Raw genomic sequence first — 135254 nt, 5'->3', positions numbered from 1 at the left:
TCATCCAGGAATGATTTCTGTGTGAAGTAGAGCCACAATATATATTTCTCATCCCTAACTGGCACTGTCAGAGAAATGCTGTGCTCTGGCTGAGCACAGGCATCAGAACAGTCCTGTGGTGCCAGGGAGATCTGAGGATAAATGACAGTGGCTTGAGCAGAGCTGAAGATGACAGCCAGGTAGACAGAGCAATAGCATTGCTGAGGACGTGAGGAGGGGTACAAGTAGCTTTCTGCACAAAGGGAACAGACTCAGCATCCTTCAGCCAGAGCAGGAATATCCGCACCCTGACATCTACCAGGATATAAATAATCCTAATGAAGTGGCTGCTGCATTGATAGACTGGAGGTTGTCAGCCTTTAAGTGGTGTGAGCCCTCTGTGAGAGCCAGCATGGCTGGGCAGTGCCTGTGGGAGCAAGGGAGGACAGAGCTGGTATTCAGGCTCTCAAATTAATTAACCTAAAAAAACCCCTGTGATCTAATAGAGCAGTGCTGAATTCTTTTCTGTCAGGCCTTTTAGTTTCTCTGTTTATTCTTTAGCTGCATTTCAAACCTTGCACTGCAATAATGGGGCATGGAAAGGGCATTTGTTCAGGTAGGTTTGTCCTTTTATTAGTTACTTTTTGGTTTTAAAAGGAAAAAGTACTATAGAATCAAAAGATTCAAGTTCAGGTTTAACCACAAATACGGAGCAGTTAAAAGCAGAAATGCAATTAACAATTGCAGAATGCAGAGAGCTGATATGGAACAAGGGAAGAAATCAGCAACTGGTGTGGAAGGACAATATCAACCTTCCTGCAACAGCTATGCCAGCAGAAAGCCCACAACAGTTTTAGAATGCCATATGCCCGGGTTTTTTTTTTTCCTTCCTCCTTTCATATACCAACAGTTTAATTCTTTTTTTCTTTCCCTTGCTTTTCCCTTACTTTTCCTTTCCTTACCATTTCACTACCATAACTAGAATTCACATGAGAGTGATTTTACTTTGTACAGAAGTATTAAGGACAGCAATTTCTTCTCATTGCCTCCTTTTTCCCCTCCTCCCCCTCAAGATTTGCTTTAATGACTTGTCCTAATTAAGTTTGAAAAAATTCTTTATTATATTCCCAGATTTTCTGTGCTGTGATCACTTAACCTGTAAATTATAATTGCAGATTTGGTACCCATGCAGACTGATTATTATAATTAGCACCTGCGACCTCCCTTTTAGCTTTCATTATATCTTTGCACTCAAGGAAGCCAAAACAGTTACATTTTAAGAATAAACAGGATACAAAAAAAAATAATATGTTTGCCTTTCAAGTGCTTATTGCTTTCATATAATATCATTAACTATTAAAAAGAGAATCTGTAGAGTACTATCTGGGTATGGTAAGAATTAGACCACAGTTTGAAATTTAAAAAATACTTCTGAGCACATTACAAATGGACCAAAAACCAAACCAATGTTTGTGGGGTCAAAATGAGCTATGTTACCTGAAAACTTGACAAAATATATTTTCAAAAACAGCTCTGCCTTCCTGTTGCATTGATAAATCCAGTGCTTTTCACTGAAAGATGAGTGATGGATGGTACAGGTCTTCTTTCAGTAATTTAGCTTCCTTGAAATCTTCCACATAATGAAGAGAACTGTACGAGATCTGAGCTAAAGAACTTGTAGGAATGCCCTGCAAAGCAGAAAAAAAATCAATACAAATTGATCTGAGTTTGGTCTAGCAAGGAAAGGATGAAAAGAAAAGTGAAAGAAGGCTCTGAAACAGTCAAAATAGACTGGTTACAAACACCATTAAAATTGCCACTCCTTTTCATAAAAATCATGCTCCTGTAAAAAGTGTTGGACATGAAAAATTAATCAAGTAATCTTCACAGAATTTGGCTAAAGTTTTAATTGGTGAGCATTTAAGATTTTTTTTTTCTTTCATTCACTCTGAACTTGGGTAAAAGGGTAGAAGAAAAGTTACTGAATTAGAAAATTATTTTAGGCTGTGATATTTTTAATTACCAGCACATCACGGATGATGGGTAAAAACAGGAGCCCATTTTCATCTGCTACAAATGGCAGAAATCAATACAAATTGACATTATTCTCTTGCTACCTAACAGTATGTAAAACCAAGACACAATGATTTAATTTATAACTTTTTTTGGCTTTGTCTTTGATTACTTGTTGTACCCCTTGTGCATTACCATTTCATTCACAAGAGCACTTAGGTACCAGCTTAAAGGTTTTAAAATGTTATTGACTTTGTATCTATATCTTCATTGACCTATCTGATTTGACTCCAAACTTTTATCAAACCTAGCCTGACAATTTTGCCCTGCATTCTCATTCCTGAGGGTGTTTCACATTTCTGTCTGTATTCCATCTTAGGAGATGCAGATTTGCCAGTGGAATGGAGAGCTACAAAGGCCTTCTATTGCCCTTGCCTGTGACGGTGTTCACAAGGGTTTTTGGATGAGGCAAGAGACGAGAATGTTGACCCCATGTTCAGAAGGCTTGATTTATTACTTTATGATATATATATATATATATATATATATTACATTATAACTATACTAAAAAGAAAAAGAAGAAAAAGGTTTCCTCAGAAGCTAGCTAAGCTAAGAATAGAAAAGAAAAGAATGATAACAAAAGGCAGCTCTCTCAAACTCTGTCCGAGATAGCTCCTTCTTGATTGGCCATTAATAATAAACATTCAAGATGGCCCAATCAGAAATCCACCTGTTGCATTCCACAGCAGCAGATAACCATTGTTTACATTCTTTTTCTGGGGCCTCAGCTTCCCAGAAGGGAAAATCCTAAAGAAAGGATTTTTTAGTGAAAAAGATGTCTGCAACACTTGCCAACACATTGTTTCCAGCACCAAGTTTCTCTTATTTAGTTCTGTGCAGATTTGATTCAGATGGGGCTTTTCTTCCTTAGAATGAGAGAATCATAGAATCATTTATGCTGGAAAACATCACTAAGACCATCAAGTCCAACTGTTAATCCAGCATTACCACTGAACCCTGTCCCTAAGAACAATGTCTTCCATCTCTTCAATAACTCCAGTGATGGTGACTCCACCACCTCCCTGGGCAGCCTGTTCCATTTTCATCAAATTAAAATGCAATACATAAAATAAAAGTAAAATGTAAAAATAAAAAAAAATGTAAAAGTAAAAATAAAAATAAAATTATAAAAGAAGATAAGTGAGAACTACACTCCTACAGATATGTAGTACCAATATATACTGTTTGTATAAAAGAGAGATATAAATAAAATATAGAAATACATTTCAGCCACTGCTATTGAGCAAGCTATTTAATCCTACTGGTGAAATAGTTCTTGGTACCAGCCCTAACTCTGCCCTGTGGCTGTTTTATGTGGTGCATTCACAGGCTAGTGCAGCTTTCCCAGTGCAATGATAACAGAGACATTCTGCAACTCATCCAGCAGAGCTCAGCAAAGCAGTACCATGCTCTCCCTTCCACATTTCCTTTTCTGTGCAGCTATTCTCCCTTCCTAGGGAGCTTGTAAGGAATCTCTCTGCTTCTCCTACCATTCCTGTCTTGGTTTCCTAATTCCTCCTTGCCCTGATGCTTTGCCTGTCAGCCATCACATCATTCTCTATCCAGCTGTATTTCAGCCCTCCTCTCCCCTTTCACCCAGTCTTGTTTACAAGCTCTGTGGGATGTGGAAGTTCAGGGTTTCCACAAAGCATTGCACTTGTGATTGTTGCAAGCCTATTGTTTATAATGCAGGCAGTCTTCTTTAGCTATTTGCAAATTCAAAATTCACTGTGTTGCTGCATATTCACAAACCTTCAGCTAAAAAGCATTCCTGACTGTTGTTGTAAGCATCAATTCACCCCAGGGACATAAGAAATCACCCTGAGGAAGAATACTGTTTCCACTGGTGGTCATGCTACTTTAAAAGGACAGAGACTCTGTTCTATCACAGAATATAGGCACATTATGGACTCATTGTCAAGATTAATTTCAAGCTGTGATAGTATAGACTGTGCCAAGCTTTTCACAATGGGTAATGTGCTAAAAAAATAAGAATCAGAGTGAGGAGTGAAATCTGCTGGAAAATTAGTTTTAGCTGTTTTTACCTAAGGAGCAGCCATGTCCTGCAATGCTGTGGAGGGAGCTCTCCTACAACCACTGGCACAGAGTGGAAAGTTCCCTTTGCAACCCAGGGAGGGCCACTGCTGGGACCAGATGAAGAGAAGAATTGACAGCCTGGAGAGGTGGGAGGGGAAAAGTCCAGCTGCCAGGGAAGAAGGAGACATGGGGCTAGCAGGTCCCCACAAGTGAGGCACAGAGCCATACCAGCCCTTGTTGGGAATGGGTGGCCATCCCAGTCCAGATGAGGGCATTCAGAATGGATTTACACTCTAAGAATGGCCATGAAGCTGGACTTGTGCTAATAAATGGTAAAAAGTGGCTGAGAAAGGCCTGATATCCACTTGTCTATAGTACAGTTGCCTTCAGAAAGAAGTAGGCTGCTAGGTCATGGAGCTTGGTTTACTGATTGTATTGATGCTGACTTACTCAACTAATTAAAATCCTCATTAGTGAACTTAACTGAAAGTCTGCTATTTCCAGGTCAGGCTTCTGCCTGCATTCATTTGTCTGATCCTGGGGTTATAGCACATGGACTCAATAGCAAAAAATAGCTCTTCCCAGCTACCTCACTCTCTTCTGGTGTGTCCTTGACAAGACACTTGATCCGTTTGACTTTCTTTGCCAGGTTGTAAATGTGAAGGCAAGAACTTCCCACTTGTCAGACACACAGAAGCTAATTTCTTAGCCTTTGAAAAATAAAGTGTCTGATAAAAAGGTGTCAGTTGTATTTATTTAGTCACTGACATTAGTGTGAGCAGTGTGTAAACATAAAGAGGGTGACTGGCTAAGTCCCCTGAAGACTTTGTGTTGCAGCAGACCTTAAGCTGTTTACACACAAGTTGCAATAGCACCCTGAAAACCTGTGACTGATATACCCAGCAGTAATGTTGTTGTGTGCAGGTAATCCAGACTGGCTTGGTGAAACAGGGAGAGTGAAGGATTTGCACACAGAGGTGTGCAGGATGAACACTGTTGAAAGTCAAATACTGAGTCATCAGCTTCCCCAAAGCACACTGATGAAATAAGGTTTTCCGTGGCTTGCTATGCCTTTAAAGGTCTGAACAGCCTTCTGTTCTTCAGGTAATCAGTTCACAGTACAGTGTGGCTGCAGTGCACTTCAAGATTTCTGCCTTTAAACAGATTATTATGAGCCACATATACTAAATACAACTGCCAAGATTCATGCTGATTGAAATAAATTAATGCCTGCTAAAGTTGGATGTAGCTATGTAAAACAGAAATGGTACACTTGAATTTATGCCCTCTACCTCCACCTCATTCTCTCATAAACAAAGATTAAACTGGGTCTAAGAAGATTTGAAAAATTTGTGTCTGTGGTGAAAATCTTACCCTGATATCTTGTCACCAAGGATGTTTTGCAGTTTGTTTCACCTATATTTGAATGTGTAGTCTACAGCTGCAAACACAAAAAACAAAATAGTGAACAAATCTTTCCTTATTTTTTAAATCCTCTATGTTTATAATGTACAAAATCCTTTTAAACCTTGCTGATTAATACTTCATTTTCTACTTTAGAATTATTATTTATTATTATTAATTAATAATGGCAAAATGCTAGTGTAAATTGCATTTCTCTGGAAAATAAATTTTTACACAGTTGCTTTACTGGAGAATTGCATAGTATTCTCAGCTAATAACAAAATTACATGTTTTCTAAACATGGGGGGAAAAGCTCTTTTACAGATGACAACTCCTAATACTTCATAAACTTATAAGGGGTCATCTGGAATGAAACCATTTTTCTACATCCCATGTAGGATATAATGACCCAGACATATTCTGAAAAATGATTTCGTATTCTGAATGATGATTTCATAGACCAAAGAGACATATCACTCAGGGAGGTGATGGTTTTTGAGCACGGTGGGGGCAAGTGTGAGAGGACCCTCAAGGTGTCACCCTGCGAGGGAGAGCTGCAGGTATGTTCTTGAGGACTGCTGCTATTCAGACATTTAGTCTTCCACAAAGCACTAAGAATTTATCTCACACTATACTTTGTATTGAACATACACCATTACAAATGGCTTTCCATAATATATCTCTACTCGGAGAGAATGGAACAATTCTGGTACAGCCAGCTGGAAGGTGTAGAAAACACTGTGGGAAATTTTGATATGAAAGAAGGAGATTTTAAAACAAAAGGTTTCTGCTCAATCTTTTACAATCAGACTATGAAGTACAGGTCACAAGAGCCTTTATCCTTAAATTAGTATCCTCTAAATGCTGAAAAAACCAGCATATGATGCCATTATTAGAACCACAGGCTTTTTCATGTTTCCTGTGATTTTGAAGGATGAAAAAAAAAAGGAAAGGCATTTAGGAAATATATTGTTCTAGCTGCAAAATAAGACAGTTGCACACTATGAATTGCTTTCTAAGAGTCTGGCTTCTAGTGAGAAGTAGAGAGAGAAACAGCTTCAAGTTCAGGAAGCACTGGACATCAAGAACTGCTGCAACGCTCCAAGCTCCTTTTTTACTTTTATTATTTTATTTTCCCATGAAGAAGTGCTACCTTTATCTTCTCAAAACACATGGTCTACCTGGATGCAATCTCTCCTTTCCACTCTTTTCAACCAATGAACCCTTAGAAAAAATTCCGCCCCAACTGCAAGTTTCTTAGATCCTTCTCTCAGATGGGACACAGTGAGAACATCTTCACTGCCCTTTGCCAAATAATTACAAGCTCTTTTCCCTTGTGCTCCCCTAAGAAATATGATGCTTTGTGGAAGTTTTCCTGAAAAGCACTGTCATCTCCAAACCCTGAAAAATTACAAGTACTCATAGCATCACTTCAGTACATTTTCTAATGTTTAATACTAAATAATATTGCTGGTATTATTTGCTGAAATACTCATGTTACAAACATCATAAAAGCCAATTACCCGCCTATACTATGTACTTGATGAAACTCTAGAGACTTCCCTCTTGTGAAACCTGTGGTCATGTAGGGACAGAATATACAACTGGAGCTTCGGGGAACAAGGATTTGAGGAAAATACTTGGCTGAAAGAGAAGATATCATGAGACAGCATTATGGAAACCAGGGAGAAGTGGATTGTAAATCATTACTCAAATAGAGGAGGCACAGTTTTCTGGTTATTTGGACACAGATTGGATTCCCTACAGTGAACAGGACAGTGTAGGCTATTCACTTGGACTGCATGGACACAGTATTTCACCACTGTCACCAAGAAAAAGCATTGGTAGCAGAAGTGAAAAAGGTTGATGAAGATGAGGTTAACAAATGTTAACCTCATCTTAACAAATGTTAACAAGGCTCATACACACTGATAATCATGTTGCACTCCTTCCTAAACAAAAAGATTTAGGGAAAAGGTTAAATGTAACACTAGAAGCAAATCCTCCCCCACAGAGTGATTATTAAGTGTTTTAACTACAGTGTAATCGACATTCTTGGCAAACGGTGACACAGACTGTACAAAAGCTAATCTTAACATAATTTATCCTCTTTTATCCTCTTTTTTTTAATGTTAGGACTTATTTTTTAAAAGCAAGTGTGTATTATAATTATTGATACGCATTTCTATTAATAATAATATATTTTATTAGACTGCTACAAATAGAAAAACAGGTCTAACTGTTGGACATGCACAGTGTTGAAGTAGCATAGCAGTAGCACATCACCAAGCCCTTTTACATCTTTCCCACTTGAAATTTCATGTGCTGGAACACACGTACAAACATTGAAAGATGTGTTAGAAAACAATCCTCTTTTGAAATAGGGCTCTCCAGATCCTGCCTTCCAATTGCACAGGCCCCAGCCTCACTAAACCCACTAGGAGAGGCAAGCTGCCTGCGGCCAAAACAAACTAAATGAATTTAGGCCCTTCACAAGTACAAAACTTAACTAACATCTCTCCACTACCAGCACAACAAATATGCTTTAACAGTCAAATCTGATGCCTGTAATTCTGGGACCTCTTATCAGGTGCATTGAAGGCTCTCAGGGTAACTGCAGGTGAAACTAAACAACTGCTGGGCAGCTGAAAGAAAGAACACACACAAGTAAAGGACAGAAGTTCCCCAGTTGTCAGGGAGAGAGTATTTCTCAGAAGATAACCACTGCATTTTTAATATCTTAGGCCAGACCCTCGAGGATTCCTACAACATTTTCCAAAGAAAAACTTGGGTGCTTCACAAATCTGCTGGATATCAAAACCAGTGAGTTCAGAGTCAGTGCTTCTGGGAGAGAAAAACCTCTCCACCTTCCCCTTCTTGTCTCTCTTCCTAAGTCTCTTCTTTTTCTTACTGTTCCTTCCTTTAACTTTCCCTTTGAGATGGTCTGAGCACAACTAATGTGATACGACAACGTGCTTAACTTGTACTTAGCTTTGAAGACTTGTGCTTCTATTTCAGATCTGAAAAAGGACTCACATGCACAAAAACTCATCTAATTTTGCCAGTGGTACAAGCTGGTCTAATAAAAGATACTGTTTTCAGCAAGAAAATCTGTCTTGATTATGTCTTTAGGCTGTCATAACAACAGCATCACCACCATTATTTTTCATGTGACACAGTCAATGAGTAGATATTTTCTGTCTTTCCATAAGTGATCCATAAAGCTAAAATAAACCAGGCAATGGGTTTTTTTTTTAGATTGATGGCTCAGAGAAAGCAGAGAGCACTACAAATAGTACTTCAACTAGCAGAGCCACAGAATGTGTGTGTGGGAAAGGAAGGGGCAGGGGCAGGGGAACTTGTGGTTTCAGAAGACATATAAAACACCTGAATTAAAACAACTAAATTCAGAACCACAGAATGGGGATAACAGACAGATATGTTCAACCAATGACATCTAAAGGTCAAATAAACTCATGAATGAATATTATTTGTGGGAAAATTATAATGTTGAATTAAACTGGCTGTTACTCTTAATCAAACACTGAGGTTGAATACTTCTGGTTCTAGATTTCTTTTCATTTCTTTTCAAGACTCACATCTATTAGGAGTGTCATTTTAAAAAAGAAACAGAAGAGACAAAAAAACAGAAGTAACACAAGAAGGAGATTATTTGCCAAACAAATATGGGGCTGAATACAAGCTAGAGTGAAAAAGGACATAAGCAAAATAAAGAGTCAGGAGTGTTTGAATAAGCACACTGAGGAAAAGGAAAATGGGGAAAATAAAAGAGATGCAAATATTTTATTATATGTCCAAAAAGGCAAAAAAATGGTAACTCTTAAAAACATGATGTAGATCAAAAGTACTTGTGAAGAGACAGAGGGGAATGATACACAGCTTGATTAACAAGAGAGGAAGATGATTCCTGTGGTAGCATTGTAACCTCCATAAAAGACCATAAAGCAAAAAGAAACAGAACCAATAGCTTTACTAATTATGCATCAGAAACAGAAATTCAAGAAAGCCGATTTTTTCCACTGTTTTCACATAATTTCTGTTATAAAAGGTTAAAATTTAATGTCAAACTACAGCATTTATTATAAAACTCAGCTTCTAAATGTGATAACTGCTTCATATATTCAGATTAGCTTACTTTATTAAGTGCCTGATCTGCTAAATGTAAAACAAACACTGTCACATCAATCTTTTTCATTGACTACTGTACTGCTTTCAGGGAGTAACAGCAACCTGTTTCCAAGCATGTATTTCCTTGAAAAAGATGTCTATTTAAAGAAACGAGTGGAGTGATCTTCACATATATTTTCAGACTTCCAGCTTGGATCCATCAGAGTTTTAGTCATACAGTCATTCTTCAGCCTTCTCTAAGGACAGTCATAACAACCAGACATCTGAATTTCAGCATAAGAATTTATCTCTACTGAGCAGCATCTTCTACCCAGGTGCAATTATACTCAATTGTCAATGTTAAAAAACGTGGATAAGTCAAGAATGCCTGTTGCACTGCTCCATTCCATGGAGAGATGGAACTCTAAATAAAAGCTCTGAGATGTGAATTACTTATTCTATCTAATTTACACTCTTCCTTAGGGTATTTGAGACATAAGTCCTGAGCTCCCCAACACCATCTGAGCAGCAGAAAAGGGTGTTTTGAAAAAGACACTGAGCTGGGCAGTGAGAACATAGTATGGTAACAAAATTTTCTGCATTAGTTTTCCTCTGCAAGATAATGCTCCTCAGCCATCCTGTTGTGGCTTCCTTTCACTGTTTCAGGTACAGTGACCTTTTTCTTTGATCTTGTTCCTTCTCACATACTACTTTGAACTATGAGGAGTTTACTTTCTTTTCTCATTCATATTTCAAAATACAAATCATGCTTGCTAACTCTCTTGCATCCCCTTTACTTTTTAAAAGTTTACATTTTTCCTGTTAAAAAAAAAAACAACCCAACAAAACAAAAAACACCACATAAAAAACATACAAAATACCTCAAACTCAATGTCATGAGTCCAATTGTCCCAGGGCTTGGATAATCATCAGGAGAGGTCCTGCTGAAATGTAGACAACTGAGCTAACCACACCAGTAGGTTAATACAAACTACTCAGGTTTTTTTTCTCAAGAGGCTCAACAATTGCTAAAGATACAGGCATGTTGCAGATAAACATCTAATTTCCTAAAATAATGCTGTTATTTCTTGCATTCTGGTCTTCCCCTACTAAAAGTCCAATTACGTGAGTATTTTCCAAAAGAATTCCTGTTGAGTTTTCTGGTCATGCTTTTAATTTTCTGTTCATGTAAACATAATAATTAATTACTTGGGCAGCAGCTTTCCTTCTCAAGAATGAGGTGTCAACTGAGTTCATTTGTAATCTGAAATATGTGCACCTAGCAACCAAGCTTAAAAAATACTGTATTTGAATTCCAAACAGTGCATTCATTACTCCCAGAATTCAACAATCATATCAGCTTATACAGAAGTGGAAAGTCTGATTGTATGATGTCAATTTAAAACAAAACTATTTTGGTAAATTTTGTATTCAAATTCAGACAATTTTTTAATAAACTTTTCTCTTTAAGTACTCTTAAAAAAAGAAAAAAGAAAAGAAAAAAGCAAAACTGAACAATATTTTGCTTTTTAGTATCTCTCTTCATGCTGAATATCTACATATTGGACAGTCCTGCAATTTAATATTTATAGATGTAATTTAATATTTATAGAAATTAAAGTAAAATGTAATTGTTCTGCCAATAGAGTAAACTTTGTAGCATGCAGCACTTATTTTTATAATCATTTATAAAATTATAAAAATCATATATCCTTAAACTGTGACAAATGACTAAAATAATTCTGGTCAGGCAACAGGGTAAAATTGTTTACTAGCTAAAATTCATTTTATGTTTGAGCTCTTTCTTGATTGACAAACATTAAAGCAATTAATGTACAAGACAATTTCTCCTTGCTCATTGAATTGCTCATTTGTAGTAAGACTACTGTGCTTAAGTAAGACTGCCAAGCTACAATAGTGAATTCCCTATTTTTAAAAAGAAAAAATCAGATGTAGGTTTTGGGGTTTTTTGCAAGTAGTGTGTGTTCAAACAGTAATAATGTGAGCTCTGATGAAAAGACCATTACAATAAGTCTGTGATTTGCAGTGGAAACCTACTGCAAATACAAGAGAGGGGGAAAAAAAAGTGGCCTGCAGTAGAACATGTCCTTGCTCTCAAAATTCATCAGCTTCTGTTCTAAACTGAATTATTAGTAATACTTGCAGAAGAGACTTCTAAGTTACAGCTTTCCTACCTTCATTTTGATGAATTTGTTGGCATGAACAGGAGTCTTGCATAAAAATGAGGTTTGTGGACTAAAACTGGAAAACATTTGCACCACCAGCATATTTAGGTATTAGCATATGCACAATTGTCATCCCATTCCCGTTTCCAACCATGAGCAAACCTTGCAACAATGCTTTCACCAATTAGACTATATTTCTTATTTGAAATATAATTTATAATTTGGTCTGTTGATGGGTGCAGACAGTTCACCATTATGGGGTTCCGAACTGGCTGGGACTTTTTCACTAGATTAGTGTTGTACTTCTGCTAATAAAGTCCTCTGGAGAGTGTGGTATTCACATTCTCTGAACAGAGAGAGACAGAATTCTCTCTCCCAGGATTTCTCCTCGGGAAGGCAGTGAGAAGATCAGAGAAGAAGAGAAAACAATTCTTATCTCTATTCACTGCTCCTGTTGTTTTGCTCATGAGGAATGTGTAATGGAGATTGTTTACCCAAAGTGATTTGTTAATTGGACACCAGTGAAGGCTGTTTTGATTCCTTGGCCAATTGGGTCAAAACTGTGTCCTGGCTGTCTGCAGAGAGTCACAGGCTTTTCTTTACTATCTTTATAGTATGTAATTTAGTATAGTATTAGTGTAATATAGGATAGTTCAATAAAGCAATTGTTTGGTATTCTGAATCATGGAGTCAGAGCACAATATTCCCGGGCTGGGGGATTGCCTTGTTTCTACAATAGGACAGCAGGGCTTGGACACAGTCATTTATCCAACTGTTCTTTTTTAAGACCAGAGCAGAATTAAAATCTTGCCACACAGATTACAAGCACAGCAAACACATACCTGCCTATCTGGAGATAGCATTTTATTTTTCTACAGTGACAGGAAATGCTTTAAGCAATATTCATGTTTGGGGCTTTTCCCCCCATGTTTGGCAAAGCATTATAACTGAGAATTGGTAAAATAATATTTCTAGCAAAATAAAAAAAAAGTAGGCATATAGGAACATAGTCAAATAATGTTGTAATTTCAATAATGACATCTTGTAGAAGCATAATAAAAAGTAAGACTCATGAAGCCAATAAAGCTGGTAAGATGGAGAATCCTTGCAAAAATGTAGTTGCTCAGACTAGCAAATCTGATATGACTTAGTTTTTATAACATTGTTCTATTTCACACAAATAAATGAGGTCCTGGCAATATTATTCACTTAGCCAAGGGTGAGTTTTCAGCTCCAGCCCATGCTTTGTGTCATGTACACTTATCATCTGATTGAATAAACAGTTTAAGTTATATATTAGTGGTAGTAAGTTTTGGTGTGAAGCTATAATTTACCAATAAAATGAGCTTGAATGTAACTTTTTCCCCATTGATCTCTGCTCCAATTTGATAGCTCTTTTTAGCAGATGGCATTTTTAGAAAACAACCAGATTCCAACTGTAGCTTCTTCTTTTTGATTTCCAACCAAAAAGAAGTTCTGGATTCAAGGGAGGAAAAAATGGTTTGGCTAAATGCCAGTTACTACCAATTCCAGATCTGGTAATTTAAACTGAACTCTGTTGACTTGGATGAAACAGCAAATTGATTCACAGGCGAGAAAGAACTCTAACAAATCCCTGCTCCCCAGCTCGCTGTTAGCTACTAAAGTAGGGTCAGTGGTCTGGTGAACAGTTCTCCAGAGCAGGGAAAGGCAAGTAAAATGAGAAGGAATTGTATAAATTTTTTACTAAAAACTTAGGAAAAAAACCCTGGAATTTAACATACAGAGGAATAATGGCTGGAGCAAAGTATGCTAGAGTTTATTTGTAAATTACATTAGACAATAGTAATGTGAACCTAGATTCAATAACAGTGTCTACACAGTGAAAACACAGGTGTGCTGATTGACACCAGGAAGCTGAAGGATTTAACAGTGTAATAAAAACTACACAAAATACAGATGAGGATGTATGTTCTGCAGTAACAACTCCACTGCAAGTAAGATGCTTCAATATGTGCCAGAAACCTTGGAAATTAACAAAGCGTCCTCTGCATAAAAATTACCTATTCATTTTGTAATAAATCTTCTGTGCTTATTTTGCTAAAGAAGTTAATCAAGTATGTGAAGTGTTAAAAGGCTATATTTAGAGAGAACACTCCTTTTACTGGCAATTGGAGCAGCATGTATGACTGGTTTTCTCTTTCTGGGCTAAACACCATTTTACTTACAAGGTGAACGAGTGGTACTTGTGGACCCGTCAGTTGAACAGCCCTGTGATCATAAGATCAGAGATTTTCCCGTTATTTGAGTCACATTAGTAACAGCTCAGCTAATCAGCAATTTTAAAAGGATCAACTCACTAACAAATTAAAAGAAGTATCTGTATACAAAGAGCGATTGTTCGATTTGGCTCCAGTCTTGATAGTAATAAATAAAAGCATCTATTGTGTGAAAGCGGGGAGATGTCTCATCTGTAGTGATAGGGATTCATTTTGGATGACACAGCCACAGTTTCTATTTTCTCAGTGTTTTGTGGGGTATGTTTTGGTTTCTGCTTATTGAGAGTGAAATTTAAGGTCAGAGGCTAAATGATGTCAAAATGCCTTCCAATCATTGGATGTGACAAGGCAGCTGAGCTGTTCAGGATGTGTCCCGAACGCCACAAATATGAGGCAATGTTTAAGGGCGAACCGTTGGTGGATTTACTGCTTCTTCTTGCAGATAATTTTTCAAAAGTGAAGTTAACAAGGACATATTTGAAAATATTTCCATACCCCTCTAAAAGTGGAAATGCTTTTATTCTAAAACAAAGAGAGTGCAATATAAAAAGTGATTCTAGAGGCATTGGCTGAATGCCCCGTTGCCCCAAGCACTGTGATGTCTTTTATGGATTCTATGAAACATTTCAGTTTGCCTTGGATTAGGACACTGGCAGTACAGAGCATGTGATCCCAGCCTCAGCAAAGCATTCTTTCTCTTTGGGATACAGCTATGGAGTGCTTTTTCCTAGGAGATTAGATGAATTTAGCCTGGGCATCTGCAATACTTTTTTCTTTCACATAATGGAAAGCTTTTAATCAGAAATGCGACACAAGCTAGTTACAGGAGCCCTCTTGGTTTTCTCAAAGCAAAAGCAAAGACATCAAACAAAATAAAGACTCCAATGACCTTAAACTAGTACCCTAAATATGCAACAGAGACCTCTTATTACTGGGAGAAAACAAGGAACCACATGTTCCTAGAAGAGGTTGTTACTGCAAGTTTAAAAAGTATTCTAAAGCAAGCTACTTGCTTAACATAACATTATTCTTGTATTGCAACTGAAAAAAAAAGTTTAAATTACTGCATAATTGCTAGTCTGAACATATCAGGAGTACTATGAACACAGTGCTCTGACTTCCAGGGGGCTGGTATTAGGCACTATGGAAAGAATAGATGGCCAAAGCCACAGGGCTTTAGTCTGTGACTATGAAGTCAACAGATATTCTAAGTGAATGCCATGACAGGATGCCTAGACTACAACTCAGCAATTTCTGAGAGGAAGATTATGAAAATACATTGCTTTTAATATGTTAAAAGCTCTGGTGATCTTTCATGCAAAAAGTGCTGTCACGATTTGTCATCTTCTGAGATGAAGTCTTTCTGTCACTGTTTCATACTGAGCACAGTAGCCCACTAGTGCCACAAGTAACATCAGACCAAAAAAGGTAAAATTTTGTCTGGTGGATCTCTAAGGACTGATTTTAAACTGCCCAGAAAGAGTCCTGTATGTTCTGATTGTTGTTGAAATTACATACAGTTACATATATTCTGCTAAGATAATTTCTTATAGCGATGGAGTTTTGTTCTTCTCAGCTGGAGCATTTCTAAACAATATGTTAGATAAATCACAACAAATAAAGGCAAATAAAGGAAATGAAGCAGCATGAAGAAAAGTCCTGTAGGAAAAGTAAGTTTAATACAAGCAGCCTGAACACTGATGTTCATATGCTGGTGGTCTGAGGCATGAAGTGCTGGAGAAAGGATCTGGAGCAATTGAAATGGTTTTAAAGCAAGAGAAGAAGGAAATTATATCTGACATTTAAAATAGAAACTTATTTAAAATAAGTATCTTCAAGTATTTAACCAAATTTAAAAAAAGCTGAAGCTAAGTGGATTTTTTTTAAATAGAAAAATCATTATAACTGAAGAGTGAAAAAACATTAGTGCATATCAGAAAAAGCAAAATTATATAATAATCATATAATAACCATGCAATCAAGAAACTAAAAGCAACCAGAAAAAATCTGGTTTTCATATTAAAAATTATCAAGAGAAGTAATTTTAATTGTAACTAGTGACCCATACTCAGGGAAAAATATCACAAAAACTAAATTCTAAACATATAAAGCACTGCTTTTTCTCCTTCCATTGTCTCTAGTTTATTTTACACCAGCTTTACAATGTAGAATTTACAAACATAAGCATGTCAAAGACCCAAAAGGACAAGTGCAAATGAAGAGACTCTACACTACCTACATCACATTTTGCTAAAAATCCTTTGCTAATTTACCAATGTCTTTGAATGCCAGAAGAGCTGTATAGGTCAACACTAAATAGCAAAGATTATGTTTTCCCAAAGCCATCTGATACAGCTGTGGAAAGCAAACCCGACTGGCTCCTGCTGATGCAGGCTGCACACCTAGCTGGACTCTGCAGGCAGCAGCCAGAAATCATTCCTAACTCCAGTTCCAGGTGGGTTACTAGAGTCTCATACCTTCCTTACCCTGCCAGATCAGCGTAAAATGAGCAAGCCTAAACTCTGTCCTAGAGTCCCTGGAGTTTCCGAAAATTTAAAACAGTATCTTCACTTTCATCTGAATATGTGACAGCAAAATTGAAATGCATATAACACATGGTTTTCCAAAGAAGAGGTCCCCAATACTGATCACTGGCAGTGCATCAGGGCTGAGTATTCAGATCCCACATTCCCAAGTAGTTGGGCTGCATGTGTACTGAACTGCTAAATGCTTGCAATTGTTTTCCGTAATACACAAGGGCCAGTTGGCTGGCATGTAGAACAGTTAAGCCTTTATTGTTGCAAGACTTAACATTTTCAGCAAGGTTGAATAAAGCTATTATCAGTGAGACTTCCATCTGTTGTTTCAGGAACACAGCATGGGGATTTTTAAGCAAATGCAGAGACCTATGCATTACTGAGGCTCAGCCCAAAACAAAGGTACCAGAAACACTAGAGCACTTAAGAACAAGCAAAATTAAGGGTCTTGTCTGCTTCTGAACCAATTGCTCACACCAACTTTTTTCCATAGATTTTCATGCAATCCCAGCTAGGAGGTAGATGACTTTATTCCCATCAGGCATTTATCAAAAAAAATTCCTTGAAGATGCAAATCAGTACCAGGTCACCAGGAAAGTATATTTGACTACTGAGATAAATACTTCAGGGGGAGAATAATAGCATCTACTTTTACCTGGTACTAAACACTGCTTATTCATTTAAAATATAATTATAAATATGCCTTTATATTGTAGTGTTCCCAATGATTACAATCCAGATTACAGTATAAGGGCACTGCATGCTCTAGAAATAAAGCAAAAAACATTATTTTTCCTTCAGATTTTGTAGAATTTAGTACTGGAGTGACAAAATTAAAAGAACAGAATGATGAAGATCATCCTATAAGAACTAAAAAAATAGAAATATTTGTTATAAACACTTTAAAGTGTTGTTATTATTAAATAGCCCTTAGATTTTATTTCCCTAATTTTCTCCCTAAAGTAATTGCTATTGTTTCCCTTCAGACACAGCTAAGGTGAAGCAAGTCTTACTATTGAGTTCAGGCAATGCATCACGGTTCATTTGGATGGTTTGGATTTTCTTATCTAATTTCATCATCACTGTGTTACTCATGCAGATTAATGAAAAAAACAGATAGCTTGTTCGGGGTGGTTACTTATACCTCTTTCACTTCTTGCACAGTTGAAGACTCCCTAACTCCATAAAAAGTGTACACACATTTCAGCTGTGAAATGTGTAGGAGGTGGCCAAATGGTTTACTTTGTTTTACAGCTTGCTGAAAAAAAAATATTTGCAGTGGTGAAGCTGCTAATTTTGTCAGACAGAAATACTCTTTGAGGAATTAATGTCTTTATATAATACTGATCCTAAAGTATCTAAAGAGCAGTTTCTTTAAAGCTTTCTTTTTGGAATTCATCCCAGCTATTACAGGTGGTCTGTGACATGATCAGTCATCTGTTTCAGAATCAGGTGAGCTTAGCAAATATTTCCTACTATTCCTTTATATCAAGGAGTTTGGCTCAATGATCCTGATGGGTTCCTTTCAACTCAATATATTCTATCCTTTTGTCTTCATCATACAGGTTCTAAAGCTTAAAAGCATTTGCCGCTCCTCACCTTTGGTACTAAATGCCCTTTGGTATAAAAAACATTATTGGGTCAGCTAGTTGGCTTGATTTTTACCAGCTGTTTTAAAACATGAAGACTTTAAAATACAATTTTAAGATAAATTTTTATAAAATTAAATTATTTTAAAAATATATATCACACCATATTAGATGTACTCATTACTTAAACACACACATACATACACATCCTCTTTTAGAAATTGTGATGGAAAAATTTACTCTATAAATCTAAGACGGGAAACTGACAATATTTGGATCCAAATTTTGATATTTCCTAAGGAGCAAAACCACATGAAAAAAAATTATGGTGCTTAGCATTTCACACCAAGAGGTGTTTGTTTATTCTCAAAATGTCCTTGAAATTGCATTTCAGTCTGCATTTTCTCTAGCATAAAGAGGAACAACTGCATTGGAATCCATCACATCTTATGCAAGCTGCTGCTAAATTTGCAGCAATGAGAGAGGAATAATCACACATTCAGGCAAATTATCCTTTAGCCCATGTACAAGGAAATCAGAGAGAGAAAAAAAAAATTCTGGAATAATCCATTTACTCTCAGACAGGAAAACATATAGTAAGTTCTTATTTATTTATGTGCCTCAAATTGGGCCTTAAAAATGCCCATTTAGTACAATATCTACTTTCTTTAGAAAAGAAAATTATCTATGAGTACAGTTATTACTGGCAAATGCTTCCAAAAATTTTGCCAAGTAACCACCCAAGACAAACACCATTCTATCCTCAAGATCATGTAAACCAAATGCAAGCTGCACACCATTCCTGTGGTCTAAAAACAAGACAATGCAAAACAAAAGACTGGGTTATAAAATAATGAGAAAAATTATTGCTAGGCAGGCTTACAAGAGGCTTGAAAATATATTTGGTACAGAGCAAAAAATCCTGTTGTTGTTTCTAGAGCTTTCTGCAATAATTGTCAATGGGCTGGTTTGCTTTTAGGGCTGGATTTTGTTACTCTTTTAGGACACCTATGTGTAGTTAAAGCCCACAGAGAGGCACATGCATGATAACACCCTTTTGGTTCTCTCTCCTGTAACCTGCAGTCTCTGCTTTCCACCAACTTACTTCATTACAGACTGGTCATACCCTATTTCACTCCTTAAGTTCCAAGGTCTGTGCAGTCTTATGCCTTTTAAAGACAGGAAGCAGTTAATAGATGTGACAATTAAAATAGTGTGACTTAAAATAATGAGGCACTTAAAATAATGAGTTCATATGAACTGCAAAGTGTGGTTGAAGTGTTGTTGCTATGGAGGTGCAGCTATAACCAAGCTGTCAGCGGGTACTGGGCTCCTAGAACACAGAAATCTAGCATTCAAAGACAGAAAAATTTTTGTATGGCTGTTCTTTTGTTTCCTTTGGTGCCTAATGGAAGGAAAGGCAGAAAGTTTGAAATAAGCATATGGTGGGTGTTGGATACTGTGAGAAGGGACTTCCCTTAATTTTCAGCAACTGCTTCTCTCGTTCTGTGACAAAGCTGCAAATCACTGGCAATAGAGAAAAAAAAAATCAAACATTTGTCACTTTTAAGTATTATAGGTCAACTTTAGGAAATTAATGGATTAGAAAAAAACAGAGACTAGCATTTTGATCATAGTGCGGCAGAATTATCAAAGTACTGACAGTCTTAACTACACTCAAGTGGCAAGGACTGCTACATAAAGTTTAGTGAAATTCCAAATCAGCATTAACTGTCATTTTCACCAAAATGTTTTCATCATCTCCTATTTTGGGGGTTTCTTTTCATTGCCACTAACTGAACTTGGTTTACTGTACGAGTTGAAAGGCCTAATCAGAAAAAAGGCTTCAGGACAGCAGTGCCCACCCAAACACACATTGCCCTCCCAAGAACACAATCAGAAATAAAATATTACAAATAGACCTTGCAGATAATAGGAAAAGCAGGAAAGAAAAAAACAACGGCTACTCTATGACCCAGTAAGTAATTGCATTGTCCAGTTCAGTAAATGAAAACCTTTTTTTCCTTTTTAATTAAATATCTTAAAGAGCTATTTTTGAATGCTCCATCTCTCACTGCTTGATATCTTCTCTCGCATAATCTCCTTCACTCCCCACTTGGGCAGTACAATCCATTTGTGATTTAAAGAAATGTGTAAAGTAGAAAAAGCAAGAGGCTATTTGTGACAGCTGGATTTTGAATAGATTAAAGGAGGGAGGAATGCAGAAGCCACAACAAAAACCCTTCAGTAGGCCGGAGCGCAATAAATTGAACCTACAGTAACTGAATGATTTCAGCTCTTTCAAGCCCTGAGGTTTTGTCCTTGTTTTGAAAACTGTTGTTATCATTCTTTATAATATTCTTCAAATCCCTTGGGCCTTTGTATATGCCAGCCTTGACCAGTTTGCTTGGCACACAATCTTCTCCTGACGCTTCTCAAACAACCATGCGAGCACACAGAGCTTCCCCATGGATTTGGCACTATCCCTAAGAGATGCAACCTGACTTTCATAACAGGCAGCTTGGGCAATGGCTGCGAGCAATCTGTGTTTCAAAACAGAAGAACTGAGAAACATGAAATAAACATGAATCCAAATGCAGTTTTGACTCTTTTAGAAGTATGTTACCCTTTTCCAACGTCTCCTATGACATCTCAGTCCCCTACAAAATGTGCCCCACTGGCTGAGAAGGCAGCACAACACATCCACCAGACACTGTCAGGAACAAGCTGTGCATTCTCACGTTTACAAAAAAAATACTGTTAGTAACACAGCACTACATTTAAAAGAAAGCAAAGCAACACAATAGAGATAGGCCCACATCTTTAAGAAATTGTAACTTAGACTTTGAAAAATATGGATTTAAAATTAATTTGTAATGAAGGAGTTACTTTTGACGACATTTTTGCATAATCAGAAATATGACTGAGACACATTTTGCAGGTTTTTGAGGGACGGAGGATTAGATGTAGCCCATATAATAATTTATCTCTGGGAGCTGTACTTTGGCAAAATAACAAGCACAAAGAAATATCTGGCAGAAATCGGGAGGGGAAAAATCTATTAATCTAAAAAAGTACTTTTTATAAATATGAAAACTCTGGGTTAATAGGAAGTCTTTCCTAATTAAAAATTGTAAATTGCTTCCCTAGAAATGAATGTACTTCTTGATAGTTACAAGTGATATAAAGTAGAATTATTAGTTGCTAGCATCAATATCATGATGATCTTACATGGGATTATTTACAGAATAAAACATTAGGGCACTGCTCAGGAACTGGCTTGGCATTGGAGAGCAGATGGTGAACTTTGGTATATTCTTTTATAGCTGTTGTTATTATTTTCCTTTCCTTTTCTGTTCTATGACAGTGTACTTATCTCAGCCTGTGAGTTTTACCTTTTTGCTGATTCTCTGCCCCATTCCACTAGGGGCAGTGAGCAAGTGTTTATGTGGTGTTTTAGCTTTCAAACCCAGTTAAACCACTGGCAGAATTCTTTGTCTCTTCTTTAATCACAGAATACTACATAGACACTTTTTGGGATGTTCAGGAAAATTGCACTCTGAGGTGCAAAAGGCCCATAACACTGTCCTGTCAAAACGTCTATAAGCTAATTAAAATAAGATAATAACTTCTAGTAAGATAATTATTTGACACAGAAATTGTTGAATCATAATTATCAAGCAAGTATTATTTCATTAGCACTTAGTAACATCTGAAAAGGAGGACCTCTGAAAATAACTTTATTCACAGGTGATGAAAATATCCCAGAAACCTTACAGACCTGCTCCTTTAAGATAGTTTTACAAACATCTTTTCTTGGTCCCTCTTGACAAATATCTTGACTTTCTGGCAGGATCTGTTACAACTGCAACAGAAATTCTTCACCAAGATTCCCCCATTTTTACAGGTTTTTTCTTTTTTATTTTTAACTTGGCCAGGCAGAAAGTTGTTTTGCATCTAGGCTGTCAAGTTGCCATCTTGCTTAACAGTATTGAGAGCAAATAAACTCAACCCTTCCTAATCTCTCCTGGCCTTTTTTCAGCACCTCGTGCTTCAGGCTGAGTGCCACAGGCTTGTGGCAAACTTTCTATTTGCTCATGTCAGAAAATGTTTCACTACTCTGTCACTTGCTGGGCCTTGCAGTTCACACATCTTTTGGAGTCATTTGATGTCACAGGGAGCAAGTTCGCCCTTGATGAGACATCTGTCCTGGGTAAGCTCCAGAACTGAGATACTGCATTATTCACTCAGACAGTTGATAATAATCCTGTAGTGACATTTGAAGCCTTGCAGGTTTATTTTCTGCTTATTTTGTACTTTAATCTCATATTGCAGTGGGTGGGGGCTGGGAATCTTACCAGAATGTTGCAGTCACTTTCTTTGTTTCCCATGCTGTATTACAACGTGCAGGTTGCATTCAGCACAGTTGGTGTCATTCTTCAGCCACTCACTGACCATGTCACTTCTACAGAAGAGCATGAAGTGCTTTTTTCCCATACTGTGTGTCCTGATTTGAGGCAACAGCCTTCTCTTCTGATGCTCCCACCACAGGCAAGATTTTTAAGAATTCTGCAGCATCAAGTACTAAACATATTTAGTTCCCAGTCAGTTGATCAGGTAAAGCTACAAGTTTTGTTAAAAATATCCCCGTGCTTAACAAAGAGCTGTTTAATGCATTTTCCAACATCAATAGTTGAGATAATGACTTCCTGAATACTTGGGGGAAAATATTTTCAAATTAAATTGATATTGAAAAAAGAATATTCTTGAACAAATGTACAATTTTATTACCTAAATTAGTATAGTGAGTGTTAGCAAAAGAAAGGAGATTTAAATTAGCTAATTGGCTAGCATGATTTAAAATGTAAAGATTTGGAATAAAGCTAACAGCCAATAGCTACCCAAATCTCTTTCCAAAAATAAACTCAAAAGGAAAAACAGATCTCTTTAAAATGTGAGGAAATGTTTGCTGTGGCTTGATATATTTTACTCTCTTCCCACTTGTTCCAACATTAGTGAAAAGAACTAATACAAAGGTACATCTAAAGAAAATACATTTTATTCTGAGATATGGAATTTAAATAAATCCCAACCACAAAACTAAGACATTTGAAAAATCCAAGTTAACATGTAGAATTTAAAGGGAACAGAAAATTTTACTTCTGGGAGAAACATAATTAATTGAAAATCAGGACATCCATGCAGAACATAATTTCCAGGGAGACCCCACTAGCACTTTTTTCAAACCACCTCTTTATATCAGAAGCATAAGGTCTAATATAATCTTTTAATTTTAAATGTGAAACCTGGGGGAAGACATGTCCTGATCTTAGACATGGACACAGATGTGTTTGCCTTCCTTCTCAAGTGTATACACATAAAGATAGCACAAACTAATAATAGGACTAGTGTAGCTGAAATTCCATGTTATATTCTAGATAGCCAGATTTGTTTATGGGAGGAAATAAGGGTGGTACTTAAAGCCAAATACATCCTTAATACATTGATTTTGAAGTCAATGTCATCTGATGCTGCCACCAAGTAACTGGTGAAACCCCAAAAGCTTTTGCTTGGTTATGGCTAGCTTCCTTGAAATGTGAGGTCCTGAAGACATGGAGTTCTGTATCTGGGAGGAGGTTGTCCTGACTATGAGCAAACTTTTATGTGGAATAAAAATAGTATTTTTTCAAGTTCTGCAGTAGTTTTCTGCAACTCATTGAAAAGCAGAACACAACCTTAATAAAACAGTATGACTATCCAAATAGTATGAGTTATATGGTCAACAAACAAATCATTCACATAGTTTCCTGGACTAAAGGCAGTATTTTTGAGGACAGAGCAAGCTAAATGCAGCTTCATGTTGTTAATTCTGGTCTAAAGACATATTAGACCTGGTGCTGAACTTGAAGAACAATGTGTTTAACTGAATATGTTTCATCCTTTCAAAATCTAGATTTTATATCAATATTCTGTATTTACTCAGTGGTACAGCTCAGCTCCTGTGTTCTTTTACCTTAAGCTTTTACAGAGCTCATATCTAATAAAGTCATCCTTTGTACTGGAGCCAGACATAATGACTATTAAATCATAAATATTCAATTTAATAGTTAATAATGACTATTAAACAGTAAATATTCTCTGGCTACAGACATGACAGTGTTGAATGAGCAACCTTAGGTGAACTAGGACTGTCAGCTGCCAACAGTTACTTCAGACACAGCAACTCCACAGCTTTGTAAGATCTTGGTATTGTATATTTATAGAACAGATTCACACTGAAGAAATATCTAATTAACACATTAACTCTGTGCAGAAGGCTGTAATTGTTTAATTAACAATCATAGATTTATTGTCATTCACTCTCATTGTTTGGTAGACTTTGAGAGAGAAAAGCAGTGTAAGACATTGGTGTCTCAGACAGCAGACTGACTACATGAGCAGAGGCTTGGAAAGCTGAGACTGTTTAGCCTATGGAAGAGAAGGGTTGGTTAATCCATAAATGGGAGGGAAATGAAGACCTAATCAGAAAATGGGAGGGAACTCAGTGGTTCCCTGGGAAAGGATGCGAGTCAATGGGCACAAACTGAAAGACAAGAAAATCCACGTGAACATAAGGAAACACGTTTTCATTGTCAGAGTGGTCAAACACCTGAGCAGGTTGCTCAGGCAGGTCATGAATTTTCCATCCTTGGAGATACTCAAAACTCATCTGGCCTTGGTTTCGGGCAGCTGGCTCAGGCTGGCCCTGCCTGGGCAGGGGTTGGCCTGTAAGACCTCCTGAGCTCCTACCAACCCCAGTCACTGAGATGGGTGTGACTAGGGAAGGAATGCTTTCTCTGCAGATAAGCAAAATATTTATTCCTGCAAAATATTTATGAGAAGACACATTCGAAGCTATTAACAAATCATATATGAAGCATATATTGTCCCGAATAGGTGGCTGTTAGTCAAAAGGTGAGCCGTAAATTTTTTAGTTGTTTGATTTCTGTCAACTCCTTCATGCGCGTCTCTCGAGAAACCCGATGGGGCACAGCAGGACGCTGCGGGCCGGGACCCTCCCTGAGGTGCGAGTCCCCTCAGGAACGGCAGCCCCCTCACGGGGCCGCGGGGCCGCCTCGCTCCGCTGCGCCGCCTTCCGCCGACGCTGCGCCCGAGCCGGGCCGGGGCTGCCCGAGCCGGGCCGGGGCTGCCCGTGCCGAGCCGGGCCGGGGCTGCCCGCCCTCCCCGGGGGAGGCAGCGCAGTTCGCATCCTCCTGCGGGAGCGGGGCCGCGGCAGCGGCGGCAGGGGGAAGCGGCACTCTCCTCCCCGCTCCCCTCCCCTCCGCTCCCTCTCCTCTCCTTTCTGCTCACCCCGCTCGTCCCTCCTCCCTGCCGGTGCTGGCGGCGGCTCCTCCTCCCGCGTGTGACCCGGTGCCGCATGTGAGCGGGGAGGAGGAGGAGGAGGGACCGCGCGGTGCGGGTCCCACTGTGGCGGCGGCAGGAGGCGGAGCGGGAGCCGGCGCGCGGTGTCCCCCCGCAGCCTCATCGCTGGGCCCCGGCGGCGCTCCCCATGCCCGTGTGGTGCTGCCGCTGCTCCCTGGCCGGTCACTTCAGGTGAGGCGGCGGCGGGGGGCGGTGGGGCGCCGCGGAGCCGGGCCGCGGGGCGGCGGGCGGCGGCGGTGCGGGCAGGACGGGGACACCGGCGGGGCTGCGGCCTCCGCGGGGCTGCGGCGGCGAGCGCGGCGCTGCCGGCCCCGCACAGCTCCGCCGAGCAAGGGATGGCGGCGGCGGCGGGGCCGGGGCGGGCGCGTCGTGACCTTGGGCAGCGGCGAGGCGCAGCCGGGCCGGGGGCTGCCCGCGGCCGCTGATGCTCGGTGTCGCTCCGGGCTCGCAGCGCTGCACCGCCCGGCATGCCGGCCCCCAGGGGCTCCGCTCCGCCCGCGTACCTGAACGAAATCCAACAGTCTGGCAGTGGTGAATTCGCTTCTCGAAGTGTCAGGTTGAGACCAAATTCAGATTCCTTTTATGTAACGAGTTTTCTATTAACTGCCCACCACAGTCCGTTTCTTTTTTTTTTTTTTTTCTTTTTTTTTTTTTTTCTTTTTTTTCCTGAAAGTACGCAGTCTATTCTAGCATCTTTCAAAACAGCTACCTGGGAAAGGTACCATTTATTTTAATAACCTGCAACAAATTACGAGTTGTTAACAAATTATTATCAATAGCTTTTTCAAATGGGAGAAAAACTGTTATGTGTATGTTGCATTTTTTCTCTTAATGGGTTAAGAAAAAAAGGCAAAACCGTGAAGGCACATTTTTGCATATGTTTAGAATCTGCCTATTGACAGAATGTAATTCCCCAGGTTCTTTGAGTGACCAGTATAAGATAAATTAGGCTCTAGTGTTGGAACTGACTCATCTTGTGCCCGCTTGCATGTCTGCAGGACTAGAGCCGTAGATGATTGTGCCAAATCCCCACCACTGCAAAGCTGTCTACTGAGTTTTATCGAGATGAAAGCTGCTGGTGCTTGGTGGCTTTCAGTGCTGCTCAGAGGTTAGGAAGGTGGTGGCCCCTGACTTCAGATCTTGCTAGGTTCTGGTATGATGTTCTTGCAAAGGAAGAACATGCTGCTGACAACACTCCTTCGTGTGGACTGCATTTTGTGCAGGTATTCGGTGCAAAGGTACTGCAAGAAACTGCACATTGTGTGCAGATGTTCCTGTGCAAAATCACCATTTTGGTAATTTGTCATAAACTAAGCTGCATAGAAGCAACATTTTTATTGTTAAAAGATTCTTCTGTAGCCTATTGCATTGTGCATATATCTCTTAAAAGAAGTTTTGAAATGTTTCTTTCGGTTTTATGATACATCAAGCACAGCAAGTATAGTGAAGCCACACTAAAGCATGCGTGCTCCCCTTAAGCCTGTCTTTTGCAAAACATAAGGTACTATTGACTTTGTCAACTTTGAGCAAAGGCTGGAAAATAAAACAGTCTACCTGCTCCTTTCTAAAAGCAGAGGTGAAAAAATCAGTATGATTATTAGATAGCCCCTCTCTGACTCCTTGTCTTCATCTAACTCATGCTGTTTGGATATTAGGTGTCTGCAAGAGCTAATGTGCAGCTGTAATCAAACAATAAGCAAGTAATTTGCTTTTTTTTTGCTTTTTTTTTTTCTGTTGTTCTGCAGGGAATAGTGATATGAAGTACTTTCCAAAATAAATGCAACCTCAGAATACCTCCCCACCCTTTTTAACAATGCCATCAGAGAGATGTGTTACAGATTGTGCTACTGCTGTTGTTACTGCACGGCTTTGTCTCCAGTTTACTTCAGACTTCCCCACCGAGGAAGGGCTTTTGAAACAGAATCTTGGGTGCTGTGGGAGTTGAGGCAGTACATGGCACTGGCTTCTTGAAGGCCCTGGGAATTGGATCAGCGTCTTACAGTTTTGATCCTGTGTAGAAAATAATTGCTGAAAGGCTAGAATAGCTTTAAGATATGCAAAGTCTTAGGAAATTGATAAGAGTACTTTTATTTATTATTGATAATTACCATGTTTAGAAATTTTTTTAGAAATTTTTCTTAAAAATATCCCCTTGTTGATACAGATATTTTTGATTAAAAATTTGTTGTCCTTACTTTGCAAAAGACTTGACAAAATAACTACAGTAACAGACTGTTTTAATTTGACTCTTTCTTTCTAGCTAGACTGATAGTTTGTATGCTGCTTCAATGACCTGGAAAGGTTTCAGAAAGGACTCCTAAATCATTAAATAGAAAATGTTATAAAACAAGTCTTTGTATTCTAGAAGCACGTCTACATGGTGAAGAGTTACAAGAGAAACTTAAGTGTATTTTTCAGAGGAAGAACTAAAAAATCTAGAAAAATGGCCAGTGGTGAAAGCAGTCTGCTGTGCAGGAGCTGACCTGACTACATGGCAATTCCTTCTGTAAAAACTTTTAATGGTGATAGGATGGGTTATGTCTAGGGCTTAAAGGGATTACTTCACAAGGATCCATCCTCACACCAGCCTCACTTCTCTCTGGATGGAAATTTGTTGAGGTGAAGTCCTGTGTGCTGCTCAGGCAGCAGGAAGGGACATGAACGCTGCTGTTGTGCCTTAGCTGCTCCCTCAGGCTTTGTCTGGCCTTAATGTTGTTAATTGGCTAGGCAGTGTGTATCTCCTGATTTGATAAGGATAATGAGGAATGAGTTCTACTGTGTGTGGGATCAAAATAATGCTTGTGGCTCTACTTTGGCTTTGTATAAACTGAGATTAGAAATCTGCACTTCTGCAGAGCCATCTGTGCTTTTTTGTTATCCTTCTGTAGACTTGCTAGGAGTAAGTAGTTTTAAAAAATCTTCTGTTAGAAAAGCTGTGCTGAAGAGTAAAATTGTGTAGATTGGGTAAAACATATCTGTTTTGGTCTCAATTTCACCAGTTTCGTAGCTTTTAAAGTAAAACATCAAAAGTGACTATTTTTGAAGAGACTGTTCTGCCAACAGTTCACTGTTTCATTTTAGTTTTCTCCCATCTGTCCTTCTTAATTAGAACTTACAGCGGCACTGAAACCGAAGGACAGCTTTTGAATTCCTTTGTTCAGTACTTTGGTGACAGCCTTGGGAGGAAGATTAAAAGAATGCCTTTAATTGAAGAAACTGTTCTGCCTGGGGACTCCCTTCTTACCCTGCCTGTAGTAATAATAGGTGAGTTTTTTCCCTTTTTAAAGATTCACTGCCATTGCCTTTATTGACCTGCTGCATGAAATAATTTCTCAATAAATAACTAATGCTTAGAACCCTTACAGTGAAGATCTTATTAGAGTAATACAGTTGTTATAATTAACAACAGTAGAATTATATTATGTTAAGGGACTTGCTGGAGTATATTTGAATTTGAATTGTGCTTTTTAAAAATCAGCTGTGTTATTTAGCAGCAGATATGGGAGTATTAACAGAAGAACTGTATTGATTCTAGTGTTGATAACATAGGTTTTGATTAATGTGATGTGTCTATTTCTGTATGCATGGAGGTTGTCAATGGTACACCAGTAGCAACCTGTGGGGTCATGTGGAAGAGTGAAAAACATAATGTGTGCTCTGTGTTGGTTAGGTGCTAACCTCTCATTATTTGCCTTTTTCTCTGTTGCATCAATCACTAATATCTAAATATTCTCCTATCTTTTCCAAAATGAATCCAGCTCAATTCAGCTAGTTTAAAATAATAAATTGTAGTCTTGATTGAACACTTAAGGGCTTGTACTTGTAAAATGACAGGGTAACAGAGGGAGGAGGCTCCATAGGTACACTACTTAATTGGGAGTGCCAGCGTTAAGTGTATTGGGCCAAGGTTTTTCAACAGCAGCTGGTCACCAGCTCATTCTTGCCATGACTTCATGAGCAGATAAAGAAAAGATTTGAAGTAAAGAAGGTTTTCAATAATCTAGTCCAAAGCTGTTGGGACTAGAGCAAGTACCTACCTGTAAAGAAGCAAAGATTTTGGAGATTGATGTTGCAATATAATTGTGTTCACAGTGTCTCCACAAATTCAAAGACTTCTGTTTGCACAGTGCCTATTCTCAAAGCTCTCTTTATGATAGTTTAAAATAGTGCCCATGGAGCAGACTGAGGTGTGTGTGACAGACATGAATGACTTGATGAATTCTGCATGACAGTTGAAGAGAACGGTGTCCTGGCATTTTGTCAGCCTTAATATAGGTTTGTCATATGGTTTATAATTCAGTTTCCACTGTTTAGTTTTGCAAATATACATTATGCAAATACCTGTGCTCAATACTTGGTTTGTCTAGAGCACCTTTCTAAGTGCTGACACCAAACACAGCTGCCTTGACCACTTCTCCATCATTCAAGTGCTTCCTCACAGATATATGTGAGACACCTTGCAAGCTGATCTTCTCCACTGACAGCCTATAATCACTGAAGCCTTCAAAGGGATCTAAAATGATTTGATAATGTAGTAGAGGAGTCTGAAAATAATTGTCATCCCCCCTGCCCCCCCATGTATGAACACACTCTCTAGTGACTTAATAACTTCTGTGCAGTACCTGTGTTGGGAAGAAGCAGATACATTCTTCAGGGTTCAACAATTTCATGCTGAAACTCTTAAGTTTAGAACGTGTTCTGTGCTAAACATTTTCATCTTCTGCACCAGTTTTGATCATTACTATGTGGAATGTTGTCACTTCCTAACCAAATAACAAGGCTGTTATGATACCTGAAGATGAATGTTTGCTTTAAATTTAGACACATAGTGTAAAGGTGATTGTACTACAGTTTGCTGTTGATCAAGAGAAGATTTTGCTGATATTCAAACAAAGTTCTAACTACTTCTTAAATTAACAGGGCCATGAGGTTTCTGATTATATCATTGTACAACTAAACTTTGTGTAATAGTAGTATCTCCTGATTGCAGTCAGAGGTCTTATCAGAGGTACCATGTGTAAATAAAAAACAAAATTGGTCATTTCAAAAATATTTTTTTCTCTTTTTCCCAAGAATTTCTGAGAAAACCATAGCAAGTCTAATTGCAGACCTTGCAGTTGAACATTAACTCTGTTTGTTCTTAACAGCATATCCTCAAGGGATTTCCTTTCCCTTGGATTCAGTCTGCTTAAAGAATAGGAGCTAGGTTTGGATCAGCTCTCTGGATGGTCCCAGAAAAGTTCAGGGAACTCAGTGACAGTAATTCACCTTAACATCACAGAATGACTAGTTCGGAAGAGACCTTCCAGATCATTGAGTCCAACCCATGCCCCAACACCTCAACTAAATCATGGCACTGAGTGCCACATCCAGTCTTTTTTTAAGCACATCCTGGGATGGTGACTCCAACACCTCCCTGGGTTGGCCATCCCAGTATTTTATCTCTGTTTCCATAATATCACTTTTCGCTAGTATCCAACATAAATTTCCCTTGGTGCAGCTTTAGACTGTGTCCTCTGGTTCTGCCTGGTGAAACAGACCAATCCCCACCTGACTGCAGCCACCTTTCAGGGAGTTGTGGAGAGTGATAAGTTCACCCCTGAGTCTTCTTTTCTCCAGGCTGAACACCCCCAGCCCCCTCAGTCGTTCCTCACAGGGTTTGTGTTCCAAGCCCCTCAGCAGCCTCGTTGCTGCCTCTGGACACGCTCAAGCTTCTCAACGTCCTTCCAAACTGAGGGGCCAGAGCTGGACACAGCACTCAAGGTGCAGCCCCACCAGTGCCAGTACAGGGGAAGAATGACCTCCCTGCTCCTGCTGGCCACACTGCTCCTGATACAGGCCAGGATGCCCTTGGCCATCAGGGCACACTGCTGGACTTGATCTCAACAAATTTCCATTCAGAAAGAAGTGAGGCTGGTTGAACTTGGCAGTGGTGTGAGGATGGATCCTTATGAAGTGATCCCTTTAAGCCCTAGACATAACCCATCCATCCCATCCTCAGTAATTTCCTTGGGCCTTGCCAGTCTTTGTTTGGGTGACATTTGTTAACCATTTCCTTCTTGTAGCCTTATCCAGTAGGAATGCTCTTTAGCATGGCATCTTTGGCTATGGCACACATTTTCTTCTTTCCGTTGTGGATGAGCTTTTTTTATATCCCAGTGGGAAAATAAAGTTAGCTGTGCAATTGTAAAAACATTAAAAAAATCTTTACTGCATTCAAGTTATAATTCTAAAAACAGTTAAGAATTTACTCAATCATTGAAATGCATGTGAACCACTGTGATTAAAGTGTTTTCATAAATTCATTTGATTTTGTTATGGATAGTTTCTCTGTATTGCTACAGTTCTCTCTTACATCTATCTCATGGCAAATGGGTGACAGTAGATGTTTGAATCTTCTTTAAGCTTTAAATTCCTGGACTGAATCACATCCAGCTATCTTATGTTGATCTGTTTGTGGGAGGGCAGAACAGTGTGAGAGTAAGGAAGAAGTTTTTCACTGTCTTTAGATTCTTTAGATGATTTCCTGTAGCCTGTGGCTGTGACCAGTCTATGCACAGCATTGTAATAAAGTATGGGATATTCTGCCCCTGGGGACCAGGTGAGTACAGCCTGGTGAAAGAGGAAAAAGAGATCCAGTGTATGAAGAAACTGGGAATGAACAGGGCCTCAGCGAAGTAATGGGGGATTTAGGACTGAGGAATCAGGAAAGGGAGAAGAGACAGGCATTGGAGAAATGGGATTGTTAAAATTGTATGTGCAAAGGTGATGGGGAAGAGTAAATGACCTGTGAATTCTTGACATCAAGAGATGAAGTAAGAATAAATATCGAACAATGCCTGCTATATTAAAGTATGAATGAATTAGTAACTTAAACCCAGAATTTGCAGTGTGTGCTAAATACCATGTGTCCAAACAAAGACAAAGTACTGACAAGTGGCTCATTAGGAGAACACTGTGCTTTTCATTCAGTTAATGAGTAAGAGAAGCTATAGAAATAACAACACATACCACATATTCAAATTTTGTATCATAGCACATACTTTTCTGATTTCACTTTCTGTAACTTTTGATGTCTGACTTTGCAACATGAGTGTTACTTCTGTATTTGCATGTGATAAATATGGTCCCCTACTTTGTTTAGTACTGTCAGATAAATAGAAATGTTTACCTTATGGTAATGTTTTGGTCCCATCTATCTCATACTTTTAATAACATTTTTAAAATAATTGTCTATTAAAATTGAAAATGCTACAAAGCTGGTAAAGGTGTTTGACTTGATACTCTTCCTGAACAATGAATGTGGACTTACATGAGTTTCACGTTCTCCTCCACTTACCCACAGGAGGCCTGTGGTCACTTAGCTTTTATGTTGCTGTTTTGCAGTGTCTGTAACTTCTATTCTAACTTTCAGTCTTAAGCTTTCTGCTTGTCTTCCCTTTATTTTATGGACAGACCTGAAGAGAATATAATCTCTTCAGCAGATTGTCTTTCTGCTCTCTGTTGTACAGTGCCTGTGGGAATGCAAAGTTGTAAGATGACAGTAATATTCAGCTATCACTGTGGCTGACAGACCATTATCTGTCAGGCCATTTTCACACAGTAGTGAGTTTGACATAGTAAATTAGGGAAATTCTTTATATGCATTTTGCTTCCTGGTGTAAAAGTCACACATTTGTTTCTCTTTAACTGAAAAAAAACTTTGCTCTGTGTATTTGGAGGATGGTCCTATAAAAAGCTCTATTTTACTGCAAAGTTTATAAGCTGCTTTGAAATCAAGACAATCTGGCATTATACTACTTCAGTATTGTTTTGTTGCTGTATATTTAGTGATTAACAACTGTAGATGATAAACATTTTTACTTAAGCAGTAAATTTTTTCTTTAATAGGAAATGGACCTTCAGGAATTTGCCTTTCTTACCTGCTCTCTGGATACAGGCCATATTTGTCTCCTGAGGCTATACACCCAAACCCCATTCTACATACAAAGTTAGAAGAAGCTCGACATCTTTCCATTGTTGACCAAGTAAGCTTTGGTTGCATTCTTGTCTAGCTCTTTTCCTATTGCAAGCAATAGTGCATTAATAAGTTATTTTGTTATTCTGTTAATTAAATAGAGTCAATTCATGGCCATTAGATCCAAACCTGGGCTGTGTAGTGTTGTTTGTGGCTCTTGAAGGCTTTTAGTTTGTGGTGTCTTTTGGTTTTACTGCTTTTTGTTGTGTTCTTACTTCTTGCCAGGAGTGTCTAAAAAGTGTGACTTGGTCAGTGGCTGATGCAGGAATTCCAGTTGTTGTGTGTGGGATGTTTGGGCACTATCACCAAGGAACACGTGCTACTAACATACATAAACTACATGTAGTTCAAGTTAAAATATTCTTAAATACTACAATTCTTACTAAGATTTCATTTTTAGTTGTATTGGGCACATATATCCTCTATAAATACAATCCATTTTTCTTTTTGCAACAATATGCATCTTTCAGTGTTTGTGTTGTATTGACAGTTGCCCTTGTGCTTTTGTTGCTACCCATGTACATGTCCAATTTTTCTGTCTGATTTGATTAGTTAAATCTTCTCCAGCATTTTTCTTTCCACTTGTCCATTGGTTTGCCATCTTAACACTGTTTTCCACTCACCTCATTGTACTCCTGATGGATTACTGACAATGTTATCACTGTGTTGCCTTTGTGACTAATTTATTTGAAATACAAACATGGATTTATATTTGTAGAGAGTAAATAGGAGTTTGTTTGGCTTTGGATTTTGGAGGGCATTTTTGTTTCAGTACTGTGCTATTTGCATGTGATGTTTACCCTAGGTCTCAAGGGCTTTTTCTTTTGCAGGAGAGTAAGTTGCCTAAGTTTTGGCTACAGATGTTTCATGTACTTCATCTTCTCCCAACCCCCTAATATTTTGACTAATTAGGAGGCTAAACTATACTGACTTTGTCGGCAAAAATTGGTCTTATGTCCAGTTCTTTCTTCAAATCTCTATTTTCTCTTTAAATATTTGCCATTGTATAATTTTTGCAATTATTAGAACAAGACTGGTTAATAGATCTGAAATGTGAACTTTACAAAGTTCTAGAAATTTTTCTCAATGTTAACTGGTGTGTAAAATAATCCTAGTTTTACTTTTTAAAAATAAATGGTAATTTTATCTTCATTATTTTAAGATATAATACAGTTAGTTTCGAACAAGCTAAGAGCTGTCAAAAGAGCCTTTTCTACTTGATGTTTAAAGCTTAATGTTTTTAGATTCCAATTTTGCTTTATCAAAATGGGACTTCTAGAAATATTATCAGTCCTTTGTTAAAAGAAGTCTGTTGTATATAAATATAGATGTTACTAAGTTGCTCTGATCTCTGTTTGTCCACATACTTCTTTGTTCTCCAAATACTGACTTGCCCCAGAATTACTGCTATTAACATGTAATTTTAAAATGAGTGAGATGTACTATTCAGAGTTACAAAGAACTGAATCATAGCAGTTATTTCTGAAAAGTGTTTTGATTGAATCTCTACATTAAATAACCTTTACCTGAAATGTAGTTTGAGTTGTGTTTTCTGCTGCAATTCAACTTCTGCACATCAGAGTAGCATGATGAACATGAAAAGTTTAAAATTTGTCATCCTTCAGGATCTGGAGTACCTGTCAGAAGGGCTGGAAGGACGCTCCTCAAACCCAGTTGCAGTGCTTTTTGATACCTTGCTTCACCCGGACGCTGACTTTGGCTATGACTACCCGCCTGTTCTGCACTGGAAGTTGGAACAGCATCATTACATTCCCCACATAGTGCTTGGAAAAGGACCACCTGGAGGGGCCTGGCATGTGAGTAAAAGTTTCATCTCGCTCCTAGAGTAACTTGATAACTTTATGTTTTGGGATCTTTCTTACTGCCTTACTCTAGAGCTGTTTTAAATGGTAGTGCCAGTTGCAGTTTCAGCTGCTCCTTAGCAAAGCCCAGGTAAGTGGGGGATATGAGAAAGGAAGGAAGAAGTTGCCTTTACTTGGGTGTTTGTGACTGTGAGTGCTGTCTTATATTACCAGGTTTTTTGTTAGTTCACATTTAATGGATTATAATGAAGAGTATTTTCTATAATTTTTCTTTCTTGTCTGCATTGTTTCCAGGTGCTTTTATACACAGTCTTACATTTTGGTGTCTTTATATGATGCTGCTTTCACATGTTTTGTGTTTCCTTCCTCTTTTGTAGTTCAAATAACTTTCTTTTAGTTTTCCTTTCATATGCTCTCTCTTTGCCTTTACTAGCTCATGTGGTTGCTTATTATCTAAGTGTAACACAGAAATAGTTCTTCAGTTCTTCATTTAATGTCCTGGTTTTATGCTGTATTCTGGTATTTTGTTGCCCTAAATTAGTACAATGAGAAGAGCTTCACTGCTTTTTACATTTGAATTTTTTTTTTTAATTTACATTTTACATTTGAATTGAGATTTGAATTTGAAATGTGTCTGATCATGCATCTTCATTTTTCTCCATAGTCCATGGAGGGCTCTATGCTAACCATCAGTTTTGGAGACTGGATGGAATTGCCTGGCCTCAGCTTTAAGGAGTGGGCAGCTAGCAAACGCAGGTAAAGATACTGCAGAATCTACTTGGGAATCCTAATGGCCATAAAATCCAGATAACTGGAAAATATTCAGGCTTCACTGTTCACAGGAGGGCTTCTTGTTTAGTTTATTAAATTGTTTGATGGTACTGGAAATTCTTCTGCTGTGTGTATTCTGATGCAATAAACCGAACAATGGTCAGGCAGAATAGTTGCTGGTGAGTGCCCTGAAAGCAAATGTACAGGCAGCAGTGTGTTCCAGCAGCATTTCAGAAAGAGGCACTTGCTGAAAGCAGTTCTGATCAGAGCTGAGGGAAGATGGAGGAAAGAATTTCATATCCACTGAAGGAGGTATTGCAAGTTCCTCTTTCAACACCCATGCAGCTGAAGTTGCTGTGCACACCAGCTTTCTTGCAATTCAGGAAGTTATATATTTCAGCATTTGCTTTTACAGGCAAAGCTGCAACATCTGAAATCTATAAATTTTAATTTTAAGAGAATAATTCACTATTTCTGTGTTAACTTGTAGCAATAAGTTTCTTGAAAAAACTTGAGAAGAAAAGTTAAGCATGTTCAAGCTCACTGGTTTTACTTCAGTTTGTAAAGGTCTGTGTCAGCAGATGAATCTAGGAACACTCTACATGACCTTTTACTAAAATTTTAATTTTTTTAACTTTGTTCTACCAAAATTAAAGGAAGTTGGTTTTGTACCATGGATGGGAATAGAAGAAGTACAGTTACTTGAGCATATGTCTTTAAGGGCAGACTATTATTCATTTCAGGACTACACTTGAAGTGAGGAAACTCTAGCTTTGTTCTTTAATCCTTTTCTTAGATAACCACAGCAATCTTGCCTCCTTGCCTAACTGAAATCCCATAAGCTGCTTATTATCTGAATCTATGTATTATAGTTTTCAACAATGCTAAAACCAGGAATGCTGACCTGTTATACTACAATTAAACAAGCTTATTTAAAAGGATTGATGATGATGTAAAATTCTAGTTATGTAGAATAGTTTCCTAAGTTTCCTTGCAAGAGGTGTCACACTGTCACATTATTCTCTTCCTATAAATATCTCATGAGGATTTCCAGAGTAGTAACCTGAGCATTTAAAAGAACATGTGCTATTATATTGTTAGTCCAAGAAAATGAGTAGCCTGATTACTTGTAAATATGATTTTAAGTGTAATTTAGTGGCAATCCTGATGTTCACTACAGTTTGTTTTGCCCTTTTCCTAGAGCTTACTTCTAACGAAGCAGCAAAATTCATGCAACTGTTCCAAATAATTACACTGTCAGCTATTTTTCCTATAAATGATACTGCAATAATCATGAGAAAAGCACAGATGTAATAGCAGGGTTGCAGTGCATAAATGGTTTTTATTGAACACTTGAACCTCACAATCCTGTTTACATAGTTGCATTAACGCTCTGTGTCATGTTTGCTTTGCTCATTCATGTGACATGGAACTACTTCATTTGATACTTAGTGAACTTAACCGTACCCAAGGGAGAGGTCTTTTGTAAAGTATAATGACTGCTTGGTTCCAGTAACATATTGAACCTAGAGTTTCAAAATTAGCACTTAACTATGACATTTAATTATTTAGATAGTTAGTAAGTGTATTCTCATGGGGTACAAGTTTAGCCACTACTGTATTGTTGATAGTTGTGATATTAAACTTTGTAAAACACTTCCATATGGAGCTGCTATGATACTCCAGAGCTTTGTTACACCTAATTTCTTAATCACCATAGCAATTTATGTTGTATAAGCACTTAAAACTGTATTTAAAAAGTTAGCTCGTCCTGTGTATCAGGAAACAAGAGAACAAATAAGTCAAATGCCTTTAAAGATGCTGAACTCAGTGTCATTTACACTGAGCAGATTCAGTCCTCATAAACTTGACCTGTCATGTGGTATAGCATGTCTGATATTCAAATTACCAATAAGGTCTATTTTTTAACCAGAACCATTCAATTTTCTTTCAGAAATATAAAGACTGATCGAGTAATGCCAGAGGAAATAGCTTGTTATTATAAACACTATGTTAAAGTCATGGGCCTCCAAAAGAATTTCAGAGACAATGTTTATATAACATCAGTGTCCAGGCTTTACCGAGAAAAGGATGATGAAGGTAGGAGTCACCAAAATGAAGATATTTCAACACAGCATTTGGAAATGGAAGATGGACAGAAATCACTTGTTAAGAGAAACTGGGAAGTCAGAGGTTATCAGCGAGCAACAGATGGCTCTCATGTGCCCTTCTGCCTCTTTGCTGAGAATGTGGCTCTTGCAACTGGAACCTTTGATTCTCCTGGCCGACTGCAAGTTGAAGGAGAAGACTTTCCTTTTGTCCTCCATTCCATGTCTGACTTCGGAGCCGCAATCAGCAAAGGAAAGTTACGTGGGAAGGCAGACCCTGTGTTGATTGTGGGTGCTGGACTAACAGCAGCTGATGCAGTGCTATGTGCCTATAACAACAACATCCCCGTAGTCCATGTGTTTCGTAGAAGAGTTACCGATACAAGCCTGATTTTCAAACAGTTGCCTAAAAAGCTTTACCCTGAATACCATAAGGTCTATCACATGATGTGTACTCAGTCCCATACCGTGGACTCTAACCAACATTCTGCTTACACTAGTTTCCCTGAACACAACGTACTTTCCTTCAAGCCTGAGATGAAATGTGTTCTTCAGAGTGCCTCCGGACTGAAGAAAATTTTGAAGTTTTCTGTAGCCTTAGTTCTGATAGGTTCTCACCCAAATCTTTTCTTTTTAAAGGACCAAGGACATAGCATAGGTCATCACTCTAATCAGCCCATCACATGCAAGGGGAATCCTATAGAGATTGATCCGTACACGTACGAGTGCACTAAAGAAGCCAACCTCTTTGCTTTAGGGCCTCTGGTGGGAGACAACTTTGTACGGTTTTTAAAAGGAGGTGCACTGGGCATTGCACGATGCTTGGCAATAAGACAGAAGAAGAAACATGAATTGATTGAAAGTGGGGATGGAGGAGGTGAGGGGGTACCATAAATGAGACATTAGAAACTCTCACATCCAGGATTACAGATGTAGTCTTAACAGAAAACTCACTGGCAGCAAAAGTTGATAGCAGTCACATTTCTGTTGTGTACAAGTTACCTGCGCTTGTATTGCTTGGTAAAGGATATTACAATACTTCACTCTTTAAAAATACAAAAAATTGATCTGCTATTTCAACTGATCTCAACTGGAACTGCTTCCAGATAAACAGAAAATGAGACTAACTTATATTGGCCTGCCTGTCTGTCATCTCTTGCTCAACTACAAGAGCAGGCTTCGTTTGTGAAAGGCAATGCCTACCAGAGTGATTTTACATTTTAGTGTCAAATGTGACAAGAATGCTCTTACCATGCAATTGAAATAACTTCTAAAAGCAGAAAGCTTGTTTGTACAAAGTGATTCTTTGTCCCAAAGCAAATTTGGAGCCTTCTGCTTGAAACAAGGATTTTATTTATTTGCCACAGTAATACTTGGAATGAGCACTTAGTAAAATGGTTTCTACTATAAGAAGGACTTCTGTAAGCAAGAAGTATTCCTCAACAAGTTTTAAATTATCCTGGTAATTGGAATAAAAGAATAAGCATTCCCATTTAATCTTAAATGATATGACACAATCCATTAATGTTTCTTCACACTATGCCTAGACTTGGGTGAGTGCACAGACTAACATGAGATGTTTCCCTACAGTGACATGTACATTTCTGAGAATACGCATTAACATAAACAATAAAGTACTGATGTAAGTGCTCTTATTACAGTGTCAATATCATGAATATCTAGTGTACTACTGAAAAATTAGGTACATGAGAAAATGAAGGGGTTTTTGCTTCCAAGATCAGGAAGACTGAATGGGATCACTTTGCTGATGAAGGTGGGGCGGGTGATAGATACTCTCTCATTTGACCAAAAATGGGTTCTGGTTTTTTTTTTTTTTCTAGAGCAGCACATGATAGTAAAATATTTTAGCCTGCAGTTTTTGAAACTTAAGAAAGGCTTATATCTTACAGCCACCTAAAAAACAAAGCAATTTCAAAACAAACATGCAATAGTTCCTTTAAATCTTAAAGCTTTTAGTGAAAGACAAAGACTTAACTTGTACCTACCTCTGAATGCAAGTTTCATCTTTCCGCTCCATAATGTAAGACCTAGATATCATTTGCTGGGTTTTACAGTAGTTAGTTCAACTAAACACACTGGTATTTACTGTCATGAGGTTATTTACTGTCAGGAGGTTAAGTTAGGAAAGTGAATTCCCAGAACTCTCAATAGACAAAAGTGATTGGTCTTGAATGTTTCTTTACCAAATGTTTTCATTCAGGTCCAGTATGATGGAAAAGGTGTTATTTTTCTGTTTGGGTTTTTTTTTGTTAAAGAATGTCGTGTTAGTTTCAAGTATTCTGTTTGCGTGATTAAAAATCTCCATATTGAACTTCAGCAGATTTCAAAAAGGAAGTTAGGCTTTGTGAAACTGCTAGTGGTTGCTGGTTTCCCAACTGCCTTAACTTTCATAAATGGTAGATAGCTATATTCAATAAATGCCTGTTTTCTGTGCCTACTGAATTACAGGGTTCTGTGGCTACTGCAGATCTTTATGCATCTGAGTAAGTTACTCAGGATTTGGACATAGAAGTTGAAAAGGTAAAGGATGCAAGGATTTTCAGTGGAAGTCCAAAATAATTTATTAAATTACGCTACTAATGATAATAAATTTTAGCCTAGAGCCACTGAACAGCATAAACACAAACAAAGGAGCTTTTCCATCAATTTCTGCATTGCCCACATGGTTGGCTTTTGCCATGCATTGTCAGTACTAGTTAAGATACTTTTTTATACTGATATTGAGCTGATTTTAATTCCACTAAAGTCTAAGCTTGTTTTCTTCATATTTTAATTGCAATTCTACAATTTGCCTTCTCTGGAAGAAACCCTGTATATAGACACCAATTCTAAACCTGTGATACCTAATCATTTTAACTGTTATAAGTGCTAAATACTTGATTATAGAATTTTATTGCAGTTTAGGTATTGGGAATACATTTGCACTGTGACTAAATTCCTGCAGTTTTGTGTCAATATTAATGTCCAAATACAACACATGGCATGTTACTGCTTTTTCATAAATCACAGGAGACATTTAAAATGCCAGCAAAAAAAGAGATTTACTTAGCAGTTATTTTGCAAAATGGGGAAAAAACCTTCAGCCCCTTTTTGAGCTTCAGCTGCTGCAGCCACTCACAAGCTGTGTGTTGTAGTGACAGTTTTGCAGCAGAGATCTTTGACCTATTCTTACTCAAGTATCTTTCACTGCAGTCTTACAGCACCTTGAGGTTTAACTGCTTTTTTTTTTTCCATCAATCATGCCAGTATTTTTGAGATAAAAAGTTGCCTGTGAGACCCCCTAGTTGGGCAGAGAAAACTCAGTGGGTCATGTCTATTACGCCAGTGTAAAAATACATTTTTCAACCAAAGTTTGCTGAAAGATCATCTTGTGTCTTCTAGGAATTGCTAGATTTCAAGTTGTAGCTAGACTTTTTAATTTTTGCTTTTCTGATTTTGAGAGAAATTTCTGTTTCTCTCCTGTTTAGTATTTTGAGGAACTAGGTGATAGAGAAGTTCGGGCTTTACCTTAAGATAGTTTTACCTACTGCATTTATTGTGAATTAGATGTTGGCACTGAATAGTTGTCTTTTGGGGAAACACCTTGTTTCTCAGATTAAAAAAAAGCCCAAACATTTGAATTTCTTGTGTAATATAATAATTTACAGAAGGAAGACTGTTTCTTTCAGCTCTTCTTTCATTGAGAACAATAAACTTTTAAACATTGTGTATTTTAAAAGGGTACTTCCTACTTAAAATTTATCATGAAAATGCAGACAGGAAGAACATAATTTTTAGCTGAAGTAAGTTAATTTGGATTTACAGAATTTTTAAAGCTGTGTTAACTCTTACTGTGTATTTTCTAATAGGGTAGTGGAAAAACAGCTTTTACATTTGGATTTGGCTCTTAATGCTGTGAATGTGTCTTCTAGTTAAATTATTGCTATGAGTATTTCAAGTGTCCAGATGCTGAACTGGGAGTAAGATTTCTCCTACTAGATTTTGCTAACAATCTGACTCTTTCCAGTACTTCTTCTGACTGAATTGTACTTAATTTTTTTTCCACACAGGAGTAAGCCTAAGTTTCATCCAAGTGAGTAAACACAGCAATCCTTTCTGCAAGTAATCCAGAGAGAGTGGTGACAACACCACTGGATTCTTCTCTCTCTCAGGAAAGTGCTTTCTTGGACTAGAAGGCTGAGCTTGCCAGTGACTGCATGAAAAGAGTATGGCTCCCCAGTGGTTATGCACTGAGAAAGGGACACCAAAGTGCATCCCACAGCTCCAGGTCCCTCGTCCTCAGCCCTTGGGGAATTCTTGTATTTTACTTCTGGCCTGGTGGATGTAGGCAACTTCTTTTTAGTAATTTCATAGAGTGATGTTTGCATAATGAAAAATACTCATTTTGTAGAAGGAGGTGGCTATAGCTTCTTTCTCTCACAACTCAAGAACTGAAAAGAAAGCTAGAGCCAGAAGTTCAGAGTATTTACTCAAAGCTGGAGGAAATCAAACTAAAGCCTCAACTTTGAGAGAGGCCTGACCTGCATAGCCAGTTGAAAGGAAGTGCCATTTTTAGGACAGATCTTAAAAGAGAATGAAAGGGAGTAAAATTTGCAAACTTGTAGTGAGTCTTCACAGCTGACAAGTGATGCCGAGTGAGGGGTGATGGGAGGAAAGCAGTGAGGAACATGTGCAGTGTGGAGTGCAGGTGTACAGGTGCTGAAGTGCCAATGGGGGGGGTCCCCCCTCCTGGGGGGGATGTGGGGCTGTGACAAGAGCTCTGCATGGGAGCTGTTCCTCCAATGCCCACCTGGGATTTGTAACGTGTGTGAGAAATTGTCTTTGCTGACAAAGCTGTAGGACCCGATCAGCGACATGTGGTGCCAAGAGATCAGGCTGTGTTACTCTGCTACCGTATTTTCTACTTCTGAGAAGCAAGCAAGTATATTTTGTAATAGCAGGATCCTGACAGTGCTCCCAGACATTTCTAAACAGGAAGAGGTAGCACACATATGCTTTAAAGGCAGCTGATTTTATTACTGTCAATATAGTAATGATTTAATTTTGAGTAAGTTAGGGAACCAAAAATGCCAAAAGGTTTATACTGTTACATCCTAATTTAGATAATCTATTAGAACATTACAACAACAATGTTCTGTCATAATTTTTCAGTTCTTATTTTAGAGTGAGAGCAAGCCAGGAGCTTGCTCTCACTCTAAAATATTTTCCCCATTTCTCCTTGCCCAACCTGAAAGAAAAGTCTTGTTTGAAATAACTATAACAGTTGATTTTACTCAGCAGAAAGAATGGAAATTGAAGCATCTTTGACAGAAAAAGAAAGGCTTTGGTGACGTTAGGGGCATTGGGGGTACAAACCTGAAGTAAGGAGTTATAAATAGCTCTTTTTCTGAAACAGAGTGTATTTTTGGGAATATGGCATGCTGGGAGTTTCATTTTAATTTATTTTTGAAGCTTGAATTACATGGAGAATTGTGTGGTCAAGGATGAATTTGGTCTAAGGAACAAGGATTATAGGCAAGGGGAAAAGCATTTCTAGTGTTATTTAGTAGCTGTAGTGAATCTAATTGCTATTTTAAAGATGGTTTTGTCTACAGATACTAGAACATTTCAGCTCAAACATACCTTGAACTTGGGTTCATATTATACCTGTCTGCATGTTAGGTAATTTTCTAACTGATAATTTTGTACTTTCAAGGCATCATAAACCAACTCTTAAAATCTTGGTGTAAGTAATAGTCATCAAAACCAGGAAACAACTTGTTCTGAAGACTAAGTAACTAATTTGCACATTCCTCCTCCCTCTCTTTATTCTGAGATCACTGGCAGTAAGTGCCAGCCTACAGTGGATGCTTCAATAAACTGTCCCTAGACACCCTCTGTAGACTTACATGGCAGCATAAAGAAAATTTAACAACTAGGTTTGCTATGTATTCACAAAATCCTATAGAATCCTGGCATTTTTTAGGTTGTCCTTTAACTAGGTAAACGAGTATTTTTCATTGGTTTGGATGCTAGGACCAGCTGCTACAGTGAGTTATTGTTTGAGAACTGATCCTGCTACCTTACATCTCCCTGGCACAATTTACTGAGTCAATACTCTGACCTTGGCCATTTCTGTTAGACCTGCTATGCTGGTTGTATGCTGGAATTCCAGTTTGAAATTACATAAAGGACTGTATTCATCTACCTATGTTTGCTCACACACAATGCACCTGGACTTGGAGATATGTGTAAATATAATTTCTTTTTGTGTGGCAGTGCCAGTTTTCATCTTTTGCTGGAGTATGCTTGCATCATACTTATTTTTATGATACAGAACATTTTCTGTAAGCAACTTGTGAGCAAAACCTCTCTTTTGATGATAAATATTCCTGTGGTTTGCATGCTAGGCTTGTTTTATCTTAATTTGTGAAAACTGATTACAGACTGAAGACAAAAAACAGTGTCACCTAGAAGTCAGTTATTTTGATTTTGAGAAGTAAGGAACTCAAGTCGAATGAAGGATCAAACTGCAGAGGAGAAAGCAGTCAGAGAGCTGCAGTGTTCAGAATGAGGGAGAAGTGTTTTGCATGGATCTGGTACTGAAACCAATGACTGACAGATTGCAGTAGTAAAAGCTACAGCAGAGCAGTAGGGGCAGAGCGCTAAAGCAAGTGGTAGAGAGAGTTGCTAGTCAGGGATATCTGATGTCGTGTAGCATTTCTGTAACTATCTCACTGGAATGTGATGATGATGGCAATCAAAGATTGTAAGAGGAAGAGGAAGGAATAATGGTAAGGAAGAGAGAGGGTTAATTTTTTGGGCACATTTGTCTTGAATTCTAAGGAGATACCAGAACACCAACACAATTGGAATTTGAAAATCAAGCAAAAATCAGTTTACGAATTTGTGAGTCAAACCAGATGTGGCCAAATGTGGCTGAGGATTAATTCAAGAAAGGGAAAAGAGCAAGAGAAGAGGGTGCAAGACTCCCTCCAGTTTTATGGGAGAGGGAGAGACAGGAAAATATGGACTGAGAAATCATTTGTATAACATGGGCTGGAGCAAGATGGGGAGTGGGTTAGAGGTAGGTCTACAGTAGAAGCTTCAGCTGCTGTCTCAGGATTTAATGTGGAATAGAGCCTATCACACATCAGGAATGAAGGCAAGGAAGGGACTTGGCATTTCAGAGGAAGGTGATGGGGAGGTGGCTGGATGGAGGAGCTCAAGCTGACTGCAAACACAGTTTCCACATATAGGAATGGGCGCAATGACAAAGGAGAGGCCAGCCCTGACGCACAACCGCCACCGCTCTGGGGAAGATGGGGGAGTTAAGGGAAGGAGAAAAAAAGGACAGACTCAGAGATGTGAATGGACAGAAATAGAAATCACACTTTAACAGTGTGAATATCTCAGTTGTCTTCACCAAAAAAAACCAAACCTGTGGCTTCCCCAGTTGATGTAGAAAATGGGAAGTCAGCTGAAATTGGTGTGAAGTAAATTGAAAATTAAACAGGTTTTTATGCAGGGATACAGCACCTATCCACAGTTTTAGCAGTACCTAGAGTGATTCAATCTGCTTTAAACTGTTTTCATCAGCTAAGCTGCTGAATGCAAGACTGTATGTTAAGAGCCTTGCTAATAAAAAGTTTATTTAGTTTATATATTGTGTGCATCTCCTTCCTGTAAGCAGCGTGAATAAAAATATTGTAACCAAAAAAAGAAAAACATCCCAAACAAACCCTCAACCTCAGTTACACACAAAAAGTGTAAGAAATAAGACCTGAAGTTAATGTTTAGATGTATTTTTAAGGTGAAGAGCAGAACTTTGTCAAAAGGTGGGTATACTTGCAGACTGTGAGTGTGGCAGATGAAAGAAACCTTAGATATCTTCTTGGATTTACTGAACTTTTTTTAACCTTCTAAAGAAAAGTAGCACCAAACAAGCTCTCCCAGAAACTGAATGGTTGAAACCAGAGAGCACAAGCTGCCCAGTGAAAATAGAGCATGCAGCAGAATTTCTGAACTGCAGGATGCAAAGTTGATTGCCCTTGCTTGTGCTCACCACCTTTGCCTTACCTATAAAATGCCTCCACCCTTGAGCTTTCCATCCTTCTCTTTTCTGATTCTGTGATTCTCCAATCCTGCTGGGGAGTGTGTGAGTGGCTGCCTGGGGCTTAGCTGCCCAATGGGGCTAGCCTACAACAGTATGTTCCATACCATAAAGCAAATACCAGGTGAAGTTAATGCACTAGCTGCAGGGATAAGGCAGATACTGATGTAATTTACTGGAAATTGAAATTTATTGGATCATGTAATTATGTCCTTTATCACCTACCTCAGAACTTCAGCAACAGAAACCAGTAAGCCAACAAGCACATTTCCTCTAATGTCTTGAGGTGAAAATCATAACAAAAATAACTCAAAATGGAAGGAAGCCTTCAGAATAATGAATAGGACTTGTCACATGAATTTGGTGTTACAATTAAAGCCATGGGGGTTTGTCTGTCTAAGCTTTTTATGCAAGCCTAACTTCATACTGAAATAGCAGCTCAGGTGTTCTAATGTGTAGGCTTTTCATCAACTGGACAGCAGCAGAAACTGGATTATAAACCAAACTGTATCACTACTAGGCACCCTCAAGTTGGAATCCTAGAACATTCTAAGTTGAAAGGGACCCACAACTCTTAAATACTAAATTAAAAAAAAAAAAAAAGTATCAAAGCTGGTTAATTCAGCTGTCTGGGAAACTGGATTTCAAGAGCCCTAAATCACAAAACATGAACAAGAGTGCTCTCAGCTATGCTACCAGGGTTGCTTGAGCCCCTAGCAGATTTGCAGTCTGGGCAGCAAAGGACTTAGTCTTTACATTTTTGTAGAAGGCCCCTAAACATTGCATGTCTTGTCCTGTCACCTCAGAAATTCTCCAGCTGCTTTTTACAACTGTAAATACAACCTTTCTGAAGAATCTTGGAAAATCTTGTTCATTGATACTCTGCTATCCAAACTATTAGCTTGAATTTAGTAACAACAATCCAAAACCTCAGCAGTCTACAAGAGCTGTTGGACCAGTAGGTCTTCAGCCAGAAAACCTGGAAATTCTCACAGTGATAGCAGAAAAACTCACCTGAGGACAGAACAGTCAGTACATCTCCTTCAGAAAGAATTTCAACTGCTTAGGAACTGCTTAAGTCTTTTTAAAGGTGTTTGGTGGATAAGATTTGTGCAAACACTCTCACAGCTTTTGTGGAGCTCAGAAGTATTGGGCTGCACTTTGTGTATCACTCTGGATACTGCTGACCAGCAAGAAGATGCCAAGAAAACATTGGCTTTGGAAGGCCAAATATGTTCTGCATGTTGCAACCATGATGACTTCAGCACATCTGCTACCTTGACATGCACAGACCTCCCAATGCTGCTCCTCAGATCTGACAGACGACGGAGCGGCTTCAACGGAGTCTGCCTGTGTCAATTCAATTACATCAACCAGATTACTTCCTCACACGAGGAAGGAGATCCTCCCCCTTGAAACAGGATGCAACTGTCCATCTTAATCTGCATATGACATCTGTCCATCTTTATCTGTATGTGAGACAGACCTCATACACTTGAGCAGGAAGTCTGGAAAGTTTTTCTCACTGAACTTCCAGGGTAATCTCACTAACTGCAATTCTCAGATCATTAAGATGAGCTCTCCTAAAACCACAAACAGGTAATTGTTTCATAGCTTTCCCTGTCAATCAAACTATTTTGAAGGCTGTATTTTTACACAGTGATTGCAAAAAGTAAAGGCATGAGAGAAAGAAATGGGTTATAGAACTCCAAACTGGAGTGTAACAGCTCTTTAAGACTTTGTCTGCCTTGGAAGTGGGTTTTCACAAAAGAACATTCAACCACACCGATTTAAAAGTGTAAATGAAAATATGTTCAAGCAAGAGAAAAAGAAGCTTTTTTTCAGTTCCAAGATACTCTGTACCAGTAAAAATAGCATATGCTCTATAAAATGAACCACAGAGAAATGGTTCATTATGAATCATATAATGATTATATCTTATCAACCATATCATATCATGATCAAATACCAGTTGCATCTCAGCCTCAATAGATTTTCAATTCTTAAGATAATACCTTTGAAAATGCCTAATTAACAAAGCCTTTCTGAAAAAAGAAAAAATAGCCTGATGCTAACTTCCTTTTTTCCCAAAACAGTTCTGATAACCAAACATTAGAAATAGCCTAAAATGAAATCCTAAGTATCTACAATATTTTACTGAGCATTACTCTGAAGTAACTAATGGGAAGGTCTTGACAATGGTGCAATCTCTAAGTACCAAGCAGTGAAAGGAACTTTTCTTTTTCTTTAATAAAAGTAAGACTTAGAAAACGTCTTACAATAAGAGACATTCAAATGGTCACATACAGGAACATCATACACACTGTAACCAGGAAACCTAAGGAACAGAAAGCAGGTTTTGCCAGAGAAACACTGTAAATCCAGGTCACAATTTATCTTCTTCTCTTCACATTAGGATCATATCTGCAACAAAAAAAAAAAAATAAAATCTGTGTCACAAATAAGTAAAACAATGATATTCGAAGTTTATATAGATAGACAGTGTGATGCAAACAGCTTTATTACATATTCATAACAAGGGAACAGCCAGTAGTCCTTTCTCTGACTACACTCCTTTAATTAACCATAGTTACTACCATCAGAATGAAGGATGCATGAGGTAGAAGAACCTCTGTATGAACTTAAGATAACTCTTAATGAAATTTTCAGATTTCCTAACTACTTACAACCTTTAAATCTGATGCATGAACAAGCTTTTCCAAGCCTTTAATGTCCCAACACTAAGCTCTTTACTGGAAAAGGACACCACAAAAAACAAGAGAGGAGGGAGGGAAAAGGGGTCCTGTATGTTTATGCTGATGTACATTTGGCCACAACTCTTTCACACAAAACCTTTCTGCTGCTTCCTACTCCTACCTAAAGCAGATCCTCACCCTACCTTGCCCTTTATATAGCTTCTGACTGACTTAGAAATTTAGAGCTACTTTCTGGATATACTAAATAGTTACTGATTTACTGCAATATGCTTATAGTTTGACTCTACTTGACACTGCTATCCATTGGTCTTCTCCACTTGTGCTTCATCTCCCAAATTCCTGTCATTTCTTTGAAATTGTGATGTGTTTTGTATTCATGCATGAATAACTTACAGACACATCTGAATGATCAGGTAGTTTTACTTCCACTAATTCTGCTTTCATTCATCAAGACTTTATGCTTAGACAGAAAAATGTGACAACTTGTGAGCAAAATTACATCACCATGTATCTAGAAAGGTATTAGAAGTCACTGTTGTTGCTATACAACTCAGACTTCAAAAATTAAATGTATACCCTTTAAAATACATGCTCCATTATTAACTGTTAATGAACAGAGCAAGTTGTTAATGCAGTAAGATTTTCTGAATGGCTCTAACATGTATTAGCATGTTAGTATCATGTTTGTTTGACAATGAATCAGAAAAAAAAAAAAATATCTTTCTTCACCACATACATTTCTCTACTCAAATGCACAACTTTTGGTGTTAGTTAGAAATTCATGAGAGGTGAGAAGTCAAACACTGGTCAGTTGTTTCTTCACATAAAAAACATAGAAAGTAATGAAGTTTTTGCAAAACAAAATGACGTCCCTGTATTAACTCTCAAAACAGTGATTTGATTTTATTGTTATAGCATTGTAACATGATCGTTCTAATGCTTAACTGCCTTCTGGACATCAAATTCTATGGAAGATTCTATGGATTTGATATGGATTCTATGGGCAGGAGTGGGGAGATACAGCAGATAGGAGTAGATGATACATGATGGAAATTTCTCATCAGAACAACAGCAGCTTCAACCCTGTCTGTGACTGGCTACAAAGATGCTGACAGTCATGAACATCTTTTCATGTTTTCTCCTCCAACTCACCTCCTCCCATTTTCCATCTTAAATGAAGCCTGAATAGGCTGGTTTTTTTTTCCCAGAGAAATTGCTGAACCACTTCTGACTACATTTTATATATGAGAATACATGAAATTTTGTAAAGAACAGTCAAAGTAATCTCTTCCAAAATCAAAATTTGTCCAAAAACTCTGATGCAAAAAATACACATTTTTAAGCACAAACATAAAAGTCTTACCTAAAGAGATCATCAGCAAGTGATTCTTCTCTTGCCTGTCGGTTCTGTTCCTGAGAAAGTTGATTTAATATTTGATTGTTAAGGATAATTCTAATGAGCTATCTAGAAAAACAATATTCCTGCACTAACACAGTTTTCCCCGAAGTAAGTTCTCTCTAGGTACTCCATTTAGTGCATATTCACATTAGACAAGTTATTTCACTACCCAAATTTGGCTACTGCCACCAACTAATGAAATGGAATAGTTTGTGAAAGGTGTCAATTTTGGTCAGAAATGTGTTTTTTAGGTTTTAAGCACCATTATAGAAATATAATTTCTTAAATCTGATTATTTGTGTATAAGGGGAATTATAATTAGCATTATCTATATTCAGGGATTAAAAAAATGAGATAAGAAGTGTTGATGCAACTGCATCTCAATCAGGCTGTGGGAACAATATGACTCATCAGCAAGTATTTGTAAGGAAACTATCCGAAAATGAAAGTGCTAAAGAACTGCCATGATAAGTGGTTTTTTAGGACTTCTAAATCTAAAGAGATGCACAAAAGAAAAAATATTAAATTTATTCTTACTACATCTCTTCAGTATACTCCAGCAGAGTTTTACTCATGCATTTTCTGTTCTATTCAAGGGCAGAATATCAACTGCACTGTAGAACTATTTGAACACAGTTAGCCACACAGAAATTCTTCCCAGCTCCCTGTCACATTTTTACAAGTCACGAGTTTACATGGCGCTTATTTCACTCACCAAAAGATTGTTCTCATTTAGGTTACTGATTTTGCTTTCTATAAATATTTCTGATTACATGAGTGTTGCATGCCAAATAAATTTAAATAACCAGAAAAAGATGAGTGTTACCACTGACCTCTGACATTCAGTAACTTTACTACTGTACATGCTTCCATGAGCATGTGTGGATGACTAACCAGCTGAGGTTTTATCTAAAAATTAAAATCCTAAAGTATTCCAGTAACGATCACACGTTGGTATGACCATTGACATTACTCAAGTTTTTATTTGATCACGTTTAAAAATTAATTTCTTACCTCCATTTCTTGCCTTAACCAGTCTTCTAGCTCTGAATTCTTTTTAGCATGGTGAGCAATCAAATCTGATCCTCCAATAATGTGTGGAAGTTGTCCTGTCCCAGGGTAAGCTACCTGTTGGACAATAAATTCTTACAATACAAGGCAAACATACTGCAAATAAAAGATCTATTTTAATAAATTCAGAAAGTCTTTTCAGATATCACAGAAGAAAGTCAGGCAGTCTTCCTTTGATTAACATTCAAAGATCATATTTAAAAGTGACTGAAGTTAAAAAAGCATTTACAGAAAGCTATTAACTCCCTCCTTTTACCAAAAGAAATAAACAAAAATACATCGGATAAGTTAATTTCATAGTGCGATAAGTGGAGTTTGAAATATCGATAAATATCAGTTTATATTTTACTGTCAGACTGCATAAGCAATTCTAACAAAACAGTGGAAAAGAAACTACTATCAGAAAATTAAAACATTATCTAAAAATGAGAGCATACTCCCAGGAAGCAGTATTATCTGATCACATTCTAGACATAGTATTTTACGGAAGTGCCTTTCTAGTCATCTCATACCATATGATTTTACTTTTTATTTTATTTTTAATATAAGCTGAAGTGGTACTTTTACACTGAACACTAAGAATCATTTTGCAATTGTCTTCAGGACCCAAGCAAGCAATCATCTTACCTTCTTTATGATATAGCTTTAGTTCTATTTCTAAATCCAAGATTTATTAGTTAAAATGGAAGATTCTGAATCAGACTATGCTGTGTATACAGGTCTTTGGAGAAGAGGGATTGCTAGCTTTTGGAGGTATAACTGAAGTTACAGTAGCTATCACTTAACAACTTATTCCAAGTAACAGCTTGGAACAGGGAATACAAGTATCTACATAACCTAGCACAAGGTAAGCCTTTGTCAACCTGGCACTTCTTCAGCCAACTAACAAAGTACTGTTTACAGTATAATATGGTATTTAAATTCTTTCTTTCTTTAGTTATTATCAATTTATAAAAAAATCTTTAGTAACACATTTCTACAATGAGAAGGCAACACTTCTTAGTATTTTTTAATAGTGCCATCTTGTGACCATTCAAAAACTACACCAACCTTTTTGAACATTTTGAAATTTTTCTTTCCCCCATAGCTGTTATTTCCAGGGAGATGACTGTTCTGTCTTGGATGGCTGACAACCAGTGACCTAAACTCTGTCAACAGAAGCCTGCTAGGAAGATTGCTGGACTCATCTTGCAGTTTGCTGTGGTTCTTATGTGGGAAGAAAAAGGAAGAATCGTTCAGGTGTGTGAACAGACATACAGCATATCTAACAGTACAAACTGTAGAGATATTATCATAAGCAGAGCTAAACAAAAGTTAGCATTACAAAACAGTGAGGGAAAGCAGAAGCAGTGCTAGAAGCTAAGATGATGTACAGACTTCTCAGCCTCCTTATATACTATGAATAAAGTAAGTTTGTTTTGCTTATGTTTAAATACGTATTTAAATGCTCCGTGGCAGACAAAGTTGAACATCTTCAGCTCAATTCTAGCCTACAGAGATCTGCCCAACATTTGGGCTGCAGGCTGAATTTGATTAATATATCAAATTTTTCTTGTCCATGAGAATGCGCATACATTTGCAAGCAAGTCTGCATGCACACTCTGCTGCCTGGGGCTACATCTGTGTGGATTCTTAAGGAGTCTGGGCACAGGACAAGCTCACAAGTAACACAGAACTATGTTCAAGGACAGCTATCCCAGATGCAGGACAGCTGCTTTACAGTAAAATATAACTGTAAGTCTTTAACTCTGAGCTGACCCTGCACTTTAGTATACCTGCTCAGCATTCCCTCTAATTGGGTTTTTTTTTTGGTATGTAGGTGAAATGGTATTATTCTGTCCCTTGTTGACTGGCTACATTCTATCTCTTCAGAACTTTATTAATTTCAGTTTCATTCAGGCTAGTCTCCCTTCCTCTGCCTCACTGCCACTCCAAGCAATTCTCCTCTCCTTCCTTCCTTCATCTCACCTACAGAAAAACAGCACACTATCTACTGTTAATCACTGTATAGGACATCTATTTTTCCAATGCTCCATCTTCTTCCATTCTAGTTGTGATCTTACAGCAGAGAAGATTACATCCCTGGCAGGTCTTTAAGTAGTAATCCAAGAAAATCATCAGTACAACTATCAACCACAGCAAGGAGTTAATACAGTGACATATAGTTTCAGTCACCTTTAAGTATCCACCAAATGCCATTACAGAGGCACACAGATGAACTACTTTTCTTCACAGTCTACAAGCTGGACTACACTATTCAAATGTACATATGATGATCCAAAAATACTATGTTATGAAGAGCAAAATTTTGATGTGTTTTTGTAATGTTTCTTAAAGTTCGCTGTTCACACTTACAATTAGCTGGCTCCTTACCAAGACTGGAGACTCCTGCTTGATATTACTTTTCATTTCTGAAGTTAGAACTGATCCATGTTCCTCTTCTTTCTATTTGATTAAAAATTATTTTAAATATAAAACTGAAATGAAATGGAAATTTAACTACATAGAATTGTTTTCTGGTCTTTATGGTAGAATAAACATATTCAAATCAATATAAATTTTTAGACAGGAAATAAATTGCCCTGTACATTAAAAATTTTATGATTTTATGCACATTGTAACAATCATTGGAGATTTTCTCGATTAAAACATCACTAGTGTTTGTTCACTTGTTTTTTTTTCCTTTCTTCCTTATACACTAGGAAGTTTTGTCCATCTATACAATCTTCAAAGTTCTGTCAGGTTCTGGAAAACTGTAAAAGCTTTTGAATATAAAAAGTAACACTTTCAATTCGATATTTGAAGTGCATGTAGTGTAGAAAGGACGTTTCCTTATCAGAAGAAAGTGTTCTGCAGGTTGATTATGTCCTACAGTTTAAAACTAGGTTTGCATTACATAAATTATTTTCAATAGTTGGTAAAATACCAAATCAGCTTTATGCACCTTGTAGGTTTTGAGTCAATTGCTCACATTCTTTGTCTTGTCAGATACACAAGGTGCATGTGTACTCAGAGAAAACAGTTATCAAATTTGCCTGGGGACCTTTATCATGAAATCTCCTTCCCAGTCGACTGGGAATGTATTTTACATTAATAAAGTAAGTCATTATTAAACTATGAAAATACTTCTTTTCAGCAGAAATCTTTAAGTGTATATTTATCTGCTAAAGTACCAGTTTAGCTGCACATAAGAGTATTTTTCTCCTTCAGAATCCTGACAAAAAGTTAGACTAGAAAAACTTTCCAAGCACCAAAATTCAATAGACTATTGCAAGCACCAATTTTAGTCGCCCAGTATGCTCAGACCTAATAAAAAGGACCTACTGCCTGACAGTGTAAAAAGCAAGAAACAAAATTCCCTAAATCACAGGACTTGTCTTTTAAAGTTTGCCTGTTAGTAACACACACAAAAAAGAGCATTATAATGAAATTAAAGTTCACACTTTGCCAGAAGCAAGCTCCAGTAAAGCATCAACAAGGTGTCAAGCTGCTCTCACCTAAGGATGCATAGAGAATTAGTCATTCTTATGTGGTCCAAGGAATCTTGCAAATTCCAGTTAATCATGCATTCAAACTTTTAAACACTTAAACACTGCCTACACTGTAAATGGACTGGACAGTAAGTGCTAAAGTATATATATTCTAAATAAACAAAAAAATAAACTTTTGCTCTTATTCCTATTGTATTGTTAATACTCTAGACCTCTTAACATTATTTTCCTTTACAAATCTGCTTTTCTTTTTTTCCAACAAAGTGACCATTGTTAACTCAAGATGTATGGTTTTCTTCATACCTCTTAGAGAATTTCCTCAGTGTCAAAAACAGAAACAGGAAAATAATCACAAAAACACAAGCTGTGTTTTGGTTTTGCTGTTGTTTTTGTTGGTTTTGGTATTAAATTTCTCATACAGGAATTTTAATAATCTTTTACACAATATCAAAAGACTCAAAAGATGTTGGACATTACTGTGGTATTCAACAGAAGATGTCAACCAGAAGTTTCTTTAGAAAATAATTACAAAAATATAATTGAGTACTATCTTAGTATAAATAACAATACTGTAATTAACACAGCAACAAGCAGTCCAAATTACTGTAATTAACACAGCAACAAGCAGTCCAAATTTTTCTTGGACTACAAATATATTCTCCTATTCTACTTACAGTATATAAAGTTAAAAAAAAAAAAAAAAGGAAATGTTCAGAATACAAGCAGCTTTCAATAAGCAAAGAAAAAAAATGCCCAGAAGAATGAAAAGCCGTTTAGGTAGGTGTAAAACTGCAATGTTCACATGTAAAAGATGAATCATTCTGAACTAAAAATCAATGTATGAGATGGAAGCAAACAAACTTTACAGAGCCACTTTCTTTATGCAGGCAACCTCCTCCTTAAAGGAGTTAATTGCATCCTTTTAACAAAATTGCAAATTTCAAGATTAGGCACCTGAGAAGAATATAAAACTTACCAACACTTTATTCTCCTCTTGCTGATTTACAGTTACTTCTGGAATCCTGCTTCCTTTGGCTTCCAAACATTGTTTTTTTCGTTTACTTCTTTGAGCCTCCTGGTCATGATCTGCCATTTGATCTTCCCAGGCTATGTCTCCACTTCCAAACACAATTTCTAGTGCTTCTGTATCTTCAGATAAATCATCTAACTCCTTTCTCTTTTTTGGTGCATGATTTTCTCTAGAAGAGGTTTTAGTGTCTGTTCTATCACTTGTTAGTTTGACACTTTCCCTCATAGGCTTCATACCCCTGTCTTCTGCAGAATTTGGGTTTGGGTCAAGGATGTTATTTTTCTTTTGATGCTGTTTTGCTTCACTATTGCACATCAATGAAGTTGTGGATTCAGTGCTCTTGGGAAGAGGCGATGACCTTTCCTCCAATTTGGCTATTTTGGGTACAGAGGTTTCTTCTTCTTCAGCTCTTTCCCTTAGCCAGAAATAAATTACAAAAGAAAGAAATTACAAAAGCATTTTTGAGTATGATTAGCTGCACCTACAACATAACAGCTTCTGGGGTTTTAGGGACTGCCTTGTGAAATTTAAAGTACCCTTGAGGAAGAGCTTTCTATTCTAGGAATTTGATCTAAAAATTACCTTTTTAAGTATATGTCAAATTTAAGTACATTGCTTGAGTTAAAATTTTCTAGAAACATCACGAACATACCAATAAGAGAAGTAATGGCAAGAACATTTCAAGTACCTTTTTCTGGAAACCTGGAAGTAATTTGTAATTGAGTTTGGATGACATGAAGCACTCTCACGAGTTTTGCCAGCTTCTGGAATTTTAGATGGTGAGACAGGCTGACTTCTTTGACTGAATCCAGATGTTCTGCTCCCTCTAGGCATCGATGTTCCTGCATTTACACTGCCACTTGTGCCACTGTTTTTCTTTCCAGTTGTATCCTGGAAAGCCATTTTCCTTTGTCTATGCACCTGGGAAGTATTCTCTATCTCCATACTAGATTAGAGAGGAAAGAAATACTAAATGACACACGGGCAGGTTACCAGAGATACACACCCAATCACAGATATACTTTTTACAAAAGCTATACCTGTACTTTGAATAAACTTACAAACAATATGCTAAAAACAAACTGTGACACCTTCTATGATCAATACATTTTTATAATTGTGAAATGGCTTGAAAATTTTTAATAGTTCAGCCAGTCACGACAGATATGCAGTATCTTCATGTGTATTTGAAAGTCATCTAAATCCTATGGGATGCTTTCTGTAATCTAGTACTCAAAAGCAGAAACGATCTCACTGCAGACAAGTGACAGCAATTCAGTGAATGGCATTTCTAACCCTGTATATCTTTCCCCATGGCAATGACAGAGCTCCTCTGCCATAAAAGACTGCTTTATTTGCAAGTATTAGCTTAGAAATTGCCATGAATACTTTACCATGTCTGCTCTTCTGTATCAGCTATGTATAAGGTGCTGCTATGTGCAGCAGTTGGCATTATGGTTTCATCCACAGCCACACTCTGGGAAATGGCTCGGCCTACAACAGCAGAACTTTCAGGTACAGCTGCAAGACCAACACAAGAGAAGAATCAGAAGGTTAATATCAAATCTGTGATTCTTTGCATTTGCTATTTCACATTACTACCTGATCACGTGAGATCTTTGTAAAATGATCTTAAAGCAGTTTTCATTAAAAAATAAGCAGATTTATTAATTTTAAAAAAAATGACAGCTCTAAAGGACCATATTCTGGAATTCAGATTTAGTTAAATATTCTACTGATTAAATAATGAAATTCTGCTTAAATAAAAATGAAACATAATGAGAAATCATATACCAAATACGTACATAATGTACTTTAAAAAACATGGGGTATATATTTTATGCAAAAAAATAAAATATATCTCATACAATATATAGATCATGCAAAACTGTCAGAGCACAAAATTCCTTATATTTACTCCTTTATGATGATCTCTAATGTGATTATTGTATCTAGGACACAGGGGTTTTTTTCAATTTTAAACCCTTCTCCCTTTAAACTCTGATATATAGTCTGTTTACACAATTTCAGACAACTTAACTTTTATCCACTTAAATTGTTCAGACTGGAAACAGGAATCAGCATCTCTGCCAGTATTGCACAGATGTCTTTCTCTATTCAAAATGCATTTTCAAACAAGTAACATTCTTGCACGTTAAAGACAAACTTATGGGGGTTGTTCTTTGATTTTTTTTCTTTGATTTTCTACCTGATACAACATTTTGTAGAACAAACCAGAATCTATAAAACATAATTCTGAAAATATCATAGCAACAAAACATAGACTAATATGAAGAGGCATGAAAAGAGAGAAACAAAACCTCTTTCTGTCTCTCCAAGACTTTTATTATTACCCCATTAGCAAATAGAAGCTTCAAGTCACTTCAAGACTTGGAATGTCCACTCCTAAACCACTACTTCAGCAAATGTGGTGATCATGTCTCATTGTCCTAACTTATGGAAAGATTATTTTTAGTTTTGAACTGTGCAGGAGGTGTCTGTATTTTCCTAAAGCAAATTCTGTTTAGAACAAAGGGCAAAAAAGAAAAAAATGCAAGCCTTACAAATTATTTCCATTCTTATTCTCTCAATTTCTGAAATTCATGTTTAACTTCTTGATTACTCCAGTCTTTTATGATGACAGAATAGCACGGAATTCAAACTACTACATACATATGAATTCAGTGATCACTAAAAATATGAACTTCAGATGCTTTTAAAGTACCTTCCCTTTCAAGGTCACTGCTCTACGTGTCTGCCTTTTAGGCTAGTTTTAGATCCACTTTTTTATTTACATAAGAGTAATATAATTTTCATTACAATTTACTGCAAGACCATTAAAAACCAATTACCTCTTTGGAGCTGTATACATTTTTCACAGAATGTCACTCCTTTTTAGTGGTTTTGCAAAACAGATCGACTTGAACATTGTAACTGATGCTCCCACACAAAAAGAAATACTGCCTCTTTGAGGCTGTTAACTTATTACTACCCTTCTTCCAATTACCTTTGGAAACAGGCTGCTTTTGAGGGTTGCAGTATTTTTCTGTAGACATGAAGATAACTGCCAATCCAATTTCTGCCTCTGGAATAGCCCTAAGATTCTTGCTGTTAATATACAAATTAAAAAAAAAAAGCTTTTCAGTACAGATTCAAAGACAAACAGGCAAATGACCACAGGTATGGCAAAGTACAAAATGTTCCATTCTTCCTTCAAAGAACACTACCTTTTTTCCAATACAGTAAGTCAGCACAATTATCCTTCATTAGAGCCAAGTGCTGTATGTGTGAACTCCCATGTTTCCTGCTGCTGTAGCCACTGTATAGCTCCAGTAATCTGGCCCATAAATCTCTCCTTTCCTGATTTTTGGGCATATAACCAATTATGCTCTACTTCTGATTCAAAAATGTGGGAAAAGAGACTTGAAAAATCTGACCACTTCTTACAGGTCAGGCACCCTTCCTCCCCAAATCTTCTGTACTACAGTCATGAGGAGAGATTGAGTACTGTCTTCTCTAACTAGCAGGAAAATTTAGGGGAACTAGGTTTATGTGTTAGGATTGAGATTTTGTTTCCTTGTTTTAATAAAATGGCATAATGATAATGCTAACCTTTATAATATATGCAGTCTGCCCTCTCAAACAAAACCTACCACCAAAACAAAAAGTAATTTTCATTAAACAAAAGCTGTTCTTCAAAAACACTGTACAAATAATTCTACATGACCTGAAGGTGCCATCTCATCTCCTTTTGATGAAATACATATAATCAATGAAATATCATAAATTATCTATTTTGAATTCTTAGAATATATTAATTTTAACTTCTTTTAAATAGTAGAAGAGAAACTATTTGCTGTTTGTAATTTTAAAGAAGCTTCATTATAATGAATTTTTGTAGAACTGAGTTCTACAAAAAGATAATAAAAAGAGAAGAAAATGGGAAATCCATCAAATCCTTAGGGAACTGCCAAGTTCTTTCTTTACTGCTTCAAAAGGTTTTAGTCCCTCTGCTAAATACTTAGAACAATGTAAAAATGTCCTCTTTATAAGCAGCCTCCTGCTAAAATATGTATGCAAACACCATGACCAAGTCTCTGTAGAAGTTCTGAAATTACCCTACTGCTGTACTAGAGAACAATGCTGCACCTTTCCAAGTCAGTCAGAATGGAATCAGTCCAGTTTGTCATAGAGTCAGATCCTGAGATCTGAGAGTTTGCCAAACCCACATCAACTACACAAACTTCAGGAGAAAGTAGTGAAGGCATTTCTTTTCTTCCTTCTGTCATCAACTTTACTTCCCCTCCTCCAAGAACAACTGCTGGACCCAGTTTCTTGTGCTATAAAGAGAATGCAAAAAAAAAAAAAAAAACAACCCTTAGAATGCAGAGGTATCAGAGGTATCAGAATACAGAATTATAAGTGTAGTGCTTCTCACTGATGCACTACTGCAGATGAAATATGTTCTGTTCCTTCTTTATATTTTATCTTGCTTAGGCCACTGTACCATAGAAAAAATACACAGAAATTCTTCTTTCCTGATGAACTCAGAATGAGTGTGATTTCAGAGTGAACAATTCTGTACTTAGCTACCCCTGCAATATTTTTGCAATGTAAAGCCTGATTACCTGTTTGACAGTTAGAAATACAAAAGTTTTTCCACTGAATATTTTTTTCCTTTCATGATGCTCAGATAAATCCAAGTTTTCGCTGCCAATGGAAGGCTCATCAACTGGAGGATAAAAGCTGCAAGAACAGAAAATGAAAGTTACAAGATTCGTTTACCAGTACTGACTCACAGTCCTTCCTGTTTAAGAGTCAAGTTCTGAAGTTAAAATCCTGCATTTCTCTGTGAAAACTACTTACATAAATAATTTTCAAGAGATTGTTAAGAAGAAACAGAACCCCCAATTTCTCAACATCAAAGAGAAGACCAAGACTTTCTACTTCAGTAACTAAGAAAACACTTTAAGGAATGCATTCACCCAATCTGCTGTACACATATCCACATTCTTACTAACAATACTGACAAATGAGACTGCAACTTTATTCTGCACTTACTCTAAATAATAGTAAAACTCCACAAAAAATTAGTCATCCTGCTTCCTCTACTCTCCCTGTGAGGACAGTCACCCCTCCTTCTCTTCTACTGTGTCAAATTGTGTACCACCACACTCAAGAACAACCTACAACATGACAGCAGACAAGTACACTTTTTTTGCTGGTGGGATAGAGAACAGAAGGGATTCACTCTGCAGATTCTCTATTAGTTCATCCAATACAGGGAAACTGAGCAGAAGTTTAGCTGGGAAATGTATTAGGCAAAAATAAAACTCTACCCTGAAGCCCTAAATTACGTCACAGCCTGTGACCTCAGCTCCAGTTAATGATGGCCTGCCCAGAACATGAAAAGCCTCGGGAGTTAGGACATGCATCTACCTAATAATTTCAGGATACTTACAAGATCTTTGAGCCACATACTCACAGCTACACCAAGTCTGACAGACCAATATGAAGGCATATGTCAGAGAATGGAAACTATAGGTCAATTTTAACCAAATTATACCACATCTGTACCCAAATAGCTGTTTATGTACATAGTTTGGCTGATCACAGAACTACTTATCTTTATTCTGACAGCTGATTATGTATCCTTTTCTTACTATGCAAGAAAAAAAAAAAAGAAATACAGCAAAAAAAAACAGTTTAACACCAAAGATTGGCAAATTCCAAAGAAGAAATATATGAAATGCAAATATATTGACGCTTCAGAATGTCACAGTTTGATGCTGGCACAATGCCAGTGCCCCCATGAAAATATATGCTCCCTGGTGTCTGCTGTGAGATGTGACCAGGAATAGAGCAAAGCAGGCTCCAACTTCGGAATGAAGAAGAAAAAAACTTTATTAACCTACAACTAAAGAAACACAGACAGAACTCAGAATGAAAACCCTCCACAAACATTCCTCCTCCCCCCACCAAATTTCCAATACATCAACCCCTCAGATCATCAACTCTCAGTCCATCACCACCCTTCAGATAATCAAGTCTCTCACTTTTGGGACATCTGTCCCCCCAGATTTCACAGATGACTGAGTGGCTTTGACATATTACATAAACCCTCCTAATGTAAAGCAGCATCTAGAAACTAAGGAGTATTTCCCACCAATTTCTCCAGATTGGCATCTGTATTTTGGTAACAAGGTAGTGTCATGTTCTGTGAAATATATTTTACCACATATCAAGCACAGCTTATTATGAATCCTCTTGTTTTGTTTCTATTTCCATGTGTGCACCAGAACCTGGTTTAGCATCTACCCAGCCTCAGTCTTCAAACTGTTCTAGCAATGGCCACTAGCACACCTACTAAAGGAAACAAATTGCCATTTCCTAACATATATGCATATTTATGCCCATATGCATGTATATACATAGTGGGAATTTCTTACCTATATAAACCACGTGTTCATACAATAAAAAACCAACAACCACAACCCTCAAACAAAACACAAATGTCTCCCTTTTCAAGGTAAAATGAGTAGCAATATGGGCTCAGATTAAATTGTCACATACAATACTGTGACTATTTTACATTTTCTCACATTGAGAAAACAACCAGAAGAGCTATTCTGCAGTATTTATTGATTCCAAATTAAAAATTTCCTTTTGAAGTTAATTTAACCATGAAAACAATGAATATTTCATTCTCATTTAGTGAAAGCCAATGCATATTAGTCTCACTTCACCTCTCAACAGATAATTAAAAACCTCTTCTATTTCAGAGAATTCAATGGTCAGGCTAACTCTGTTCTGACCAAAGTTTACAGTAAACTCAGTAACTAACAGCACACTGGAAAAATACCTCTGCATAATGAAATAAACTTGATCTAATTTCTTTTATAAAAAGTGTAATTTATTTTTATGTATCAATTCCCAGAAGCTTTTGAAGGAACATTTAAATACCAACAAGCAAGTTCCTTTTCAGAGACAGTAACATCTCTAAGCATAGAGTCAATTCCAGAGCTCATTTTATAACTCTAGAGATGAGAACAATACAATCACTGGAATATTAACATGTTAATCATACTAAGTATTCCTCCACAAATAAAATTACTATGAATTGCACATTATGTCAAAAATCATCAGATAAAAGTGTAGTTGTCTGATAATCTAGCTCCCATAAATTTAATTCTCCAACACAGTAAACATGATGATTTGGCAACTTACCTTACATGATTTGGCAACTGCTGCCTGGACTGAACAGCTCTGATTAATTCAGAAAAAAACTCTGGTTTTATAATTGGTCGAGCACAAATCAAAGCACATATAGTCTGAAAAATCAGAAAATACAAATTTACTACATAGAAAAGTTCAAACATCATATGGTTCAACTGACATTAGCTTTTTAAGATCTAAGATGTGGAAAATAAAACAATACTGATTTGTGCTTCTAGGATTGTTTTGCTTCTAAGAGCCTAGCTTTTAATTGGTGTCTTGATTAAAGTTATGAAAATGTAGAAGGTAACTAATGAAAATCACTAAGTCTTCAAAACTGGCTTTTTTTGTTTTCTTTCCCTTCAACCTTATGTTGACATACACGTCTTCCAAACTTGGAGAAAGAAGAGTTGACTACAGTTTTGTAGAGAAAAGTCTTGAACAGCTCTAGAATTTAATTACCAGTCGTGGGAAAACCACAAAGCAATGCTATCAACAGGCAAAAGCTCAACATACCTTAACAGTGACTTTTACTGATACCATTACAAGGTGGGTACATTCTTTTGTCCATTCATTCACTACAAGGCCTCCAAGCTGCTGGATGGCTTGATTTAAAGCATTTTTCTGAGCTACGTCTAAACACGAGGAGCAGACAACCAAAGGTTCATATTCCACTCTGCAAAGAGCAAGTAAAGAGAACTGCTTAAGTTAATTCAGCCAGTCATCATGATCAACAGAGCTGACTTAACTATCACATTTTGTATCTCATGGAAATCTGAAGGAAAAAAAGTAAAAGGCCCATACTCTAATCTAGATCAAAGTAAAATCTTCCTGCTTTAAAATTTCCTGAAGAAACAAAATACTAATTTTTATTCAGAAAAATTAATGTCAATTTGACCAGAAATATTTTATGGACTTGTGGCCCTCTTACAGACATCACCTAGAATTAGTGTCTCAAGAATAGAGCAAAGTCTGGGAATATCCAAAAGAAATCTGAAAGTGTGCCTCCAAAAGCAAAAGTATGCTCAAGAGGACAGGTCATCAACTGTCAAGATCAATACTTAAAAATATAAGTATCATAAAATGCAATTTCAAGTAAGTTTCCTCACATGTCCATTATCCTTGACCATAAGCCTTTATATCTATTTTAGATCTTCCATATCAAATTATATTATTTCATGTTTAGATTATTTAAATTTCCTTCTAGACTTTCTAGTACAATAGCCATGATGTATCTGGTCTCATGGTATGATTCCTGTATCATGTTTCAGGTATGTTTACCTAAAATATTAAAAAAAAATTATTGTAGTAATAGGCGGAGAATGTCAAGTTTTTTCTAACAATAAATAATACCAGCAGCATTGATTAAACTGAAAAAAATTTTAAGGCACAAAGCCACCACATTGATTTTAATGGTCATTAGACTCTTCCTATTTATCTCTACTTCATTTTGAGAAGTGCTTCCTGAAAATAAACAGATAGCACTGGCTACCATGTTAAATTTGGAAAAAAAAAAATCAAGCTGGTTTCACATCCTCCTGCAATGTCAGTTCTTTTCTCATTACATTCTAACAAGGGCTCCAACAAACTCAAAACCTTTCTCCCTGCTTCTCACTTGGTGTAGGATTTTGTTCTTTGCCTAAAAGAGCCTGAAAATACTCTCTGTACATGACACATTATCTTCTAAAATGCCAATGTTTTCTTATCTACAATTTTAATATCCCAGTGTCAAAATAAATTATGTAAAAATATAATGGAAAACTATTTCAGAAGCAGGTGTGGAACACAGGCAAAATGCTACTTACCTCCTCTGCTTTCTAAAAATTAATCATTACTGTATCACTTGCAAAGTTGCACAATGTGCTAAAATACTCTTCTAAAAAATTAATTTTTTACTCGATATTTTATAATCAAAACACTTACCTAAACTTGCTCTCAAAGACTCCAAAGTTGATTCTGTCACCAGATTGCAAAGACACTGAAGCACCATTGAGTTTTGATCCATTAACAAAAGTGCCATACTTTGATGTATCCCTTACTGTTAGTACTGGTACTGTGAGAGACTGACTCTGAAAATAAACATAAATAAGTCATTAGAGTTTATCAGAAACAAGTTACTAATTGTGAATCAAAGTAATGGATAAATAAGAAGCAGCCCACAAAAGATCATCTTAAAAAAAGACTTTGGACAGTAAGTCTTGCTATATGTAATTATTTGTCTCCTGTTTTTCGCTGTAGAGGAATGAGAGAAAATATCCATGTATTTAGCTTTAGAACTTTTGTGCTTCTTACTCTTTCTGGCAATAGCACTTCATCTTTCTGGAGTGTGCATGGCAGTCACCCACTGGCCCAAAGCCTGAGCTGGTGCAATTTAGCAAGGCTCTAAGATTTATTTTATTTTTACCTACCACAGTGTTCTATCCTGGGCATTGGGCTGAATAGCAAATAAAAGCCCCAGGTCACCTGAGGGCACTTTCTTGTGCTTCCTTCCATGAGGAATGCTAGTCTTTCCTGAACTGCAGGGCATGGAGACACCAGCAGCTCTTGAGAAGAGGTTAGATACTGTCAGATTTCCAAAGTGGCTCACAAGCCAATGAGAACACTGACAGCTTGTTTTTATGAAATTCTGCCATGCAGTTATATGCTGCTACACAGAATGGGTAAGGTGTGAAGGGACCACTGGAGGTGATCTAATCCAAGCTGCCTGTAGGAGCAGGTTTCCTTACAGAACACTGCTGGGGATTGTCCTTTGGAGTATCCAGAGTAGAGACTACATAACCTGTCTGGGCACTCTGCTCCAGTGCTGAGTCCCTCTCACAGTAACGCTCTTGTGTTTTCAGGTGGAACTTTCTGTGTTCCAGTTTCTTCATTCCTACTGTTTGGCACCACCAAGAGCCTGGCTCCATCCTCTTGACACCCTCCCAGCTGCTGACAGACATAACGAGGTCCCTTCTCAAGGCTGAATGGGCCCACATCCCTCAGCCTTTCCTCACAACTGAGGTGCTCCTGTCCCCTCATTATCTTCACAGCCCTCCACTGGACTCACTCAGTATTTGCAGTATTAAAGGGACAAATATCTTTCACATGTTTTATTTTAAACACTACATAAGGTTACATAAATGAAATTTCTGCTGACTGGCTTCAAAACATCCGTAACTGTCACAACACTCAGTGACATAAATTGCTGATTGCTAATTCTCCTTGGTACATTTTTCTTTTCCGTGCCGTAAGCAAACACGGAATTAATGATGTGAAATGAAACAGAAGCTAAGTCTGCAGTGAAACAACTGAAGAACTTCCCAGAACCTAAAAATTTGTCTGTGTAGTGAAAGTCAATTGCATCATTTTCCTGCTATGAATATTTTAATACAAATTCCTAGTGAATCTTTGCTCTGGTATAAAAGGAAGCTTGGACTACTAAAATTATGCCACAAAATTCCTCAACAAAGTAATAAGACCTAAGGGGGAAAAAAATAAATTTCAAGATAATAAAACCAAAAACACAGGTGATCAATGCTTCTACTCCAAGCATAAAACTGGTGAGAGCAAAATGAGAGTATGCATGGTCATGGCAGCCTGAATTAGCCCCACAGAGCACTGATAATGCAGTAAAATGGTGGCTACTTACAGGGCTTGTCTCAGGCCGACTTACGGTCAGCACTGCGTGACTTCGGCTGATGGACTGATCATCCTGAATTAAAATTGCGCAGCTCCTGCGTCCCACAATGTATTCTACACCGCTTAACAGCCGATAGGGCTCCCCTGGAAATCAACAAGAGACAGAAAAATAACAGTTTAGAAAAAAACCCCAGGAAAATACCTGAAGCACATGGGCGAGACACTGAGAAGTCTGTAGTACATCTAAATCTCAGCTCTGCCATGCATCATTTATGGTCAGAGCACGGTGCCAGCAATGCCAAGGTTGTGGGTTTTATCCCCATGTGCCATTCACTTAAGAACTGGACTCAATGACCTTTCCAACTTAGACTATTCTGTGACTCTGAATTCTGTGATTCTGATTAGAATTATCCATTTAGCTTATAGACAAAACCTCTTTCTTTCTTTCTTGCGCCCTGCTCTGTCCATTATAAAAGGACATCTTTTATGATAAATCAGTTTCAAAAGTGGCAGCACAATTTTTTCAAGGACAATATATTTTTACCAATACTTTCTTGAAGATTAAGTGTAACATCTAGAAGAAAAAAACCCCAGACAATTTAAGATAGATTTTCTAAAACACCTTTGTAAGGCTACCTAATTTTTGAGGTTATATTATTTATTCACATAACTGATTAAGAGGTTCAGAGGAAAATGTCTTCCTAATGAATGTAAGATCTTCATGTAAATGAAATTGATACTTAGTAAGTTCAGCCTCTGACCAATGCTTATGCTTTAGCTTATGCTTTGTACCTGTCACCTGAACCCCATGGTGGCTTCCCAGTGAATGGCTTGACCTCCCAAAGGTGTGCTACCACTGGTCAACAGAAACAAAAATGTTCCTTGATGAATATAAATACATAAAGACAGATTCCAGTTATCGATCCTGGCAAATAACTTTCCAAATATGAACTGTGCAGAAATGATCATTCTGAATAGAATGAAAAGTGTTTTGATTCACTCAAGAGCTCTTTAAGCAGTAAGAGGTAAATCAGTTCATTTCAACAGGATTAGGTGCTGTATCCACCAGGAAATAATTCAAACATCCAAATTTTCCTCCCAGTGAACCAGGAAATAGAGCAGACACAGTTATGTTAAGCCTGTTCCTTACAAGCACTTAGGAAGAAATATATGTATTATACGATACCTATTATTAAAGCTCCTATAGACAAGAAAACAAGGAAAAGTATAGAGGCGATTTAGTTTCAAAACTTTTCATGCAAGAAACGCCATGAAGTTCAACACTTGGTCCTTGAAACATCAACACAACAGTTACACATCGTTTCTGAGGTTGCTGCCTCAGAGTTCAACTCTCCAGGTATTTCAAAGCAGGACTCTGTAGCGTGCAGCACCCTAAGGCATCCCACACGGGCTCGGAAAGCAGCCCTACTGGGTTTGGCAGGCGCTGTGGTCGGCAGGGCTCCAGGGAAATACGGAGGTTTCGGCGAGGACGAACGCCCCGAGCGACCAGGACTTGGATCAGCACCGGCCCAGGCAGCTCGGACAGACACGGCCGGCTGGAGCCGGCCCTGGGGCAGCCATCGGCCCTGGGGCAGCCATCGGCCCGGCTGAAGCCAACCCTGGGGCAGCCATCGGCCCTGGGGCAGCCATCGGCCCTGGGGCAGCCATCGGCCCTGGGGCAGCCATCGGCCCTGGGGCAGCCATCGGCCCTGGGGCAGCCATCGGCCCGGCACGCCCGGGGACCGCGCAGCAGCGGGAGGGGCGGCGAGGGGTCCGCGGTGCCCGGGCCCAGCCCGCTGGAGCGGCGGAGGCGTCTGTCGTTCGCTCACCTTTTCCCGAGGCGGGCACCAGCTTCCACATCCTGCAGCTCCGCCCGGCAGTCCCGGCGACCCGGACAAGGCCGGACCGGGGAGGGAAAATCCCGGGAGCTGCCGCTGCCGCCGCGATCCCGCGCGCCGGGCCGGGACAAGGGGAGGGGCGCGGCCGAGGGCGCCGCCTACTGGCCTCGCGCTACCGCCGCAGCCGTGGGCCGGCGCGCGTGCGCGGGGCGGAGCCAAAGGCTGGGGCGGGGCCGGGGGCTGGGCCGAGACGAAAGCGGGCCGGGACCGGGGCGAGGCGGAAGCTGGGCGGGACCAGACAGGGACCGGGGCTGGGGCGCGGCCGAGACGAGGCCAGGGGCTGGGGCCCGGCGGCCGGGGAGGGGCCCGGCGGCCGGGGAGGGGCCCGGCGGCCGGGGAGGGGCCCGGCGGCCGGGGAGGGGCCCGGCGGCCGGGGAGGGGCCCGGCGGCCGGGGAGGGGCCCGGCGGCCGGGGAGGGGCCCGGCGGCCGGGGAGGGGCCCGGCGGCCGGGGAGGGGCCCGGCGGCCGGGGAGGGGCCCGGCGGCCGGGGAGGGGCCCGGCGGCCGGGGAGGGGCCCGGCGGCCGGGGAGGGGCCCGGCGGCCGGGGAGGGGCCCGGGCGCTCTCCCGGGGCTCTCGCTAGCGCCCGTATCGCAGCCGGTCCCCATCGCTCTGTGTCAGCGTGGTTTGGGGCTGGCATCTCACAGGAGTCACTGCTGTGCCCCCCTCCCGCTAGTAAAAGCCATGCGGTGGAAAACTAATACATTCAGTCATATCATCGTGTTCACTTTCACCATGAAATACAATGATTATTTCAAGGTAGCTGTTTGGCACATTTGTGTTTTCCAATGCGTGGTTTGTAGTTTGTTCCCTCTTGCTAGCATTGTTCCGATGAAGCTTCCTAAATTCCATAGTATTTGGCAATGTCAAAGCTTCCCTTGAACGATATACACTCTGTTTCTCCTACTTTTTTTGGGGGGTTTTTGGGAGTTTATTTCTTGGGGTTCTTACTTTGTTGTTGCAGGTTTTTTTGTTTGTTTTTCTGTCCAGTGATTACAGATTACAGTGATTACAGATTTCTGTCCAGTGATTACAGATGCCTTCAGACTCAGGGTGGTTGAATTATTGATTGTAATGGCATGGTACCATGTAAGAGTTAGAGCAACTCTCTAACTCTTACCAAATATATTCCATATGTTGCCTTAATGATAAATCTGGCAACTACTGCCCAGCAGTGTAGCGCTATTGCTTCAATGCCTGCCAGACTGTGTGTAGAACTTATGAAAATGTTACCTACTCTAGAGCTTGCTGTACCAACAGAGCAACAATAATTTTTTTTTCTTCCTAAATGCTGAACATTTAGAGAAAATGGCGGTTTTGCCATTTTTATACAGGGCAATGACGACTAAGCTGTAGGATTTAAATTTTGTTTCCTCCCACGGCAGTGTGTAATCAGTTGGCCTGGAGTTCTTAACTCAAAAGTTGATGGCACAAACCCACTGATAGATTTGTTGTCTTTCATGGCAAGTTTTATAACTGCATAGATTCATCAAGTGTGGGTTCCTCCCCTCAAAACCTGAAGCTGTATTAAATCTGTAGGTTCTTACTATGCCCCAACCCCTTACTCTTCCTTATGAGTAGATATGACTCTGCAGGTTTCTGTGGTTACCAAGGCTGTGCAAATGGATGGGTACCAGTGAGTCATCACTTTTCCCATCAGTCGGTCTCTGTGCTCAACACAGGTAAAAAAGCATTCTCCAGCTCTCACAGCTGGAACTGGAGGCACCGGGGCAGTGGTTGTGGCTGAGAAGGTGCCCCTGTGTTGTTCCAAAATCGGTTCTTTCACCTGGTGTGTGAGAGGCCAATCCACATTTGATTCATTTACAGTTCTGTGCAGAAAGGCGTCTTGAATGAGAAATACACACGGCCAGCACAAGGAAACCAAAATTTTTCACTATTTAAACATTTTAGCAAAAAAGGGCATTCATGTTCATTGCCTACCAGTTACCTAGTTCTCTCATTAATTAGCGTTCTATGTTCTTTGGTTAATGATTCTCCCACCTCTCCTGCTGTTTAGTGCATATACTCAGTCTTTCTCTTCTTTTGGGTCAGTGGGTAATCTCCCCTGTCAGAAATAGCCAGTCAGAGCTGATCTGAGCGAAGTTGAGGAGTTGCCTTTAATAGTTTTTGTTTATCATGGGGATTCTGCCAAATGCCCTTGTAGCCCATAAAGTCTGCATTCTTTGTGCCCACTGTCAGTAGTACATCTCTCCTCCCAAGTTTTGTTAATCTCTCTCTGAGATCATTGAAACATGTCAAGCTCTAAGCCTTAGCAAGGCAATTCCACCGACAAATAATTTGTCTTTCACCTGGACATCGCTTAGAGCTTGTTTGCTCCTTTCTTGTTGATTAGGCTTGAAAGTATACAAAGATCAAGGATCAAAAACCGTCCTTTTTAGAGAAAATTTTTACATATTCTACGTTTTGCAGCACCCGGGGCGGGGCTGGTCTCGCCGGTTCCCCGACGCCCGCGGCTCTCGGTGCCCGCCCGGCGCCCGCCGCTCCTCCCCGCGGAGCAGGCGCAGAGCGCGGCGGCGGAACATGGCGGCGGCAGCGGCGGCGGCGGGGCTGTGGCGGCGCGGGGTGCGCGGCCCCTGCGGGGTCGGCGCCGGGCGGGTAAGGCGCTCCCTGCGCTGCCGGGCTGAGGGCGGACGGGCGGCGCCGCGGAGCTGTTCCGCCACCTGCTGCCCGCAGCCCCGGCTCTGCCCGGGCACCGGTGTCCCGTCACAGGGAGGGCACGGCGGGGCTCTGCGGTTTCCGCTGTCGGGCTTGGGGACGCGCCAGGAAAGGGGCACCCCTCGGTTCTCCTCAGCTGCCGGCCCTGCCGGGGCTGGGGAAGCACCAGGAAGGGGCACCCCTCGGTTCTCCTCAGCTGCCGGCCCTGCCGGGGCTGGGGAAGCACCAGGAAGGGGCACCCCTCGGTTCTCCTCAGCTGCCGGCCCTGCCGGGGCTGGGGAAGCACCAGGAAGGGGCACCCCTCGGTTCCCCTCAGCTGCCGACACGGCCTGCGGCCCCAGCGCCGGGCGGGCCGTGTGACCCCGCTGAGCGCGGCGCCCTTTGGCCCCGATAGCGCAGCTGTGCGGGGCCGTCCATCTGGGTAAATGGCTGGAGTGTTGCTGTCCGAGCAGCGGGCGGCTTGACTTGTGACCGAGTTGGCGTTCTGGCAGCTTCCGGTACCTGAAGGGAGCCTACGAGAAATCTGGAAGGGAACTTTTTGCAAGGGCATGGAGTGACAGGAGAAGGGGGAATAGATTCAGATTGAAAGAGGGTGTTTAGGTTAGATATGGACATGTTGCCCAGAAAAGCTGTGGATGCCCCATCTGTGGAGGTGTTCAAGACCTGGTTGGATCCCTGGGCAACCTGTTACAGTGGAAGGTGTCCCTGCCTATGGCAGGTGGGTTGGAACAAGATGATCTTTAAGGTCCTTTCCAATCCAAGCCATTCTATGATTCTATGACACTGTGGATGTTGCTGGAGGCCGTTTCTAGTGAGTTCTCCACAAGCACAGTGCTTCTTTCTAGTGACTGCTTTTGTGTTTCTGAGATGGCTTTCTGCATTTATTTCACAATTCACTTCCACCCCCTGGGTGAGGGTTGGTTTTTGGTTTGTCAGTGATTTGTGTGTTTGTTGTTTGATGTTTGGTTTTTTTAAGCTGTTTACTGCCTTCTTTATATCTCTGTTTACACCTGAGATTTAATTTAAGATCTCAGCCTTAAGCAGTGGAATGATTAAATTGCATGGATGCTGTCACAGAAGCCCCTTGTGCAAGACATTTAGGAGATGATAGCAGTCTGACTAAAAGATTGCTCAATTATACCAGCTTTACTGGCTGGTTATCATTGCCATACTATTAGTCTTGGTGCAGCATTCTGCTTTCCTGTGTTGTGGCATGTCCTAATCTTCCCCCCTGGAGCAGAAGGAAAGCTGCTTGCAGTGTTATTTTCATGGAGGGCAAGAAGACTGAGCTGTGTCTGTCACTGCCAGAGCACCTGATCAGAGTCTCAGCACTCGTGGGGGTTATCTCAATGTCCTGAAGGAAGGGGGAGTCCAAATGCCATCTGGATTTGCAGTCTCTGCTGTGAGCTGAAATTCTCCAGAGGGAGCCTTTTTGCTGAAGAGAGATGAGCAAGGGGCTGCTAAGAAAGTCCCCAAAGAGAACCATCACATTTCCCTGTCCTGGAGGCTTATTAGTATCCTGGTACTCTGTGAAAGCATGCAAATTTTATTTTCACTGGGAGAATTAAAAAACAGTAGTATTTTACAAATGTGAGAGTTCCAGCTTTAGTTCAAGCTTTGCTTTCTGAATTTTGTCCTATGTAGTGGCTCCAACTCTTCAATTCAACTCAATTTTAGTTTTTCACAGAACATTGTTGAGTTGGAAGGGGCCCACAAGGATCAAGTCCAGCTCCTAAGTGAATGTCCCATACAGGGATGGAGCCCATGACCCTGGTGTTATTTGCACCGTGCTTTAAGTTGTATTAAATTGTCTGTGTAATTCCATGGCTGTTCTCTCTGTTTTCACCTGAGTTACTAATGCATAGGTATTACCACACAGAAAGATTCATGTGCACACTTCTGCAGGCCAACTTCAAGCTCTGTGAGCCCCCCAATGCATTGTAACTGTGGGAAGTACAGAGTAATCATCTACCACTAAATATATTGTCTCTTAATTTTAGTGCTCAAAATGGGAATTAGCAAACAGATTAGTAAGTTGCAATAGTTTTACTATTTTAAAACTACCTTTCTTCTTCATGTCAGTCTATTGAACAACTGCATGGTTTTCTTAACAGGATCATACAAGAGTAACCATTCACTCTTCTTTCACAAAATTGTATTAGATTTTTTTCTTTGTATTAAAATAAACACATTAAAGGCTCAAATACAAGGTAAAACCTGAGAAAATAAGTATAACTTACAGTCTTATAATTGCTTTGCACATCAAAAATAAGGTAAATCTAGTTTTGTTATACTTGGAAGCATGTGAAACTTCAGGTTGTGATAACTTCTGTCTTTTAAATATTAAGGGAATTTCTCAATTATTACTGTAGTGCTGCTGCCCCAAGGCATTTAATACAATACTTAGATTAGGCTTTGAGTTAGTTTAGCATATTAGGATGCTAGAAATATCCTGTTTGCTATTTTTGCTGCAACTTCCTTGGTGACATCACTAATTTCTCATTACATTTGTGGGGTGTTTTCTTACTAGCATAGTTTTCTATATGTAATACTGATTTTTTTTTTTTCATGTCTGTTTTTAAACATGTTCCAACCATGTGTCTTTTTGCAGGGACTAATCCTTCTGAGGCTAATGTACTGTAGCTGGTATTTCTGCTGGGATAGAGTGTGATGCTGATAACCTAACCCTGCCCAGTTTTGTCTGGGAGATGGCATAGGTTTCCTCAGCAGCCCGAGTGGCCATTAGGGCAGGTCTTGTGAAGTTTGATTCTGTCCTGTTCTCCAGTAAAGAAGAAGGTTTGTTGGATGGAGTAGTAAAGGATCAAAATCATGAGTCTACTTCTGAAGATTTAAATTTGTAAATACATACATATGTAACCTAAAATCACATGGATTTGTTTGTGCATAAATTACAGTGCATATATCAATCTGATGCCCAAGTTCTTCTGTAATTAGTTGGTAATGGTTTTCCATGTGCTTTAGTAAAAGTGATAGATACAAAAAATGCATGAGGAAGCAAGCATTTTTCAGTAGTTTTCTAGTTGCAGTATATATAAAAATAGCTCAAGTGCTTTACTGGTCTAGTAATAGCATTTATGTAAAGGCCCATATGTGTTGGTGTAATGCAATCTAGTCATTCTTATGTTCATCTATATTTACTTATAATAAGGGAGTTATGATTGTTACCTCACTGCCATAGGAAAATCTATCTTGTGTAACAGTCCTGCATGCAGACAGGAGAAGAAACTAACTTTTCTGGGTTTTTATCTTTCAGTTTTTCAGCCGTGGGCCAAATGTGCTGCATCAAGACAGCAGTGCACCACAAGCTGCATTCTTCTCACCTCTTCAAAAAGTGATGTTGCCACCAAATACCTTCCAAGGGAAAGTGGCCTTTATAACTGGTGGAGGTACTGGGCTTGGCAAAGGGATGACAACAGCTTTGTCCAGTTTAGGAGCCAAGTGTGTTATAGCAAGCCGGTAAATATTAATGAAGATGTTTTAGAACTTTCTCTTAGTACTGACTGCTGAATAGATGTTTTCTTCTTTACAAACCAGAAAAAAATATTCTGTTTATTCTGTTGCAGTACACATTTAAATTACAGTGTCAGATTGTGGATTCTAGAAACTTGCAGATTTATCTGCAAATATTTAATGGTATAAAAATCAGTAGGAAGAAATAAACTAAGCACATTTTTGTGAAATGTGGCAGCAAAATAAATAGCCTCAGATATTAGGCATAAATTCAACTAAAGCGTTAAAGAGAACAAAAATTTGCAGTGGGTAGTATTGACCAGTAATAAATGTTATTACAGGTGTTCTTGATACAGATTTAAATTACAATAAAGAATTAAATCCATTCCTCTTCTGACTTTCAACAAGAGTCATGATTTTCCTTTAATGATGATTTTCTACAGCTCTCAAGTACTGCAGTAGAATCTAGAAGCACTTCAGTAAAGTCTAGAAAACCAATCTCATTTTAAATCAAAATAAACAATGGTGTGACATTTATCCTAATAGTGATTTGTTTAGTTTTAAATGTGAATATGTATGTCTCTTACTAATACTAGTAGAGAAGTAGCTAAAACTAAGTTTGTTATGATTGTGTGCTTTATTCCTGGCTTATCACATGTTGTTTAACATCAGAGTCTCTTACCATTGTCACTTCTGAGTTGCTTTAAAGTAGCACTAACCATAAATTACCAAAAGTTTTCTTTCAGAAAGTTACTGGTTAAGCATAGTCTTAATCATAGTTTTAATTGATGAAAATCAGCAACATGCATGTGCATACACAGATATTTTAAGTTGTAGTTCATATTTGCTCAGAAAAAAAGATTTTAGTAATCTAAATTGTAATTGCATTTAACTGACATAAGGGATGTTAATAATTATTTCTAGGAAGCTGGATGTTTTGAAAGGAACAGCAGATGAAATTTCTTCTAAAACAGGGAATAAGGTAAGTTTTTGCAGAATTATGAATATGTTGCATATTATACTCTAAATTTTATTGGATTTTTTTGCATTTGTATCCTTCTGTGGACTTGTTTAATTTATGAATTACACAGTTTTTAAGTCTGAAAACTGCCTTTCTATTATTCTTTAGGTTCATGCCATCCAGTGTGATGTGAGAGATCCTGTTTCAGTTAAGAGTGCTGTTGCTGAAACAATCCAAGTGGCAGGACATCCTGATGTAAGTATTCTCGAGAAAGAACTCATTCTTAATTAACAAAAATACTTTGCATAGTAGGTGTGAAGAAACTTAAGAAGATAGAAAGTTAATGGAATTTAAAAAGAAGCTAGACAGAGCAGTGGCAGTACTTCAAGATAAATCTAACATTCATAGTTAGACCAGTTATTCTGCTCCTGTGGTTCTTAAAATATTTGGTGGCCAAGTAGACAAAACATTTTTACCCTTACTCTGAGGTCTAACATCTCATTTTGAATAATGGGACATTTCTGGAGACATTCTTTGAATTCAGGGAATAGAATATCGCCCTTAAATCCTCCTGAAAAGGTGATTTACTTCTGTTTACTGAATTACATGTTAACACAATGCTTCACAAATTAGGAATGGAAATAACCATACATGTTTTCTTTGATTCTTGCTTAGCTTATTAATATACACAAAGAAGGTTCCAAATTGAAGATTAAGTTCTCATAAAATGAAGAAAAAAAAGTCTTCAGTCAAGCCAAGCATCTGCTTTTTTATAGTTTGGCAAAAAGCCAACAGAGCTCTTTACATCAGATTGTGAGGAGGGTGATCTGGTGGAGTCTGAAAGATGATGTTACCCAATTCTGATGTGATTGTGAGATAACAACTTGGATTCTGCTAGCTGATAGAAAGTGTGATGATGTAGCATCGTTGTAAAGGACAGTCAGATTTAAAACTGTTTACTGTAAATTTAAAATTATTGTATGTCTGTTGTCAACAATTTGCATCCAGGAGGAGCTTCCTACAGATGTGGTAGAGAACCTACTGAATTTTAAATATTGTAAGAAGTAGAGAAATTGTAGACTATATAGCTGTATGCTATAACAGTGCTAGAAATAAGGCAATTCACTGTCCTGATTTGTAGACAAGATTTCTGGATATTATTTTGGCTGTTAGTTAAGGCAGTTTTTGGCCTAAGTGAAGAAACTTAATAAGTTTCTTAATAATTACATGTAAAATCACATGTAAAGTAAGTTTCTTAATAAACACATATAAAATCTTCAAAGTCATGAAGATTTTACATGTGTGCAGAGAGGGAGGAGATTTTTTTCCTATATAGCATGTTTTTAGAGCACCAGTAATTTTCTGAATAAATGCTTTCCACGATTTGTTCTTTGCAAGCATTTGCCTTCTCTTTAATGTAATGTATTTTGTGTGTTTAAGATAGATGGCAGAGTAAATTGAATATTCAGATCTTTTTGTCCAGTTTTTCTCTTTGTTGCAGACATGAGATGTTAGTTTATGAATCCTGGGTGTCCCTCACTGCCATACTGCATGTGAGGTGAGATCTCAAAGACACAAGTTAATGGCAGTAACGTGAAAGTCCTTCCAGCTTGGTTTTGTCCATTCCATTCCCAAGAATGTTAATCCCTATTAGAAAGCAATCATTCTTTTTTCATGGCTTATTTTGGCAGTCCTACATACCTCAAAGATCACATGGTACAGTTCTTAGTTCATTAGTTTTATTGTTGTGTCTTTCCTGTATTTATTTAGTGATTCAAGTAACCTCCTTAGTATCTCAAGGTGTTGGGATTTTTATTCCTTCAAATTTTAGGGAGGCCTTTAAATTGAATTTGCTCTCCATATGTATAATTTATGGCTGTTGTATATTACCAGTTTTACATGAATGTAATATGTACAGTACTCTGTTTTGGTTTTGAAATTTCAAATATCTTCATTAGACTCTAGGCCAGAAGTTCTTCTGGACAAATAGTTTGTTTGATGTGCAAACCTACATGAATCAAGGTGCCATTCCATTAATAGTACATTATTATATTCTTCAACACATTATATTATGAAATATGCTCTATCTGGCTACGTAATTTTTGGTTTAAATACTGCTAATGTGATGCTTAGTCCCCTGAAGTGAAAGAATCCTCTGCCTGATGATTGTTCATAGGAAGTGATGGAGGTGACAGAGGTCCATCTATTCAACAAAAGTTTTGTAGTAGTTGTTTGCAGTACGTTGTACCATAATATTCTCATCACAAGTGATTTGAATTCCTGTTATACAGCAGTCACTTCATCCAGACTTCAGTTATCAGGTTGCTGCCTTTTGCTTCTGTTCCCATGCATCCATTATATTAAATAGATGTGATGCTGGAATTTGATGGAGGCAAACTTTTCTGTTAGATGCACTTGAGACATTATGGAAAATAGTGACTTTAGTCAGCCTCTACATGATACAGTTCCTTAGTACAGTAATTTGGAAATACAGCTCATTTTCTGTTACTGATACTTTATCTGTGCTGCAGATGGTAAAATTTCTTCTGGATTTTTCTCCCTCTTCCCATGCCCCCATATCTCATTCAATGAGGGTATATTTACTTTTGTTCCCTGGAAACTCTAAAAAGCTCCTTGTAAATTCTTTGCTTTTGTCTCAGGAAGAGTTATTGTTAGTTAACTCTTTTCCTTCATATGTTTCAGGTTGTGATAAACAATGCAGCTGGAAATTTTATTTCCCCTTCTGAACGACTTTCTCCTAATGCCTGGAAAACAATAACTGATATTGTACTTAATGGTACTGCTTTTGTAACTCTGGAAATTGGCAAGGAGCTCATTAAAGTAAAAAAAGGTATCTTACGCATTGTGACGTGTCATTAATTGCTTTCCTTGCCTTGTCATTATGGCCAGTTTTGAGAGTTCATGTTAGAAGAGAAATACAATTTTTAATGTTCAGTGAAAGCTGTACTTAAGAATCACACAGGTCAGGCTAAGAGTTACTTCTTTGTAGTATCAGGCCTTACAATTGGACCCAGAGGCCAACTAGGCTGAATATAAAAATCTAATTGCAGAGTTCTAGTTGTAAAACATTTTTAAAAATAAAAAAAAAATTAAGCTTTGTGTTAAAAAAGAGAAAAAGCTGTTATTTCTTCTGAATTTTCTCTGTGTATGTCAATTTCTTTGAACTGAACATGGGATATTTCTTTAAATGAACAAGAAGTCAGGATATTTAGCCAAAGATTTATTTAAACAGATTATTGTTTTAAAAGGAAAGGTGATGTATGCCCTTCTATGTTATATCATAGATTATTTACAAAGAACTGCTTTCATTTTACATTCCATACATTAACTTGGAAAACAAGGAGTTTGTTTTATGAGATCAGAATAATATAATGTAAATTTTTTTTAAAAGCAGGAAGATATAATTATGGTTTTCCATGTGCCCTCACTACTGAGCCCTGTTTTCTAGGTACAGCCACTGTGTTGAAATACTACTTTTGTATTTACACTGGTATTTTTTTAACCTCTGAATTAGTTTCTTCATTTCTTCACCTTCTGAATTAATTTCTTCAAAATCCTCTCCAAAAAGTATTCCATGAGCTTATGCTAGTTAGTTATAACAATATGAAGTTAATATTGTTTCAGTAGCTCTGTAACAGTTTTTGTTAGTATACAAGTGTATCCCCTCTGTATTTTAGCAGCACATGAAAAATTAATTTCCACCATTTTAGTGCTGATACTCCCACATGAGAAACCTATCCCCAGCTATGAGTTACTATATGATTATGGCAGACCACTGAAATAGGTTGTCTTATGGTCTTAGAGGTGCACATGGTGTGCCCATATAGTAATGTGAAATACAAAATCAAACTTTTTTTTTTTTTTTTTTTTTTTTTTTTGCTGTTGTTGAATGAAAACAACATTACTTTCCTTACTTCCGTCCTCAAATTTGGTAAAATCCAGATGTCATTCACCTTCGTGTTGTCTCTTTCTTTGACTTCTAAGTTGCCAAAACATTTGAATTTCTTTTGCTATTACTTGCATGTCTTCTTTCTAGGGGAATCCATCTGTAAATAAGACTTTTTGTTTAAGGCTTTCTTTAAGACATGTTTTTGTAAGTCATGTGTATGTGTTTGTCTTCTCACTTTCATTTTCTTTGTACTTGCTTGTGTTTTTTTAGTTTGAGCAGGGGCCTTAGTTTCTAAAGTGATGCTACCTAGTGCAGATATTTTAGAGCAGTCTGTGAGGATGCTGTGAATCTGACAGTTTCTAGAACACTGGGATGTCCTTTAGGTCTGCAGTGTGACCTACATTAAGTCTAATGTAGTAAATAAAAGTTCTCTGCTTTTAGACTGCAAGTTTGTGATGGTATTTAAAAGGAATTTGTAATTTGGTAGCATGTTACTTATTTTTAAAAAGTGAGAGGAGCTAATTGATCAGGTATTGTCCATTTTATGAATATAGGCTTTAGAAATAAAAGTTGTGTATGAGCTGAAGTGTTCTTTAAATATCAGAATTGTAAATTTCAGTTATTCTTTGTTCTGTGTTAGGTTCACCTAGCTTACCTCTATTTAACCTATATTTAAAAAGAAAATCAGTGGTTTAATTCTACAAAATGTGTAATTAACAATCATCTCTAGAGAACTTCAAAGTTGTTCTAGTGTTTTTTGCCTTTCAAAGTCTCTCAGTGAGGACTGCTTTTTTATAAACAGGGCCTGTGGTTTCTGGATATCTGCTGGCATTTCAATTAGTGCTTATTTTTGATTCTCTTTAGTTTCTCTTGTGTAATATTACTGTAATTTTTTACCTGAGTCTACTTACATGCAATCTATCAGTAGTGTATATTGTTTTAGAAATATTCCCTGAGCAGCTATTCTAATGAAATTATTTTTGAAATATAGTAAGTAGAACAGTTATTTTAGTTACTATGACGTAAGCAGTGAACTGTCATCCCTTGTCCTTCATTTCCCAGCTACAGTAAGCTCATGCCAGTCATTGATCAGACATAATCTGCAGGATTCTATAAAAGAAAGATTAAATAAGCAGTTGCAGTTTCCATTATATTCTAGAATGTTTTTTTGCTAAATCTGTTATAAAATACAGCGTATTTTATAAAAGAAAGTTGTTCTTTTATAAAGGAGTTTGTTGTGATAATAATAGGAAAAGTTATGCAGGTTCACTCTGTAATTGGGTCTGCTGCAGAAAAAGCTTCTGGAATTTTTTAAAAAATATTGTATTTTTCTGCATAAACATTAACTTAAGCCCTCAGCTGTTAATTGGAGATTATGCCAAACCTAACTGTTAATGCTGATTTTTTTCCTTGTTTGTTTTTGTTTGTTTTTTTGTTTTGTTGGTTTTTTGGGGTTTTTTTCCCCCCACTCAGTAATTGATGAATTTAGGGCAAAATGTCTGGTTAGTGGCAACTAGACTAGGGCAGCTTCTGGAAAAACACTGTAAGATCTTAGGCCTTCACTCCAGTTAGACCAATTTATGCATTAAGTTCATTATCAGTGGAAGTCTGAGGGCTTAGACCTTCAGAGCCTAATCAATAGCTATTTGCACTTACCTGGAACAACTCTTAACACTCATGCAAAAGAGGAGGAAACTGAAATAAACAGGCTTGGAAAGAAAGTTTCAAACACTATATTTTAAAATGCCTTTTCACTGCCCAGAGTGAATATGTATCCCTGCCACTTGAGCTGAGAACTTCTGTACCATTTAGCTTGTTTTTATCTGAACTTGAGAGTTTGATCTTCACGGTTGTTTGGTCTGTGTGGTATGGGTTGTTTATTAAATGTTTTTTCCCCTTCTAGGAGCAGCATTCCTGGCTATTACAACAATTTATGCAGAGAGTGGTTCAGGATTTGTGTTGCCAAGTGCCTCTGCCAAAGCTGGTGTAGAAGCAATGAGCAAGTGAGTAATACAGCAAAATGTGTGCTTTGATTTTCACATCCTTAAGATGGGGTAATTGGTTTATAAAAATGGAGTTTATTAGTGTAGACCCCTATTTCACTGTTCCACAAGAATTCAATCTGGCTTCAGTATCCTAGCAAGAAAATAGTATGCTGGCAGCTTCTTACAGAGGGAAGTATTAACTGCTGCTGGGTTTTTTTTTTTTTTTTTTACAAGACCAAGATAAGGACAAGTAGAACTACTTATTTTGGCAGTTGCAAGTTCCAAAGTTTGTTTCATGGAGTTTTGATAATCAGGTTCTCTTGCATTCTCATTGGTGAACCAGCCCCTCAAGACAGCTATGAAGGGGACTGTTTGAGAGCTATACCACCTTCCACATTCTTTTGTCTGAGGAAAATACATGCCTGTTATTTGGCTGCAGTATATTGTGGCTTCAGCACTGTTTAGATTACTCAACAAATTTGTTTCCTGTCACTATTTAAAATTAAAGTCTGCAGTTCTACTTAGTTCAGAGCAGTATCATGCTGACATATCCACTGAGTATCATGTTGACATATCCGTCGTGCTCAGCAAACAAAAGGATTTCTCTCATTTTTAATTTCAGGCTAGTCCTTCATAGCCCATAGAACTTTCCTCTGCACTTCAACAGAAAGAATTGAATAGATTAGAAGCCTTTTAGTAACTAGAATTCTGTATCTGGAAGAAAATGAGGGACTGAGTAATGGTGTTGATTTCTATTCTACAGAGCTGTAACGGAAATGTGTAGAGAGACTTTATGACTCAGCTAATTCATTCACCATGGTAGATCCAAAGTACTCATCATGCAGAGAAAAATAAAGCAAAACTATTCTAGTGTCCTATTCTAAAATGTATCCTCTGCTTTATTTCAAAACATAATGTGAGAGCTATGTTGCAATTGTTAGAAATGTGTACTTGTAGGATAGTCGAAATTGCCACAGAAAGATGATGGCCTAACAGTTGTTTGGTGAGGAATTCAGGTGCCAACCCTATCCAACCAATTCAGGTGATTTGCAAGGGAGAAAGAATTGCTCCTTCACCCCGCTTTACCTATGATTCCTCTATTAAATCAATATTCCTCTGTTGGTGAATGAGATTTTTTTTACTTCTCTGAAATTATTTTTTGTTAAGCACAAAAAGACCCTTTAAGTATAAATTGTCTGCTTGAGGAATGTTCTAATATTTACACATTTGATTAAATTTTAATTTATTTTGAATAGGATTACGATATTGTGTTTAAAATATTGATGCATTCTGTTAATGAATTTTTAGGTCTCTTGCGGCTGAATGGGGTAGATATGGCATGAGATTCAATGTGATTCAACCAGGTCCAATAAAAACAAAGGTACATGGCATGAAGTGAACACAGCCTTGAATATGCTTTGTAGTACAGACTTAACTTCTCAACAGTCTAACTTCTCTGTAGCTGTAAATTCTAACATGATTTCCTTGATAGTCAAGACTGTGCTGGAATATTGAACACACTTCCCTCTTAGTCTTTTTGTAAAATAGGATTTCTTGAACTTCTGAGACCTGCCACTGTCCCCTCTACTACACTTGATATAAACAGAACCTCTTTTTTCAGAACCTCTTTTTTTAGTGTTTCAAAGAATTGATATATCAAAGTACTTAATGATGGTTCTTATTCTGTGTACTTAGTTTGTCAAGTGGAGTGAATCTTTACAGTTGTTGGAGTAAAGTTCCTGTTTCTGCCTAACTCCTAATTTTTAAATAAAGCATCTGAAACATTCCAAAATCTTAGAATCTCTTTTAGGTATATGAGAACAGAATCTCACTAGTTTTGTTGAAAATCTCAAAACTAGAAAGAGAAAAACTAAGTTGGCAAGGAAATGAGAAGCTTTGAAGTGAGTGAGAAGGAGGACTGAAGGGTTTGAAGGAAGTAATCCAGAGCAGCTGGACAGGAAGAATAAAGAAAGCAGTCCTGGAAGAAGAGAAAGGAGGATCCATTTCCCATTGAATCAAATTATTATGATTATGAGCACTAACAACTAATAATGGTATTACTTCTTCCATAAAATATTTCACAGTTGTTTTTGCTGTTGTTTTGGGAATAGGGGTACAGAGTTAGTTCTTTTTTACTTTTTTGTGTGTTTGTTTTATTTACTATTCTTTCTTTTTTCCCCTCTTGTCAGTTTTAGATGCTACACTGGAACACTTAGTTTTGACTCTTTTCACTAGAAAGAAAAATAAGTGGCAGAATTAGCAGGATTATAAGAATGTTGAAATACCATTAGAGGATCAGACCAAAAGTTCTCCAATCTTGTGTATTTTTAAGTAAGAGTAGAAGAAAAACATTTGGCAAGTTAAGGGATTTAAGCGTCTATAATGCTACCTCCAGTTAATGTTCCTTTTTTGAACTAATAGTGTATAATCTGTTCGAGATAATTTGTGTTCTTAATAAAAGGCTACATTTGGTGTATGGTTCCAACCTGAAATTTCCCTGAAAGCATAAAAAGGCAGAGAGCATATTGCAAAATCAAGGGTTTCTGCCTTAGAGGCAATATCAATGGCTTTAAAACATAACTGTTGTAAGTCATGATGGGAAAAGAACAAGGCATACAAGCACAACACTGTTAGGCTTATAAACTGGCAATTAAAAACATGGCAATAGAAGACTTAAATGGCATGCTTGCAGTCATGATTACATGAATTACAATGGCTTTAAATCATAACCCCAGTAATTTAACATAAATGTTACTGATAAATTTCTGATTTTGAGTGAGGCGCTTATTTCCTTGCGGAGGAGCAGAAAAAACTCCTTTTATTTCCCGTGAAATTTTAAGCTATTCAAGTATTACAGCCTCCGATGACTTCCTTTAGCTTTAGCAGTTGCTGCAATTTAACTGAACTTGATGGTTTTTTCTTTTCCATTTTATTTACTCAGTCACCTATAATTAATTTTTGGTCACTTTGCTGTTCCTCTTCTCCTCTTGTTCCTCTCCTCTGTCCATGCCTCAGTTCTGAGTTTTGGTTATTTTCTCAAATGTTTATCCAGGGTGTTTGAGGAAAATAAGATGATTAAACCCTTTTGTTTTTCACAGATAGATGGTGGGTGACTATCCCAAATGGATTAAATTCCAACTTATCATCAGTAGATGCATATCAATGCAACAGGGATAAATTGCTTTTCTTTTCTACTTCTTTCTTTTTCATTCTACTGACAATTAGGGTGTAGACAGCTTACTCACAAATATTAACTTCCATATTAAGTGTGTGGAGTCAAATCTCTGTTGGATTTTATTTTGTGATGTTGTTGTAACTTTTTTTTTAAATGTTCCCTTTAATTCTCAGGGTGCTTTTAGCCGCCTTGACCCAACAGGCGCATTTGAGAAAAAGATGATTGAGAGGATTCCCTGTGGTCGTCTGGGAACTATAGAAGAAATTGCAAATCTTGCTGCATATTTCTGCAGTGATTATGCAAGCTGGGTTAATGGAGCAGTGAGTTTTGGTTGATCTTGTTTGTACAATTAACCTGATCATGGTGTGAGTATTGCTGATTATTTTTTAAAGCCCGGGTTTCAGAAATGACGCAGAACATCTTGATTTTAAATTCTTTACAAGTATTATTCATCTTTTAAGTGTAGTGCATGGTTGTTAGCACCTTTAAAAAGAACTTTTAAAAGTGATTGCATTGCATTATTTTGAGTATGGGAATTTTCACCCAAATCAGTAAAATTTATTTTCACAGTTCATAACAAGGGAATACTGCAGAAATCACACAATTCCTGAATACACTGTTTGTGCTCTTTCTAGGTTATCAGAATGGATGGTGGAGAATATGTTTCTATGGCAGGAGAATTCAATGATTTGAAGAGGGTATTAATTTCCTTGTTTACTATTTTACATTCAGATACTTTGATGTGCAAATATTATATGAAATTCCAATAAAATCTCTTTTCTTTTGTTAGGTTACCAAAGAGCAGTGGGATGTGATGGAAGCAATGATTAGAAAAACAAAAGGCTCCTAAAGTACATTACATTATGGTGGAGATTCTTGGAAATGAACCACTACTTTTTCATTAATATTTAGAAATAACCAATTGAGAAATAGCCTTCAAAAATCTTTTTTATGCTGATTTCAATAAAATATTTTGAAATTGTTGTATTCTGAATATAGTTTGTTTATTTTCCCAATGTAAAATCTGTTCTGTTGCCAATAGTGAGCAATGGTTGGTCACTAATATTTCATTGGTCTTTAGATTGTCTTACATAGCCATGCTATGGTCTACAATCAGCCTTTTTTTTTTTTTTTGATCTTCTGAGGATTTTTTTTCTCATATATATGTGTCTATTAATATTGTAATACCAATAGCATTTCAGTACTATCATAACTGAATGTAATCATTAATCTGAAGAGAGAAACAAAATACTAAGTTCTAATCTTCACACTTCAATATGAAATTCTAAACTTGCAGATACAGTTTCACATTATTAGCAGGACTACATACACTGAGAAAAGATGTAACTCCTGTGGTTACTTAGGAAATCTTGAAATGCCTAACTGTCTTGGTCTCATCTTTTGTGACATTTTCAGTCTGTTAATTATCTTTTCCTGAACTTTAAAAATGGCATTTACGGACCTGCTGTGCCTTTCTAAGGAGCTTGCTCTTTGTCATGATGAAGTTAATGTTCTTGAAAATGAGAAGCTGAAAATCATTTGTTATTACATATGTGTGACTATGGCAGCTCTCCATAAGAAATGCTTTATTTAGGACTGTTAAAGAGATGTTGGTACACTGGAACTGAAAGTGTTGAATCCTCAAATGTTGAAATGTACAAAAAATCCTTAGGTTTCATTTGCATTCACAGGCTGGTACTTTAGATAGCATTACCTCTGAATCTAGTAAATTTATCCATCCCAGATTAACAGGTGATAAAAAAATTGTTCTTCCTCTTTTATCCAAATTTAGAGAGTTGGTAGATTTTGTCCCTCATGCCTGAGACAAGGGCTGGAATTCTTCGAAGAAGTTGTCAGCCTCTGCCTTTACAACCTGAAATCAATGCTTGCTTTTTTTTTTTTTTTTTTTTTTTTTTTATGTGTGTGTGTTTAACCAGAGCTCCAGCTGGTCACCACATACAAGCATGTACATAGTTTTATGTGCTTTGAGACTGATACAGTGATTTAAGAGTCAGGACAATAGAATCAATTTAAGGATGTCTTCCTTCAAGAGCTGGTGGCAGTCATGTATTTTTCCACACAATCCAGGGCATACTTAACATGTGCCAACATCTGACTTTGAAGTCACCTTGATTACCTTATTACAAATCTGAAGCCAGCTAAATGTATTCTGCTGAAAGTGTGGACTCTATTAGTGCAGGCTTCCTTGTGCCTTTCTCCTGTGAATGATGGTTCTGTGTTGGATTGAACAGCCACTGATAATAAAACAAATCAACTGTGTTTATTGGAGCAGCCTTCAAGGTGTTCTTGAGCACAATGTAAAGCTTTTTTATGGTAACTTGGTAGGTGTGTTCTCAAGATCAAATTCAGACATGACAGCCATGTCTTTTCCCCAAAAAGTGATTTAATTGAGAAGTTAGGCCCATATATATGTCATCCTTTGCATATAATTATATTGTCTCCTTGTATGGGATGCAGTTGCATATAAGACTTTGATATTTGAAAAAAAGTGCTTCAGAGAAAAATTCAAATGTATGTTTGTGAGATATGGTAACATCAATTATTTCTCTGAAATGTCTAGTAGGTTATCCTCTGGTGACAGGCTGTCAATAAAAGTAAGTTCCTCTCAGTCTCTTGCATCTGTGGGTTTCTGTGACTTACTGTAGCTAGGTGTGTTGTATTGTTGAAGTACTGGACTGAGACTGGAGGTTACTATCTCAGTGGTTCAATCTCTGAAATTGCCATAGACTTCATGTCACCTGAAGTGATTTCTGTAGCCTGTGAACAGCAGGACAGGTGTACTTTGCAGTATTTCCTCAGAGCTGGTCATCTGAAGCAAGAAGACTGGCAAGTTCCTTCTAGCTCACAAAACAGGTCCTGTGTGGGGCACAGGTGGGAAAGATGAAGAAAGAGGCATATTCCAAGTCTCAATATGAGGTTAGGATCCAGTTTGTGCTTGGTTTTGGGTGCTAGGAAGCACTTCTGCCTGTCACATAGATCTCTTCCCTGTGTATAAAATAATAGTAACATAGGATAGCAGATTTTATTTCATCTGACATTGTCAGAATATGGAAGGGAGGCCTCTTAAAGCCTGTCTTGCAAAGAGATACTGGGGATTTATTTACTAACAGAATGCTTGTCATTTGTAGAAATGGGTACTGCTTCTGAAGTCTTCTACCTGTTAACTGTTCATAGCTAAATGAATTATTAATTGTAAAGTGACAAAAACTCTATTTTTAAAGCGATGGAACTAGAAAGCACATTTTAAGTTTTAATGAGCATCTATAATAAGAATAGAGTTTCTTTTATCTTGCTTATGCCAGTGACATCCATTTCAAACTGCGCAAGTTAGTTGCTTTTAGATGCTGAACATTTTGTCTTGACAAGGTGTATACAATATGTAGGTTTTAGAAATGTTTTTAATGCATTTAATGTTTTAAGAGCTATATGTTACTTAACTTACAAAATACTTGCTAATATATATACTGGGTTAAGTGAAAAAACATAACTGATCTTGTCATCCACTGCTACAGGAGAATGGAATAGTCTGGCTGACTTGGTAGGGTGAGGAAAGAAACATTACTATGAAGACTACTATCTCAAGTTTATGTTTTGCTTAAATACAGTGTAATTGTTACTGAAGTAGCAATCCATGATACCTGAACTCAGGAAAAAATACGAGAAAGAAGCTTTATAGCTACTACTTGACCCAGGCAGTGTCTAGTTTGGAAACTCCAAAAGAAGCTGTTCGTAAATGCTGATGAGGATGAGACTGTCCTGAAAAAGGCATAAAATACTGCTAACACCTAAGAGGTCTCCAATCCATAAACGTGCCCCACAGCTTTGTATTACTCACAGACTGAAACAAAGCACAGTCATCACAGTCACTTTATTCCAAACATAGCTAAACTGGCAGGAGAGGTAGGGTCTTTACTGTCTTAGGCTGGCATATTTGCCCTGAGATTATTACATTCCTCACCCTGAGACTGCCAGTGAGCCCCAGTGTAAAATGAAGGATAAAAAAAAGTATTGCTTTGTGGCAAAATCATTTTATGAAGTTGGAGGGACAGGATTGTGGAGGAATGAGTCAGAAAAGGGGATGGTTTACATTGGAGATTGCAACAGGAGTCAGTAGGAGTGCAGAGGCAGTTTAATTTTCATGAGTCACAAGGATGTTTCCCTAAAATCCAAATACCTTTTTAAAAATGACTTCTGCATGGTCCATCAGTGGAAGGTGTTATCATTTCCATGACCTCAACTTGGAAACGCCCACAAAGAGGACTCATTTGTTTTCAACTGAAAAGTGCATCTTGTCTGCTTAATTAAATCTTTATATTACCCTTTTTATTTCTGATGGTGATTTACCGTCTTTGGAACCTGTTAAAATTTATCAGATTAATTCAGTGTTGCAAAAGTGTTGTTGTGCTACAGTAGGGGCTTATCAACAAATTGTGAAAATCATTTAAGATTGCAAATGAGAGAAATCTGTTCTATTTCCTCTTCACTATAATACCAGAACTGCTGTCAGTCTTTAGTTCTCGTAGTTCTGGAAACTCTCTCCTCTTGAACATTTTAATTACTGTTGAGAATATTGCTTCCATTTCCCAAGTTGAGGATTGCTTTACAAACAGAAGATGATGCTATTTGAGGGAACTGTGAGTTCCTAGCTGTCCGTACTGGCTTCCAAATTCATGTGAACTGCTCATTTTTATTTTCCTTTTTCCCCCATACTGATAACATGTAACTAAAGACAATGAACTGCAAGAAACTTTGTACCATTGTCTTCCTCCCATATAACATCTTGTGTTGCAACTGCTAAATAAGTAGTGCCACTTGAACAAAGGTAACCCCACAGTCTTTTAATATGCAGTAATTTAATATGCAATAAAATGAAATAGTCGTTGGGATTTGAGTGCACTGACCTGCTTTTAGTTGCTGAAGAACAACTTCAATTGATTTCATAGGGAATTGGAGGTGCTCAACACTTCAGAAAATTAGGCCATGTATATTCAGGTGCCCAAGTATGTATTCTGTATCTTTTCAAAACCACAGTAAGAGTGGATTTCAGTTGCCCTCCATAACCAGTGGCTATAACCATGATTCTGATGAGGGCTTAGTAAAAATCAGAAAAAGCAAACCTCATGTAAAGAAACACAGGCTTAACCAAGGTTTAAGGGGAGTTTAGCAGCAGTGTGTATATATTTTATTCATTGATGAGGTTCATTTTGCATAAAAGTGCTGATGACTTCAGCACCCTGGTCTGTATTTGACATTTGCCCATGGATATAGTGTTTAGAAATTTCATCAGCTTGTGTGGGTAATATTTTCAAAGGTAGATAACTAAGTTCTAAACAGGGAAGATTAGATCAGTGCTATGATACTGCATGTGAACTGTTGATGACAGAACAGTGAAGCAGTGAACAAAAGAAAGCCAATGTATTTACTTCAAGGGCTGTATTCAATCCTGATGAAGTTGTTGGTGGAAATTCACATGGTATTCTCCATAATGGTGAGCTGGGCAGTGTTAATGGCCCCTGAGGTGCCCTGGTGGACAGTGCTGCAGGCCCAGGTGGAAGCAGGCACTCACTCTGCCTGACCTGGTACTGTTAAGGTTTACTTCTGTCAGCAAACACTGCATTTATAATGCCAAGGCTTTGAAGGGCCTCATCATTACTATTGTTATTTTTCTTTCAGTTTGCTGGTTTGTGCTCTAAAATGTCTAGAAGATCACCTTCTTTGATTTGACTACCTAGTGCTACATTAAGTTTTAATCTGTGCATACTTAAACTAGAATGGGCTAAAATATTTTACAGCATACTTGTAATTTGTAGGACAGTGAGTTTTGGTATTTGTTAGCTTGAGTGTTTCTTTGCATGTTTATTGTAGTAAATTACGTATTTATAGACAGCAAAATGGTTAATAGCTTCAGTAAAGGGGATCCCAAGTAGCTGTGTCTCAGTTTCTGTGTTTAGCTGGAATATGGCTTATCTGAACTACATCATGTAAATAATCTTTGTACGTGCTACGATTTTCTTTGGTCACCAAATGTCTACCAGAAGGAAGAAGAAGTCTTCCCTATTATCACCTCTTTTATAATTATGCCTTGTTCTGCCCCAACCCTGACATTTAAAAATCAGTCTGCCCAGGAGTGATTTAAGGTTTAAAACCAGGGGGTTTTACAGCAGTTTTGTCGTAGCCATACTTGTCACAATTTGCTTTGCACTGACAGTAGGCACCTTTGCTAGAACTGGGGTTCTGAACTGCTGCTTTTAATCCAAGTTTTATTTAAGAGAAATAACTGCAGGGTTATAACACCCTGCCTGTGGGTGACTGAGACCTGCTTTCTGTGTTGTGTCCTGCAGCAGAGACAGCTGGTGGGCAGCAGCAGTAGCACAAGGGTGACTTCAGAACGGGTCTGTGACAGTTACCTTTACTTATGTTCAGGAAGACAGATTTCAATTTCTGTGGTGACTCTGTCAAAACAATTCAAAAGCTTTATCTCTCACTGTAGTGATGTAGCAAACATGTTTTTACACACAATGTTTGGGGCTTTTTTCTTTATACTTTTAAAATATTAAAATAAGGCAAAATCCAGGGTTTCAAGTGGACAATATGAACAATATCAATCATTTATTGTACTGATAGGCAGATTCACTTTTCCTTTACTTCATGTACACAATTGTATTTCACATTGCATAGAGAAAAAAGGAGACAAGCAGGTAAGACGTTAAATCACTGTGCATGGAGTGGGAGTAAAACAGTGAGAATAAACTGGCTTAACCTTATTTTAGTTTTTTGTGTGGTTTTTATTCCCAGCAAGACCCCATTCAGTACCATCTACCCCTTAAATTTCTGAGGCTAAGGCTGGAGAGAGCCCAAGGCCATTTGGCCTTTCCTGAAATGGTATTTAGTTGCTTGAGTTCACCTGAGGAATTCAAGGATTCATTTCAGTGGGAGTTCATTGACTGTAATCTTGAAGAATTGAGCCTCATTGTTTGAGACACATTTCAAATAAAATGCATTTGCTTCCATATGTTAAATAAGACACAGAAGTGCATCTGAGAAGTTGTGTATAGCTAATCTGCTAACCTGGAATTGCTTCCACAACAGTTGTACGTGGAGGCAGCATAGGTTTATTGGCATTAAGAGACAGCCCAGTTTCCTTCCTTCTCCAGTACTTACTGGGAGCAGTGGCCTGGACATTCATGAAGTCGTCTGGCATAAAATTGGTGTAAAGTAAAAAGGGAGCCAGGCCCAAAAAAAACCCCCAAGGATGCAAGAAGATAGGGCTGCTTCATAGTATAGTTCCCATTTAAAAAATACATCTCTAATATAATAAAAAGCAGAGCCCACCATGTAAACTAAATTACTAAATTGTTATAAAATCTGTACTATTTTTTCTTCATTTAATGTCAAATTTTAATGCTAGTGAGATAGACTAATAATTCAGTGTAAGATTCAAGGAGGCACATTTTTTAAAATAGTCAGTTTGTCCTTTACATGGTACAGATACAAGAATCCAGGAGATACACAAACTAGACACCAATAATCTTAGGATATTAAATTTAATTATAGATTACACAGAATATGATGTAAAAACAGCAATTTACTAGAATAATTATAACCTGCAAAATGTGAAAATAGTTTAGAAAATGGATTGTCATATTCTCTGACACAGCAATAGTCATGAAAGGTACACTTATTATATCATATGTTAATCTGTTTATTAACTATACTACCTGTCATTTAGCCAGGATTTCAAGACAGATTAAAGGCATTTATTTCTGAAGTGCCTATGTTTAAATTCAGTAAAACAGCTAGATTGAGAACACTATATTTTTATCAACTACTGCATGGAGATCTATTCCAGATAAATGCTTTGTCTATATGCTATGAATTCGCAATGAGAAGAGTAATTGTAAGACTGCAGAGAGTACAGACCTGTAAGTGGGAGGTTTAACAACTCAAAATATTTCTTAGTGCCTTATTAAATTTTTGAAATCTGACATGCCGATGTCTCTTTCCTATTTCAGACCTAGATGATATTTAATCTGAATTCATGTTTCATATTTAAAAACTGCACATTTATTTGTTTTGGGAAAGATATGTGTTTATGTGTTGATCTTTTTGTCATGTAGTTTAACCAGAAATGTTGCAAGTGTCAAAGGATATGATGACCACAACAATGTCAGCAGGTTTAATTTTTCTCCAGCTGTGTTTATGAAAGCAAAAACCCAACCAAAACCAACCCTGACATATTTAGTTTCTTTTTGAATATACAGACTGGCCCAAACACTGACATTCTCTTTATCAATCTTATTGTTACAAAAACTGTACATTACAAACAGTATAGAAACAAACTGAAAGGAATGTGCCACACATCCTGGCTAATTTTCTATATGCAGTGTAAAAATACAGCCTACTCCCTTATAGTGCACAGTTATTGTGTAGAGTACATCACTAGTTAAGTGGACATGATAGAAGAGCTCTAGTTTTCCTCAGCACAGAGAATAAGAGCCAGTTCTGCTCGGTAAAGCTTTCCTCCATCAGACAAGGCCATGATGCTTTTCTTGTATGTTGCAAGGTTGGTAATGTCTAGTTCCTATTTAAAGAACAGATAATGCTTTATAATCCTGTTTAGTTATCAGCATGAACAAGTTTACTTACAATGGCAGGAAATGAGAAAAAATCCCAGGTATGCTCAGCCTGTCCAACAATAACACACTAAAATGTTTTTTATATATTTGTATGTTATCCGTTATATGATAGCCATATGTTAGCTTGCTGCTAGCTGGTGTCTCAGAAGCAAGCAAGCTCTTGACAGAGTAACTGTGTAATCACAACTCCCCTAGTTCAGGATTTACACTGCTATTATTTCCACCACAATTTTTAGTTGTACTTTGACTTCAGGAATTATGACTTAGAAGCTCTATATTTATCTTATTAGGGTGGATTAAAGCGTCCTTAAAATCCAAATTAAATCTAATCTCTAAGGGGAAAGAAGCCCTCTAGGATTACCTTTTTGTTCTTTTCACAGAGATCCTTCAGTAGGGCATCAAGTTCGTTTTCATCTATATAGCCATTGCCATCCTGAAAAATACCATTAGAGATAAGATTAAACATTTATTTTTAATTCCAGAGGTTATGGCTAGTTTGTCACAAATTCACAAAATAAGTGCCAATAAACTACACCATTAATAAAAGCATTTTTAAAGACTTACTTGATCATACATCTCAAAGGCATTATTGAATTCTTTTGCACACATTTTGACACCCTAAATGCCAAAAGGAAAACAAACCCATTAATGACACCAGTTATGTGTGATGGTAACAGGTTACCTGAAGAATGTGAATATTCATACCTGAAATTTAATAAGAAAATTTTCCTGTACAGGGAGCAGTCTTTGGAGAGAAAAAAAAAACAAAGGTCAAAATATTTAACTGTTCCCATTACAGCACTTGGTATATGATATTTGTTGTGAAAAGAAACAGAAGACATACCTGGCCAGTTCAGTAAGCTCCAACTTTCCATCATTGTTTGCATCAAACATCCTGAGCTGAAAGAATATATATATTTAATATATCAATCAAAATTAATCAACCTAATGAAGAAAATACTTATTTGGAAAACTTAAATCAAATTAACTTTGTTCTGAAATGATGTCCCCAGGTCACTTTTGCTGTGTAATAAATTTATTTTAAGTACTGACTAAGTAATTTACAGTAATTAATTCTACTGCAAAATCTTGATAAGAAAGCTGCTGAGCAATTCTGATTAACCTGCAGTAAGGTAGGTCTTACCCTGCCTGCACTGCTGAATGCATTTCCTGTATGAGAAATGTGCATGTTATTATTTATAAATGAGAGGAGTGTTGATGTGATAAGATTTTACTTTTGACTTCATATCATGATTGTGTAAAAGAATCATTATTCTCTATTCATAAAGATGTAAAACTGTTGGGTTAAGTGCAATAGAATCCAAGGCAATAAATTCCCAAGAAAGAAAACAATTGACATTTCATTCAATTGAATAGGTCTAACTATTTAAGTAAAGACAGTATTTTTTTCCTGTGAAATATTAAAAAAAAAAGTGAACAGATGTTGCAGATGATCCTATTTTCTTGATGGTATGAAAATAGGAAAATAAATCTCTCCAAATAAGCATAATTAAATTATAGTAATAACTATGTTAATATAATTTCACAAAATAAGTTATTATTATTTCTAATAATTTTAATAGCTCTACTATTAAAGTGTTTTCCTTTGAGGCCTTGAAAGAATGAGTTCCTGCCACTTGAAAGGCACAAACAGCTTCTAATAGCTGTTAGAAGTAGATGAAGATATTGTTCCTGCATAGGACTTTTACAGTATTTATGTCTGTATAGTTCCATTTTTCTACTTTTGAACATTATGTTGCACTTGCTGTGCAATAAAAGAGTCACAAAAGCAGCAGACTAGAAAGCATTGTATTGAAAGCACCACCACCCACACTGCATCCCATCACCTTCAATCCCAGTAATTTGAGATGTCATTTATAGGTAAGAGGAAAAGCAACATCCTGTACCAACGTATATACATAAACATATATCCTTTTAAAGAGGGAGCTAATGTAATGCAATGAAAAAAGGCCTAATTTCATTTTGTTAATACACAATAAATGATAAAGGATACCAGAAAAAAGTGACCAGTTCTAAGAACATTTATTTCTACACAACACCATGGTTCCTTTTAACACTTCCTTCCTTTGTATAAAAGCATCTGCCTTGTGTGCATTTCCCAGGACAACAGATTTGCATTTGAGGGAGGTAAGCAGAGGCAGCTGTGAAGTGAACTTATTTTGTATTTTGATGAGTTAGTGGCTGGCTGTTCCTGCCAGCAGCTCCTCAGGATGGTGTATTTTTTTATTATCCCTCTCTTTTCTGCAGAGATAATTGGAGAGCTGGGCTTTTTTTTTCCCTTTTAACTAAATTCTTTGTCAATGTGTATCTCTGCAGAGGCCAGAACTTATAGCACACTTTAGGATGGAGGTCAAAAAGCTCCCTGAATGAAAATGTTATCTTCAGCAGTGAAGGAACAGTGACAATTCTATGTAAATGGTTTACACCGGTACAATGAACCAGCAGACTTTTTCCAGGAGAAACACAAGTTTTTTTCAGCCAATCTTAAGCCAGTTTGAGGCCTAGTGCATCTACCTAGCATATTTTTGATTGTTACAAGTATTTTAGGATGAAAACAAGCTGGTAAAACAAAAAATGTGGATTTATACATTTCCTGAAGACCAGAATTCTGTCTTTTTTCCTTGAAAAGGCCATGAAGAAGCCAGTACTAGTCCTTAACATGGAGCGCCATAGCAATGGGATGAACGGATTGTTCAAAGGATTGGATGACCAAGGAAGCAACAGTTTTGCTATGGTGTTTATCTAAAATATCAATTATCTTCCTTGAAGCAAGGGGAGAAAGAAAGTATGCAGTATTTGTAAATCTAAGAAAGCCACCGTGCAGTGATATCTTTCAAGACACAAGACAGATGCAGCACCAAAAGAAGGCCAAATATAGAAAGTAACACCAAATTAATTTGATCTAAACAATATAATTATGACAACAACAATTTTACTCCTATGAAATGTGAAGACTTTGGTTTTACAGCTAGCAGCACACGGGAACAAACCAGGGAAAATACAATGGCTTGGCATGATACTATATAAATACCAAGAAGGTTAAAAATTTCTGGACTTCTCTTTTTGAGCAGTACTGCCCATTAATCCATTATGGGAAGTTACTGAATAACTTCCCATTAACCATTATGCCTTTAAATAAACTTACCATTATTTCTGTGTATTCCGTTAGCTTTGAGTCTTCAATCTGCTTATTTGCTTTCTGTAATAAATCTTTCAAGAAGCTCTGTTAAAATAAATAGAGTAATAGGTGAATTTTTATCTACAGTGTAAAACGTTTGACTTGTTAACTTCAGATTAAAGTAATGGGAAATACTATTTTACTTCCACTATAGTATTTACTACTGCAGTGCCAAATAAGTAGGAAAAATATTTATTAACAGCTAAGAGTATATGTTTCTTTTAGTAAGTTCAAGTATATTGCATTTTATTTGGAAAAAGTAACTAATAAAACTTCCTGCATTGTATGCCATTTGTTGTATTGTGAACATGGATAAAAGTTTGGCTTTTAAGTATACTGCTTCTAAATATGCACTATCAGTAAACTAAACTAATTAACCTTGGGTCTCCTTGAAACTTGTATGCCTAATCACTTCTTGTAGCATCTGAACAATTTTACAGAAAGGATCAATGATTAATCAAGTTTTGTCCTTGCCTATGGCATTACCTGATGCTAGAAGCGAACATTGCTTCTTCCTACTTTGTATTTTAAATGTGTGCAGCCAAATTCATTGCATTTTTGAATGAGAATTTGATGTCACATGACTTGAAACATGAGCCATTTTCACTTTAAAAAATAAGATGTTTTCCACCCATTCCGTGTTTTAAATTTCTGTACTAGATCTGTGACATTCAAAACAAGGAAGATACTAAATTGTAAAGCAAGGGCATTACAAGACCTGATGAAGGACCTAATTGCTGTCATCAGTTGGAGTGTCATTATCCTTGCAGAATTTTTGGCCCCATTTCAAGACAGAAAATGGGAGAGCTTATAAGAAAATATACTTGTATTCCTGGACCTGAATGCAACCATGTCAATAGTGGTATGACTAACCCTCCCTATAGTTCGCACAGCCTGGCCCCCTCCAGGCTGGAGACCCTTCCTGGTAGCTTGTATAATGAAGAACACGACTGAAATGTTGTGAATGGATGTTACAGAAACATGTCTAATATTTAATCTTGTGTGCTTCAATGGAAAATAGAACTGGAAGAGAAATTAAAAGGCTATTCAGTCCATGTCTCAAGAAAGGATTCTATCTATCTAAACTTCCTGAATTAGTCTCTGATCTGAGCTATTGCCAAACCTTTCCTAAATACAGGCAGTGATGAAGAGTCTGCCTCCCCCTTACACAACATATTCTACTGCCATTACTATTGTTAGAAAGTTTTCTTGATTTTCAGCTTAAATTTCACTTACAAAGTTGTAAGTGGGTATACCCTTCCCATAGCAAATACTTTAAAATGTTTAGGCTTGCCAAGAAATACTGATCTAAAATTAAAACTGGACATTTATGTCTTATTTTCAGTGTTAAAATGACCTCTTTCTATGAGGCAAATGAAACCTCCCAACACAAGAGAGATGAACCATCAGAGATTCAGTTAAAATGTCTTCATTCTTCAGCGGGCCCTCAATCAACCCTGCCTTTTAAGTTCTATTTTAAAATATAGCAGTCAGCAGGCATCATCTAACAGCTGGAGAGTTCTCAAGTGCTACCTTTTCCTGATCCTGCAACTTTAAACACTGGTCTGGTGCAACCAGTCAGCAGAAGAATGGGCTTGTCTGCCTGAGCGTTACCCTAAGCTTAGATCCTCAGCAAATGTCACACAGATATCAAACTCAAAAGAGAAAGGGAAAAGGAAAAAAGATGTGAATTTTCTGTGATGGATTTCTTTTCTGAGCAGAAGAACAGTAAAGATTTTGAACAGTTTGATCTCCTGGTGCTTTATTTAAACTTACATCGCTCTTCTTTACGCCACATATGGACAAAATAGTCCAAATTGGACTAGATCAATAAACACAGATAGTTCTCTTGATATGAATGGCTTTGATTCCTTTGAATGTAAAGCTACAATAATGAATCAAATGCAGTTGAACTGTGGAAGATGGCACCTTTCTACTCAGAAAGCTGCTGGATATGAGCATCTCTGCTATGAAGAAAGGCAGAGGGAATTGGGACACTTAAGCTTGGAGAAGAGGAGCTTCAGGTGAACATCATCAAAGTATATAAAAGCATCAAGAGAGGGTGCAAAGAGGATGGAGCTAGGCTACTGACAGGACCAGAGGAAATGGTCTAAAAATGAAACACAAAATGTTCCTTCTGAGCATCAGGAAATATATTTTCACTGCAAGGATGCCACAGCACTGGCACAGGTTGCCCATGGAGGCTGCAGAGTCTTCATTTTTGGTGACATGTGAGGGCCATCTGAACAAGGTCCTGGGCAACTGGCACTGGGTGGTATTGCCTGAGCAGAGGGCTTGGACCAGATGACCTCCTGAGGTTCCTAACAACCACTCTGGGATTTTGTGACACTAACTCAGCATTGACAAATTGGTGTTGGTTGTATGACTAGGGAAATGAAATCACTCTAGTTTCAAGATTTCTTAACTGTGCAAGGGCGAGATGGCTAAGGGAGTAACCTTGATCCTGCTCTTGTTTGTGCATATTAAACCAAGCAGAGGCAGCACAATACCATTTGTGCCAGCCTAGCAGTATTAGAGTTAGGAAATTGCAGGGTTATGTCGTACTTTAGACAGCATCAACTGTCCAGCAGCATAGTGATTAACAGTAGTGATGCTCTTAAGAAAAAACACAAGAAAGCAGTTCTTTTCCCTAAGAGGCCAAAAAAGATAACCAATATGGCTGTCAGAGACTCATCTTGCTTTCTTAATCTTTCTTACTTCTAAACTACCTGATACCCTAAGTAATTTGATACCAACACTGATCTGAATTAAAACATGGCTTAAAAAACATGGATCAGATTAGAGTTTCACTTTAAATAATTTACTGGCAACAAAAACATCAGCTAATTGTATTGCATTTTTTGTCATGTTTGAAATGCAAAAACATGCACAGGTGGGTATCTGAAGAAAGAGATAGCAGCACAGGCTGTAATCCAACACCTGTTCTCATGTTGTGCATGCTCATAGATGGTACAGGTTTACCTTAAGCTCCTCAGAATCAATGAAGCCACTGTGGTCGCTGTCATATTTCCTCCATGTCTGCAATCAGAATGGGAATGCTTTAATGACATGTTTATGGCAAGCAGGTCTTTGATGGTTTTGTAATAGACAACTTTTCATACTGTACCTGCATGAAATCTTCACTTGACTTTAGCTGCTGGCATCTGAAGAACAACAGGAAATTCTCTTCTGTTGGCAATACCTGAGCAAGCTGTGAGAGAATTTAGGAAAGATTAAATTTTGGCTTTTCATCAGGCCAGTTGAGCCTGTAATAGAGTATGAATATTTTTTTAATTGTGGGGAATTCCTTGTGCTCATACTGCTGCTGCTGCTGTATTGTGGCCCACTTGGAAGCTTCATGCTGCTAGCTGCAGTGCTTGGAAGGTGCCTCTGAAAGGCTCTGGCCTGCAGCTTTGTCATAGCCATCAAGGTCAAACAGAACTTGAGGTCTGAGAGGAGGGAGTGAGGTAGCACTTTACCAAAAGGATAGCTGGGGAAAGGGGAAAAAAATTCACCCCTGCAGATTTAGAATCTGTATTAAAATCCATTGAATCAGCATGAAGGGAAAGCATAACACAAGGATTCACAGAGGGTAAGTGTGAAGGACCATGAATTAGAAAACAGGAATATAGGCTACTCAGATACCAAGGAAGAGCAAGAAAGGAAGGATCGCTGACATGAAGAACACGTGTAATGTAAATGGTTAAATATAAGGAAAAGCGAGGAGAAAAACCCTGGAAAATAGGGACGGTAAGGGATGGCAGTTCTCATTTGTCAGTCACAGAGACATGTTAAAAACGAGCTATAAATAAAAGAAAGAAATCAAGAGGCCTTTTAGCCCTGCAAAACTGGGGATGGTTCTTCCAATGCCTCTTCTCTACAAAAGGCTTTTTTAAAATCAGACATTATTGTACTGATTATTGAAAATGTTCATTTACTATAACTCAATTTTGGCAAGTGACAAATGTAGAAGATGGAAAGTATGCTGTATAATTTAATGTAAATTCATGATTTGTTTTTAACAAAAGCCCAATTTTTTTCTTCTGTTCTCAAAATGTATGAAATATGTTTTGATTAAAAAAAAACTTTTTACTTGAAGAATAGACCAGCTGTGCTTACCATGGAGAAAATGGAGGAAGACAGATTTCTTAGCTGCATTCTTTTATGTAAAATGACATCTGCAGACTTTCTGGAGTCCCATCTTAAAATTTTGATTCAAATTTTTGTTTTTCTGCCTTCGTTTCACACCCTCAAATCTTTTGCTCTGTTTCAGTGCTATTGCCTAATTGCTGAGGCTTTTTTATTGGGAACCAGCAGAGCTATAAGTGACTTCAGCTCTCACCTCACAGACACAACAAAGTTATGGAGACATATCTCTTGTTTCTCTACAATCATATGTGCAGGAATCAGTTAAATTCTTTCATTTTTGGTACAGCTGAAAAGACACATCAGAGCACTCTCCTTACCGAAATGGCGCAGCTGATGACAGCCTGTCAGGCCCATCAGAACTTCCTGAGTGCTTTTGCTAAGTGGCTGAACATGAAATCAAAATCAACCCAAGAAATGCGTTTTTGTCAGCAGCTTTCAAAACCTACTCCATCATAAATAGAATTTACACGTATGGGTGAGTATATATTTACGTGTTCACAATAGCTAAATGTGTCTAACTCAGTCCTGATTTATGAAAAAATGTCTTTATTTCTCCAATGACAGAAAAGCTTTGATTTTTAGAGTATGCTCCTATTTAACAGCAAATGTTGAATGGAAGAACTATTCAGAATAAAAAAGATAGTTTGGGTAAAGTGACTGTTTATAACAATGGGAAAGGATTTGCTTGTGTGGAAAATATAAATAAGATGTCGTTCAATGACATAGCTAACTCCTGTGAATTTTGCAAGGGCACCATAAAATAGTAACTGTCCAAAGGATCATTAACAACTTATTAGCAGTATGAAACTGTAATTGAGGCACAGAATATATTACCTCTGAAAGAAAATTACCTTATTTTAAGCTATACCTCTCACCCTTTGTAAGTCTCAGGGGAAAACATTAAATTGCTTTTTGTGGAAAACTCTGCAGTATTAAGGGGATGAGTAGATTGTGTGGAAACTGGTTCAACTTCCCAGTCCCAGTTTTATACCACTACCAAGATGAAAGATGAAAACCTGGTGCTATTTTAAGTGATGACTTTTTTGTGAGGATAAGCATAGCGGGATTTTGTGAGCATCTTTGAGCAAGATTGCAGACCACTGCAAGTCTGTGTATGGCAGCAATAGAAGTTTAGTGAGCCTTGAGCTTTGCTGCTTTTATGGAGAAGGTTGGTTATCTCTGGCTCACAAATAATAGAGAACAACTACAAAACCTGAGACTGGCTTGACTCCTCTCTGGTCAGCTGCAGGCTGATGTGTGTCTTTATAGGCTACCTAGCCTATAAAAAACCTAGCGGAAAAAAACCTCTCAGTACCTAAACCAATATGAGAACTATTTTCTAGACATTGTTCTCTGAGTAAATTCCATTGATATTTAATGTTATTTAAAATGCCTTTTGCCTGATAGAGTGAATTTGCTTTTTAAAATCCCATAATAGAGCATGGGAGTACAAAGAATATTTTAGGCTAATAAGTAGTCGATTTTTTGGCAGCAGTAATCTTCAAATAATTTGAATGTGAAATTGCTGCAGCTCTGAGTTTTGAAACCTTGAGTTTCACAGCCACATTTTAGTAAAAGCATTGGTCTCAATGAGTACAAAAGGTGAATTAAAGGTCTCTTACACAATGGAAAGAAAGTGGGTAGGTCAGGCTCTGCCTTTAGCTGGAGGACACTGGATAATAGCCAGCAAACTAACTGCAGTGTGCTTGCAAAGACAGAATCAACGCTTGATCTGAGCTGAAAATCCACTTTTTCCTCTATGAAGCCACCCAGGCCTCCTCCTTATCTCAGTCAACAGACCTTTCCTGAAAGCTCATTATTGGCTGGCACATTCTTTGTCAAATGCTGGGTGTCCATTTTGAGTGCCGGGAGTCTGAATGGCTTTACGTAAGTTTTCTTGAACAGCATCCACACAGCTTTCAGAAAAAACTATTTGATGTACTATGTAAATGGGAACAATCTGGAATTACGGGATAATTTTTTTAATACAAGGAAGGAGAGTCAAGTCCAAGTTCCAAATTTAATATCATACTGCTCGGCACGTACCACACATTTCATGAGTCCCATCAGCAGTTTCCAAATCAAGCTTCATGCTGATGTAAGGGAAACAAAATACAGCTATTGGGTTTGGAAACTGCTATATTAAGGAAGAAAGTCCCTTTAGCACTGAACTCCATACTACCACTATTCAGTTGCTTCCGTGAATGCTGAGCATGCTTGGCCCTTCACTGGGGGTGGTGAGCCATATCAGACCCTATTGGATTTGCTCATCTTCCCTCATTAAGTCAATCTCAGAATCAGAAATAGAATTTGAAAGGTAAAACTTCCAGTTATCTTTCCTAAGTGAAGAAGCACAGTCTTTTTCAAGCACTGTTCACACATTCTTGTTGCATCAGTGCTAGCTCCACAGATATTAAAAAATACTAATTTAAATAAAATTCTTCAATAACAAATAAATTAGCATTTGTTAGTCCAAAACAAAAAGAGTTGTTATACCAAATAAACTCTACTTCTTTCTAGATGCAAAGATATTTGATCAATGCTAAGTATTGTTAAAAAGTGCACTTTTAAAAATCAACTGTGGCTGCAAGTGAAACAAATTGTTCATATTTCTATGGTAGTTTAGTCACAATTACATATGTCTTTAAGGAAGTGTATAAAATTCAGACATACGACTAAGGAGAAAAGATATGAAACGATCTATTGTACTTTCTATACTTTCTATTGACTTCTACAGATTCTATCAGTCCTCAGTTTTAAAATTAGATACTGACCCAAAGCTGGTCACTGTAGAAATTTTGCAGGCCTGGCTTGTTTCCAGCTGTTTTTTAATTAGCTCTCTAGATCAGATTTCTTATAATCAGGAAAAAAATACAGTATCATTTAATAATAAAACCGCAGTCTAACTGCACTCAGAGTGACATAAATGAGTCATTGATTTAAGCTTAGAGAAGTGACTTCTCAACTGTAACCCTATAACCCAACAGACTCTCCGTTTTGAATTGCAGTGCTGAAGAGTGAAATTCAGAGAAAACACAATGGCTCCCTTCTTCCTATCAAGTTGTCTAAGTTATACAATTGTTGAGCAGCCGTACGAGGAGAAGCTGGTTATCTTCAGCCTCTTCAGAAAATGGGAGCAAGGAATGTGAGAATTTCTGCCTGCAGTTCTGTTAAAGTTCAGGAGAGGAAATCCTAAGAAATTCATTCTTAGTCATAATTAACATGCTGACTTACTTGGGTCACATATTTGTGGTTTTTTAGAATAGACTACATACAGTGACTGCCCAATTAACTTCACTCAGATGTTATAATCACTATTAGGAATGGTGACAGAGTATGAGTTCAAAATCACAGGTAGCACTACATCACATTTCTCATCAAATTACCTTTTTATTTAAATTTCTGAAATGGAACTTTATTCTGCTTTGTAGAAAATTTAAATTGCTGTTGCTGCTTATTTGTATTGAATGAAGAGAGAAAAGTTAAATATTTGTGGTGAAATGTCTGGAATGTGGTAAGGAATACATTACTTGTTAATGAAAATGTTTCATTAGTGAAAAGAAAAAAAAGATCTTAAGGGCAAGGAAGAAATATTCTGTGTATCTAAAAATCCAAAGTATTGGCATATTATGTTCACATTGTTCTGTGCTAAATGTATTTTCTTCAAGTAAAGTTACAAAGTAACTGTCTTACCTCAACTATACCTATTTTTCCATCAGTAGATTTCCCATATTGGTCCACAAAGGCTTTCATTTCAGGAGTTAAATCCTACAAAGTTACAATGATAGAATCATTACTTTAAAATACAATAAACATATGTAAACAAACTTGAATAATCTATTATTTGCCAAATAACATAGCACATTTAATGAAGTACTCACACATTGCAGCTACACTCGTCAAGTTTAAATGATTTTTTTTTTCATTTTACTTCCTAGGGAATTCTATTATAGCCAGTGTGAATGATTGACATCTAAATGCTTAGAATGCTATTTTCATTTACAGAATGAAGAAATTATAAAGACAGATGTGTTGGAAGATGTGTCTAACAGTTCCTTTGTTTGAGATGGTGACAGTGAAGTTCATAGGCAATTATTACTCCATTTTCTCAGTTTTCATTTTTAAATTAGTAACTTGAAGGCAGTGCAGAATCTTTCAAAATAAGGAAAAAATTTCAGTATAATACATCTGAACACCAAAATAGTCTTTCCACATCTTTGAGTGGATTTTTCCTGAACAATGGATGCTATTTTAGTCTTAAAATCTCATCACAATATCATATTTTTCACTGTTTAGTATTTGGTATCATGGAAACAGAGTCAAAATGTCACTGCTTAAACGTAGAAAGGGAAATTTAGTCAGGAGAAAACCTTAAGCAGTACCTTTAATCTGACAGAATAAACCATCATCGTTGTCCATATAAATTATGGTCCCTGCTATACATCTGTCTTCTAAAGACTATTCTCATTCTGGGATACAGCAAAAAGTGCCAGCCTTGGGGTAAATATCTAAATATTTGATTTCACACTTCAACTTGACCTGCCTTTCTTTGATATGAGATGTCATCAACCTTCAGTACTGATTAAACTTTTAATTTTAATTGTATTTCTTAGAGGTCAGAGGTAGAGAAACCATTCAGCAAGAATAGGGTTGCAGTTATACTGAAACAATGGACAATTCTACAGTTATAGATGAAGTTATGTCAGGAAATTAAAGGTTTAGTTGTTATAACAGATCTGATTATATAGGACCTAAGTGATTTTCTCACTGGAGGCACAGGGACTCTCAGCTGTACAAAGTCCATTGCAGCTTGTCCCAAATTTCACCTGCCACAGCTAACTAAAATGTCAGTTCCTTGTGGCTGATACAGCCACGGCCTAGTATCCTATTTCTGTCAAAGTCATCCATAGCAAGTTAGTAATTTGCCCTGCCTTTAATTAGAGATGTGGTTATTAATACAATGGACTTCAAAGTCACCTTTCATCTAATGATCCCATAGTGGGGACAAGTTTGCTTAGCAGATTGAATGGAGAATTAGACACTTGGATTTTAATTAGTCCTGGTTAAATATTTTACTAATCTTTCTAATAGCCACTCTGCAGCGCTGGACAATGTCCAGCCATTGAAAGAGGCACAGTTGATTACAGGTTAAACAAACCAGGAAAATTATCCTCTAGTTCATTATTCAGAAATTATGGTGAGTTTTTCTGGTGTTCACTTAACCTGCTCATGAGCTGCTTGAAAAGTTATTTGAGTTATGTTATTCAAATAAATATTTTTGGTCAAAAAAATTGCCTAAACTTAACCAAGTCTAGTCCTAAACCTGATACAGATGCAGTGCTCAATTTTTGAGATAAAGAAACCAGCCCTTCATGTCTTAATCAGACACCTCAGAAAAGATACTTTTCCAAGAAGTGAAAAAAGTTAGCTTTTTCTGATATGATTTGACAATGTAAGGATAATTGGCACTACAGAAACACTGACATAATTGTACTCATAAATAACACACTTCTGTCCAGAAATATTGTCATTATCTATATAGACAGGGAAAGTTAAAAACAGATGTGGAATAGCTCAGACCCACCTATTGGCACTTTATCAACCTCTGCGCTGGTCGCTTATACCCCAGGGTTCCTTTTGGCAATTGGCACTCCCAAATAGAGAATGTATTGCATAAATGTGTGTCACAATAAACAGAAACTATGTTGATACACTTTCGTGGCTTTTATCTTTAAAAAATAGTTCATTTAACATGGCTGAAGTTATACCAGATCAATTCAGTATCTACCATAACGCATGAAACAAAAAGGCCTAATGTTTCCAAAGCCCAAGCACTAAACCTTCTGAGCAGACATTCCCCCTTCCAGGGGAGCTAGCCTGAATCAAGCTGCATGCCACCTCTCTGTCTGAGAAAAAAGCAGCTGTGAAAGTACAGGCTTACTGAGTGGATTAATGCAAGGATTAGCATCAGAACATAATTAGAACAGTTCTGCAGTTGGGAAGAATATTGGGAAATATTAAACCATCCTATTCAATGACAGCATCAATGTGATTCTTTAATGCATGTGGCATGACTGATGTAAAATCCAGCTATGAAGAATGCATAATTGAATATTTCAAAAATAGTGAGCAGAAGAGCGACCTGAAATGCAGAAGTTAATGATGACAAAGAAGCTTTGGGGTGTTAAAAGAAGGACAGACAAGGAAATGACATATAACCTACACTAGTTTCTCAATGTGTCCCTCCTGGCAAAAGAATAGATATTCAAAGATACTGAATTAGTATCCCATGAGACAAGAACTGAACTAATGAGATGCTTGTTTAGCAAATGAGCCTTCAAGTGCAAGAACCAGGTTAGATTTGAAACCTAAAATGACATATAGCCGTGCACCAGAGCCCACAGAGCAGGTGCTGAATTTGGTTTTGCTACTGCAGATTGCTCTTTCCAGCAGAACACTCCAAAGCTAGGTTTGAATCGGAGAAATGGGACAGAAAAACCTAAACATCCGAGCATTTTTAAAATACAGTGTCAGATACTGTCAGGAGTTATTTTAAAAAACCCACATAAATTATAACATTTGTAGCAGATAAGAATAATCCTGCAAGGGTTTCTGTGTTGCTTTGAGTAGGATATGTTTTTAAGAGATCCACACTTCCTTCGAGAGACAAAAATTATAAATTTTTGACTTAAAATTATAAATAATTTTTACCTTGAACTTCTAAGCAATTTAACTACTCAATAATATATTAGCATTTCTACCAACAATGCCATTCATACTAAACATAAAAAGGCTTCAATATCTTCTTTCTACTGAGCAAACTTCAGTTTCCTGCACTTTAGCATAGAAGAGAGATTTGTTCTGTTGCAGTACTTGAAATGTATCAAAGTTGTTTAATCTTTTCTGTGGAAAAAAAATAGACCCTTTCCTTCTAAAATACCCTCACTGATTTTCCAACTTTGTGTTTTCTTGTGAATTTTTTAAACTTCAATTTTGCTTCATTTTATTTTAAATTTTGGTTTGGACTTACACTCAGGAAAATGAGAGCCTACACCAACATCTCTTGTCAGAATTAACTGCTACCTAGACTGCAGTAACATTAGAGGCATTGCTGAGAGACAGATTTTCATATGTGTAAAGTTTGTGCTCATACAATTTATATGATACAATTTCCACAAAACCAATTAAGATTCATATAAATTATTTTTTCTGCATTTAGGTCTAAAATATATAGGAATTTTCAAAGCAAAGTTAATTATTGAAAAGCTATATCTCAATTTGGAGGCATTCTTATTAGAAGGTATTAATCTCTTTTCTCCATGCACACATCATCCACTTAAACTATTTCTTTTTCTGTTTCTTCAGAATTCTTTTAGCATAGATTTACTTAGACTGATTCTATTAAGTTATATATTGGGCTTTGATGCTAAACGTGGCTGTGTTTTTACATGAAATCTTTAATTTCTTTCTTTCTCCCTTTTCCTCTCCCTCCCTACATGGGTATCATTTAGAAGAAATTAATAATAAATTTTTCAATAACTCATACACTGATGTGTTTTGGCAACACTTTCAAGAACTTTGCTGTCTCTCTGAGCCATTTTAATAGCCAGGATTTGGTACTCGTACTCCTGGCGAAGAGCAATAAGTGTTTAGGAGTCATCTGCAGATCTATTTAGTGACCACCAAGGGGCAGAAACGCATTTCAGCCCGTGCTGCCCATTAGGTGACAAATTAAGAGTCCAACTACCCTGAATGATAGGTTTTTCTCTTTCTGTTTTATGTTTTTCCTCGTCCTTTTTTTTTTTTTTTTTTTTTTTTTTTTTTTTTTGGTGTGCGTGTATCTCTCCCCCTGTCTGGATCAGGTCAGATTAATTGCCATGGGATAAGATCCCATCCAAGACAAAAAGACAGCATCCATACATTTCCTAACTTTTCTTTTTAGGCACTGTCAGAAGTATCAGCTTGTAGCCTCGCGAGGTACGAGCGGGAGGGCTCATCAGCGAGGCGGACCCTGGTTTCACCTTTCCAAGGCAGACGATTTATCGGATTTGCAACCTGCTCATTCCTAACCAAGCTATTTCCCTCTGCCCGGTGCGGCTGGTGCGTGAACCGCGGGACGGCAAGCGAGAACACAAGGAACCGGGGCACTGGAGTTTGCTCAAGAAAACTCTTCTTTCCCGAGGAAGACGGAAAAGTGGGGCGAAACATTAACCTACCAAGCCTGCCTTCTTCCGTGCCTGCTGCAGCTCCTGGATGAAGTTTTGTAGCTCCTTCCCGTCCATGAACCCATTGCCTGAATGAACAACAGAAAGAGTTACGGCTGCCGGCACCGCTCCCTCCAAACTCTCTCCGTTCTCCAGCGCCGTCTCCGACCCGGCTGCTCCCTCCCGGTCCGAGCGGCTCCCCCGCGCTCTCCCGGCACCGGCCCCGCTCCCGATGGCTCCGGGGCTGCGGCGGCGGCGGGACCGGGCCGCTCTGGGGCGGGCAGCGCCGCTGTCCCCCCAGCCTCCCGCGGGCTCGCCCCCCGCGCCCCCCGCGCCCCCGCCGCCCCGGAGGGAAAGGAGTCACCGTCGGAGTCGTAGTGGTGCCAGATCTCGAAGAACTGGGCGGCCGAGATCTCCACGCCCTGCAGGTGGGTCTCCGCCGTCATGGTGGGCGCGGGGCGGCGCGGGGCGGGGGGGCGCTGTCCGCGGTCCTGACTCGCCTCCGACCGCGGCCGGCGCGCAACCACAGCGGCGGCTCCGACGGCTCCTCCCGCCGCCGCCCCGCCGAGGGCTATTTATGAGGCCGTCCCGGCCGGGCCACTCCCCCCGGCGCTGCCCTCCCTCTCCGCGGGGCCCGGCGCGCCCTGCCCGCCCTGCGCGGGGGGGCCGGGGTCTCCCCACGGCGGCACCTCAGCCGGGGCCGGCCCGGCGGCGCGGCCCTCGGGAACCGACACCCGCGGCGTGGGAGGGGTGTGTGGGTGCCGGGCGAGCGGCCCCGAGCGCAGGGAGCAGCGCTGAGCGACCCACTCAGGAGTTCCTGCGCATCCCTTGCTGCGGAGAGCGTGCCCGTGAGGCGTGGGGACGGAGGGTGAGCACAGCCTCCCAGTTTAGCCGTGGGTTTCCACGTGGAAGAGGGTCCTGAATTTTAGAGCGTGGCTTGCAGCATCTCAGGATGTCCCGGTACAAGAAAAAAAAAAACAAAACCAACCGTTTGGGGCACCACGTGGGCTGCAAGGAGCCCGTTTTTCCCTGGTCCATCCCCAGTCCAGAGCTGCAGATAGCTTTGCACAGAGATGATCTCTGAAGAGCCACAACCCTTTACCTGATACTCCTTCTGAGATGTAATGGGGTCTTGAGATACCCATATTGAGACAGCCTAGAAACAGTGCCGAGGCGTGAGGGACACTACCACGGTCTGCTCTGACTGAGCAAGAGCTTCTTTTTCATAGATTGGCTCTGGAGCCTTGCTCTCTTATAAGCAGTGAGTTGGAGGAAGGGAACAGAGCAGCCTATAAAAATCTTCGTTTTGCAGAGAAGAAACATGGTGCTGTGCTGGTAATCCTTTTGGGATGGTTAATTTTAGTCATTAGGGCTACCTGGATACTCTGAAGCACTGAAACTGCCTTTCTCCTTCCAGCAGTATCCCTCAGATACTATGCTGAGTTACGATGGTTTGGTGGCTGACAGGACACTGGCAAATGCAGTAGGTATTACAGTAAAGATGAGAGAAGCAAACAGCTGGGAAACCCAGAAATGTCCATGTGTTAAGTGATTGGCATGACTAACGGTAGGGCAAAAGTATGTTAAGACTCACAAATAGCACGAGCATAAAAAAATAACAGGATAATGCAGAAGACAGCAAAATGCCAATGGGGATGGATAACCCATCAAGATGAGAGGGGGATGTTTAGTTAAAGGCTGACATGTTGTGAGAGGGATTTCACTAGATTGGGTGGCTGAAATCTTGTATGCATTATGGAACAAGATGTGGACATGGTGATTAAGAAATCATGAGACCTTATACTTGATTCCTTCCATCTTTCCATTCTCCTGTTTCTCCACCTGTTATGTGCAGCCCTCTCTCCTGTTGGTACTGCTGTTTGGCCGTGAGTTGTACAAGAGATGCGCCAGGTTGGCCTGTGCTTTTTTAGCTACTGAACAAAGCAGCAGCTAAGAGAAAAGACACAAGAAACTGATTATTAATCTCTTCAGTTCAAAATATTTGTATTAGGGAGAAATGTTTAGACTAGTTTTGCCATCACAGATACTCATTATTCTTACAAAAGGGCTGAAGAAATTTTAACATTTTCTGACAATCAGGCTCTGGGTTTCACTGTGTAAAAAATAAATAAAAAATTGAGACTGGATCAATTTCCCATCTAGGAACTACTTTTTAGGCATGGCTTTCTCAGAGAAGGAGACTTCAGTGGGACCAATATAATGAAACTTTTGTAATCTGCCTACATCTTTTCTTGAAAATAAAAACCTGAATGTAACACATTTCCTTCCATAAAGTAGCAATAATGACCAGAATAGAGAGAATTCATGAGGTTTATTATTACAAGGAGCAAGGACATGGCAGTGCTCTGGCCTCAACAAATGGAAGCACAGTGAATCAAGCCTGGGATTATTCTTTGTACTTGGAAAAGACAATGGGGTGCCAGTGACGCAAGGACACTGGAAGGAGACAAAGGTGGAACTAGCATTTCCTTCGTTTTTAGATAGAAGATGTCTGTGCCAGTCAGGCAACTTCTTATACGCCAAACGTATTGAATTACCCTGTCCAGTGCAGAATTTCAGCTTCCAGCAAGCCTGCAGGAAAAGAAACCTAGTACTGAACCTGTTTCAACAAACCTCTGACTTGCATCTGATGTGGGTTTGCTCCTTGCTGCTTACCATTTTCCAATGGCACATCACATCTTGTTCTTGTCCCTTTTCCTTGACCCAAAAGAGCGAAGAATTTAGCATTGTTTGGGGCCACTTCAACCTTGTTCATTTGACTCCTCAGACTTTTAAATGAACAGGACCTGCAATGTTTACATTTTTAAATGTTCTCAGGATAAAATATTTTACGTAGGTCATATGTGGCCAGGAGGATTTAAAAGAAGTCTCACATGAACTTTTGCTGCTTCTCCCCGTAACTGTACAATTGAATCCAGATGCTTGGACACGTTGACCTCTCATTATGCTAACATCTACAAAATCAGGATTGGCTCCAGAGCAATTTTTGCATCTTTGTGTGTTCTTTATAAAACAATATATCAAGGTGAAGGGGTTTCTAAGTTCTCTACTGCACTTGACATGATCCTTCTGCACAGGCATAAAAGTAGCAGACATTTCCGTGCCAAAATAATCACTTACATAACTAACTGTACACCATATTTTTATGATTAATGAATAAGCAAGCCAGCATTCATATTTAATCCCACTGGACTCTGCTTATGCAAAACTAAATCGGAAACTGGTCATTTCAATTCAAGAAGCTATTAATTTCCATTGAAAGAGGAAGCACTCAAAAAGATTTAAAAATGTAGATATATACAGGATGTGATCCATAACTCAATGAAGTCCATGCAAATTTTCCCAGTGATTCTAGAGGGCTTTATGCAAGGGCAAAATTCTCATTTTCAGAAATTATATGTATGATAAGTATATATTGATTAATGAATTACTTTACTGAGAAGCCGAAACCTTGTCGTTCATTTCTGCAAAAGCTACATGAGCCAGATCCATATCTGGCAGAAATCAGAAGACCTACACTGAAGCCAGCTGGGGATTTGACCCAATATCCAAATGATGATGATTTTCTTTGAAAACATTTGTTGTTCGAATGCTTTTCTTTTTTTTTTTTTTTTTTTTTTTTTTTTTGTATGTGTCTTTTCTGAGACTTCTTAACTCCAAATACCAGTCTCCTCACTCTCAGGAAAGTACCTAATGATAATAGCCCAAGGATTTCTCAAGATGTGTGGAAATCAAGCATGCCAGTTATAACATAGAGTATCCCCCCAAAAAATAATAGGGCAAGTAATTCTCAGTCAGAAAAGACAAAAATTTAAGCATCGTGTGAAGCATCATAAGCTTGATTTTGTTGAGCAGAGATCAAAAGAGATGCAAAATGTAAGAAATTTCAAATGAACATGTCCAACATGAATGACACAAAACCTCCACCAGGACCGCAGAAGTTGTTTACTTATCTATTCTCAGTCCTTCATCAAAAGTTATATCAAAGGCAGGGACTGTTTTGTCACCTCTCTTTTAAAAGGCCACGTTCTTGTGTGATCCTGAGCTGTGGCTGGATTTGCCTTATGAATTTCTTCTTTCCTGTTAGATCCTTAGTGACTATTAGGAGCCCAGTCATTGCTGAAAGATGTGGAAGGAAATCCTGATCCTTGTCTGAAGTTGCCAGTTTTTCCATATGGAATCATAACAGTCAGAAGCTTTTTGAAGCAAGTGATTTCAGAGATTTTATTTACGACCTTTTCATGATACAGAGAAGATCTCTCTTGCTCTTCTACACTCTAACATTACAATACATATCTGAAAAATAACTGGAAGTCTTTCATAAGAGAAAAAGTATGAAGATTATGTTAATTCTCAAAAAGGGAAAACCCTTGTACCTATACAGAGTATAGCATAGCATAGCATAGCATAGCATAATAAATACTGCTATTGTCAGTCTCAATGGTGACAGATGTACAGAACAGATGATAGATAAGCTTTATAAAGTGATCCTTGGAACCCGAACCTTGGAAGATATTTTTCTTTTAAATCTTTTATCTGCATACTCAAATAAGATCCCCAAGCTTATGCCTGACATATAAGCCAGGCAGAGAAGCTGGAACAGTGTTTGTACCTGGTTTGGGCTGTGGCAGAATTTGTTGGGCTCTAGAATGCAGCTTGAGATGTATGCAACTACCACCAAGTATGGCTGCCTGTGGCTGGGGGAATGTGTCTTTTCAGAATATTCTCAGAATAAACTACAGAATAGTTTATTGCTTACTTTTTCTTTATCTACATTTCAATCAGTATCTGTGTTCCTTAAAAGTGAAAAAGAAAATGCAGCATTGAAATGCACTCTCTATGTTAAGCTGCCCTTGGATTATACAGTCATTATGGTAAACCACTATTGGCACAGGAAATATATTATGTAAATAGTACACAAGCCTTTGCTGGTTTCTGCAGACAGTATTATATAGAGACAGAAATATATTTTTCATGCACAAGACAGAATTGTCCAAAATAATTTTGAAGACTTAAAATATATTTTAATAGAAAGTGCAAATTGATGAGTCATTTGTGAATTCAGATTGCAGCATAATCCAAGCCTTAACCTTCTGACAGGTGAAGCTAGGGCCTAATTCATCCCTTTCTAATCCACTTTATATCTTTACCATCTCGTCTGTAGCTTACCAAGTAGAAGCATAGTGACAAGGCAATGCTTAATAACAGGTTTGTTAACATTAGAAGGCCAATAGTCTATGCAACCATGCTTTGTCATGTCTTCCCTCAGAGATCCCCAGAAATCTTTGTAAGGAATCACTTGTAAGAACCTCAGGGACATAAGAACATTTCATTCTTCACTTTTCAGCTCTCTTCCTTTAAGAAATAAATGGATGCCCAACACAGACCTCACAGGTGGCACTGACTTGACTGCAATCCAGCCATTCCCAAGGGCTGGGAGCATGATAGCCTGTGGCTCCAGACATGGGGAAACAGCTTTTTGTTTGAAGGAATACAACACCATGTTCATGTATAAAAGGTTGTACTGGGTTGTCAGAGTATCAGTACCACCAGAAATAGTCCCTGATGTGGATGAGATCTGTGTGATGATCTGTTCAGTGCTATAGACCAACTATAGCCAAGCAGAAAACAAGTGAAATCATGCAGCATTCTTGCATTTAGCCTCAGCTTTCCCAAGATAATGTTTAATGTATTTTACTGCTAAGTCCCTGGCTGACTATGAGATTCAAAAGAGCCTTAGGGATGGCCTAAGTCATACCAGTAGGAAGCAGTTTGGGATGACCTAACTCATGCCAGGAAAAGCAGCTGCTCTTGCCCACCTGCCACAATCCCATAACACCTTTCCCCTGGTGGCCTGTGAGGTGTTGTGCAGCTGCTGCTACAGCCAAAGCTACTCCTGCCTCAAGGAGACCTCCTGCTCTTGCCTTGAGTGTTCTCCACAGCACAGACTGCCTGGGGACGGGCTGCAGATCACTGGACCCAAAGCTATCTGTGAGAGCTTGATCCAGTGTTTCCTAACATCAGTTTTTATCCTTTATTTTCAGTGAGTTTCTGTGGGATTTTTAGTGGCTTCTGTTGCTATAGGAAAGACTTGATCTTTATTTTCTTTTTGTTGGGATTTTTCTCCTGTTCCACTGTTTGGATAATGTATATTTGCATGCAATTCCAAGCAAGTTCAGCAGAGTTTAATTGTCTAGCAAGTACTCATCTGAGATGTTAGTGCTACTAATAGTGGTGGTAGTTACTAAAGCTTTCAGAGATCTGCCTTGTGAGATATTTTACTAGAAGACAGCTGGAAATTTAGGATCCTAATTTAAAAGTTTGCCTGCCTCTTTGGAGGATTTTAGAGTTCCTATAGAGTATTTAGGACATTTGCATTCTGGAGAACTCAGACTGTGTAGTTTACAGGGCAGTATGCATGCTTTGACCAAGCATTAGCTCTGCAGTGGGAGGAGAGCTGGGTGTGTGTCAGTGGTCCCTGTTCCCAGAGTCTTCACTTCCTGAACACTGACTTCTTTTTTTCTGCAAAGAAACTTGAGCTGACAGCTGAAAGGAAAAATAGTACACCCACAGGTCCTGCTGTGCTGGTGAGAGGGGGAGCAGGGCTGTGGGGAGCGCTCCGGGCACTCCTGCCCTGCCGTCCAGGCACATCCACAGCACACTGCTCTGCTGGGAGGGAAAGCTGATCGTGTGACCAAAGGCATTGAAAACTTAGGGGTACATTAGATGTGATGGGATCCATGTTGAGTGGTTTGGTGGGTCAATGCCCTGGCTGCACAATGAGAGACAGATCTTCCTCTCTGTTTTCTTTGCGTCATCTGAGCTGAACTCAATGCTCTTTAAGAAGAGCCTGAATCATGAGAAACACAACCTGTGTCCCAGAGTAGTTATGTAGGATGATCACATACTGTTAATTTGTAACTAGGAAATGCAGTGTTCTTCATAAAGGTTGAATTAAAAACATAAACCATAGTCTTTTCTTGTTTGGGTTCACAGCACAGGCCTATCCCCTACAATCTGTGTGCTGCAAGGGTCTGCCACAACATAACAGTTGCTTGAAAAAGTACTAATTTTAGCAAAGTTACAGAATATGAACTTGTTTAATAAGTAGCTTCAACCTTTTGTAAGTAATGGAAAAACTTGTGTTATCTCATTCCAAATTCTTTTATTACAGTTATAGGTCAACCCAAACAACTTCAAAGCCATAAAATTACACTGTGAGAGTCTCAAAGGGTAATATGGAAAAAACAATAAATAAAGCAAACAATATTATAAGGTGAACAAGTTCATCTTCCAACTGTGCTGAACTCAAAACTAGCTCAGCAAAAATAATGTAAGTGCCATTGTAATAAAAATTTCAGTCATTGCATGCTGCTGCACAGCATTGTGAGTTCTTGGTATGGATAAAACTATGTGTGATCAATTATTACTGCAACTAGAAGTCTACAGAAGCAGGCATGTAACTCTGTTTACTTTTTCCATCCAAATACCACAACCATAATTCAGCTGTAAAGTCCATTCTTATGCACAGCTCTCACTAAAGATCAGTGCCTGGTTGTCCTGTATATCAAAGGGAGAATAACTCTTCTATGTGCTGTTTTTCTCCCAAATTAAATGAACTCTTTTTACATAGATTTTTGCATCCTTCTATTTTTAACTTTTATTCCACATTTCATATTTCCACCATCTTATCTTCTTTCTTATCTACAGATTAAAATATGTGTTTGACTTTTTAAGAATATAGAATATTTCACTGTGCAAGCAGACTTTAGAGCACTGTTTTCCATCCCCCTGATCTATTAAAAAAATCTATTATTAAAAAAAAAGTTCTTTAGAAATTTAAACAATTTACTTTACAGATGAGTTAAAAAATTAGAAAAGAGAAATTTAGTAAGGAATCCCTTTTTAAATTCTCTTAGGCATATTACTTTTGAAGGGAATTGACAGCTTCTTCTAAGTAGCTCCTGGAAATGATTGCAGCATCTGATAAGCACAGCGGCTTCTTGGAACCTTGTAAATGATACATTAAACAGCATTTATTTTGTTTTATTTCAAAATTCGATCCATTCTACATGCCTGCCCTCAAGTTCAATATTAGAAGCTTTCCTTTTAACAATTAATAACATAACCACTTATCAAAATTGTCCAAGGTTTGCAGTAAAATTATGATTAGAAGGTTTGATATAAAAGCTGGACCCTTTTCTGAGCAAAGATCAGGGCCTCACCTCATGATTGTGGAAAGAAATGACATTTACAACAGCCAGAGAATGGAAAATGTTAGCAAGTTAAAGCAAACAGAAGCTAAACGTTAGGCTTTCACAACACAACAGTGCAGTGTGTCCAAGCTGTTATCAGTTTACAACTTTAGCCTCACAGTCCTCTCTCCAAACTCACTGAGTTCTTTGTTACTTTTTGATTGAGATCGACCTGGATTGCTCGGCCATTCCCACCGTCCCTCGTGCCGCTCTGCTGCTGTGGGAGCCAGCAGAAATGTAAGGGCTGTGCAGGCCAACCTGCTGCAGCATTCCTCATCACTGAATGGCAGTATTTAGTTCCTTCATGGAAAGGTTTTGAGGAGCTTGCTTTCCCTTCTCAGTTAAAGACTAGCTGTGGCCACCAGCAAGGCTGACATTTTGACCAAGTGGAAGCAAAGTAAATCAGGAAAAGTTCATCCTATATTTAAATAGCTCTGAACTAAGCAAAAACAATGAAATTTTGCACTCAATCATACAGGAAAAAATATCATTCATACTTCAGTTGGTGTCTGTGCTTTCAGGGCACATACCTACTTGCCCAGTGGTTTTGTCTTGGTCTCACCAATTGCAGCACAAGACTGACCTCAGCTCCAGGTTTCTAGTTCCACATCAGTTTGTGTGAGAATCATAGGGACACTTCCAGACAGCCTCTTGTCTTCCACAGTCCCACCAGCAGGATTTTTACACAGGTTTTCTTTATGTTCCACCAGTAGCAGTCGTAGGGCTCTTCACATGAACATTGGGAATCCTACACATTCAGGTGCTTGGGCTGGCTCTCAGATGCCAGTTTGTCTGCAGTGAACCTATCCCAGACCTGCTGGGAATGAGAATAATGCCCAGAGGTTTCCCACAACTTTTCAGCAACATCTCACTGCCTGTATCAATCACTCAGTTTCAAAATTATTATTTTGAAATGTCTTTCCTTCTGCCTCTCAACATACCCCTACTCTTCCCACTGCCTGGAGGAAGGTAAGGAAGTACTTGCTTCTGTGCCATGAAAAAGCATGGAAAAGGCAAAAGTGACAGATAAAAGCTGTACCCTCAAAATGAGTGTGAAACAGCCTGAAACAATATATGAATCTGTGGCCAGAATAGACAGAGGAAAATATCCCAGAAAGCCACAAAAAAACCCCCAAAAAAAAACCAAAAAAACCCCACCAAAAACAAAAACAAAAAAAACCCCAAACAAACAACAAAAAAAAAAAAAAAAACAAACCCAAAAACAAAAACACCAAACCCAAAAAAATAGAATAAACCAGCTGAGAAATAGTGGAACTTGTGAGCCTTAACATCAGCACTGCTGCAGCCTGACAGAGCCTGAGTTAGATCTGAAGGAGGACCCAAGAAAGGATTATTATTCTCCCTCCACCTGTATGAGGGGGTGTCTCTATCCAGCCATAACTAAGAAGATGAACTGTTCTGATGCAGACAGGTCCAGTAGCTCCTCTTGAAGACATTCTAAAGGACAGACTAAAGGACAGACTAAGGGACAGACACACCTGAAAGTACATATTTGTTCTGGCAGTGAACTCCATTCAAATCCTGCATTTAGATAATGGAGCATATGCTTGACTGACCAAAATCTTGCACTGTGGGTACCTCACATTCTTTAGAGCAGGCTTATTCTGATTTGCCATTCTTATGCCATTCTGATTTGACAAACTTTATTGTTCCCTTTATTTCATTATTATTCTATATGCCTTTTGGTGTGGCACTTTTCCTCTTCTCTGTGATATTCTCTAGTGTAAAGATGAGTGGAGGAATTAAGAGTGTTTCACATGGCTGCTCTTCAGATTCTGAAACACATAGAGCCTTTGAGAAAAGTTTCCTAACTTCAGTGAGCCTTTCCAGTGCTATTTCTAAAGACTTAGAATAATTTCTTTCACCATACATTTTCCATTGACAAGCCAAGTTCCTAGAGTAGGATCAATCTTTCATCTTTATAGTTAATGTTTCTAGTAACGTGAAAATGTATTTTTAAATACAGCAAGCTGCATCTTCCCTGGGTGCCAGGGCAGGACTTTTTTTAGTTCACAATGCACATGTGTGTCTGGCTTGCTGATGCTTTGCATGTTGATATAAAAGCCATAATACTTCTCCAGTTTCTTGCACAGGACTCATATTCTTCTCTTTTGCTACACATACAGCTTCAAGGTCATTTGTTCTTAAAACTAATGTACAAAGCAGATACAATTCAAGAAAGTGGGAGGAGGCTTTGGTTTCACAGGAGGCACAGTGGGCAGGCTGGATTCTTTAGGCAACAGTCGGCGGAAGCTTTCTTCATGGTCACTTCTTCATGGGGACAGCACCAGTAATTGCAATTCATGATCTCCCTCTCTCCTTATCATTGAAAGACACTAAAGCACAAGCAAACAGCAATAGGGTGCTGCTAAACTCTTGGCAACCAGAAAGTATCTGTAACTTGCATGTTGAAGGCATGGCCCAGGAAATCCCACCAGAGGTGACCCCCATGGAGCAGCCTGAGTTCAAGCAGGATCTTTGCACAAAGCTAAGGGAATGCCCGATGTGATTTTCTGTTCTTGGAACCAGAGTTGATAAGAAGTGCTACAAAACAAGTAAAAACATAACACTCCACAGCTCGGTTTTTCAAGTGGATCTTTCTTTCTCCTAAGAGGAGGAAAGTTTGGCAAGAGAATAATACATATTGTTTGGTCAAATTGCCTGATAAAGGTAATACAGTTTAGAGATATGTAGCTGTCTCCAAAGTCTATATCTAGGCACCTGTGAACACACTGTATGCCTTTCCCAAACTCAAATACACACAGATCCTACTAAGCATTAGAAGCAGCAGATGCTCACCAGCATTTCTTGAAGGCTTTTTCCTGAAGTGGTAAAGATTATCATCCTTATCAGTTTTAGGATTTTTGTGGTGTGTACTGTAGCTCAAGATAGAAGAAAGTGAATTTCCTAAGTGGAATAATATTTTTTTTTAATCAGCACCATAACTACTTTATGATTACAACTGCAAGGACCATTGGAACACATATTTGTGCCTGAAAGTTCTTCATATTTAGGTATCTGATGTTTCATTTAACTCCATTGAGTTCAAGCTATAAGTTTGGAGCACCAAAAGAGTAGAGATGAAATGTAGTGACTAGTCTAAGATAAAACTAGTTGGATCAGATATAGTTAACTTGAATTGCTTGTGAAGATCTATTTTAAACTTAGATTAACAAGTTTGTGTTGCTGCAGGCATCACACTCTCAGACTGATTAACACCAGTTGCTCTCCCGGACATGCTCTCCAGATTAACCAGGCATGAAGTAACAGAACCTAAATATAGGTTTCTATTTTTGTTAGAAGGCATTGTCCTTACCAGGTAAAATTTCTCATTCCTTCTCTTAGTAGCATATATAGTTTTTATACAGTCACTTTATTTAGAGCAGAGGCAAAGCAGCTATAGAGTGATCACTGATAAGTCTTTGACATTGGCAAATAAAAGTATCTGGATCCATCAAAGGGAATTTGGTGCAATTGTTTTAGTAGCTCTCCTTAATCTTGAAGTCTTTCTAATGCCTTTAAGTATGTAGTGTTTATAAAAGTATGACTTAAATCACTGCTCATGCAAATGCTGTTAGCTGTCAGGGAGTGCTAGTCTGGGAGATGTACCTTGGCTTCAGTCTCCACCATCAGCTTTTCTGGTTTGTCTTTATTTTTGCTTTATTTTTCTATCTCACTTTGGACCTGAATTCTTTTTTAAGAAAACATTTGTGCATTTGTGTATAATTCAGAATATTCTGGAGTCTTTTTTATTTTGTTAGTTTGTGGGGGAAAAAAGACAACAAAAACTTTCAAATGTGTCAATTTCTGTGGTGTTAGAAAACAAGAAAATTAGTTGCTCATTTTCATTTTTTTTCCCCTCAAGATGTTAGAAGACGATAAGGAGAGAGGTGCTTTAAGCTTTAGCAGGAAATACCCTTGTTTTACCAGCTCCTGCAGTCTTGGCTCAGTAAGGCACCTCGTTACCAGTACCAGGTCACCATGCCCAAGAAATCTCACACCGCTGGGAGGAGTCCCAAGTGCTCTTGTCCAAACACTCCCCTAGCTCAGCTTTGTATCATCCACACAAAGCAGCCCTAACATCAGATTAACTGGCCTCCAGATGATCCCCAGCTTGGGGTGACCCTTGGTACTGAGAAAAATCAGTGTGCCATGGCACCTCTGTGGACCAAGGCAGCTGGGTAGGCGAGAAAATTACTCTCAGTAATTAGAGAAATCCTTCAGCATCTCTAATGACCAGGTCAGGACATACAGGGAAGATTAAGAAGACGGTGAACACCCAGGTCAGAGGGCATAAAAGCTGCCTAAGTGCTTCCTCATTGAAGTGACGAGCAGCACCGCATGTCTCTGTAGCTATATATTTGTGTTAATGCATTGAAGCCTAATTTTTTTTTCACAGCATGGTACTCCACATTTGCTGTTGGATTAGTGACTGACCTGCTTGAAAATGAGTTGGGCATTTTCTTGTTCCCAGCTATGCTTAAAAAAACGAGTGGTTCTGGGAGGGAAAGCCAACTCCTGCAGAATAGAGATAATAATCTGATAAAGGAAGGCTATTCAGAAAAAAGCAGTAAGTGGGAATCACTTCTAAGTTGCTGTTATTTGTATTTTCTTGATATTTGCAGCTTCAAGACCTGTAGGATCTGTATTCAAGATTTTTTTGGCAGGTAAATATGCCTCCAAAACTGATGCATCTTAATTTGTATGTAGACAAAGCTTAGAAATACTTTGTTTTACAAGGCATTAGTACAAATGTGGCCTGCAGAGCAAGAGTCTGACCCAGAAGAAAAGAATCCCATTTTCTCTAGAGGAATTTGAGTGAAGCCTGAAATGCATTTGTATTGAAAATGTTGTGCAGATTTGTCCCAGGTGTGCAGATTTGTTTCTAAAGGTATCTATTAAAACCATCCAAGACACTATTTCATATCTAGTTCACTTGGGTAATATAAAATGCAGGAAAGGATTAATCAGTCTTCTAAGACACGTGACATAGAGTTCATTATTTACATGTTAGACATAAAAAGTTCCAGTTTGTTTAATACAGGTTTGAATAAATTTTTATTGTATAAGTTAACTTCTTGCTGGTGACCTGCATCTGATGAAGGACACAGAACTCTTTCCATGCTGGTTCTGCTTGCTCAAACCCTGTTACCAAGGCTTGTGTGGTGACAGCTGGGTATGGCATAGATGTGACAAATTGTCTTTATCCACAGGAATCACTTGTCTTTCATTTCTTCTGCTTAACCTAAAAATCTAGAAGGCATTTGACTCTATGACTCACATTTGAAAATAAGTATATAAAGAGCACAGGTACATTTTTCAATGAATATTTTCCCATTTTCATGGGTGATTCAGAGGTAAATAACCAAGGAATGCAAGTTGTGCTTTTACTGATGTGTAGAGTGGATGACCATAAGGCAACCATCAAGCTGGGACACATGGGTTGTCTGCCTCAATTCTCTCTTCAGAGGTTGTCAGGTCTTCTCCTGAATGTCAGATATTAAATCCTAGTGCTGCTTTTCCCAGGCTTGTGACACCTGCTAGTGCAGCCCTAGATGTCTTCTTTATTTCTGTTTCCCTCAAATCCCTCTTTCTTTGCAGTGTGGTATGTTGAGCTCAGGAGAGGAGAATCCTTCTAGAACTGCAGTTGCTCCAGATTTCAGTGGACTGCAATTCTTGTGGACCCTGGAGAGGAGTCTATCTTAGTCCAGGATTTGTACCTCTCCCCTTTCTCTGTAAAGAGCAGTCTTACCATCTTCTTTCTGCCCGTGAGTCAGCACATGGTGGGGTACTTCAGGCTGAAGTTCTCTCCCATCCTGCCCTTGCAGCTGTTTGACACTGAATTGTGTAGCTGCATGTTCCCTTGTCCAAAGAGAAGGAGTACTGTTCTGTGGCTGCCCCATTCCTAAGTGTTCTTTACACTGTAAGAGGACACATAACTATTCTGAGGAGAAATGCTTTAAAATACCCCATTGTCACATCATGCAGCCAGCATTTAGGGACTGTGAGTAACACCCTTGAGGCCTGGGCGGCCCCAGCCAGACTGAGCACTTTGGAAATTTCCACTTGGTTCCTAAGAATCTTCGTCCCTGCCTTGGTCCAGCTCCCAAGTCTGGAGGCAAAGGTCAGAACAAATGGCCACAACATTTACTGGTGGAATAGATGGGTTTTGCTAGGTCTGAGGACTGTCTCTCAACAAAGTACCGGCCCATTAAGAATTGTATACTTACAATATGTAAAACTTAGAAATTTGCCATCTCAGAGTATTTTGCTGCCTAAGTAGGAGCATGATAAAACACACTGTTTTACTTTTATGGTCAATAAAGTAAAGCCTGTTCTCAGATGCAGGGCTCTTAAGTGGCTGTCCATTGCTAACATGAGACTTTAGACAGATTTTATCCTTCTGACGTTCAGTGGAACAAATATCCTGTAGTTTGCAGATAAGGATCACTCCAGGCTCGGTTTCAGTTTGACACAGTTGTTTCAAAATTCACCTTGGGTATATTTTTTCCCTTCCACTTTATCTAAAAAACTAATCAGCCTGGCTAATGAATTAAAGGGGTCAGAGGAATCAATGGTCCTTATTTGCATTAATTTAAATTAATACATACCTGTTTTATTGAATAAGGAGAGACAGGTCTGGTGTTCATAAATAACTGATAGAGAATGAACACGATTCAGTAAAAATATTCTGCCTCTCTTGTTATGAACATACACTGAAAATATAAGTAGTTTTTAAATTAAAAAGACTTATCATGTGAAAGTGATCTCTGGACAGGTAAATGGTGCAATTGAAAGGAAGGATGATTGAATAGCTGAGGTCCTGCTGCTAGACTTAGGAGGTCTGGACTCAGTGCTCCCTGAACCGACTCCCTGAATGGCTCTGGGAGCTCTTTGGATCTCTGGTGCTTCAATTCCCCATTCATGAATTTTCTTTCTTGGAGCAGTATGGTGAAAATGAATACCTGAGAAGCTAAGGATGTCAGATTTTCAGTTGTGCAATATGGTAAGAATAGGAGACCAATACAAAAGAGAAAAGGTCAGTCTCTTCTGAATGGATTAAAGAAATGTAGTGGGAAAACTGGAAGGGCTGACAATGCTTTTTTGTTAAAGTCCCTCTTGTTTTCCCATGACATGCTAAGCTAGCGCTGTAATATGGAAGTCTATAAGAAACTTTTTTTGAAAGCACAAGGTTTGTTTCCAAAACTGCATGGTCCCTAATCATTCTTGAGACCTCTGGAAAATTGCACTACATTCTTCTGGAAATTATTATATGTATTTAAGGTAATGAACTTTCTTGACTGACTGCAGGCTTCAGAGTCCAAAAGACTCGTGACTATTCCTGTAATATTTGCTCAGAAGAAAAATATTCTGAATTTGGGTCCCACTTATGCTAAAGCATACTTGCTTTTCATTGCAAGGACAGGGGATGTCAGCTGGCAGGACTCTTAGAGTCAGTGAGATGGCTCAGATGGGAAACAAAACTTTTCTGAGCAAGTTCCCTCTGTGCAGAAGAAATGGAAGTTCAATGCCACACAGTTCAGTGCCATGCAAAGAAACCTGACCCATTCCAGTGGCTCCAGCTGGGACCAGGGGAGCTGGATAAGCTGTGGCAGCCAGTGTGAAGTGCTGCACTAGCACAGCCCCACTGGGGCAAAATGGGTTCATTTGCAGTAAATACTAAAGTAAATACTAAAGGTGAAACATTTTATGCAACCAACACATTTTAGTTCCTGAAAAGTTATAAAAATGAGCTCCTCAGATTTTCTGTGGTGATCCTTTATTGAAAATTACTTTATATAAGCACCATAGTAACTCTTAGGTGCCTTATTTCTCATATAAACTTCATCAGCCACTAGAGAGAAAATATTTGTTCTCCTCTTCCATGCAAAAATGAATGGCTTTTATGTCAGGGAGGAGATGCCTTTTTTGCAGGCCACAAAGAAGCATAGACAGGGCCCTCATGCTCAGAGTTCAACCCTGTTAGGACAAAAGCAGGAGCTAAATGCATCTCAGATAGCTGCAGACACCAACAGGGGAAGCAGATCCCCATCAGAGGTTTGAATGAAAGGGCTGTGTCGTGATCAGTTTAGAAAAGAAACAAACTTCAGCAAGATTCACAAGCACTGTGGCACCAGTTCAGCCTTAACCAGCACCCAGTGTAACTCCTGCAGTCAGGAGGGGATTGCCTGGTGTGGCACCAATTCCTGAGAGGCCACCTCCATCTCCCTGAGGACCTCAGTGCTTGCCTGTATGGGAGGAGATTTTGAGCTAACGTGTGCCAACACCTCTTTTGGGCTTTTCTGCTTTGCTGACTTAGGTGGCTTTCCCCTGGGCTACCAGTTTTCCCTGTCTCTTTAGAAATGCTGCTCAATTTCCAGCCTGGGTAAGCCAGGCAGGCTCCCTCTCAGGGCCGTACTTGGAAGGCTAGAGGAGAGCTCCCTAAGATCCCTCGTGTTTCTTGCGCTTCGTTGGTATTCATAACAATAGTTCAAAACTGAAGGCATTCAGATCTTTTCTGTCTATAGAAAAAGAAATGAAACAAATATTTAACTTGATTTAACAGCAGGGTAGGAAGGAATGTTCCACAGAGCACCATGATGTTCCTATTGACTTTCTCTGTTCATCACACTTTTGAATCTCTTCCCTCTTATTTGGTGAAAATGTAAGGATAAATCTCCTCAAGCTCTTTTTATCTCTGCAACAAGTTCTGGTTTTAACAGGAGTCATTTTCGGGGTACTAGAGAGAGAAGAGGGAACATTGGACCCTGGGGACACATTTCCATAGGGTAATGCTATTGAGCTTCTTGATTTGTGCACAGCATTCTGCCTTGGGATTAAGGCTAGGAAGGCATTTGGAAAACTACCTGCTCGCTCAAGTTATTTGGTTGAAGTGTGCTCACAAAGTACCCATTTGTGTTTATAACTGCTCTGTGCAGATTTTTGGCAGATATTGTGCTGTTAGCTGAAATATGGCCCTTTGTTTTCCTTAATGATCAAGAGCTGTTAATACTATGCTGTTTCCGATGTCTTTTTGTTGGTCAGTACCCTCCCTCCTTGCTCCAGCAGAAGCAGGAATGGAAGCAGTGACAGCAGACCATTACATCTCCCACTCATCTGATGTTACAGCCTGGAAAAGTGAGAAGATGTCTGGGAGGAAGAGCCATTTTCTTTTAATCAATTATTAACTGGTAAGTCACTCCAGCTAATCTTTGCTCAGCTGAGTGAACCTTGTGAGCAGGTTTCTGAGCAGACCAGGCTTAGCTGAAACCAAGTGCTAGAAAAATAATATTCTGGGCAAACCTACTGAAAAAATTAGGCAGATGACAAACTGGAGAAAATGAGAGTATGTCTACTTAGATTTATAGACATGTTCTCGTCCTAAGCATCATAAAGCTCTTTAGAAACCTAGAAATACACACAGTGTGTGAGGACTGTTTTGCTTTACCCCTAGAAACAATAAGTGAATAAAAGAGAATTTCTATTACCACACATGGTAGCACTGCAGTGAAGAACACCCTATCTAGTAGCAGGTTATGTTGGCCAAATATAACTACCTAGTACCAGCTTGGCACAGTGTTGTTACTAGGACAGCTATTTTTACTGGGAGTGATATAACACCTGTGGCTAGTAGATGTTGTCAAAACATTGATGATGTCTTCATCACCACAATACCCCTTAAAATGGAGAAGTGCAGAGATGCAGTACAGAAATAAAGCCCTCATTTAAGCTCTTATTTTTTCCCAGGGAAAAAATGCAAAGCTACTAAATTTTTTTTTTAATTTTTCCTCACAATAAACACCAATTTTCCTCACAATGAGCACTAATTTTTAATATGATAAAAAGAAAGGCATCTCCAGTTTAGTAGTCACACAAGCTAGGTATTATAACAAAGGTCATGAAAAGGTGCATATCATTTAAGGGAATAGGGTCAAAGTTTTGGATTTGCAATGACATTGGAAGTGAAGCAAGCATGATCCAGATTAAGGTACATCATAGTAAGCACCCAAGTTGACCTGCTGGAAAAAGTAATTACTGTAGGTTTTCTGTTTAAAGCTGATATATGTTCTCTACCTCTGATTCATGGTTGACAAGACACACAAACCTGGTCACCTTTTAACACCAGGAAGACTTTTTATGGCTCTGCAATTGCAGCTTTCTTGGAAGAAGCCCTCTGGGACCTCAGATTACCAGACATATTGCAACAGTGTGCTAGAGTTTAAATGGAGACCTGAAGTACACAAAGACCAAACATTTGTTAGAAGTGATTAAATGTTCTCAGAACACTATTTTCTTAAAAAAATGCATCTGCTTATAATTGTTATAGTTGTCTTTAAAAGAGAACTTACTCTAAGCCACAGAGGTGTATCGTTAATGAACAGCAAATTAATCAAAACATTCTTCTGATAATGTGCTTTTCATCAACTTACATAAGCATTACTTTCAGCAAAGAATTTGCTAATGAGTTTCCTGCCACAGGAGGACTTACTTAACAGAAAAAAAATTGAACGATGCACAGAGAGAACTATGTGAGGGTATAATGCTTCTAAATTATCAGAGTTATTCAGATGCAGTCCTCAGAGCAGCTCCAGTGGGAGCTGTCACTTCTATACATTAAAAAAAAACCTGCTTTATATGCTTTTTATTTACTTTAATGCTCTATTTTGCATCAGAAGAGTGTTTTGAAACAAATGTCTCTGCTCGTGCTTTGGTTCCTGTCATGTATTTGAAACTTGAACTGGATTCCTTTTGCATGAAAGTAACGGGGAAAAATGCTCTCTAGTAGTGTAGCTAATGCATTGCAACCACAAACAGGTCTTCAGTCTGTGGGACTGGACTAGAACTATTCTGGAGAAAAAGGGAAAACAAAACCCTGTGAGAGGTACTGTGTGGATGTTGGGTTCTCAGACTCTTTCCTTGTATAAATCTACTCCTACTGATCCACAAAATTAAATAAACCGATGGAGGTTGTATCATCAATTCTTGCTGAACCAAACTGAAAAAGCTGCTGTTTGATTTTGTGTGTCATTTTACAAGTTTTCTTCTAATCCAGTCATGTTCTAGTCCATTCCTATGTACAATCAACAGTCTTGCTTAATGAAATGCGAAGGATAGCATTTGGCAATCACACTGAAGTAATAAAGGTTGCAAAGGTCTCACTACAGAGTATCTGAAATGCCATGGAGTCCATACACACAGCTTTATTTGACCTTGGCTGCCTAGTTAATGCAAGTGGGAATAACATTTTTAGTGCTGATCCCCTGCTGAGTTCTCTGGGTATATGTTCAGGTAAGACGGTACAGGGAGATCCTAGCAGTACTGCGTTCAGAGAGGAGAAATGGAGTTTGCATGAAGAAGAGACCCAAGCCAAGAGACTGGAGAGGGATTTGAATGTATAATTAACGGACCAAGAGACAGCATTCATAACAGACTAAAGCTGTTTGGTTACTAGAGTTCTGTAGTTACTTTCTGTATTATTTGATAATATGTGGGTCCACCCTTTTGTCTACTGAAGCAGTTACGAATAATCCACCTGGCAGCAGAAGGACAGAGCCAGGGTCCATCAGAAATGAGCAGTTGCCTGACAGGCAAATACATAAACTCTACATGCATAAACTCTAATGCACTCACCACTGCCCTGGTGGTAATATATCAATCTCTGTTTTAGATTTGTGTGTCTCTGTATATAAATGAAAGTGAAACCAATGTATATTTCAGTAGTAGTAGTACAATGATAAATTTTAGAAAAATTCTAAGCATGTGTATGTCTTCACAGTGAAAATTCCTTAGATTTTTGATAGGATGGGCTTTGGCTAATACCACTCTGTGATGCATTTATATGCCTGAGATAATAGTCCAGGTTTTCAAACTGCAGATGGAGGTGAAACAAGTGTCTCTTTTCAAGTTAATTTCACTTCCAAGCCATCTCCGTAGTGCTACTAATGAATTTCTGTCTCTATGTATATGATATTTCTGAATGTCTATCACCAGGGTACCCAAATGTCATTATAAATTTAATGAACAGCTGCTGCCCATTAAAAGTAAGTGTAACTTCTATTGCTTAAATTAAACTAGTTTAAAGTAAAATGAGCATTTAGGTTAGGCAGGTTTTGCTGCTATTTATATCCAAAAGTTGAATTTCTCCCAGACTTAGGACTAGTTTCAAATTGCATTTTTTTCTCCCACTGTTATTTTGACAGGAAAAAAAAAGCTCCATAAATTCGTATCTAAACTAAATCTCAGTTCTGGTAATTTCTAAAATATAAGTAATCATGGCAGAGGATTGAATGATATTAGATGAGGAACTTTTAGCATTTGCTTTTTATATTGCCAATTGAAGATATTATGCTGAGGTTAATTGGGCCATTCAGTCGTGCTCTGCCACTTTGTCTTTTCTGAAAGGATTCAGTTAGATGGCTTGCTAAAATTCCTATTATCTCTGTAACAAATCTTGGTTTTTCTACTGCTGGTCTAAGAGCAGAGGAAAAAGATTGGGCAAGTTTCAGAGTAGAAATAATTTGTGTCTTTGATGCTCTTTTGAATACTCCATTACCAGAGTTCACAGGGGTGTCCAGAACCAAACTTTGTCAGGACAAACATACCAGGACAATTGTAAACTCTCTGCCAGGTAACTAATAGCAGCAGAAAAGGCCAGGTTCAGTGTGTCTGGGACTGCTCTTCACAAGTGACTGAGCACGGTTCAGTCTCAAATCACAGAGCAGTGCCCTGTGCTGGCAGAAGATCTAACTGCTAGCTCTCTCTAATTGTAGAAAATCTGTTTGTTAGGGTGCAGAAAATGGACATAATTGTAGGGAAATAGAGAGGCATATCACACATGCACAAATATTGACAGCATCTGCAAGTCAAGAGGAAAGGATGTTGTAAATAAGCCATTTAGCATCCTTCCTCTTCACCAATGAGTATCTCTTATCACTCCACTTTGAATATCAACCTCACCCTCTCCTCAGCTTAGCTCTGCAAAGAGCAGCTCTGTGAAGGTCTCTTTGCCTGTCTCAGGTCCTCAGGGAGCTTTTACAATCCAGCTGTGAGCTGCTGCTCCACAGTGATTCAGCTGCATGAAGAGGCTGAGAAAGCAGGACTTGACAGTAGAATCCACTGAGTGATGCTTTCCATCCCACTTTGATACATGCTGAGGGAGAAACTTTTTAGTAGAACCTGTTCACATAGGACAAGGGGTAATGGATTTAATCTAAAGGAGGATCTATTTAAACTTGAAAAAGAAGAATTTTTTACAATGAGCCACTGAATGACATTGCCCAGACAAGTGGTAGATGCCCAATCACTAGAAACATTCAAGGCCAGGTTGGCCAGCCCTGTCCAGCCCAAAGTATTCTATGAATCTATGATTCAAGGACTTCTGGGCAGCCTATTGAATCCTGCTTAATACTGACCTTGAGGTGTTACAAGTAAGTGTAAGGCACTTCAGAGATTTAAGTACATTTTTCTGCCTCATAATGTAATTGATCTTCTTCAAACCTTCAGAAAGGTTTGAAAACTCTGGCAGTATTTTTCACATTGCAGCAGCTGCAGTGGTGTGAAACATTAATCAATTCTACATGATTTTTAATTAATGGTCTTTAGCCTCTATGAGTGTACAGTGGGAGTAGTTTTCATTTGTGCTCTACTACAGTATTTGCCTTCCTTTAAGAAAACATGAACAGTCTAAGTCTGTAACACTGCTCAACATGAAGACTGAGTTCTTAAATTTTAAAGCAAAACTACAGTTAACTCTGTGGATCTGCAAAACCCTCAGTCAGGGAAGTCACATTCAGAAGTTCTTGTCTGAATGTTGATTCATTAGGAATCCCATTTGAGAAAAGTTAGTCATTTAAAGAGCACAGGATGTCTCCACATCCCTCCCAAAAAGTAGAATTAGGATAGTAGAGATGTCATCATCAAACAGAACAAGAGCTGTTAAAACAGCAGTGATCTGCTTAACAAAAAAGCAATACAGTAGAATTATGAGTGCATGTAAATTACTTCTTGCTGAGGACACAAGTTACTGGAAACTCCTTTTAAAGGGATATTATGCTTTATCTTGGACATGTGTATTGCTTCAATTAGGTAGTTTTCTCTTCAACTTGGAAGCATGAGGTGTCTGGACAGTATTATTAGAGCTAGCTGTATTCTCAGGGCCCTGCTGCGCAGTCAGCAGGAATAATTTTACCATTCTCATTTATGAGCCTTTGGAGCCATAAACACCTCCCAGCTTTTCATGGGGAGCCCTGTAACTGAATAAGCAGTAAATTCATTAGCAGTCTGGTTGCAGAAAGGGAGCAAGAGAGAGTGTACTCCTACAGAAAACCACATACCTTCCATGTACTAGCTGGTGCAGCCTTCTAATGAGGACTGACAGAAAATTCCTGCTTCACCACCATGTGAAGAAATTCAAGGAAAGCAGGTGGAGATCAGATAAGCAGAATCAGCTAAAGTTTTTCTTCCCCTTTAAACATACAGATGTGTATATAACTAACCCTTTGTCCCTTAACTGGTTCACACCCAGTTCTTGTTAGCAATACTTAAACTGCAACAAGATAATGCTTTAACTTCTGTATGTTCCTTTCCATGTGGATGGAGAGTGACATCACAAATTCCATGACCATAGCTGGCCCCAGATCTGACAGTCTTAGCTGGAGCTCAGAGTTGAAGCCAAACCTCTTAGCTCAGAGATGGGTCTTTCTGCATCAGGGCTGACGGGGACTGGTGGGTCTGCCTGTACAGGAGCAGACCCTGATGTTAATATTCAAAGGTTAAGTGCAAGATGCTGGTCGTCTCTACCATATCCCTATGAGTGTTGAATTTCATTGATATTATGAGAAATGTATTAGAGGATTAAATGTCTTGCATCTTCATCTCTGCAGAATTTTCTGCTGCCTGGCTGTGGGATGGTGTGAGGAACTGTCATATGTGACAGGTTAATAGAAACAGATTTTTACATGTATGAGCCCTCCACAAGCGTGTGGTGGGAGGGAGTAGTGCATGAAGCTTTCTATCAAACCTCTTGCAAGGCAGACAATTCGTGATCTTAAATGCACAACTTCTTCATATTCATTGTGTAAATCTGACACGACCCAATTCTATGGGAACATTAGCAAGGAAACACAAACCTTCACTGAGTAAATGTGCATCAGGCTTCCTTGCAAGTGCCATCTTTTTTCTTCATTCATGCATTCATTAATTCCTTGTTAGACCATGGAGAAGCATTCCTCAGCAGCAGGGATGAAGGGACAAGACAGTTATTCCTCTTGTCCTAATGAACATATACAGTTGAATTATTTTAAAGTCTAGTGGTTTAAATTCAGTTTGTCTCTCCATACAAAGTCTCTTGAAGGAAAGAGATAGAAAAACAGGAAGGATTTCACCATGAAAGCAAGAATTCCCAGTTCTACAGCTGGGACAGAGACACGCTGAAGCCACACATACTCTCTGTGGACCTTTAAAGAATGGTTTTTTCAACGGCCAGCAGCTGACAGAGCTCCCTTCAGTGTCTGTTCTGCCCAATAGGGTCAGGAAATGTCACTGGACAGTAAAATCTTATTATATACTGCATTAGGCTGTTAAAACTGTCCCCATTGCAGCTCAGGCTAGCTGCCACTCTTCCATACAGTTTCCATGAAATCTGAGGCCCAGTGCAAGCTGGGGACTATTGCCCACACACAGTTTGTCTTGGAGGCTGCTTACACCATGGTCACAGTCTGTTTGGTGATAAAGAAATGGCATAACTCTAGTGTAAACAGAGCTCGCTGGAGGGCAATACATGTTTCAATCTCTGTTAGAAGATGAGTGGTTAAACTTTAAGATGTGCTCTTCTCCTGGCGTAATAAATTGTGTTCCTGCTTCTGAAAAAGTAGTAGTGGTTTGGTTTTGGGAAGAGTGGTTGAAGTGCTGAGTTTGTCACTGGGAACAGTTTTGTGGAGCACTTTATGGGTGTTAAAACTCAGCTGTCCAGAGGGTACATGCAGATGAGAAATGGGCACTATGACCCCAGATATAAGAGAAAATTGGAAGAATTTCTTCAGGAAAAAGACAAAGGCTGATACCAGAGAGGGTGAGTAGGAGGCCTGAAAGGAGTTGAAAGTGCAGGGACATCTGGCTTTGCTGAAACAGCAAGCAAACTATGACTTGTGATTAGCTCATCAGCTGTGTTATTTGTGCAAGTCACAGGAACCCAGGAGTGCATGGGAGGCTGCCCTCCTCCTCAGGAGTTTTCCACACTGGTGTTAGCACAGGCAGACCTTGATCCTGGGCAGCACAACATGTGCAAGGCATCAAGGAACACAGCTAGACCCTTACTTAGAATGTTTAGAACCTTTTTTAGAATCTTATGTAGACTCATACATAGAGTGTACATGATACGGCTCCCTAAATTCTTATTAAGAAATAAATCAGAAGGTGACTGAGACCACTTTGGAATAATCAAGTAGGAAAGGAATCTACAGGAAATGAAATGCGTCTAGAGCAGAGAACATGAATTTATGCATCCAGCCAGTAACTGGATCCCTGTTCCTTACCTACTCATTAGCCTCTTTCAGCAGAAGTTTCACACTGAAAGGGATGACTGTTTTAAGCACAGTATCAATGAGAAAAATACAAGTTAAGCTCCCTTTTTGGCTCCAGCTTTGTTCTCAAGCTGAAGCACGTGCAATCAGGATGGGGTGCAGGGTAAGGCAATATGCTGGGAATGCAATGTCTTATTAAGGGGTTTGTGAGTGAAGTACTTCCACAATCTGCACACATTCACCCAGTGTAAAATAATTGTTACATCCTGAAAGTAAATCAGCACAATGAGGTAGGGAAGCTGAGTACCAAGTTGTTTATGCCCCTTCTTGATGTAAGATTTTGGGAGTCCAACAGCTGTTGGAAGAGATAACTCCCTGATTGCTTTTAATCCTCACAGCTAAGGCTGATTTCCATCTTACCTTCTAACACAAAGTTTCATGCTACACTGCTAAAAAAGTTTTCAGGGTTTATGTACAGGAACCTGATGTGTTTGCATTTTTCTCTCCCCTTCCTGATGTCTCTTTTCAGGGGTAAAAAACAGCTGCAGTATTAAATGAGTAGTTGCAGAGACTGCAGGCTTGGTATGATATCCAAAGTTTAGGTTAGCACCACCATCAGAGTCATGGGATGTGAAAAGAGATGGGTAGAAGCATTACATATGCAAGGTAGTTCAACAGAAGGTGGAATTTTGGTCAGTGGCCAAAACTATATTGTTTCTTTTCCCAGTAAATTAGTTCAGTTCTTATTTTTCTTTTTACTTTTTTTAATTATGAAAATCTTTGATTCTGCTCTCCAAGCACTGTATGTGATTTCTAGTATTTTTATCCCCAAAGCAGGAATGCAAAGGAGGCAATTATCTTGAGCTCTTGTTCTTTACTAAAATAATGCAAACTTCCTCAAGGAACTTTTTTGGATACTAAATCTGCAGGTCTTACTTTCTAACTTTCTTACTTGCCAAAAAGGATGAAGAAATTTGTTTAGAGTATGGTGAAAAATTTGAGTAATGATTAAAGCAAAGGATTTCCTCTGTCATTCACATTTAGATTACTTCAAGCCTTCCAGCCTGAATCCCGAGATTACATGTGTAGTTTTCCAGGTCCATATGGGATTTCACAAAACTGCTGCCCAGTTGAACTGATAAGATTTAAGGTGAGCTGAAGCTTACGG

At 38.4% G+C, this 135254-nt stretch overlaps 4 protein-coding genes across 6 annotated transcripts; 2 read left to right on the top strand and 2 right to left on the bottom strand.

Annotated features, from left to right (window-relative positions):
* Positions 1 to 25611: 25611 nt before the first annotated feature.
* OSGIN2 (oxidative stress induced growth inhibitor family member 2) lies at positions 25612 to 45994 on the top strand. The gene is made up of 6 exons (XM_058045517.1): positions 25612 to 25784; positions 28723 to 28877; positions 33504 to 33640; positions 35256 to 35447; positions 36118 to 36209; positions 38179 to 45994. The coding sequence occupies exons 1-6, from the start codon at positions 25741 to 25743 to the stop codon at positions 39224 to 39226; spliced, it is 1668 nt and encodes a 555-aa protein (XP_057901500.1). The 5' UTR covers positions 25612 to 25740; the 3' UTR covers positions 39227 to 45994.
* Positions 45995 to 48675: 2681 nt separating this feature from the next.
* On the bottom strand, positions 48676 to 68951 carry NBN (nibrin). Of its 3 annotated transcripts, none has more exons than XM_058045228.1 (16): positions 68816 to 68951; positions 66997 to 67130; positions 65292 to 65437; positions 63885 to 64044; positions 63381 to 63484; positions 60782 to 60899; positions 60303 to 60493; positions 59161 to 59261; positions 57548 to 57674; positions 56842 to 57099; positions 56100 to 56568; positions 54006 to 54077; positions 52683 to 52838; positions 51576 to 51689; positions 50526 to 50575; positions 48676 to 48869 (listed from the first exon to the last, which is right to left on the bottom strand). In XM_058045228.1, the coding sequence occupies exons 1-16, from the start codon at positions 68844 to 68846 to the stop codon at positions 48839 to 48841; spliced, it is 2262 nt and encodes a 753-aa protein (XP_057901211.1). In that variant the 5' UTR covers positions 68847 to 68951; the 3' UTR covers positions 48676 to 48838. The 3 variants fall into 3 exon arrangements, with proteins under 3 accessions (XP_057901211.1, XP_057901297.1, XP_057901384.1); XM_058045314.1 differs by having other exon boundaries at positions 57548 to 57668; XM_058045401.1 differs by lacking the exon at positions 54006 to 54077.
* Positions 68952 to 71441: 2490 nt separating this feature from the next.
* DECR1 (2,4-dienoyl-CoA reductase 1) lies at positions 71442 to 86054 on the top strand. Its single transcript, XM_058032267.1, has 10 exons — positions 71442 to 71498; positions 74833 to 75035; positions 75954 to 76011; positions 76159 to 76245; positions 78694 to 78841; positions 81804 to 81903; positions 83194 to 83266; positions 85234 to 85380; positions 85696 to 85758; positions 85851 to 86054. Exons 2-10 carry the CDS (start codon positions 74914 to 74916, stop codon positions 85908 to 85910), a joined length of 858 nt encoding a protein of 285 aa, XP_057888250.1. The 5' UTR covers positions 71442 to 71498; positions 74833 to 74913; the 3' UTR covers positions 85911 to 86054.
* A 5607-nt stretch (positions 86055 to 91661) lies between these two features.
* CALB1 (calbindin 1) lies at positions 91662 to 109760 on the bottom strand. The gene is made up of 11 exons (XM_058035367.1): positions 109634 to 109760; positions 109282 to 109358; positions 104759 to 104833; positions 100044 to 100127; positions 99899 to 99955; positions 96884 to 96961; positions 94562 to 94617; positions 94423 to 94462; positions 94282 to 94335; positions 94079 to 94150; positions 91662 to 93662 (listed from the first exon to the last, which is right to left on the bottom strand). Exons 1-11 carry the CDS (start codon positions 109713 to 109715, stop codon positions 93549 to 93551), a joined length of 789 nt encoding a protein of 262 aa, XP_057891350.1. The 5' UTR covers positions 109716 to 109760; the 3' UTR covers positions 91662 to 93548.
* Between the last annotated feature and the right edge of the window lie 25494 nt (positions 109761 to 135254).

The sequence above is a fragment of the Melospiza georgiana genome, chromosome 1, assembly GCF_028018845.1.
Source record: "Melospiza georgiana isolate bMelGeo1 chromosome 1, bMelGeo1.pri, whole genome shotgun sequence".
NCBI lineage: Eukaryota > Metazoa > Chordata > Aves > Passeriformes > Passerellidae > Melospiza > Melospiza georgiana.
The sequence above is the reverse complement of the archived record's forward strand: the minus strand, read 5'-3'. Positions and strand labels throughout refer to the sequence as shown.

What these genes read in the sequence shown, in the direction of transcription:
- CALB1 (XM_058035367.1), bottom strand. Translation starts at nt 109,715, where the DNA reads ATGACGGCGGAGACCCACCTGCAGGGCGTGGAGATCTCGGCCGCCCAG. An exon ending in TTGATTCTGAGGAGCTTAAG is followed by an intron (nt 96,962 to 99,898) that starts GTAAACCTGTAC and finishes TTATTTTAACAG; the next exon opens with AGCTTCTTGAAAGATTTATT. An exon ending in GAGCTTACTGAACTGGCCAG is followed by an intron (nt 94,463 to 94,561) that starts GTATGTCTTCTG and finishes TTCTCTCCAAAG; the next exon opens with ACTGCTCCCTGTACAGGAAA.
- NBN (XM_058045228.1), bottom strand. Translation starts at nt 68,846, where the DNA reads ATGTGGAAGCTGGTGCCCGCCTCGGGAAAAG. An exon ending in GGTGCCCGCCTCGGGAAAAG is followed by an intron (nt 67,131 to 68,815) that starts GTGAGCGAACGA and finishes GTTGATTTCCAG; the next exon opens with GGGAGCCCTATCGGCTGTTA. An exon ending in GTCTTTGAGAGCAAGTTTAG is followed by an intron (nt 64,045 to 65,291) that starts GTAAGTGTTTTG and finishes TGCTCTTTGCAG; the next exon opens with AGTGGAATATGAACCTTTGG.
- DECR1 (XM_058032267.1), top strand. Translation starts at nt 74,914, where the DNA reads ATGTTGCCACCAAATACCTTCCAAGGGAAAGTGGCCTTTATAACTGGT. An exon ending in CTTCTAAAACAGGGAATAAG is followed by an intron (nt 76,012 to 76,158) that starts GTAAGTTTTTGC and finishes ATTATTCTTTAG; the next exon opens with GTTCATGCCATCCAGTGTGA. An exon ending in AAGTGGCAGGACATCCTGAT is followed by an intron (nt 76,246 to 78,693) that starts GTAAGTATTCTC and finishes CATATGTTTCAG; the next exon opens with GTTGTGATAAACAATGCAGC.
- OSGIN2 (XM_058045517.1), top strand. Translation starts at nt 25,741, where the DNA reads ATGCCCGTGTGGTGCTGCCGCTGCTCCCTGGCCGGTCACTTCAG. An exon ending in CCTGCCTGTAGTAATAATAG is followed by an intron (nt 28,878 to 33,503) that starts GTGAGTTTTTTC and finishes TTTCTTTAATAG; the next exon opens with GAAATGGACCTTCAGGAATT. An exon ending in CACCTGGAGGGGCCTGGCAT is followed by an intron (nt 35,448 to 36,117) that starts GTGAGTAAAAGT and finishes TTTTCTCCATAG; the next exon opens with TCCATGGAGGGCTCTATGCT.